The 144,179-nt window shown below is 34.5% G+C and overlaps 7 protein-coding genes, 2 long non-coding RNA genes, 1 other non-coding gene and 5 pseudogenes across 36 annotated transcripts; 6 read left to right on the forward strand and 9 right to left on the reverse strand.

Moving 5' to 3' along the window:
* Window positions 1–3,136: 3,136 nt before the first annotated feature.
* On the reverse strand, window positions 3,137–10,320 carry LOC146952618 (putative wall-associated receptor kinase-like 16). The gene is made up of 3 exons (XM_085703859.1): window positions 9,281–10,320; window positions 4,656–4,832; window positions 3,137–4,499 (listed from the first exon to the last, which is right to left on the reverse strand). The coding sequence occupies exons 1-3, from the start codon at window positions 10,107–10,109 to the stop codon at window positions 3,298–3,300; spliced, it is 2,208 nt and encodes a 735-aa protein (XP_085559985.1). The 5' UTR covers window positions 10,110–10,320; the 3' UTR covers window positions 3,137–3,297.
* A 16,795-nt stretch (window positions 10,321–27,115) lies between these two features.
* On the reverse strand, window positions 27,116–30,162 carry LOC146952619 (wall-associated receptor kinase 5-like). The gene is made up of 3 exons (XM_085703871.1): window positions 29,143–30,162; window positions 28,613–28,789; window positions 27,116–28,479 (listed from the first exon to the last, which is right to left on the reverse strand). Exons 1-3 carry the CDS (start codon window positions 30,038–30,040, stop codon window positions 27,278–27,280), a joined length of 2,277 nt encoding a protein of 758 aa, XP_085559997.1. The 5' UTR covers window positions 30,041–30,162; the 3' UTR covers window positions 27,116–27,277.
* Window positions 30,163–47,269: 17,107 nt separating this feature from the next.
* Window positions 47,270–51,202, forward strand: LOC146952620 (putative protein phosphatase 2C 25; annotated as a pseudogene). The gene is made up of 8 exons (XR_015006973.1): window positions 47,270–47,443; window positions 47,895–48,234; window positions 48,343–48,522; window positions 48,754–48,828; window positions 48,936–49,073; window positions 49,726–49,793; window positions 50,313–50,429; window positions 50,925–51,202. The product of XR_015006973.1 is annotated as a putative protein phosphatase 2C 25 (transcript).
* A 16,833-nt stretch (window positions 51,203–68,035) lies between these two features.
* Window positions 68,036–71,940, reverse strand: LOC146952621 (putative wall-associated receptor kinase-like 16). The gene is made up of 3 exons (XM_085703879.1): window positions 71,001–71,940; window positions 69,589–69,747; window positions 68,036–69,433 (listed from the first exon to the last, which is right to left on the reverse strand). The coding sequence occupies exons 1-3, from the start codon at window positions 71,839–71,841 to the stop codon at window positions 68,229–68,231; spliced, it is 2,205 nt and encodes a 734-aa protein (XP_085560005.1). The 5' UTR covers window positions 71,842–71,940; the 3' UTR covers window positions 68,036–68,228.
* A 1,495-nt stretch (window positions 71,941–73,435) lies between these two features.
* LOC146952622 (uncharacterized) lies at window positions 73,436–74,338 on the reverse strand. The gene is made up of 2 exons (XM_085740014.1): window positions 74,247–74,338; window positions 73,436–73,772 (listed from the first exon to the last, which is right to left on the reverse strand). The coding sequence occupies exons 1-2, from the start codon at window positions 74,336–74,338 to the stop codon at window positions 73,436–73,438; spliced, it is 429 nt and encodes a 142-aa protein (XP_085596140.1).
* A 2,802-nt stretch (window positions 74,339–77,140) lies between these two features.
* Window positions 77,141–83,724, forward strand: LOC146952623 (uncharacterized). The gene is made up of 4 exons (XM_085740036.1): window positions 77,141–77,759; window positions 77,921–78,114; window positions 78,353–78,880; window positions 83,488–83,724. Exons 1-4 carry the CDS (start codon window positions 77,141–77,143, stop codon window positions 83,722–83,724), a joined length of 1,578 nt encoding a protein of 525 aa, XP_085596162.1.
* Window positions 83,725–87,489: 3,765 nt separating this feature from the next.
* LOC146952624 (wall-associated receptor kinase 5-like) lies at window positions 87,490–90,427 on the forward strand (annotated as a pseudogene).
* Window positions 90,428–95,401: 4,974 nt separating this feature from the next.
* Window positions 95,402–95,473, reverse strand: TRNAN-GUU (transfer RNA asparagine (anticodon GUU)). The gene has a single exon. It is a non-coding gene; the product is annotated as a tRNA-Asn (tRNA).
* A 2,833-nt stretch (window positions 95,474–98,306) lies between these two features.
* On the forward strand, window positions 98,307–101,579 carry LOC146952626 (wall-associated receptor kinase 5-like). Its single transcript, XM_085703902.1, has 3 exons — window positions 98,307–99,257; window positions 99,656–99,814; window positions 100,179–101,579. The coding sequence occupies exons 1-3, from the start codon at window positions 98,345–98,347 to the stop codon at window positions 101,282–101,284; spliced, it is 2,178 nt and encodes a 725-aa protein (XP_085560028.1). The 5' UTR covers window positions 98,307–98,344; the 3' UTR covers window positions 101,285–101,579.
* Window positions 101,580–103,753: 2,174 nt separating this feature from the next.
* Window positions 103,754–109,919, forward strand: LOC146952627 (transcription factor MYB1R1-like). Of its 24 annotated transcripts, XR_015007064.1 has the most exons (12): window positions 103,755–104,088; window positions 104,253–104,325; window positions 104,575–104,714; window positions 104,973–105,009; window positions 105,182–105,314; window positions 105,416–105,553; window positions 105,957–106,036; window positions 106,166–106,263; window positions 107,076–107,280; window positions 107,647–107,807; window positions 108,032–108,240; window positions 109,675–109,919. XR_015007064.1 is itself a non-coding variant. In XM_085703970.1 (11 exons), the coding sequence occupies exons 9-11, from the start codon at window positions 107,771–107,773 to the stop codon at window positions 109,726–109,728; spliced, it is 300 nt and encodes a 99-aa protein (XP_085560096.1). In that variant the 5' UTR covers window positions 103,757–104,088; window positions 104,253–104,325; window positions 104,575–104,714; window positions 104,973–105,009; window positions 105,182–105,314; window positions 105,416–106,036; window positions 106,166–106,263; window positions 107,076–107,280; window positions 107,640–107,770; the 3' UTR covers window positions 109,729–109,919. The 24 variants fall into 24 exon arrangements, 13 of the variants coding, with proteins under 13 accessions (XP_085560112.1, XP_085560167.1, XP_085560096.1 ...); XR_015007065.1 differs by lacking the exon at window positions 107,647–107,807 and having other exon boundaries at window positions 103,754–104,088; window positions 105,416–105,515; XR_015007068.1 differs by lacking the exon at window positions 107,647–107,807 and having other exon boundaries at window positions 103,754–104,088; window positions 104,605–104,714; window positions 105,872–106,036.
* A 7,300-nt stretch (window positions 109,920–117,219) lies between these two features.
* Window positions 117,220–122,228, reverse strand: LOC146952628 (uncharacterized; annotated as a pseudogene).
* A 4,389-nt stretch (window positions 122,229–126,617) lies between these two features.
* Window positions 126,618–127,557, reverse strand: LOC146952629 (replication factor A protein 1-like; annotated as a pseudogene). Its single transcript, XR_015024671.1, has 4 exons — window positions 127,391–127,557; window positions 127,050–127,303; window positions 126,870–126,969; window positions 126,618–126,777 (listed from the first exon to the last, which is right to left on the reverse strand). The product of XR_015024671.1 is annotated as a replication factor A protein 1-like (transcript).
* A 1,944-nt stretch (window positions 127,558–129,501) lies between these two features.
* On the forward strand, window positions 129,502–134,879 carry LOC146952630 (wall-associated receptor kinase 5-like; annotated as a pseudogene). Its single transcript, XR_015024676.1, has 4 exons — window positions 129,502–130,493; window positions 130,766–130,942; window positions 131,189–131,388; window positions 133,846–134,879. The product of XR_015024676.1 is annotated as a wall-associated receptor kinase 5-like (transcript).
* LOC146952631 (uncharacterized) lies at window positions 131,478–133,728 on the reverse strand. The gene is made up of 3 exons (XR_015007101.1): window positions 133,453–133,728; window positions 133,213–133,283; window positions 131,478–131,774 (listed from the first exon to the last, which is right to left on the reverse strand). It is a non-coding gene; the product is annotated as an uncharacterized LOC146952631 (long non-coding RNA).
* Window positions 134,880–138,543: 3,664 nt separating the features above from the next.
* LOC146952632 (uncharacterized) lies at window positions 138,544–140,886 on the reverse strand. Its single transcript, XR_015025130.1, has 2 exons — window positions 140,741–140,886; window positions 138,544–138,846 (listed from the first exon to the last, which is right to left on the reverse strand). It is a non-coding gene; the product is annotated as an uncharacterized LOC146952632 (long non-coding RNA).
* Window positions 140,887–144,179: the final 3,293 nt, after the last annotated feature.

Here is a 144,179-nt window from a genome sequence, read left to right on the forward strand (position 1 = left end):
TATTGATGGTGATATGAAATTGTTAGGAACGAAAATGGAACTTGGTTTGTTGTGAGAGAAACATGCTTGATTATGGTATCACGAGACCAGAGTTGGAGATGTAACAATCAGTTAAAGAAGACGAAGGATAACCACTTGTTTTTCGGCAACAAAAGATATGAAAAAGAGAAAATCACTCGTTTATTATGGAAGTCAATCAAAGAGAGATCACAATAAGGTTTAAGTAAATAATTATGAACCTTTAGATCAATTTGAATGGATGGTTGTGATTTGGTGTCAACGAATCCGTTGACACCAGGTGTCAACGGATCCTGGCTCTATATATATATATATATATATATATATATATATATATATATATATATATATAGTAATAGTATATAGTATAGATTATGATGGTTATCATTCAATAAAAATATCCCTTTTATGCCGTTCACAAAACATATTCTTTTCCAGGTTAAACCTTTCTATATCCAACAAATTGGTATCAGAGCGCTATTCTTCAAGGGATCTGTGAGACACAGTAAGAAATCCCATCCATAATTCCCTAAATACAGAAATCCCATCCACAATTCCTAAACCTAAATACACTATCTAAACCTGTGGAGAATGAATCTAGACGGTTCGTTTAATCCAATTTCCCTTTCAATGTTTGATGGTCAAAATTATCATATGTGGGCTGTTAGAATGGAAGCCTATCTTGAAGCTAGTGATTTGTGGGAAGCTGTTGAAGAAGAGTATGATGTCATGTCCCTTCGTGACAACCCTACTATGGCTCAAATTCAAAATAACAAAGAGTTGAAGTGGTGAAAATCAAAAGCAAGAGCAACCTTATTTGCAGCAGTATCATCTAATGTTTTTAATTACCAGAATAATGACACTGAAAACAGCCCATGAGATTTGGTTTTTTTTTTTTTTTTTTAAGAAGGAGTACGATGGAAATGAGAGGGTTAAAGGGATGCAGGTGTTGAATTTGATTCGAGAATTTGAGATTAAAAAGATGAAGGAATCAGAAACAATTCAAGAATATTCCAACAGGCTTCTTGGCATAGTCAACAATATAAGGATCCTTGGCACATCAGACTTTCCTAATTCTCGAATTGTTCAAAAAATTCTTGTCACTTTACCTGAAAAATTTGAAGCAACAATTGCATCTCTAGAGAACTCAAGGGATCTATCAAGCATTACCATGGCAGAATTGTTGAATGCACTGCAAGCACAAGAACAAAAAGGCTTATGAGGCAAGAAGGAACAATGGAGGGAGCTTTTCAAGCCAAATTTCAGAACTACAAAGGTGGAAGTGGAAGGAATGAGAAAAGAAACCAGAACATTAATACAGATAGCCAAAGCAGCAATACAAGTCTCTTTTCACCCTGTCCATACTGCAAAAAAAATAAAAAATAACCATCCACCAAATAGATGTTGGTGGTGCCCAGACGTAAAATGTCACAAGTGTGGTCAGTTAGGACATGTGGAAAGAATATGCAAGACTCAACGTCAGGGAGAAGCTAAGGTTGCTGAAGATCAGACTTTGGACGAGCAATTCTTTGTAGCATCATGCTTTGCCACCAACACCACCCCAGAGAGTTGGCTTATAGATAGTGGTTGCAGAAACCTCATGACTTATGACCGTGAGCTCTTTAAAGATCTAGACGAGACAACTAATTCCAAAGTCAGAATTGGAAATGGCGCACTTTTCGAAGTAAAAGGCAAGTGAACATTTGCAATTGAAAGCCTTTCAGGTTTGAAACTAATTTCTGATGTTTTATATGTTCCTGAAATTAATCAAAACCTTTTGAGTGTTACTCAACTGCTGGAGAATGGTTATAAGGTGTTGTTTGAGGATAAAAAAATGTGTGATTAAAGATGCAAACAACATAGAAATGATCAATGTTCAAATCAAAGCATGAGCTTTGCCTTGGATTTGATGACTGAGGAACAACAGGCTGCTGTACACAAGGAAGATGACAATACAATGCTTTGGCACAAGAGATTAAGATACTTTCATCATCCTGCTCTACTTTTCTGAAAAAGAATAACATGGTGAATGATTTGCCTGAATTAGACGATCTGTCCCCACAATGTGCTACTTGCCAATATGGAAAGCAAAGCAGGCTCCCTTTTCCACAAAACAAGGCTTGGAGGGTTTCGCAAAAGCTGCAACTAGTACACACAAATGTTGGAGGACCCTTGAAAACACCATCATTGAATGGAAATGCAGGCATCAAACATCAATCTACAACACCATACACTCTACAACAGAATGGAGTAGTGGAAAGGAAAAATAGAACAATTATGGAGATGACAAGATGCTTACTTCATGACAAAGGACTGCCAAAGAAATTTTGGGCTGAGGTTGTAAACACAGCAGTGTTTTTGCTGAACAGATTGCCAACAAAAGCTTTGCAGAAAAAGACTCAATTTGAAGTATGGCACAACTACAAACCAAAGCTAATAAATTTGAAGATATTTGGATGTCTGTGTTTCTCTTACATACCGTCAATCAAGAGAGACAAGCTGGACAATAAAGTAGAACCTGGAATTTTTGTAGGCTATAACTTAACTTCAAAAGCCTATAGAATCTATCTTCCATAAAGCAACAAAGTAATTGCCAGCAGAGATGTCAAATTTCTTGAGTCAGACAGTTGGAATTGAGAAGATTTTGAGAAGCTTGAATTTCAGGAGGAGAATGAAGATGTTGATGATGAACCTGCTAGAGGAACTAGATCACTTTCAGATATCTACCAAAGGTGCAACGTTTGCTGTCATGGAACCAGAAGGATATGACAATGCTAGATATGAATTCTTGACACAAATGCTTGGTGTATGCATTTCTAGAGTCAAGGAGGAGTGTTGACAGGATGACTATGAAACTGCTGTTTTAAGTTCCTAATTGTTAGGATTCATTATCTTTTTATGTTATTGTTAGGATCTCTCTGATATGCTCTATTTGTTACCAGTTTTTTAGGCATTTAGTTTTTAAATAGTAGTTTCTGTATGCATTATTTCAGACTTTTCTTTATGTATAAATTATGATGGTTATCATTCAATAAAAATATCCCTTTTATGCTGTTCACAAAAACACATTCTTTTCCACATTAAACCTTTCTATATCCAACAAATACCAATAATATGATTTTTAGGAATATTCCATAATTTTACATTCTTATCATTAAAAACTGGATTACATGCACACAAAACATTATATAAAACAAATTACATGAACATTGTAAACTGAAATTAGGATGCAAAAAGTTCTAAAATAATGAAATGGTACTGCATTTTGTCATGCCACAATCACCTTCCATCGTCCAATACTATCAGTTCAAGTTCTTTCAGGCTGTCATATCTGATATCTCCATGTTTGCTGCTATCACCAGGTTCATAGAGGCTAGATGATGATTCATGAAGCAAGCACCGGCTCTCCTCTACATTTAAGTCATCATTGATCCAAGAGTGCTTATCCATTAACCTCATTCCCTCCAATTCCATAGCCACTTCCTTCATGCTTGGTCTTTCCTCCCCTCTAAGTCTCAAACACTTCGCCGCAAGAACAGCCACCTCCTTGATCTCTTGTTTGTTTTCTTCATTCCACAAACCATCTTGAATAATTTCAAACACATTATCCTTTTCCAAGCAAGACAGAAAATGCATAGCAAGACTTCTTCTCTCTTCCGGCCTACCAAAACTAAAAGGCTTCTCCCCTGTTAGCAACTCCACAAGAACTACTCCAAAGCTATAGACATCACTTTTTTCAGTTAATTGGCTTGTTTGCATATACTCTGGATCCAAGTAGCCAATAGTTCCTTGCACCATTGTGGCTACTTCAGTTTGATCGATTGGAACCAATCTTGAAGCTCCAAAATCTGATACTTTAGCAGTGTTGGTTCCATCTAAGAGAATGTTAGCACTCTTGACATCTCTATGGATAATGGGTATTGAGGCAGCTGAATGCAAATATGACAGAGCTCCAGCTACTTCTGCAGCTATCTTAAGACGAGTTTTCCAAGTTGGATCGTTCATCTTACCTTGTGTGTGTATAAATTCAGAAAGAGTACCATTGCTAACAAACTCATAAACCAACAAAGGAACTTCTGTTTCTAGACAACACCCTAAGAGTTTGACCACATTCCTGTGATTTATTTGAGAAACAACATCCACCTCATTAATGAATTGTTCAATTTGGCTTTCATCTATTGTTTTGGACTTTTTGATAGCAACAATTCTATTATCATTTAGTTCCCCTTTGAAAACTGTACCAAAACCTCCTTTACCTATGATTAAGCTCTCATCAAAGTTGTTAGTGGCTTTCCTTAGTTCATTTTCTTTGAAAATGTGAGCTATTTGAGACGAGTCTTTTCTTTGAAGAAGTTTTTGTTCCAAAATAGAACCTCCATTCTGCCTAAAGAACTTCTCTTTCAGTTTGGTAAATTTCCTTTTTTGGTATATTATGAAGAAAACTATCCCCACAAATAGAATAATAAATGCTGCTCCTACTCCTGCATTCAAAATATATCAAACCCAGTTTATGAATAGTTCACTTAACTAAATAATATCTATTGCATAGTAAATGAACATGCATGTCACTAAGGATTATAAAAAAGTGAAAAAAAAACAATTTAAACAAAATCAATAGGGCATGCTTAGTTGCTTACCAAGGACAGTAGGTAGTACTATTGAATTTGCATTTGCATCATGTAGTTGGCACCCTCTTTCCTTTGTTCCATCTCCGAAATACCCCTTTGGACACTCACATGTGTAATTCCCATAAGTGTTCTTACATTTTGCTATGACATCGCATCCATGTGAGTTTCTTTCACATTCGTCAATATCTGTATGCCCATAAAATAGAATTTTAACTTTTTTCTTTCACTCACTACGGTCTTTTGATTTAGATATTCTTCGTTGTAAATAGTTATCAAATTATTTTTATAAGAAACTAGTTTAGAGCCCGGACGTTGCCCGGGTTAGATATTAAATAAGTTTGTGTGCACGAATACACATGTAAGTATATTAAATTAAATTTATTTAAATTTACAATAATAATAATATCTTAAAAATAATTATAAATGGTGAGATGAGTTTTGGGTATTTTTGGTGAGATGGTGTAAATAATTAAGAATAATTTACAATAATAATAATATCTTAAAAATAACAAATTAGTTCAAATAGTACGAGTTTTGGGTCCCTTTAAACATGTGGTGATGAGTTTGTTTCGTGGCTCATGCGTAGTAAAAAAATCGATTAAAAGGGAAGAACCCACCTTTTGTGCCCCACCGATTCCTGACGGAGATTAGTCATCGCTAACGATGGTGGAATTTGTGTACATGTATCATGGTTACCCAAAAAAAAAGTATAACGAATAAATAGACAAAAGACATATAAATTAACTCCTTGAAAATAATTATGCTTCTTCACAATGGTTATAGTTTTATAAAATATTCTATATTCATAGGAAGTTCGTTTAAATCTACGGTTGTTATTAGCAATTAAGATACTTTTTTTTATCTCGTAACATATTACATCAATCAACGTAGATTGATATTTTTTTTTTATAATAACAGATTAATATTTTGTAACATTGTCGCTTCACACAGTGCATTAAATTTTGATCCCTTAGAATATCACCACCAACAAAATTAAATAAATATTAGCATAGAAAAATAATTAAGTTAATGTGAAATCATGTTATTAAAAGTTTAACGAAGAAAAAAAATTTGATGCATGCTCTATCATACATAAAAATCAAATCGATTAAATTTATGTGACCTCTTTGAAATTCGGCATTTTTCACATTCTAATGATCCTAATCTTGGGTCTCCATATTTTATATTTAGAGTGTGAATAATGTTAATAAAGTTTCTGCAAAAAAAAAAAATCAATAGTATATGAAAAAGTGTATGAAAAAGAAATTATAGAAGTGATATTTGTCAAACAGGAATGAGAAGGTTGATTTCAAAGGTGTAATTCTACTTGTGCTAAAATTATGTGAGTAGTTAAAATTTGAATTGGCATATGATGCTAAAAGATAAAGAAATAACAAATAATTTAAGCAATTTTAAAAAAAAAGGATATAATATATTTAGCTTGTTGAGATATTTATGTTACATAAAAAAAATAAAATATACTAAAAATTTGAAAAATAATAAAAAATAATAAAAAATAAAAAATTTATTGAAATAAACTATGATAAAGTAATAAAATAAAACAGCATTAAAAAATGGAAATAATTTTTTTACCTAGTTTTATTGTGAAAGTTTGAATTGGAATATGATGATAAAAGATAAATAAAAAGAAGTAACAAATAATATAAGCAATTATAAAAATTAGTTTTTAAAAGATAAGATATAAGAAAAACAAAAAAGTATATATATAAGATATTTAGCTTGTTGAGATATTATTGCTACATGTTCTCGTGAGCATAGCTCAGTTGGTAGGGACAATGCATAAAATATGCAAAGTCCGGGGTTCAAACCCCGGCCACCACAAAAAAAAAATTATTACTTCATAAAAAATAATAAATAAAATATTTAGAAAATTCAAAAAATAATAAGTTTATTTAAATAAAAAATATAATATTATGAAAACATTAAAAAATAATATTATGAAAACATTAAAAAAATGTACATTGGTATATTTATATCAAATTAAAATAAATATTATTCAAAAATCAAAATATTCAAAACAAATGTGAAAGAAACAAAAATATTGAATATGGAAAAAAAATAAACTATTAAAATAAATTATGATAAAATTAAATTATACTTTTATCGATTGTACGAAAAAAGTATTATTTAATCAGATAATGAAGTAATATATTTATTGGAAAATATCAATGTAATTTATATAGTTTTTTGAGAGAGGGAGATATATACTAAATAGAAAGAAGAAGAATTTTTTTTTGATGAAAAGAAGAAATTTGTTCAGATATCTATGCAAAATTAAATCTTCACATAAAAATAGAAGATTAATATAAAAATTGAGAATAAACGTGGAGTCGAAACGTGACATAAAATATCTTACTTTATTTATATACTATTGATATTGATTGATTGACGTCATCAATGAAGTCAAATTTTGTAGCCATAATTTTTGAAAAAGAAATATAAAAAACAAAATGATGAAATTTATGATTTGTTAAATGAGAATCAAAATTGAATCAAAGTATTGTAAGTGTGTGTGTATAAACATCAGTAGAAGTGTTTACGATGTTTGAAAAGTTGTCTTCAAAAATTTAAAAATAAAAATAACAAAAAGATGAAAAAATGTTATATTAAAAAGTAGCATTACAAAGTGGTTGAAATATATATATATTAAAAATCAAAGTATATGTAAGAGAAATGATAGAATTGGTGTTTGGCGAACCCGAAGAAGGAAAAATGTTTGATGAAAAGAAGATTTGAGATTTTCGTTTGTGCTCAAAATATGTGGTTAACAAAAATTCCTTTATCTATAGTTAACATTTGTAAGAAAAAAATATTATTAATCAGATAATGAAGTAATATATTTATTGGAAAATAGCAATGTAATTTATATAGTTTTTTGAGAGAGGGAGATATATACTAAATAGAAAGAAGAAGATATTTTTTTGATGAAAAGAAGAAATTTGTTCAGATATCTATTCAAAATTAAATCTTCATGTAAAAATAGAAGATTAATATAAAAATTGAGAATAAACGTGGAGTCTAAACGTGACATAAAATATCTTTCTTTATTTATATACTATTGATACTGATTGATTGACGTCATCAATGAAGTCACATTTTGTAGCCATAAGTTCTGAAAAAGAAATATAAAAAACAAAATGATGAAATTTATGATTTGGTTAAATGAGAATCAAAATTGAATCAAAGTATTGTAAGTGTGTGTGTGTATAAACATTAGTAGAAGTGTTTACGATGTTTGAAAAGTTGTCTTCAAAAATTAAAAAATAAAAATAACAAAAAGATGAAAAAATGTTATATTAAAAAGTAGCATTACAAAGTGGTTGAAATATATATATATATATTAAAAATCAAAGTATATGTAAGAGAAATGATAGAATTGGTGTTTGGCGAACCCGAAGAAGGAAAAATGTTTGATGAAAAGAAGATTTGAAATTTTCGTTTGTGCTCAAAATATGTGGTTAACAAAAATTCCTTTATTTATAGTTAACATTTGCATTAGAATATGCTGTTAAAAGATAACATAATAACTAATCGAAGCCTTTTTTCCTCAAAAATAAAAGCTAATTGAATAATACGGTGATAAAAGATTACTTAGTAACTAATTGAAGCTTCTTTTCCTAAAAAAAAAACAAACCGATTGGAGCCTTTTTATCATAAAATAAGATCATATATATAAACTCTGTTGAAAGTATTATATCTAGTTTGTTGAGATATTTCTGCAGCATAAAATATTAGAAATTCAAAAGAAAAAATATTGAGTGGATACGATATAAAGTTTGCTGAGATATTTATACCAATAAAATATTGATTTTAAAAAATAAAAAAATATTGAGAATAAACGTGGAAGTGACACGTGACATAAAAAACATTACTTTATATATATATATATATATATATATATATATATATATATATATATATATATATATATATATATATATATATAGACACACACTATTGATACTATTGACGTTGATTAAATTTCAAATATATTAAATGATAAATTTCATTTATACCCTTGTAGACTTGTAGTAATAATTAATATCATTATTATATAAAAAAATGTTAAGTATGTTTTTTTTTTTGTCAAGTAGCCTAGTGACAAGATTCACACACATTATGTGTGAAAAAGTGGGGAATCTGGGATTCAAACCCCGTCCCCTGCTCAAATTATCCCTGGTAGCTACCAACTGGGCTACACATACGGGACAATGTATGTTTTTATTCACTACTATAAAATTTCAAAATTTAGCTATCATTGAATTATTGAATCTTGGAACGACTTGATCAAGGACGGGTCTGATTTTCAGAACCTTAATTAAAGCACTAAAGATCAACAATATTGTACTATAAACATATTTGGATTGGTTTGGTGGTTTAGTTAAGATTTTGGAGTGTGTTTTTTTTTTTTTTTTTTTTTTTTAAGTCTCAGGTTCGATCCTTCAATGTTAATTTTGTGGAATCCATACAAAGAGTTTTAAATAGCGCAGTCGCACATAGGCAGTGAAACTGGACCTTTGGATTAGTAGTTTAGTACGTAATTAAACCGATACCAAGTTTAAAGAAGAAATGAAAATAAACGTAAATTGCCAAAATTTGAATAAAAAATTGACCTGTGCAGCCATTGGGATGATAAGGATTTCCTTCAAAACCTGGATTGCAATGGCATCGGTAACCAAAATATGTGTCCTTGTCATCACAATAGCTATTCTTCTTGCACCCATAGTTGACTCCATTAGAAGCTGTACTGCAGCTTTCGTTGCCAATTGTCCAGTCAAGAACCACAGGTAGTTCCTTGAAAGGAAAACCTTGTGATAAATGAGCTAAAGAAAAATTATACCTACCATTCTTAACAACAAATGCATAGCTACAAAAATCGGATTCATTGTTGAAATTAAAAGCTTCTATACTTATATTCCACATTCTAGGAGGAATATCAACTTGGCAACACCCTACACCTGAACATGTTCCATTATCAATCGATCTTTGATGATCAAAAAAGCGTGTTAAGCACCCAGTTGAATACGTGTCACCATCGAAAACATAAAAATAACCGTAACTGTTAGAACCAACAGTTACAAACTTGTTTTCTTTGCTTGAAATGGTATATGAATCGCTTTCAAGCGTAGCTCGAGTATTATCATCAACACCGCAGTACTCAGAGACGTAAAATAACACGTCAATTTCAGCTTTGGAGATGGTTATGTTTAACACTTCCATGTTACCCAAGTATATTTTGGATCCATTGCAAGTGAGCGGAATTAGTTTACCACCCAAGAAACAATCTGAATCTGATGAAGTGTCGTTTATGGCAAATGGATATTGAATTTCTTGACCTCCACAAGTGTGACTGCAGGTATTTGTTGCTAAATCAGCTGCAACAGTTCCTACCAGTATCACCATGGCTAACACATACATATGCTTCATCTTCATCACTGTCATTCACAAACTAACAAGAGAGAGCAAGAGAACAGACCTTTAGAAAGTGAAAGTTGTTAATATCTGTTGTTAGCCTTGTGACTTCGGTGTTTCGCTTACTGTTACTTATAAAGACAGAGTGATTCTACCGTCCTGGTTGAAATTATCCACAGCTCTGTTCGGTAAAAAAGAAAAAGATAACATGGACTAAAGAGAATGAGACTTGTTTTGGTTTATTTTTCTCAGGACGTAAATTGAGTCTTGCTTAATTTTCCCATAGACTAACATGGATTTTCACAAAAAAAACAAATCATTGCTTTTGCTAAGCAATTTCTAGGAACAGTACAAAGATTACAATTTGGAAAAAATGTACAAAAGACAAATATCATTTTCCTTTCAGAGTCATGTTCAAAATACCAAGTTCATACTTTTCTACAAGAGAGAACCCCATTGCAGAAATTATTTCAGATTCTAGATATCACAAATTCTCACATTGTTTCTGGATGTTTAATCTCAGCCTTTCAGAGAAACTTTACTTTTCAATTTTTTTTGATAAGTTTATATAAGCTATTTCTGTAGCAAAAGATAGCTAAAGCTAAATTATTTTTGTATATATTATAAGCTACTTTCATAAGTTACTTTTGAGAACTTATAAAATAAGCTGAAAAAAACATATGAAAAATCTCATATTTTGTTTGTATAGGTTTTCTTTAAACAATTTCACAAAACTTACGTTAATAGATTAAGTCAAATATTCAAATCAGACTCTAAATAACAATACAAAAATCTAACACGAGTAATGACAACTAAATTATATAGTCCCTCCGTACCTTAATGTAACCGCCTTTCCATTTTTCACATTTCTTAAGAAAAAGTTATCAGTGTAATTAATGTGTCTGTTTTGTGTGATAATATTACCAAATTGTCCTTTGTTTGTATGTGTATTTGATTTTTCAAATTTCAAGACAAGTTAGTAGTATTAATTAGGGGTATATTTGGGAAAAAATAATAAATGCATCTAGTAATTTGAAAAGAGGTTTACATTTAGGGACAAAAATAATATCAAATGAGTGTTTAGATATAGGGACGGAGGGAGTAGTAGAGTACATGCTTGACGAAGACTTTGAATATTTTTGCTTTACAAAATAAGTACGGATACAAACACGGACACTGGACATAACACATGATACGGATACTGATACACCGACACTGTTAATAATTTGAGAAAATCACATAATTTAGTGTAATTATATGTGTCGGGGTGTGGGACACGTGTTGTGTCCGACACTGACACACGTTTAATTCAAGAAGTTTTGGGAAGTATGTTTGTCACTCTTATTAGTCAGCAGTCAATAGGTAACATCTAGGAACATTGATCTGCCTCTTTTTTTCTCTCTTGAAAATTAAAAGTGGCAATATAGAAAACTTAGAATATTTTTGTTGTAAGATATAAAATTATTTGCAAAAAGATGAAGTTTTCAAATTTTTCTAAACCAGCCAATTATTTTTAAAATAGTAATTAAGCAAAAGCAGTGCAACTTTGTGCACTTTTCTTAATTAAAAAGTTAGAAATTACAAAATTTCATAAGGTATTTAAAAAAAATTCAGTTATGCACTAGAGCAAAACTAGATTTTAAGTTTGGTTTCAAACTCTTTTAAGGTATTTAAAAAAATCAACTCTATTTTTTTTAACAATATCTCAGAATGCCCTCAAAGTTGTAATATATTACTTGACCATGGTCTTCGTGAGTTTAACTCAGTTGGTAGGGACAATACATAATATATACAAGGTTCGGGGTTCAAACCCCGACCCCCACAAAAAAAAAAAAATTACTTGACCATGTGTATTCTTTTCAAAATAGAAAAATGTTTGTTAGTCTACTTTTCTCATTTTATTTTATATTTTAATGTTAATGTAAATATGACTATTATTCATGGGAATGAGAAGATGATAAAAGGAGGTTTCATGTTTTTCATTTGTTGCATCTTTGAAGTTAGAGAGACCTATGAAAATTTAGAGCCCATGCAAGTATATGTCTTTAATTTGCATCAGTAATATTCAAATTTATGGAATTTAGATTGCAACTTTTTTGCATAGAAAAACACGGATAAATCTATTAAGTTTTTTAAAGATGAAATTTAAATTAACTATTTTACATTTAATAAGCTTATATTATCGTTACCACTTCCTTAAAAAAAATTATTACCCTCTATTATATATTTATTTTCACCCTTATATGTGTGTGTTTCATTTAAAATAATTTATTTGATTATTGTTCTTATTGATCTTAGGTTATATAATGTGAATTAAGAGGAAATTGGTGTTTGATGCATTCAATCAAAGGAGTACAATTCGATAATTTTTTTTTAACAAGCCAAAATGAAATTTTATAAACACAAATAGAGCAATCCCAAAAGCACAAGGCGTGCCTTAGAGACTACTACAGAAACCAAGAGTTACAATGTTACAAACGAACACAACAAAACAGCCTTAGCCAATTCCCAAACAAACAAAAGGGTGTGACCACCATTGCTGAGTGCCGAAAACAAAGTTAGCATTTTTAGCTTTCAACCATCCTAATGACAACATCTTAATCTTGTCTAATAAACGGGGGATGGGAGTAACAACATTTTTAAACACGCGATTATTACGCTCATTCCAAACAACCCAAGCACACAAAAGCCATATGAGCTGCATAAAGGATTGCCTAGCTTTACCACCACCTGTGAGATGTGTAAACTGCAATAAATGGTCAAAAATATCATCAGTGTCGACACCAGAGCAACCTAACCAATCCCGCACCAAGTGCCAAAGCAAACCAAAGGTGTTGCACAATAAAAAGAGATGTTGAGCTGATTCCGGAACTCCACATCCAGCCACACATAAGGACAAGTCATGCGCCAATATACCCTTCTCAACAAGATTAGATTTCGTCGGTAACTGGTTACGAATTAGCCTCCACGCGAAAATCGAAACCTTGATGGGAACCTGAGGATGCCACACCAAGTCCACCGTAGGCTCTGTATCAGGAAGATCTTGAGAAGTTAATAAATTATACGCATCACGCACCGTGTAACCACGTGACGGATCAGGAAGCCACACCCATCTATCTGAAACAATAGGAAACAAAGAAACATCAAGCAATAAATTCCTACACTCCACTAACAACTCCTCCTCCCACTTCCACAACCTGCGCCTCCACCTCCACAAATCCCCCCACTGTTCCGAGTCAACAGAGAACAAGTCTGCCACGTCATAGCCTTATTCTCCGTTAGATCAAATAGTCGATGATAACGCTCACAAAAAGGCACCTCTCCTAACCACCTATCCAACCAGAACGACATCTTAGTCCCATCACCCACCCTCCTCATCACGTGGCCATTAAACCAGCCACTACCACCATCTGCGCCCCTTCCCCTAATCCGACACACCTCCTTCCACCAGCAAGACACACTCCGGCCTCCATCCTCCAACCTGCCACCTAATTCGCCATACCTGGCGTCTAAAACCCTATACCACAAACCACCTCTATCCACCAACATCCTCCAACACCATTTTCCTAACAAAGCCGTATTAAAATCCTTCAACTGCCTCACCCCCAAACCTCCATACTCCTTTTTGGAACAAACAATTTTCCAACCTATCGCAGAAATTTTTCTATGGTCCCCACTACCCCCCCCCCCCCCCCCCCCAATTTTTTTTTATTAAACAGTGATTCAATGGAAGAGATTATAGCTGTTGAAGCTTTGAAGAAAGAAAATGCTTAGACATGCAGAGAAGTCAAGACAGATTTTAGAAGTACCAAGCGGCCGCCAAAGGAAAGAAACCGGCTATTCCAACCCAATAGTCTAGCTTGAATACGATTCACGATAGGGTCCCAAAAACTAAGACGACGCGGGTTACCGCCAATAGGCAAGCCTAAGTACAAAAAAGGAACCTTACCCACTTTACAGCTCAACACCGAATCAACTTCACAAATCCAAGAATCATGAATGTTAAGCCCCACCAACAAACTTTTATTAAAATTCACTTTCAAACCTGACATTGCTTCAAAAATAAGCAGAGTTGCACGAAGAGACCGAACGTTTGCCCAACTTTTAGTACTAAGCAACAAAGTATCATCAGCAAACTAAAGATGAGACACTACCACAGAATTAGCCGCCCCCACCCTATAACCTTCAAACAACTGAGCATCAATCATTGCCTTCATCAAAATATTAAGTCCCTCAGCCGCTAACAAGAACAAAAACGGGGATAGAGGGTCCCCTTGGCGAAGACCTCCGTGTAAATAAAAATCTTCAGTAGGACTTCCATTCACAAGCACTGATGCAGTGGCTGTACCAACACATTCTCTAATCCACTTTCGCCATAGCGTAGGAAAAGACATTTGTTCCATAACCGAATCCAGATAACCCCAGTCAACAGAATCATAAGCATTTCAAAATCAACTTTAAACAACATAAGATCTTTCTTGCACCGTCGGGCCTCATCCACCACCTCGTTTGCTATCAAAATGCCATCTAGAATCTGTCTATTATTCACAAACGCTGATTGAGATTCTAAAACAACACTGCCAATAACCTCTTTCAAACGATTTGCCAACAATTTTGCCAAAATTTTATATAAACACCCCACCAAAGATATGGGCCGAAAGTCATTTAGTCTACGCGGATTCTCTATTTTTGGAATAAGAGCAATAAAAGTTGAGTTGATACCTTTAGTCAATTTTCCATTACGGTGAAACTCAGAGACAAACCGCATAACGTCCTCTTTAAGAATCGACAAAAACTCCTTAATAAAGCCAAAATTAACTCCATCCGGACCCGGACTTTTGAAGCTATCGCAGTCCCAAACAGTCGCCTTCACCTCTTCAACAGAAAAATGAGTAATGAGACCACCACCTTCCAACACTGACAACGTCCAAAACAAGAGATTCTGCACACTTGGTCTCTCAACATTTTGCGCTTGAAAGTGACGTGCAAAATGTGTAAAAACTACGTGCCTAACAGGTTGCACACCCTCAATCTCCACACCAACCACCAAAACAGAACTTAACGCATTGCGTCGCCGGCGAGAAGACATAACTGAATGAAAGAACTTCATGTTCACATCACCTTCACAAAGCCACTGAGATCGAGACTGCTGCCATGATATACTAGTTTGTAACTTGGACAAAGAATGAATATCCGCCGACACACTGTGCATTTCAGCACATTCAGCATTTGTCAAAATCTCAAATTCCCCTTTACCATCTAGAACTGCGAGGCGCTCTTTTAATGACGCAATTTTACCTGGAAGATTTTGAGACTGGGAGGCGTGCCATTCCTTCAGAGCCCCTTTCATCATTTTTAATTTTTCTTTTAACACATAACCACCCCATCCATCAACCTGAAAGGACATCCACTTGTTACTAACAAAATGCGAATAACCAGTAGTATCTGACCAAACATTTCAAAAATCTAGAAGGTCTGGGTCCCCAATTTTCTTCATCAACTGATAAAATTAAATCACAATGATCTGAAAGACCGCTCAACTGAGTAACCTGTAAACAATTCGGCCACGTCAAGCACCACTCCTCAGACAGAAGAAATCTATCCAGTCGACTCATCGACCTACCATCACCTTTGAACCAAGTGAAATTTCTACCACATAACGGCAAATCACACAGAAAATTTTCCTCAATGAAAAGATTAAAAGAAACACTATTTGAGCCACCTCCATATTCTGATATCGATTTTCTTTCTTCCAAACTTTGAACAGCATTGAAGTCACCGCAAACACAAACATTTTTACCTCTCAGAGACGCCAATCGCAATGATAAGGACTCCCACAAAGATTGCCTAGCTCGATGATCGCATGGAGCGTACATATTGAACAAATAGAATTCTTCATTAGATTTCAAAAATCGACCATGAATAACCAAAATATGCTCAAAAGAAACAGTATCCCACACTTCCACCTCCGACACATCCCACGCTGTCAACAATCCCCCAGATGCCCCCACAGAAGGGCGGTATGAATAAGCCATCGATTGCACATTCCATAAAGACAAACATACACCTTCATCACACACTTGTAATTTAGTTTCCTGCAAGCACACAATAAAAGGACGCTTTTCCTTCACCAAAGACCGTACCTCCTTTCTCTTCTCATACCCATTCAAACCCCTAATATTCCACGACACCAACTTCATCTCCCACACCCTCACCCCACTCACCACCAGCCCCTCCCCTAACACTCCTCCTCCGCCGACCGTCCACCCACAATCTCACTCGCATCCTCCCTCTACAAGGTGTATTATCTACAAGGTGTATTTGATCTTCTTGAATGTTAAACGATTGATATGTAGTTATGATAATTTAACAAATTTACGAATTTTAGTTGATTAACGAACTATTTTATTTATTAAAGCCTAGATCTGATATTTTTTTTCTTTTTGTTGATAAAGGCCAAAAATGTATTAAAAGAAAAGGAAACAAACTAAAATTTGGGTACTACTTGAACATAACTAATGATATGTTATCTTACGTTATTCTAAGTATATTTTCAGTAATTTTTGTTTAGTTTTTTTTATCCAGAATAGAGGAGTATTAGAGCAATTGTCTATGATTTTGAAACATTTATAATGCTTTTTATATTTGAGTCATGTAATTATACTTTTCCTGAAACATAACAATTCTAAGGTGTTTTGATGTAATTCACAAAGAAATCATGCAAATCGGCAAAACAAAACATTTGAAGAATTATGGCCCGGAGCATGGTCCATGCGCCCCAAGCATGTCCATGCACCCGAAGTGTGGGCTAGGTGTCCCAAGTGTGGAAAAAAATACACTTGCGCCCCAAGTACGAGCTAGGCACCCTAAGTGTGAAAAAATACACTTGGGCGCCAAGCCATGCACCCCAAGCATGGGAAATGCGGGCCATAAATGTTTTTTGCTACTTTTAAGTGGCAAAAGACCGATTTTTAAGCTCAATTTAAGGTGGAAACTCTCCCTATAAATACCACTTGTAACGCCCTCCTTTTATTTATATATTTTTATTAAGTTAGAATCTATTTATTTGATTTATATATAAATTTGAGGTGTTAGTGATGAGTCATAGATTAGTTTATTTTAATGCTTTATTTAGTTTAGTTTTAAATAAGATTTGATTTAGTTTTATTATAATTTATTTCCTTTTAGAATATTTTACTTTAAATTGTCTTTTATTTTATTTTAGGAATGAATATATGGTGGAAGGTGCCTTGGAGCGAAAGAAAGAGGACTGGAGCAAATACAGCGCAAGAATACGAAGATACGGGACAAAAATATGTTCCCCCAAAGTCAGAAGCTTGGCACGGCCCGTGCCCGTCCCCAGAACACTCTTTTGCTGCTTTTCTTCGGGCCCAAGTTACCCTGTTGCAGCTTTACCGTTTTATCCCTTTAGTTGCTTAGTTTCTAAGTCGATTGTAAAGCTATAAATAGAGTAGCTCTCCACCATAAAACATTCACCTTTTACTTTGTTTATTTCAAGTATTATTTCAATAAAAAGTCTTTATTTCCTTTTACTTTCTTTGCAATTTATTTTACTGTTTATCTCTCTTCTTCCCCATGTCTACGATGAACATGAGTGAGTAGACTTCTTCGTCTTGGGATTATTGGGGAGTCTAATGACTCAATCCTAAACAAAACAAGCCTAAACCCTAATTTTTATGTAACCCTAATTTATAATCTAGATTCACCGTCTTAACATGGATTAACAATTATCAAACTGTGGAAGCGAAAGCGGAGGGTTTGATAATCGTTAATCCATCATCCCAAACATCAATTCATAAAGCGAGAGCGGAGTCTTGATGTTGGAACAAGTGAATCTAGACAATAATTGCAAAACAGTGAAATAGTCTTTGCAATTATTGAGACAAAGAGTAGTTTCAATCCTCTATGCATCTTCTAGTAATCATGTCAGTGAAATAGGCTTGGTTACTAGAAGTAAACTCTCATCGGACTTTCATCGGAAAGGTGAGGGGCTAAGGGAAACCGGTCTTTAGAAATTAGTGTGTAAACCATGAAATTAGATGTTTAGGTCTTGTCTAGTGAAGGATTTGTCATTATGATAAACCAATGATCCCAAGGCTCTTTTATATTATTGTTATTTACTTTCAGCAATTAAACCCCCTTTTTTATAAACTTTTCTCTTCTAATCATTCTCTAAAAGTTAATTGAATTCACAACTCCCTAGCGGAACGATACTCTTCTTACTACTATTACTTCGATAGGCCGTGCACTTGCGGTTTGGCTCTATCAGTTAGTATTTTATTATGTGGCATTATTCTATTATTTATTAGAATCTGAGAATTATTAGAGCAAGTAGATTTGGAGGTAGTTTTGAGATTAGATGTCTTTTATGATTTAGTCGATTTATTTTAATGAGTTTTAGAATATATTTATATGATTAATGTGATTTATAAGATTTATGTGATTTATATGATTTTAGAGAAATTTATGAGATGTCGTGACTTATTTTATTGTTTAATAAAATAAGATTCGAAAATAAAATAAATATTAAGTTGTGGGATTATTTTGTGTAGAAATATATTTGTTATTTTGTGTGGAAATATATTTGTTATTTGATGTATTATTATTATTAAGCGGGGGGAGAGATATATTTAATTTAGAAATAAATAAGATTATGAGGAATAGAGTAATTTTGAGGTATAAGAGAAATAAGAAGGGGGTTAGAATAGAAAGAAGAATAAGTTGTTGGGCCTAAACAAAATTAGGAAGAGTAATTAGTATTATAAATAGAGGAGTTATGAGGTTGGAATTTATCTATGGGTGCAAAGCAAGGATTGGGAGAAAACAAGGTTTAGAGAGAAGAGGATAACTCAGAGAGAGAACCTAGGAACGAAAAACGCTGCTTTTGATTTCAGAAAAACAATCTAAGGTAAGAGTGAGACTATCTTTCACTAATATTAGGTCTGTAGATCATTAGATTGCATCTAACATGTTTTAGGATGAGTTTGTGAGATTATGAGAAATTTGGGTTTGAGTGAGAATTGATGATTAGATGATTGCTGAATTGATGTATGAGGGGAGTTTTATTCATCATAAGGATTGTGTACTCATGTGGGTAGCGAAGGATTGTTAATTTTCATTATTTCCTTATTCTTTGAATGAATTAATGTTAAATTCATGCTATACATTACAGTTGTGATTTTAGGTATATTCTTGTCTCCAAATTCACTATTTTTATGTGTTAAATTCGTAGTTGATTGAGATTATATTCATGTGTGCTGTTTTGTGCTTCTCCCCAGTTGTTCGAGTTGTATGTGTTGTTCATACTCTCTGTTAATTTATAAACCGCCTGCACTTCTTCGGTAGTTGGGAATTGCATATTGATATAGATTAATTTTTCTTTTGTTTTTCAGAACATGTTGATATGATTCCTTTTTCTTATGTTTCGATTTCCTTTTGATTCTTAAATACATGACTGTATATCGCAATATATACCGCTAGTTGTAGATCGGTTTGCAAGTAATATTATTAGTACGGATTTCATATATATGTTTCATCATGACTAATTTGATTGACTACGTGAATCAAATTTCACTTTGATTATTTGAATTTAGCCAACTAAATCAATTTCGAGTATTTTTTTTTGTTGCTAACTATTTTCAAAGAGATTTATGAATATAATAGTTATAATTGAAATTATTTCTACCATTTTTAAATGTATTATTTTAAGATGAGTGATTAAATGTATTATTTGATGATGTGTGATTTAAAGATATGTTATATAAAGATGTGTTATTTAAGGATGTGTGATTTAAAGATGTGTTATATTATGATGTTGATATGCTATGAATTAATGTGCTGCATATGTTGTTGTTGATCTTATTTAAGATGTAAATGTCGGTCTAAGTCAAGAAGTTATAAGAGATGCTCATGAAGTTGTCTAAGTTGTACAAAAGTTATCGTTGCATTAGAGTTGTGTCGTTGCATAGTCAGAGATGGGGGCTTAATGCCCGACAGGTCCTTTATGACCTTAGAGATGGGGGCTTAATGCTCGACAAGTCCTTTATGACCTTAGAGATGGGGGCTTAATGCCCGACATGTCCTTTATGACCTTAGAGATGGGGGCTTAATGCCTGACAGGTCTATTTATGACCTTAGAGATGGGGGCTTAATGCCCTGGTGGTACCACATGCATATTGAAGATGTCTAAGATGATTTAAGATGATTTAAGATGTTAAGATGTCAAGTTGCCGAGTTATTAAGTTGTTAAGATGTTAAGATGTCAAGTTGTCGAGTCGTTAAGATGTTAAGATATCAAGTTGATGAGCTATTAACGAAGTGTTTTATGAATGATTATGGTGTTTAAGATTAGTAATTGATGATATATGAAGATGTTTATGATTAGTATTATGATAGTTTTATGACTAATATAAGAAGATTAATGATACTAGTTAAAAAAGTTAAGTTGTTAGATATAATTAATGAATTATATATGTTGTTAAATGTAGTTTATGAGTTACCTGCTTAATATTATTGTTTGAGAAATCTCACCCCTTTGCTTGGAAATGTTGCTCTTCGTATGGGTAACTTGCAGGTAACCAGGATTAGTTGCGGTCGTGAATGGACTCCTCACAAGTGTGTCTTAGGTGCTCTGATACATAACAGAATGGGGATTTTGATACTATTTTATGTTCCTTTACGTATTGCTTTTGAAGTTTAAGAATTATTATTGAACTAAGATTTATGAGACTTTTATGATGAGGCCTGCGTGCCAAGACCTTTTTATTGTTGAACTAATTCCGCTGCAAGGTTTTTGCATTACTTATGTTAAATGATTTTGAAGAATAAATTGTTATTTATTCAGTTTAGGAATTTTTAAGAAGTGTAGCATTCCGTTTAAAGTTGTTAAACTCTGATTTATATTTAAGAATCTTTTAAGTAGGGAAAAACGGGGTGTTACACCACTCCTCTCATTCATAATTTCTCATTCAGAACGAAGTGGTTCAAGAGGAAAGCAAACACTAGGAGCTTCAAGGGAGGTGTAACAGCCCGATTGTTCGCTATATTTAATTTATTATTTATTTATATGTGTTATATGTGCTCGTATGTGATTAATTGCCTCTGTGTGTATTTTTGGTCGGGAATTGTAGAATTCGGTGTTAGAAGGGTATTTTAGTCATTTTGGACTCAGGGGTATTTTGGTCATTATGAGAGTAGGGGTAGTTTCGTAATTTTGTTGAGGATTATTTTTAGTGCCTAGTGAGAGTTGTATTTTACTAAGTGCTAGGGAGTTGTAGTAATTTATTTTAATTACCGGTAGTTGACCGTTAGTGTTACATTTTATCGTTAAGTTAAGTGAGTAGTAACGTTTTTGGTTAGAATAGAAATGGGTTAGGCCCATTTAGATGTTTTGAGTTGAGCCCAATTAAATAGGACCTATATAAACTCTTGTTAGTAGAGGAAATAGGTTTCCACCAACATTTTCATTTGAGAAGAGATAGAGATAGAGAGAAGATAAGGGTTGAAGAGGAAGAACAAGAGAAAGAGGTTGGAGGCTAGAGCTAGAAGAGGAATTCTTCATCTAGGAGTTAAATTGAGGCTTGAGTTAGAGATTCTTGGTGCTAGAGGTAAGAGGGTTAGAATTCAACCATAATTCATAACTTTTTCTTTTTACCCATTTTGTGAAATTGATGAATTGAACCTAATTGTTGTAAATTCGTGCATGATTGTTGTTGTTATGTTTGAGAACATGATTTGTACGATAATTGTATGTTAGTATGGGAATTAACATGTTGAAATGCATAATTGTTGGTACTTTGTGTTATTGAGCAAATTTGATGAAATATGAAGTTGTGGTGTTGAATTGTGTATGAATTTGTGTTCATTAGTTGTTGTTGATGATTGTTGAACTGTTGAAATTGAATTGGTGTAACTGGAATCGTTGTTTATGGATTGGTGAGGAGATTTGTGGTTGTGTTGGTGTTTTGAGAAAAACTTATGATTTTGATGAAATGAGTTATTTTGTTGTTTATAATGCATGATTCATGTTTGTTTAGATGCATTATAACTATTAGGACCCATAAACACTTTCTGGAACTTGTTTTGGCGAATTGGGGATTTGGAATGGGGATTTTTGGGTGAAAATGGGTTGAACCCGAAAGTTTAATTCCTGAACTGAAGCAAGCTCGTTCAGAAGCAAGTCTGTTCAGAAGCTCCTGTTCAGAAGCTCGTGTTCAGAAGCTCCTGTTCAGAAGCTCGTGTTCAGAAGTTCCTGTTCAGAAGCGAGCCGGTTCAGAAGCGAGTCTGTTCAGACAACACACCCTGTTTTGCGTTCTTGCGTCTTTTTCTCACATTTCTGGTTTGATTTGGCTTTTGCCGTAAACACGAAAGTTGTAGATAATTGAATTAGATTTCCAATGGCTTTGGATTGACTTGAAAATGTTTTATGGATTTTAAGTTATGATGTAAATACTCCAAGTGGGTTTTGAGGAAATTTTAAGAAAACTTAGCATAACTTATTCCAAGTTAGCCCAAAACCTATGGTTGGTTTCAAAACTTCAAAACTTAAGTATTAGAGGTTAAATTGAGGTGTTTTATGAGTATTTAACTTATGTCTTGTTTAATCAAATTTGATCTTCCCTTTGAAAAATGCTTTGGTTTTGCAAAATGATAATGTGAGACGAACTTCGTAAATTTGTGAATTCTTCATATGTGGCCAATGAAATGCTTATGTAATCTCTATTGCACACAAATGTGACTTGTGAGGATGCATGACATAGGCAATTGAGCTTGTTAAATTGGCTTTGGTTCATAACTTCTAATATTTTCAAAGTTGTGAAATGTGAGACGAACTTGTGCAAACTTGCTTTAAAGTTCCTTTGATTGATGAACCATTTTGTAAATGGATTTCTATGATTAATTATAGACTTGTGAGTGGATGTTGGATGATGATGATATTGTCGATTGTGTATATGTCAAGTTGTAGTGAATTGTTGCCTATGACATATATACTAAATATTGGTGATGGTGTGGTGATTTGTTGTGTGAACATATGCATTTGTAGTCGAGTCATATGTTCATGTATACATGACTGATGGTGGTGGATTTTATATCCAATTGAGGTGATTACCATGTTTTTGTTGCATCGGAGGTGACGACCTTGGAGGAGACTTGGTACCACATGCATCTAGATGAGTCTAGAGACATTGCATACATTGTTGGTGAATTGAAATGCAATTGAGTTGTGCGTGATGATTGAATTTGTTAATTGGGAATTGACATGATCGAAATTGTGATATGTGTATGATACACCGTTGATATGAGCTTAGAATGATGATATTGAATGATATGATTGTTGTGATTACTTGAGAGAATATGTATGAATTGTTATTCATCGTTCTTGAATATGTCTTTCATTCCCTATGTTTTTGTTAAATCTATTATGGATTATGATGATGTAATTCTAACCCTCAGTGGTTTACCACCTACCTTTCCGTGTGGACGGGTAGATGGAGTGCATGATGCTTAGATTGTATGCTTGATGTTGCCGAAAAGTGGAGTTCCTCTTTTATGTGCAAGTGTCTAGATTAGGGCTCTGATCTAGGGCAGTACTTGCATGCTAGATTCTGTTTTGACTATGTAATTTTGGAGTTGAGATATTGATTGTATCTGAGAGATGTATTTATTATCATGAGATTTGGAGTTGTTATTCATATGCTATATATATGTTCCGCTGCTATGTTTATGAAACTTGATAATTTATACATGTATGTCGTTTCGTTTTGATGACGTAGCATCTATTTCTAGAATATATTTGTATATTCGCGCGTTTTACCGCTTATTAGAAGTAGGGTGTTACAGGAGGAGTCTCTATATCTTTTTAGGCTAGAGTTCTAAGATGAACCTCTATTTTGTTGTTGGATATTTTAATTTAATTTAAATTCTTTATTCAGTTATTTTTCAAATCCTATTTAATTTTACTGTCGTGCGTACGATTTGTCTCCTCTGAAGTGAACCACCCTGAGATAACGATACTTAGGAAGGTGACATACCTAATATTGGTGCAAACCTGCTCGATTCAGGAAGAAAATAAGATAACGAGTATGGTAATTAGCGAAACACAGTGACTTCATGACTTAAAAGAGCCCAATAACTTCATTATTCTCTCATCCTTGGTAATGTAGACGAGATAGTGTTGTCCGTTTGTAGAACTACTGAGAGGGAGAGTGTGTTTATGTCCTTCGAAGATTTGATAGACGAAGGTACCTTTAGGACACTGAGAATTTAGAAACCCTAATATACGTTGTTGATTCAAATACCTCCGAGAAAGTAAGAACCTACACGTGCCTCTACATGCGTAAGTGTATCTCCCTACATGACTGACAACCCTAAACACTGAAACACGTAGAAACTCTGGTGGAAGGTTGCAACATACACTAGAAAGAACAAGAGAATGATGGAGATCCTCTGCCTTGAAACTATGATGCTTGACCCTTGACTTGTACTATTAACTTTCTAAATGAATAAAAGAGTGTGCAAGAGTCTCTATTTATAGTGCATCATTAATTAAGGGTTAAAAGAAAAAACTAAGCTATTTCCACCAATCCATCTTGAAAAATAAGCAAACAACAAATTTTGCCCGCATGCCATGCGCGGGGCGCATGAACCCACACGCAGGGGCGCATATACCAGGCTTAGGGGCGCTTCTGGCAGCCCCTCCTGTGCAAATTATGCAGATTTCAACCTTTGTTTTAGCGTTCTTTCGTTTTGCAATGCCTTGGAATTTGAAATGAATTTTCTTCATTTTGTATTGTCTTCAAATACCTTCTAAGAACCATTGATCTTCAATCTTCATATCATCGATCCTTCACGTGATGCCTTGTTGCCGATTTACATGGTTTCTCACTAAAAAGACTCAAAACACCTCTGAAGTTGCATGATTTAAGATAAAACTGAATTACAATGACTCGAATGAAAACAATGCAAAAAGTTCCTTAAACCATTGGCAACTTCTCTAATTAACTTCTAATTTGCCTTCAAATGCAAATAAAATAACTAAAAACATATATAAAAATATCATATGATGTTCTATCATCACGTAGCCTAAAATATCATATGATTCCCATCATCAGAGAGAAAGGTGAACATCGATCATATTTTTCAAGTCGCTAAAGCAGTTAGAACAGGTAAATATCTTGGTCTCTCATCAATGATTGGAAGAAGAAAGAAGGCTATGTTTGGTTACTTGAGAGACATATTTTGGAAGCAGATACAACAATGATAGGAAAACATCTCTCAAAAGCAGGATGAGAAGTTCTGATCAAATCAGTTGTACAATCAATCGCAACATATTGTATGAGCACTTTTTGTTGCCTACTAATTTTGGTGATGAAATTCAATGGATGATCAATCCTTTCTAGTGGGGAACAAATGTTAGTCAAGGTAAAGGCGTTAAATGGCTAAGTTGAGATAAATTAACCATGAGAAAGGAACACAGAGGTATGGGATTCCATCATGTTTATGGTTTCAATTTTTCTATGCTAGGGAAATAAGGCTGGTTTCTCTTAACCAACCAAGATACTATTGTTTCAAGTGTCTTTAAAATTAGATATTTTCCTAAATATGATTTTTTGGGGGGCCGTTTCGGCCATAGCCGAAGATTTATTTGACATAGTATCCAATGGATACTATCCATACTTCACAAGTTATAGTTAGAGGTGGGATGAGATGACACATTGGAAATGTAAAATTTGTAAATATTTGGGAGGACTCATGGTTGAGGTGTCACGAAAATTCTTACATAACCAGCCACATACCTCACATGTATGAGTCACTTAAGGTTTTAGATTTAAAATTGCAGGGTGCTAACAATTGGAAGTGGATTGTCATCAATGGAACACTCAATGCTAGAGACCAAAAGGAAATCCGTAACATCTCATTGACGCACATGGGCGAAGATGTTAAAGGCCTAAGTCTATACAGTAACAATAACAAAGGCATCTATACGGTAAATCCGTATATTGGTTTGTAATGGAAACACTTATTGACAATGAGGAGTATCCGATTCCGGGTGATTAATTGAGCAAACTATAGAGCTTGAAGATACCACAAAGAGTTAAAATATTTTTGTGGAGAGTAGTGAGAGACCGACTCCAAAGAAAGGCTGTCCAATGTAACCATGCATGTCCTTTTTGCTAGAATCACTATGAGAATGAATGGAAGGCAAAAGAAGTATGGGTAACAGGTAATCTATGGTCACATATTAGCTCTTTGATGCAAAATGTTGCTGACTTTGTATCCCTTTTCTTCACATATTTATAACATTTGAAAAATGAGTAAATATAACATACAGAGCTAAAAAAATCACCAAAAAAGAATAACTAGAAAATCAACTTAAAAGAATAACTTCAATGGCGGAGTTTTGCTTTATTCAGGTACGATGGAAGATCTTGATCTGTCATCTGAAGAGTAAATAAGTTATGAACCACATCATAGAGGTGTTGAACATGATACAATTAGATGACTCAAGCTTTCTTCCAAATATCAAAACATGTTTTGTAAGGACGAAAATAAATCATCAACATTAAATCAATGGATTTCCACAAAAGGACGACTAATTGTGCACCAACTTTCTTCCACTACTCGAGTCTGATGCAACTACATTATCTTCCGATTCGTACAGTATTTACCGGTAAGTTTCTGCAATGTGATATTGGGACTGCTGGAAAACACAAAGGATAACATAGACTTGTTTGTAGGCGCTGCTGCCATTGTAAATCAGACAAGAAAACAAAGGCAACTCAAAAGTGTACTAATTGTAACAGACTAGTGTAATGCGCATATTCCAAAGAGGCGCAAAAGTAAGATATCTAACAAGGAAACAAAATGAGCACAAAAATGTGAAAACCACTAAGAAACCACTGTTGCAGCCTTGCAGGGGTAAATAAGCAATGAAAACTACACGATACAAGAGTCCAATATAAAATACCAATAATTGGATTTTTAGGAATATTCCTAATTTTGACATTCTTATTATAGAACACTTCCATCTCAGTCTCTACTTTATAAAAACCATTAAAAACTGGATTACATGCACACAAAACATTATATAAAACAAATTACATTAAAATTATAAACTGAAATTTATATGCAAAATCTCCTAAAATAAGGAAATGAAACTGCATTTTGTCATGCCACAGTCACCTTCCATCGTCCAATACTGCCAGTTCAAGTTCTTTCAGGCTGTCGTATCCAATATCTCCATGTTTGCTGCTATCACCAGGTTCATAAAGGCTAGATGTTGATTCATGAAGCAAGTACCGACTCTCGTCTACATTTAAGTCATCATTGATCCAAGAGTGCTTATTCATTAACCTCATTCCCTCCAATTCCATAGCCACTTCCTTCATGCTTGGTCTTTCTTCCCCTCTAAGTCTCAAACACTTCGCCGCAAGAACAGCTACCTCCTTGATCTCTTGTTTGTTTTCTTCATTCCACATACCATCTTGAATAACTTCAAACACATTATCCCTTTTCAAGCAAGATAGAAAATGCATAGCAAGACTTCTTCTTTCTTCCGACCTAACAAAACAAAAAGGTTTCTCCCCTGTTAGCAGCTCCACAAGAACAACTCCAAAGCTATATACATCACTTTTTTCAGTCAATTGGCTTGTTTGCATATACTCTGGATCTAAGTAGCCAATAGTTCCTTGCACCATTGTGGCTACTTCAGTTTGATCAAGTGGAACCAATCTTGAAGCTCCAAAATCTGAGACTTTTGCAGTGTTGGTTCCATCTAAGAGAATGTTATCACTCTTAACATCTCTATGGATAATAGGTATTGAGGCATATGAATGTAGATACGACAGAGCTTCAGCTACCTCTGCGGCTATCTTAATACGAGTTTTCCAAGTTAGATCGTTCGTCTTACCTTGTGTGTGTATAAATTCAGAAAGAGTACCATTGCTAACAAACTCATAAACCAACAAAGGAACTTCTGTTTCTAGACAACACCCTAAGAGTTTGACCACATTCCTGTGATTTATTTGAGAGACAACATCCACCTCATTAATGAATTGTTCAATTTGGCTTTCGTCTATAGTTTTCGACTTTTTGATAGCAACAATTCGATTATCATCTAGTTTTCCTTTGAAAACTGTACCAAAACCTCCTCTACCTATGACTAAGCTGTCATCAAAGTTGTTAGTGGCTTTCCTTAGTTCCTTTTCTTTGAAAATGTGAGTTATTTGAGACGAGTCTTTTCTTTGACGAAGTTTCTGTTCCAAAATAGAACCTCCGTTCTGCCTAAAGAATTTCTCTTTCAATTTGATAAGTTTCCTTTTTTGGTATATTAAGTAGGAAATTATGCACACAAATAGAACAATAAATACTGCTCCTACTCCTGCATCCAAAATATATTGAACCCAATTTTTGGATTGTTTCACAAATTAATATCAGTAGCATATAAACTAATAAATACATACGATTTTAAAAAATTGATCATAAACTAAAATTAGGTGTGTTTTGTTGCTTACCAAGGACAGTTGGTAGTACTATTTGATATGCATTTCCATCAGGTACTTTGCACCCTCCTAGCTTTGTTCCATTTCCAAATTGTCCGATCGGACAGAAACAAGTGTAATTCCCAAAAGTGTTGTTACAATTTGCTTTACTTAGGCATGTATGATTTGATGTCGCACATTCGTTAATGTCTGAAAGACAATTAAAAGCATTGTTGTTTGCCGGTTAAATCTCTTGTGTGTATCTATTTTGAACATGATTCTCATCGTAAGACATCGATGAATCCCAATTCACTTCAATGAATTTAGATTTATTACGATGAATCACTAACTACCTAAAAACTTAGTGTCGCCAACCACATTTTTGTGGACTTTATATAGTCAACCACTTTTTAAAATGAGTTGCTTACTCAACATTTTAAAACGAGTCACATAATTAAGAGAAACCAAATTCAAAAAAACATCAAAGATATGAAGCATAATCAATTAATTAAACTAAGAAAGAAAAAAAAAACTGCGGTATACAATTATGATCTGTTAGTTACCTCTGCAGCCTCCGGGAAGGTATGGATTTCCTTCAAAACCTGCCAAACACTTGCATCTGTAACCGTCATAATCTGAATCTTTATCAACACATTCACTATTTTCCTTGCAGGCATAGTTATTTGTAGTTTGAGCTATTTGACAAGATTCATTTGTAACAGCCCAATTAACAACCATAGGGAAAGTTCCATTAGGTAGTTTCTTTATATGTTCTACAGAAAATTTATAGGATCCTTGTTTTGCAATAAAGGAATAGCTACAAGAATTTTCCATAGACAGTGTAGAAGCTGGGAATTTAAATGCTTGTATGGTGATATTTTTCATAAGTGGAGGAATATCAACTTCACAACAACCTAAACCTGTGCATTTTCCAGTGTTATTCCCAATTACCATTTTTGGATCAAAATCATAACATCTTGTTAAGCATCCTGTTGAATAAGTGGCACCCTTGAAATTACTGTTGAGATATCCATAACTGTCGCAACCAACAGTTATGAATTTGTTTTCCGTGCTTGAAATTGTGAGAGAAGGAACTCTAAGAAAAGGTGTATTTGCTTCTTTGGTATTATTACTACTACTATTCGTACAGAGATGTGAGACGAAAAATTTCATTTCCATTTGACCTTGGGGATTTATGTCTAGGACTTGTATATTGTTACCACGGATTAGTTTTGAGTTGTTTACACAAGTGAGATAAAATTTGGAATTCATGTAACATGGTGTATGATTTTGTGCTGTTGAATTTCCTATGCCAAATGGATATGGAACTTTTACACCTCCACAAGTGTAATTGCAGCCAGGTAGAACTTGTTGAGGTTGATCATATGCAAATGCAAATGGAACTGCTTCTATCAAAAGTGCTAATGTAGCAAGCATTATTAATACTTGCATGACCTTCATTTTCAAATTGGAGTTTTGTTTTGTGGCCTAAGGTAAGGGTGTTTCGTTGTTTATAATAAAAACCCTTACAAATTTTCATGGTATTTTGCAATTTTAAATAAGTTTCATTGACTTGCAAGTTGCATTGAAGACTGACATATTCTTTCTCTTAAATTAAATTTGATAGCTGCCGTGGTTGTTGCTACCCCCGTGACGGCTGACTGACGGGTGACCCCAATTTTACTTTCTTCTTTGACTTGTAGGCCTACTTACTATGCCATTTTACGTTATTAACATGGATGAATTTGTTTGTAGATTCATCTTTTTATTTTTAACGATTTTAAATTTGTATAGTATTGATGTATTTTATCAATTTGAATGAAAGAATATCGTTTATTTTTATGGAAAAAAAAAAGAAACAAACATAGTTTTGGACGTATGATTGGCATTATAGTCGGTCAACAGGTAACATCTTGGAACATTGAGTACCATGAGTTATGCTTGACGAAGACTTGGCATATTTTTGGTTTTATGATATAGGCTTAAATATCTGCAAATATTAAGAATTTTGATTCGTAGTCATGCCAAAATTTTGTTTTTGTTTTTAGTCTTTACAAGTTTATCACGTTTACTTTTTGATCCTTAATGTTTTATATTAATGCCTGTAATATTTTGAAGGAATATTTATTTGTACTTAAATACATATAATTAATGCCTCAAGAAAATAAAATTAAAGGTAAAATATCATATTTAAAAACAAAAACTTCAAAGTAGAATTAATTTTTGAAACAAAATCAAATTAAAACATGTCCAAATCCAAAAAGTAGAACAAAAAATGCAGTCGTCGGTCAATGGGTAAACATCCAGGAACATTGGTCCTTTTCTTTTTCCTTTTTGCATTATTAAAGTGTCACGGGTATACAGTGTGATGAGACGATTAAGTTGAACTTTGAATCGAAAATAAATAAAAAATCGTGGAAAACTGGTTTTATTCCATTAAAAAGGGTTAGTGATTCTTAATTTTAAATTTATTGAAAAGAAATAAAATACTTTTGATTTTATTAATGGAGATGTCCATAAGTTCTAGTTCAATGACTATCTATCCATGAATAAAATCCAATGGGAGGTTGACTTTGTAGGTCTTCTGACGTTGCAGATTCTGACTTAGAGTCTGAATGCAGCGAAAATACATAACATAAAAATAAAAGAAAAAGAGTTAGAGAGAAAAGAAGACACAAAGCAATTTATACCGGTCTCACCACAACACAAGAGTAGTCTAGTCCCCTTTCATTTCCAGGGGATTTCACTGTGGATTACAACTTGTTCAAGGACACACCAAGAGACTTCTCAATACTCAAGCACAACTGCAAGAAACTTCTATGCTTTAGGACACTACCTAAAGATTTCATGCTCAAGGGCAACTCCAGGAGACTTCCCTTGCTTAAGTATAACTGCTTAAGACTTTACCTTACTCAATCACAATTGACTGAGACTTCTAGGTGCTCAAGGTTTCACCAAGAGACTTATATGCTCAAGCATGCAGGTGAGAGATTTTCTAAAATGTTTTTCTCAACTGCAAACAAGTTAATTTGTTCTTACACTATATTTAACAATGATAGTGTAAACTGAACAAATGAACAGACTCACTCCTAACGATTTCTAAGCTATAAACTTCAAAATAAATCCTAAGTGTTTTGCGCTATTTGATTTGACAGAGTTTTGGCACAGAAAAATAGCAGAGTCTTGTTACTTCTTCTTCAAGTCTTCAACTCCTTTTATAGGAGTGATTTGAGAGACGTTGGAGAAGAGTGCCAGCGCAAATAGAGTCGTTGAGAAGCTTTGATCAAGAACATTGGCCCTTTGCCTGATATGGATAATTCCGTTGGAAAGTCTTTTGAAGAATGGATGATTCCGTTCCTGATGTCCTTTGTCTGGTTACACACGTAGACAGAAGAAGACAAAATAACTTGTTGGAACAAAATATGTTTAACAATGAACCTTAAAGAGTTTTGATGATAACAAGGTATTAAAAATTGGACTAGCTAATATTTGTTCGAGTGTACAGGACCACAGTTAAAAAGTTACATCATTAATTGGTTCTGAATGAGCAAATAAAGAGCAAAAGAAAATGAAGCTTAGGTGATTCTGAAGGCAATACGCTCCTGAAGTCAAGCTGCTCCTAAAGAAATAGCGCTTCTGAAGAATAGTGCTCCTGAAGACAAGAGGTCCAGAAGCCACATTATCAGAAGCTACATCATCAGAAGCTGAAGAAGCTGCACCATCAGAAGCTGCAGTAGTTGCTTCATCAGAAGCTGCATCATCAGAAGCTGCCTCATCAGAAGTCATTTCACCAGAAGCTGAAGATCAACTAGATTTGCAAAAGATTCAAAGATTGAAGAATCTACATTGCAAAAGATGTCTATTGGATTCGAAAACACAGCAGAAAATAAGTGGAACATTGCAACGGTCATTTCAAAGGTGTTTAAAGGCATGTGCTTGCAATTTGGACGAAAGCGTTGACATTGTACTTTGTACGAATTGTACAACCACGTTCTCCACTACTCTGTTTTGTGTCCACGCTACAAGACAAGAAAACAGCTCCAGAATACAGCTTCGTCTGCATAGATGTTCCTTTGGATAAGGAATGGATTTCAAATTGGTTCTTCATAGGACAACAACCAAATCAGGCAAAAGATCATTGGTGAAAGATCAAGCTTCAACAACGACTCTTTGGTGTGCTGACAATTTCACAACGTCTCTTTCACACCTCTATATAAAGGAGTGAAGACCTAGAGATTTGGTAATGCAAGAACGCTGAACGAAAGACTCACAACATTTTACAAGTGCCAAACCTCTGCTGAAATTGTTCTGCATTCACTTAGAATTTCTGTGTCTTAAAGTCATATCTTAGAAATTCTTAAGTCCATTGAGTCTGTATCTGATTTGTATTGTGAGCACCTCTGATTGTATATCAAGTGTTCAACCTTAAACAATTTTCTGTGTAATTTTGTTTAGTTAGGAAGTCTCTTGCAAGTGCTTGAGCAGGAAGTCTCTTGATTGTGTTCTTGAGCAAAGGAAGTCTCTTGCTTGTGTGCTTGAGCAAAGGAAGTCTCTTGCTTGTGTGCTTGAGCAATTGTAATCAGATATTACTCTTAGTGAAATCTCCTTGGAAGTGCAAGGGGGACTGGACTACTTCCGGATTGTGGAAGGAACCAGTATAATTGCTTTGTGTCGTTCTTCTTCTCTCTCTCTGATTTATTCCGCTGCATTTAGATTCTGATCATCACTTCAGAAGCTGTCTCACTTAGCTTCTGATCAGTGTATTCAGTTGTTTAGGAGAAACGAAGAATTTTTCAAAACACAATTCAACCCCCCTTCTTGTGTTTTTCTCACCTTCAATTGGTATCAGAGCCTTGGTCTGTTGTGTAACACTTAACCGTGCAACAGTCAAAGATCTGAGAAAAACATGTCTACTCCTCCTCCTAATGGTTCTGGTGATACTAGCTATAAAAATGTCTCACATGATTATAGTGATAGTAAGAAAACCAGTGTTGGAAAAGTTCCAAAGTTCAATGGAGATGCTGAAGAGTTCTCTTGGTGGAAGACCAATTTTTACAGTTACATCATGAGCCTAGATGAAGAATTATGGGATATTCTGGAAGATGGTGTTGGTGATTTAGTCCTTGATGAAGAAGGAGCTGCTGTGGATAGAAAGAAACATACTCCAGAACTGAGGAAACTCTACAAGAAGCATCATATTATCAGAGGAGCTCTTGTCACTGCCATACCCAAAGCAGAGTACATGAAGATGAGTGACAAATCCACTGCTAAAGCTATGTTTGCTTCTCTCTGTTCAAATTATGAAGGGAGCAAGAAGGTCAAAGAAGCAAAGGCTCTTCTGCTTGTACATCAGTATGAGTTATTCAAGATGAAGGATGATGAAACTATTGAGGAGATGTACTCAAGGTTTCAAACCTTAGTTTCTGGGCTACAGATTCTAAAGAAGAGCTATGTTGCTTCTGATCATGTAAGCAAGATTCTCAGAAGCTTACCTGCCAGATGGAGACCGAAGGTGACTGCCATTGAGGAAGCTAAAGATTTAAACACTTTAAGTGTCGAAGATCTTGTTAGTTCTCTCAAAGTTCATGAGTTAAGTCTTAATGAACATGAGTCTACTAAGAAGAGTAAATCAATAGCTCTTCCATCCAAAGGCAAGTCATCAAAAGCTCTCAAAGTGGTTGAATCTGAAGAGGAAGAACAGTCAAGTTCAGATTCTGAACCAGATGCTGCTGAAATGGCCATGCTCTCAAACAGACTTCAATATCTGGCCAAGAAGAACAGAAAGTTTCTCGCCAAAAGGGGTAACTCCAGAAGCTCAAGGAAAGAAGATCAGAAGGGATGCTTCAACTGTAAGAAGCCGGGACACTTCATTGCTGAATGCCCTGATCTTCAAAGAGAAAAGTCAAAGGACAAGTCAAAGAGGTCTACATTCAAACCAAGCAAATTCAAGAAGCAGATTAAGCAGAGTTTAATGGCAACCTGGGATGATTTGGGTAGTGAATCTGGATCTGATAAAGAGGAAGCTGATGAAGATGCAAAGGTAGCTGTTGGGTTGGTGTTTTATCTTGGTTTTCGGGTGTCAAACATTGATTACGTTTGAACCTTTTAAACCGGTGATATCTTATTTTTTCTTGGGAAGGGAAAAAGTAAGCAAAACCCTTGAGAATCGAGGTCCGGGAGTTGTTTTCGCTACGGGAAGGTGTTAGGCACCCATAACGACTATAGTAACCTATAGGAACCGTCTTTAACTTCTACGCGCGCGCTTTATTTTTAAATGCTATTTGAAATTGTTATTTACACCTAAAAGTTACTAAATGAAGAATTGGAGGGAGAAGAATGTTTTTGGAATTTTATTTTAGTTGAATTGAAGGAATTTTGTTCCTTGCCTACGTACCCGATTAAGGGATCAAATCCACCGTAGTTCTCTTTGAAAAATGTTTTTGTTTTGGTTGGTTGATTTTAAGTTTGAAAATGGAGTTTGAAGAATAAGAGAGAGGCCTCAAGGGCATGAGATTTATGAAATTGTGAGGTTGAATTAGTCATTTGCAAAATGTGGTCTAAACATGATTATTTTTCATTGGAATTTGATTAAGAAAAAGAAAAGGAAAATACAATGGGATTTTGATCCCAAGGTTTATTAGGAAAATAGTTTGAATGATGCTTGTTCATATTTTTTGGGAAAATTGATTTTTCTAAGTATGAGTCCTAGGCATTCATCTAAGCATACAATCCTAAACATACATCTAAACATGCATATTCTAGCTATACTATAGTGATGTGTGTGCATGTGTCGGTGCTTGTGTCGGTGTACATTATTAGAGTCCATTGTCCTTTACACCATACCCTAGATACATTCTATGGCCTCTTTGCCAAGAAATTAAAAGTGCATAAAGGAAAATATTACAAAACTCCTAAATGTTACATTCTAATTTTGCATGAAATTAAATTGCAAGAAAGTAAGGACTAAGAATATAAGAGGGAGATGAAATGCTCATGGATGAATGAAACATGAAATGAAAGAGTTAGTAGCACAAATGATATAGAAACTAGTATTAAAAAAAGCATAGTAAAACAAATAAACTCGCAAGTAAAGTAAACTAACAATTTTAGTAAAAAAGTGACAAAGGGACTTGAAATTCAATATACTTCTAAAGCAAGTTTGAGACCTAAATTCTCACAACATTGGAAATTTTAGGTGACTTATTTCAAGGAAAGAAATATGAGAATCAAGGAAAATCGACATGCCAAAGATTATAAGATTTTCAAGTCCTTTATGCACTTTATTTCACAAGAGCATTTCACATTATTTACAACACAAAGTCCACAAAAATCTAACTCAAAACAGCAAGCACATACCACATTTAATAGGCAAATTCACTCCAAGAAATCACATGTTCAAAGCCACAATTATGTAACAAAGTTTCAAGTTCAAAACCACATCAAAACTTCACAAAAATGTCAACAAAAAGTAGGCAACAACAAGAATATATCCTACATGTTTTCGGAATGAATTTCCACATGTAACTTTACTCAAAAAAAAGGTCTCAAATACCGAATTTATTTATAAGAGAAATCCACAAGATCTTCAAAGGTTTTTTACAAGTTTCTAGCAAGCTTTTAAAACAATGATCAAAGTATTTTTTCACGCATTTTTAACCAAGATTCAACATGCAAGAATTATCAAGAAACATCAAAAAAACATCAAAAACCAATAGTAATTTTCTTGAAATTTTATTATGAAAAGAAAACACGCAGGAGGTGTAAACAACGACTCTCCGTACCAAAATAGCAAAAATTAGAGCAAAAATGAAATCAGCAAAGAAACAAAGGCCCAAGCCCACAGAGAAGCTTCAGGAGCCACTTGATTAATCACATGATGGCTAGCAGTGAGGGAGCATGGCATATGGTGCACGCAAGCACATAGGATAAAATGGAAAGAAGATTTTAAAACAAAACAACACGTGAACAAACAGAGTTCTTTCTCCTTCTACCTCGCGATGCCACAGCTCTTCCTCCTTCTTCCGGCGAGTTTGTTCCTCTGGCGTGGTGGCCGGAAACGTCACCACCATGCCGGAGTTCAAAGCCTCTTCCGTTTTCAAGGTCATTCACGCTTTTTTGAAATCAATTTCACACCTCTCGCCGGTCCGAATTCGATTCGAAGAGGAAAGAACTAGGAAAGAAATACAGATTCGAAGAAGATGATTCTGATGTTCGAAAGTTTGAAAGAAGCACAGATTATGATAGACACGAGGTTACCTCTCCGTTGACGGTGCCGATGCAATTTGAAAGAAGCCGTTCAATTTCCGCCTTGTCTCTCACCTTCTTGCGGTTGTTGTTGTTGTTGCTGGTCTCTTCTTCCCCTTTGCTTCAAATTGCGAATCTGACTTGGTTTCTTGGTCGAGGTATTGAGACCGATTGCTGCGATTCACCGTTTGAGTTCGATTCGCTATCGCCGGTGGTGCTTGAATCCGATTCGGTGGTGATTTTCCGGTGACGGTTTTGAATTCGTAATTGGTGTGGTCGATGAGTGCTAGAAAATTCAGTGGTGAATTGTGTGAGTTTGTGATGGATTATGATGATTGTTGTTAGTTGAAGGTGATGATGAAGGTTTGGTTATGGAGGATTCAAGATTGTGAAGTTTTTTTGTGGTGGTTGTGAAGCTTTTTGGTGATGAAGGTGGTGGTTAGGGATGAAGATTGAAGGTTAGTTAGGGTGGTTGAGTGGTGGAGAAAAGTTGTTATGGTGGTTTAGGGTGGAGGAGAAAGTTTGTTAGGGATGAGAAAGTTGGTTAGAAGAGAGGGAAAAAATTGTGAGGAAATAATTAAAATGATTTTGTGATTTTTTGGAGTTTTTGTGAAAAATGATTCCTTGTGAAAATTTGACCATGGTTTGACTTATATAGGGGATGTGGAAATGCTTGGACCAATGGGAGTGGGACATGTGGCACTGGACTCTAACAAACTTTGACTTTGACTTAAAAAGGGATTAAAATGCAAATAACAAAAGTACAAGGACCGAAATGAAAATTAAAACTAAAATTGAATTGAAAAAGTAAATTGAAAATTAACGTAAAGCGAGACGATTAAAAGCAACAAAACAAATTAAAGTGAATCAGAAATATTATGTGAAATGACCAAAACGCCCCTAGGGACTAAAATGACTCGAAATGACTCAAATGCAATTTAAAAATGGATTTTTAACAGGAAATTAAAGCAAGAGTTTATACAAGCGAATTAAAAGACTCAGAGACAATTTTTAGAATTTAAACAGGGTTTTGACACATGGAAAGACTAAAATGCCCCTAGGGGCAAAATTGACTCAAAATGACTTCAAATGCGATTTAAAAATGAATTTTGACATAGAATTGAAACAAGGACCTATACAAACCAATTTAAAAGACCCAAACAATTTCCAAAGATTAAAATGAGTTGAATGCAGGAAATGACTAAAATACCCTTTTTCATGAATTTTGCAAATAACATTGAAATAAAATGCAGAGAAAGATGCAATTGATCAGAGACATATCAGATGACTTATAATGCAAGAAAAGAAGAATTGAACAAGTATTTTTAGGTCCAAAATTAGGGTATAACAGCTGCCCCTATTTAAGTTTCTTTGTCCGGGGAGTCAAGAGACGAAGTCTTAGAATTGACGGGACGAAGATACTTAAATATTAACATTTGCACTGCTTTTGGACATAAAAATACACTTTCAGATTTTCAAACAAACACGAATGCCATGCAACATTTCATTTATGAATGCAAGACAATCGAACCGGAATCTACGGGCTGTGTCACACCACCAAGGGATTTATAGACATCAAGGTAGAAAGAACGGGCAACAACTAGACAGGTACAAGCTGTTCTTTGGATCGAACTTGCCACTTGACCGAGAGATACAAACAAGAGACGGGTACAAGCTGCTCTTGGGATCGAACTTGACACTTGACCGGAAACATAGACATATAGGCAGATACAAGCTGTTCTTTGGATCGAACTTGACACTTGATTGAAAATACAAACAGATAGACAGACACAAACTGTTCTTGGGATCGAACTGGCCGTTCGGCTGGAGACATAGACAAAAGGGTTGATACAAGCTGTTTCTTTGGATCGAACTTGCTTGTTGGATTATCACCACATCATGTGGGAGAGTGCAGACTGTTCTCTTAGATCGAACTTGTCGTTTGACCAATAACAAAGCATAAGCTGGGTACAAACTGTTCTTCAGATTGAACTTGCCGTCTGACTGGTAACAAAACATAGACTGGGTACAAACTGTTCTATCGAACTTGCCGTTTGACCGATAACAAAGCATAGACTGGGTACAAACTGTTCTATCGAACTTGCCGTTTGACCGATAACAAAGCATAGGCTGGGTACAAACTGTTCTTTTAGATCGAACTTGCCGTTTGACCGATAACAAAGCATAAGCTGGATACAAACTGTTCTTTTAGATTGAACTTGCCGTTTGACCGGAAATATGGGTATATAAGCAGGTACAAGTGGTTCTTTTTGGATCGAACCTGGCACTTGACCAATAACAAGATACAAACTGAAAGTCTGGTTTAACAAGATACCCATTGAGGGTAAATTGTCATTGACTTGATTTGAAAATAGACATGACCATTTTGGTTGGCCCAAGAGTAAATTGAGAGTGAATCGACATTGATTTGGATTGAATTGAAAGTTGACATTGAAAGAGAGATTGAGAATTGAGATTAATCAGAGACATAGACAGAAGAATGATACAAGCTGTTCTTTGGATCGAACTCGTTGCTTGATTAATATCACAACATGTAAGTTGGTGCAAACTGTTCTTTGGATCGAACTTGCTGTTTGACCTAGAAATATAGACATATAGAAAGATACAAGCTGTTCTTTGGATCGAACTAGCCACTTGACTGATAACAAGATACAAATTGGAAGTTTGATTTGGGAAGGATACAAATTGAGAGCAAGTTGATATTGACTTGACTTGAAGATAGACATGACCATTTTTGTTGGCCCAAAAGCAAATTGTGAGTAAATTGACATTGACAAAGACATTGAATTGAAAGTTTGAGATTAAAAGAGGGATTGAAAACTGAGATTGATCAGAGACATAGACAAAAGAATGATACAAACTGTTCTTTGGATCGAACTTGCTGCTTGACCAGTATCACAACATGTAGGTTAGTGCAAACTGTTCTTTGGATCGAACCTGTCGTTTGACCGATGACAAAACATAAGCAGGGTACAAACTGTTCTTTGGATCGAACTTGCCGTTTGATCGGAAACATAGGCATATAAGCAGGTACAAGCTGTTCTTTGGATCGAACTAGCCACTTGACCCATAACAGGATACAAATTGGAAGTTGGATTAATCAAGATACCAATTGAGGGTAAGTTGTTATTGATTTGATTTGAAAATAGACATGACCATTTTTGTTGGCCCAAAAGCAAATTAAGAGAGAATTGACATTGGATATTGGAATTGAATTGAAAATTGACATTGACATTGACATTGACATTGACATTTGACATTGACATTGGATATTGACATTGACATTGACATTGACGTTGACATTGACATTGACATTGACATTGTCATTGGATGTCAATATTGGAATTGGAGATTGACATTGACATTGTCATTGGATGTCAATATTGGAATTGGAAATTGACATTGACATTGTCATTGGATGTCAATATTGGAATTGGAAATTGACATTGACATTGACATTGACATTTGACATTTGACATTGACATTGGAGTTTGACATTGGAAATTGTCATTGAAATTGGAATTGAAATTGGAATTTGACGTTGACATTGGAGTTTGACATTGGAAATTGTCATTGAAATTGGAATTTGACATTGCTTCGAATTTGACAGCTGACATGATTGGAATTGAGATTGCTTCGAATTTGACATTTGACATGATTTGAAATTGAGATTGGAAATTGCTTCGAATTTGACAGTTTGACATCGAAATTGGAAATTGCTTCGAATTTGACAGTTTTGACATTGAATTGGATTTGACAGTTGGAATTGAAATTGGAATGGACTTTGACTTTGACAGTCGAAACTTGGATTGGATTTGACAGTTGAGAGTTGGATATGCAACATGTATGCATGGTATAGCAAGATTGTTGGATGTATGGGCACATAAAATGCATGATTATGCATGTATGAATGCTTGAAATGCATGATTGGTTGGCAACTTGGCAGAGAAATTTCACAAAGGCAGACAAGACATTGGAAGATTGGGCACGTAGTGGCTCGTGCTGCGACATATTCACAGGGGAAAACCTCTTTGGAGAGACCGTCGTTGAGAGACGTATTGAATCCATGGCTGAGGGCAATAAACTTGTAGAGGGGGGACCCTTGGAAGGTTCTTGGATACAGGTCGCCGTTGCTAGGCGTGTCAGTGCTGGGTAAACATTGGATGTTCGCATCTGTGGTCAATGCTTTTTTAATATTTCATTTTTTTCATTTTTTTCAATTTCAGACCCCATTTTTGCCTGAACCGCCCTTTCGGGTTTTCGATTCACCGGGGAATAAATTCTTTTCATTGCCCCATTTTTGCCTGAATTGCCTTCATAGGTTGTCAATCAGCGGGGTGCTCATTTTTGCCTAAGCCGCCCTTTCGGGTTTTCAACTTAGCGAGCTTTCATTTGTATTTTTTCCATTTTTTTTCATTCTGTTTTTTCATTCTTGCCATTGACCACAGATCATCCTGGGGAGTAACCTGCTTGTAATATGTATTGAAATAGACATTGATATTCATTCATTCATGCATGTTTCATTGAAATGTACCCTGTTGCTCAGGTTTGCTTTCAAAATAGACAGAAAAAGATTGTTTAGTTTTCAAAAATGTTTGTTTCAGACACTGACATTATCAAATAGAAAGAAAATATTTTGTATAAAGCATTGAAAGTAGAAAGAAAAGTAGAGTTTCAAACAATAGAAAGGCTCAAATTGATGTAGAAGAGTGAAAGTCAGCCAAGGGCATGACTCCACGGATTTACAAAGCTTGGAAAATGGTAATTTTATTGGTTGGTGATACATTGAACACGATGACCGCTACATTTCATAGAAATTTTGAATTCACAAGTACAGAAGCCTCTGATGAAGAAGATTATTGACAGTTGCAGATGCCCCAAGGGGTGATGGTGATTTGCCAGATATAGTTACTTGTCTTTTATTATCAACCTCATTTTTGCATGAACCGCCCTTCCGGGTTTTCGGCTCATCGAGGCGCTCATTCTTGCCTGAGTTGCGTACAATCTCAGCGAGCTTTTTCATATTCATTTTTTTGTCCCTAACTTTTGCCTGGATCGCCCTTTCGGGTTTTCGATCCACCGGGAAGCGCATTTTTGCCTAGGCCGCCCTTTCGGGTTTTCGACCTACCACGCTGTTCTTTTCTTTCTAGACAAAGTATTTCTTGACTATATCGGCATTGACAGGATTTGGGAGCTCAACACCATCCATGTGTGTAAGAATCAAAGCACCACCAGAGAAAGCCTTCTTGACAACATAAGGACCTTCATAGTTAGGTGTCCACTTGCCCCTTGGGTCGGGTTGCTGACTTATCCTTCTTTTCAGTACAAGTTCGCCTTCCTTGAATTCTCGAGGTCGGACTTTCTTGTCAAAAGCATTCTTCATTCGCACTTGATACAACTGTCCATGAGTCATAGCATCCATACGTTTCTCTTCAATCAGATTCAACTGATCATACCGACTTTGACACCATTCAGCCTCAGTTAACTTTGCTTCCATGATCATTCGAAGAGATGGAATCTCCACTTCCAGAGGGAGAACTGCTTCCATACCATATACTAAAGAGAAAGGAGTTGCCCCAGTTGAACTACGCACTGTAGTACGGTAACCATGCAAGGCAAAAGGTAGCATTTCATGCCAGTCTTTGTAAGTAGTGACCATCTTCTGAACAATCTTCTTGATGTTCTTGTTAGCGGCCTCAACTGCACCATTCATCTGAGGTCTATAAGGAGAAGAGTTATGATGTTCAATCTTGAACTCTTCACATAAAGCCTGCATCATGCTATTGTTTAGATTGGAACCATTGTCAGTGATGATCTTGTTAGGAACACCATATCGACAGATGATGTTATTCTTGATAAACTTGACAACCACTTGCTTGGTCACATTGGCATAGGAGGCAGCTTCAACCCACTTGGTGAAATAATCAATTGCCACTAGAATGAAACGATGTCCATTGGAAGCCTTTGGTTCAATTCTTCCGATTATGTCAATGCCCCACATAGAGAAAGGCCATGGGGAAGATATAACATTGAGAGCGTGTGGAGGCACATGAATCTTGTCAGCATAAACTTGACATTTGTGGCATCTTTTGGCATGTCTGTTGCAGTCACGTTCCATAGTTATCCAGTAATAGCCGGCTCTTAACAGTTTTCTTGACATGGTGTGACCCGAAGCATGGGTCCCAAAAGTACCATCATGTACATCATGCATCAATTTCTCAGCTTCTTGCTTGTCAACACATCTCAACAAGACCATGTCATAGTTCCTCTTGTATAGGATTTCTCCGTCCAGAAGGAATTTGCTAGCCCATCGTCTCAAAGTCTTTTTATCTCTGTTGGAAGCACCAGGTGGATATTCACGATTCTGCAGGAATTGTTTGATGTTGTAATACCAAGGCTTTTTATCATTCACATCCTTATCAGCTTGATCTGGCATATTTTCAATGGTAAACACGTGAGCGGGTCTATCAAGACGTTGCACTTTGATTACGGGCACATCATTCCAGTGATTGACACGAAACATGGAAGACAGAGTAGCAAGAGCGTCAGCCATTTGATTTTCACCCCGATGGATATGATGCAGCTCAATCTTTGTAAAGTACGTCAACAGACGTCTTGCATAGTCACGGTAAGGGATCAGCTTCTCATGGTGAGTCTCCCATTCACCCTTTATCTGATTAATAACAAGTGCAGAATCTCCATAGATGTCAAGGTGCTTAATTCTCAGGTCGAGGGCTTCTTCAATGCCCAAGATGCATGCTTCATATTCAGCTATGTTGTTTGTGCATTCAAAAGTTATTCGAGCAGTGAAAGGAATGTGGTGCCCCTGTGGAGTTACAATGATGGCTCCAATTCCTTTACCGTAAGCATTAACAGCACCATCGAACACCAATCCCCATTTGCTATTGGGGTCCGGCCCTTCATTGATCAGTGGTTCTTCACAGTCTTTCGCTTTCAAATACATAATCTCTTCATCAGGGAAATCAAACTTAATCGGCTGGTAATCATCAAGAGGTTGACAAGCAAGATGCTCAGCAAGGATACTTCCTTTGATTGCTTTCTGAGCTTTGTACACAATATCATATTCAGACAACAACATCTGCCAACGTGCAATCTTTCCAGTAACAGCAGGCTTTTCAAAGATGTACTTGATCGGATCCATTCGGGATATCAACCAAGTTGTGTGATTCACCATATAATGACGCAGGCGTTTGGCAGCCCAAGCTAAAGCACAACAAGTCTTTTCAAGCATTGTATACCGAGTCTCACAGTCGGTGAACTTCTTGCTCAGATAGTAGATAGCATGCTCTTTCTTACCAGTCTCATCTTGTTGACCGAGAACACAGCCCACTGAATCATCTAACACTGACAGATACATAATCAAAGGCCTTCCTTCCACTGGCGGGACAAGGATAGGTGGTTCCAACAGGTATTCTTTAATGCTATCAAAAGCTTTCTGACATTCATCATTCCATACAACAGGCTGATTCTTTCTGAGCAATTTGAAAATTGGTCCACAGGTAGTAGTCATGTGAGATATGAATCTTGAAATATAGTTCAGGCGTCTGCGGAAACCTCTGACTTGCTTCTCAGTTTGAGGGGCCGGCATCTCTCTGATAGCTCGAACTTTGTCAGGATCAACTTCAATGCCTCTTTGGCTGACAATGAAGCCTAGCAACTTTCCAGACCTTACACCAAATGTGCACTTGTTAGGATTCAACCGCAGCTTGTACTTTCTCAATCTTTCAAACATCTTTTTCAAATACACAACATGCTGCTCCTCATCACTTGACTTCACAATCATATCATCAACGTATACTTCAATTTCTTTGTGAATCATATCATGAAACAGAGTTGTCATACCTCTTTGATAGGTAGCACCAGCATTTATCAAGCCAAACGGCATTACTTTATAACAGAACGTTCCCCATGGAGTGATGAAGGACGTCTTTTCTCTATCTTCAAGAGACATTCGTATTTGATTATAACCAGAGAAACCATCCATAAAGGAGAACACTTTGGATTGAGCAGTACTGTCAACAAGCACATCAATATGAGGCAATGGGAAGTTATCTTTTGGACTGGCCTTGTTCAGATCTCTGTAATCAACACACATTCGAACTTTCCCATCTTTCTTTGGCACTGGCACGATGTTGGCAACCCACTCAGGATATTCAGCTGTCATGAGGAAACCCGCATCAATTTGCTTCTGTACTTCAGCCTTGATCTTAAGAGCCATGTCTGGACGAGACCTTCTCAATTTCTGTTTGACAGGAGGACATTCAGGTCTTGTCGGTATCCGATGTTCCACAATCTTGGGATCTAAGCCCGGCATATCTTCATAGGACCACGCAAAGACATCTGGATAATCATGGAGGAGCTGAATAATCATCCTTTTCACTTCTGGCTCAAGTGCAGCACCAATCTTGATCTCTCGCTTGTTCTCTTCAGTACCCAGGTTAATGAGTTCAATCTCTTCCTGGTGAGGCTGAATGGCTCTTCTTTCTTGCTCAAGCAGTCGAGTGATCTCATATGGTATCCCTTCATCATCATCATCCTCATCTTCAGCTTCATATACAGGGAATTCAAAATTTGGAGGAACCATAGGGTCACTGTGTTCAACGGGTTTATTATGGTTCAATCTGCATAATATGATTGGGATGGTTTTAGAAAAGGTTTTTCATGCAGATTTTTGAAATTAATAAGAAAAATACAGATGTTTTGGTTTTTTCTGGCATTACCATTATTTCCAAGAAAAAGGCACTAAAAAGTAAAAAACAAAGAGTCGTGAGAAAAACGACAACTTTTATTGATGACGGCAATGCCGAAACAAACATGCCCTTACAATGATATCACTTTCGCCTTGGGCAGAGCGAAAGGATTGTTATTTTGAAAACAAAAAAACATGAGCAACAAGACACATTACATGGAAGCATGCATGACTAAAGGAACATCAATGGCTTCCCAATTTCTCACAGTGCCTCCTGGTATAACAAATGTAGGCACATGGCTTCTTTCAGCAGCATCTTCAGCAATAGCATTGATGAACCCAGCACTGTAGAAGGTTCCCTTTGAAACAGCAGATGTCGGGGAGAATCCAAGGCCCTCTTTACGCTTGTTTTCCAGAATCTGAATTACCTTGCCCCAGCCAGCAGCTTGTCCTGCTTGAACAGCCTTCTGGGCGTCTTTCAGTGAAGCCATAGCAGTACCAGCCCTTCGGGGTTCTGCACCCTCCACGGTCAAGCCTTGAAACGACGTCCCTTCAGCGGACCCTGCTTCAACACAAGAGAAGGATGATACTTGGCTAACTAGAAATGCCTCTTCACCATGCACAGTGACAATCTTACCATTCCTCATGAACTTGAGCTTCTGATGCAAAGTAGAAGTGACTGCTCCAGCGTCATGAATCCACGGCCTTCCGAGGAGACAGCTGTAAGAAGCATTGATGTCCATGACTTGGAAAGTAATCCGAAATGTCTCAGGACCAATGGTAATCGGCAAGTCTACTTCCCCAAGAACATCTTTGCGGGATCCATCGAAAGCCTTAACCAGATAGCTGCTACCCCTCAGGGAAATTCCATGATGACTTAATTGCCTTAGTGTGGACTCAGGCATTACATTCAACGATGATCCAGTGTCCACCAAAACGTTGGATATCATATCAGACCCACAGTGCACCGAGATATGTAGAGCCAAGTTGTGATGTTTCCCTGCTTCGGGGAGCTCATCATCACCAAACCCCGAGTTGTTGCAGGCAGTAATATTACTTACTATCCCATCAAATTGATCCACAGAGACTTCGTGGTCAACACAAGCTTGCTCAAGTATTTTCATTAACACCTTCCTGTGAGCTTCTGAGCTCATGAGCAGAGACAGGATGGATATCTTCGAAGGAGTTTGTAGCAGCTGGTCGACAATCTTATAATCGCTCTTTTTAATAAGCCTCAAGATCCACTACAAGAAATTTAGCATTTTGCGACACTTACTCTGCGACCCTTATCTTCAAACTGTCGCAAAGAACACTTTTGCGACATTTATTGCGACCTTTAAGCTCAACAGCCGCAGGTTTTAAGCCTAAAATTTTCAACACCTTCACAATTTCACAAAAAATTCTTTTTCCCCAAATATTTTTGTTACTCCCGCTCTCACAATATCATTCTCCCTCCCACAACTCTAAAACCCTAAAATCCAATTTTATTCCTCAATCTCACTTTGTCTCAATCTGAAACCTAAATCTCCTTCAATCTCACTATGGCTCACCCTCAATCTCACTCTCCCCCCTTTTCCATTCCTCGCCGCCGCAAAAATGGGTCGTGTCATCCGTGATCAACGTAAGGGAGCAGGTTTCGTTTTCCAATCCCACACCCACCACCGAAAGGTCCTCGCCCATTTCCGTTCCCTCGACTTCGGCGAACGCAACAGCTACCTAAAAGGTGTCGTCACCGATGTCATCCACGATCCAGGTCGCGGTGCACCTCTTGCTAAGGTCACTTTCCGTCATCCTTTCCGGTACCTTTTGTTTATTGTGAGAGAGGGAGGAGGGAGTATATGGAAGATCGTTATACAGCTGGGGTTAATCTTCGTGGTGAAAACAATTTGGTAAGAATATATAATATTGATTTGGATGGTTTTGATGTTGATATGATTTTGTCAATTGGGTTTGTTGAAAGTTTCAGACTTGATTTCTTAATTGCTCTGGTCTTATTGGATCTAATTGTTTGCAGAATTTCAATATTTTGTTTTTTTGGTCTGATTTGGTAGCTGCATATGGAAAATTTGAGATTAATTTATGTAGTTGAAAAAGTCAATTTTAAGCTGCTAGGATTTTTTGAGTTGTTGCTTTTGAAGTTAAAAAGTTTGTCTTAGTGATTAGGCATTAGTTAAATTTGAATTGTGTAGATAGTTGAAACAAATTAGAAACATATGATCAATGTTTAATTGAGATTTGATGAATATGCTTGCTTGCTTGTTGTGGTTGATGACTTGGACTTATATCAGATGTGATTGTGTAAAATCTAACTTGTACAGGTTTATTTTGTGATAATTGCAGGCTTTTTTTGGTGTATTTGATGGCCATGGAGGTGCAAAAGCCGCTGAATTTGCGGCAAATAACCTAGAAAAGAACATCTTGGACGAGGTGATCATGAGTGATGAAGATGATGTTGAGGAGGCAGTGAAGCGCGGTTACCTCAATACCGATTCTGAGTTCATGAAAAAAGATCTGCATGGTGGTTCTTGTTGTGTAACAACATTCATTAGGAATGGTAACTTAGTTGTGTCTTAACGCTGGTGATTGTCGTGCTGTTATTAGTAGAGGAGGTGTTGCTGAGGCACTAACATCTGATCACCGACCTTCAAGGGAAGACGAAAAGGACAGAATTGAGACCCTGGTAAATTTTCTTACCATTTGTGTATTTGGTTCTCTTTAATTTATGTTTTTTTGAAACCTTGTGTTTTGAGTTTGGTTCTTAATCTTATGCTTGAAATTTGTCTTGCAGGGTGGTTATGTTGATTTATGTCGCGGTGTTTGGAGGATTCAAGGATCTCTTGCTGTATCAAGAGGAATCGGAGATCGACACTTGAAACAATGGGTGACAGCAGAGCCTGAGACTAAAGTTATTAGAATTGAACCTGAACATGACTTGTTAATATTAGCTTCAGATGGATTATGGGATAAGGTAAGACTTATGAAATTCATTGCGATCAACTTATATGTGTATTTGGCGTTTGTCAAACATGACTTTGATTGAAATGTTTGTCTAATGTCAAACTCGTGCCAATCCAAACGCACACTCAAATCATGTTTGACAAAGATAAAATCAATTATGATGATTTTCACTGTGTAACTAAACACACTTTCCTTTTGATATCGAAGGATTAACTGATCAAGGTTCTTTTTCTCATTCCAGGTTAGTAATATACTTCCGTCATCCCTTCCGTTAAACAAAAGGAGCTTTTCGTTGCTGCTGAGGGTTTGTATACCGGTCAGTTTATTAAAGCGGTAAAAAAGCTTCCCTTGTTGTTGGTAATGTTTTACCTATTAGATCTATTCCTGAAGGTGCTGTGATTTGTAATGTTGAGGGTCATGTAGGCGACCGTGGTGTTTTTGTAGAGCTTCTGGTGATTATGCTATTGTTAACAAAAATGTACCAGGCATACATGGTTCTCAATGACATTGATGCTGCAGTTGAAAGCTTTAAGAAGGCACTGACCTTGGAGCCAAATGATGGTTAGTTATTATCAACATACTATTTTGGATCAAACCTTTGTGGTGTACTTTTCTGTGCTATAAGTGATTACATTACATTACATTATTTATTAGTCATAACTAAGAGTCGGTTTTCTTGACATACATGGACAAAAGAATAATAAACTTTTTAATGATGCAAGCTGAAAGTTAATGTCCAAATGATGTAATCTAAAAATTGGTTATTTAAGAACTAAAAAATTCATGCACTTGTATATGGCCATTTACACCGAACCTTATAACAGTTATCATATTGTATTTAAAATGTTTTGAATGTTAGTATACTAGAACTTGTAACATGTTTGTTTTTCTCCATAAGCATGTTCGTTCTACAAAGTAGTTTTCGCTTGCAAAGTGTTTCTCCAACTATCAACCATACAACTTAGTGTCTGATTGGAAAGAACAATTTTCACGGTGGTTACTGTGCAGTTATCAACAAGTTAACTCGTTAGTAAAATTTTTTTTAGATAACTCTTGGAGCTTCGGAATCATTGTGTGTTCATTACGATCTTACTGTGTTTTCAGACATACCATTAGTTGTTTCTGATACGTTTCTTCTGTGCTATATTTTTTTTATTAAAAATTAATATAAACTCTCAATATGTAATAATCTCCTTCTACTTTACTCTTCAAGTCTCAGATCTATTTCGTCACTTCATTTTTCATCTGGAAAAAGAGATAATCCAAACATAATGAAAAATCGTAAGTATTTTCTTCTTTATCCCTCTTGTTTTTCCTACTATTACTTCGTCAATGTGAGTCAGTCATCATTATGTAAATTCATGTCTTTGAATTTGATAATCTTCATAAGTAGTGGCGCCATAGCAGAGCAATGTTGTTGAGTAGCAGCGCTATTGCATAGCAGAATTTTATGAAATTGCGATTGTTCTGTGAAAAGCTATATAGTATGAAATGTTGGCAAAAATACGGCTAGAGTGGTACTATAGCTCTATTGTGTAGCGGAATTTGAACCAATCTGCGATTGACAATATTGATCTGGAGTAACTTTTTAATTCTTGATATGAATCGTGATAATGCTGTCAAATTTCTGATCTGAAAACAACATCCTTTCCCTGTGTTTCTTTGTTTATTTGAATGTCTGCACAAAACACTGTCAACATTATATTTGCCAAATATACATGTGCACACTCACATAACCATTCTCTATAACAAGTTACGTTGCCTTCATCAATTGCTAGAATAATGTTTTAAATGTTTCAGATGTATCAACCTACTGAAGAAGTGAAGCAAGAAGATGTTGTTCTTGTTACCGAGTCAAAGGAAGATTTGATGAAAGAGTATGAAAGGGCCGCACTGATTCTTGATAAAGCTAAGCTGGTTAGTAGTTTACTCTTCAAAGCCTTTCAAGCCTGTTTGATTGAAACCATTTCTATGGTCCTTTTTTGGGAATTATTTTCTAGTTAAATGATTGCTTCATATTTATTGCCATTCGTTGAGGAATTTGCCAAAGACCCAAGATGGCTTTAATGAAGGTATTTATATTATTATAGAGAATAAGAATATTATAAAAGCATACATTAGTTCAACTAAACATATTATACAAGACTCCAAAGAGAATTAATCTTATTGCCAATTTAGATATCTAGTAAGGAGTTAAGAAGGAAAGGTAGTGATTTATTTGTTTCGCATCGAATGCAATTAAGTGGTTTTGTGAATAAATAGCTAATGGTTATTCCGTAGTGGTTATTTTTGACATCTTTATCAGAAACTAATTATAGTTTAATTGCGCGATAAGTTAGAATCATGACTTGCGTGACATTATTGCTAATTTTTGTTAATTGGTGTCTTATATAATCTTTGACTTATTTTTAGGTGGAAGACTTGGAATCACCAAACAGAGCGTAACATTCTTTGGAGTCTATTCATCTCTAGTTGATCAAAACAACTTCCTCGCCAAATATCATCTACATAATTGGTTAAATTTTCATGTTAGGAACTCAAGAAACCTTATTGTATCACTTGTTTGTATTTTATATGAATGAAAATTCATATTTTAGTTTATGAATTTGTTCATATTTTTTATTATGAATTATTTTAGTTTTATATATTTTTTTATTAGTAAATAGTTCTATTAAAAATTCAGGAAAAAACTGATTTTTTTTTTAAATTAACTCAACATCTGCGACCCTTGCAAACTGTCGCAATGTTTTTTTTTATAAATAAATTTTATGCATCTGCGACCCTTCCCCAACTGTCGCAAGTCCCTTGAAATCCATTTGAATCTCCTCATTTGCGACCCTTAGCAACTGTCGCAGTGCCTTTTGCGGCAGTTGGTGCGGCTGTTCTATGAAGGGTCGCAAAAGACACTTGCGACCCCAACATCCGTGACTGTTGGGGAAGGGTCGCAATTGTACATCTGCGACCCTTCTAACAGTCGCAATCTGCCATTTTAAAGGTCGCAAAATGCAGTTTTTCTTGTAGTGATCTCGTCCAGATTAGACTCTTCAATGGGCTGGCCCGAGGGGCTGGCATTCTCTTCCTCAAGGTTAGCCATGTTTCTTCTCCTGTACAATCTTGTTTGATGAATTCTAGCCGGTTGGTAAACCTTACGAGCACGAGCCACCTTTCAGACTGCGGCGGAAAAACCAGGAGACAATGAGCACGGGAAGCCATTTGTGACCGATGAATGATGCATATGATGCATGGTATGCAAATGCAAAAAGACTCTTTTTTGTCAGAAGGCTTGTCAAAGTGGTTATGAACATCACGGAGAAACATGGTTTTATTTGAAGATCTTGAGCAAAACTAGAAGTTTAGTTGAGATGGTATCACTTGGTGTTCACATCCGTGATGTTCAAAAGATGACTTGTCTAAGTCCTCTGATAAATGCATGGAAAAAAGCTTATGCATGTATGCATGTATGCATGATCACATTCAAGTACGGAGAAAACATGGTGGGTTGAGATTCAAAGTCAAGGAGTCATGGGTGGACACGGCGTCCGGTGAGACTAGGGTTTTAGGATAATAGTAACCGGGCTCTAAAAAGGTTCCCAAGTTGCAACCTCTCCGACGTATCTCATGGTGCCACGAGACAACACCCGCGCCATGATTATACATGGAAGGTCTAGCTTGAGTGTAGTATCGCGTGACGACTAAAACTCGAGACGACACTCGGTTTAGCCTCCGCACTACGTCCTAGAAAATGGCCATGGATGGGTTTGGTTATCTACGGTTCATAGCGTCATAGAACAATTAGAAGCAAAGTGCCTAAACGCGACGTACACGCGCCGACAACATCACCCCCAAAATGCCTCAGCTATGTGGGATTGATCGCATAATCCAAAACACGAGGCAACCCCCGGAATGAATTGTCGATTATATCCCTCCTAAATCCTAAGTTCACTCAGCCCGGGTGCAGGACTTTTGATATTCTCACCCCACACGTTTGCATGAAATTAAACATTTATTCACATAGGAAAGCAAGTAAAAGAAACAAGTAAAAACACAAGCGCAAGCGTGGAAATAAAGACTAGGCGTAACTCTCGAATCTCCCCAGTGAAGTCGCCAGCTGTTTTATCTTGGTTTTCGGGTGTCAAACATTGATTACGTTTGAACCTTTTAAACCGGTGATATCTTATTTTTTCTTGGGAAGGGAAAAAGTAAGCAAAACCCTTGAGAATCGAGGTCCGGGAGTTGTTTTCGCTACGGGAAGGTGTTAGGCACCCATAACGACTATAGTAACCTATAGGAACCGTCTTTAACTTCTACGCGCGCGCTTTATTTTTAAATGCTATTTGAAATTGTTATTTACACCTAAAAGTTACTAAATGAAGAATTGGAGGGAGAAGAATGTTTTTGGAATTTTATTTTAGTTGAATTGAAGGAATTTTGTTCCTTGCCTACGTACCCGATTAAGGGATCAAATCCACCGTAGTTCTCTTTGAAAAATGTTTTTGTTTTGGTTGGTTGATTTTAAGTTTGAAAATGGAGTTTGAAGAATAAGAGAGAGGCCTCAAGGGCATGAGATTTATGAAATTGTGAGGTTGAATTAGTCATTTGCAAAATGTGGTCTAAACATGATTATTTTTCATTGGAATTTGATTAAGAAAAAGAAAAGGAAAATACAATGGGATTTTGATCCCAAGGTTTATTAGGAAAATAGTTTGAATGATGCTTGTTCATATTTTTTGGGAAAATTGATTTTTCTAAGTATGAGTCCTAGGCATTCATCTAAGCATACAATCCTAAACATACATCTAAACATGCATATTCTAGCTATACTATAGTGATGTGTGTGCATGTGTCGGTGCTTGTGTCGGTGTACATTATTAGAGTCCATTGTCCTTTACACCATACCCTAGATACATTCTATGGCCTCTTTGCCAAGAAATTAAAAGTGCATAAAGGAAAATATTACAAAACTCCTAAATGTTACATTCTAATTTTGCATGAAATTAAATTGCAAGAAAGTAAGGACTAAGAATATAAGAGGGAGATGAAATGCTCATGGATGAATGAAACATGAAATGAAAGAGTTAGTAGCACAAATGATATAGAAACTAGTATTAAAAAAAGCATAGTAAAACAAATAAACTCGCAAGTAAAGTAAACTAACAATTTTAGTAAAAAAGTGACAAAGGGACTTGAAATTCAATATACTTCTAAAGCAAGTTTGAGACCTAAATTCTCACAACATTGGAAATTTTAGGTGACTTATTTCAAGGAAAGAAATATGAGAATCAAGGAAAATCGACATGCCAAAGATTATAAGATTTTCAAGTCCTTTATGCACTTTATTTCACAAGAGCATTTCACATTATTTACAACACAAAGTCCACAAAAATCTAACTCAAAACAGCAAGCACATACCACATTTAATAGGCAAATTCACTCCAAGAAATCACATGTTCAAAGCCACAATTATGTAACAAAGTTTCAAGTTCAAAACCACATCAAAACTTCACAAAAATGTCAACAAAAAGTAGGCAACAACAAGAATATATCCTACATGTTTTCGGAATGAATTTCCACATGTAACTTTACTCAAAAAAAAGGTCTCAAATACCGAATTTATTTATAAGAGAAATCCACAAGATCTTCAAAGGTTTTTTACAAGTTTCTAGCAAGCTTTTAAAACAATGATCAAAGTATTTTTTCACGCATTTTTAACCAAGATTCAACATGCAAGAATTATCAAGAAACATCAAAAAAACATCAAAAACCAATAGTAATTTTCTTGAAATTTTATTATGAAAAGAAAACACGCAGGAGGTGTAAACAACGACTCTCCGTACCAAAATAGCAAAAATTAGAGCAAAAATGAAATCAGCAAAGAAACAAAGGCCCAAGCCCACAGAGAAGCTTCAGGAGCCACTTGATTAATCACATGATGGCTAGCAGTGAGGGAGCATGGCATATGGTGCACGCAAGCACATAGGATAAAATGGAAAGAAGATTTTAAAACAAAACAACACGTGAACAAACAGAGTTCTTTCTCCTTCTACCTCGCGATGCCACAGCTCTTCCTCCTTCTTCCGGCGAGTTTGTTCCTCTGGCGTGGTGGCCGGAAACGTCACCACCATGCCGGAGTTCAAAGCCTCTTCCGTTTTCAAGGTCATTCACGCTTTTTTGAAATCAATTTCACACCTCTCGCCGGTCCGAATTCGATTCGAAGAGGAAAGAACTAGGAAAGAAATACAGATTCGAAGAAGATGATTCTGATGTTCGAAAGTTTGAAAGAAGCACAGATTATGATAGACACGAGGTTACCTCTCCGTTGACGGTGCCGATGCAATTTGAAAGAAGCCGTTCAATTTCCGCCTTGTCTCTCACCTTCTTGCGGTTGTTGTTGTTGTTGCTGGTCTCTTCTTCCCCTTTGCTTCAAATTGCGAATCTGACTTGGTTTCTTGGTCGAGGTATTGAGACCGATTGCTGCGATTCACCGTTTGAGTTCGATTCGCTATCGCCGGTGGTGCTTGAATCCGATTCGGTGGTGATTTTCCGGTGACGGTTTTGAATTCGTAATTGGTGTGGTCGATGAGTGCTAGAAAATTCAGTGGTGAATTGTGTGAGTTTGTGATGGATTATGATGATTGTTGTTAGTTGAAGGTGATGATGAAGGTTTGGTTATGGAGGATTCAAGATTGTGAAGTTTTTTTGTGGTGGTTGTGAAGCTTTTTGGTGATGAAGGTGGTGGTTAGGGATGAAGATTGAAGGTTAGTTAGGGTGGTTGAGTGGTGGAGAAAAGTTGTTATGGTGGTTTAGGGTGGAGGAGAAAGTTTGTTAGGGATGAGAAAGTTGGTTAGAAGAGAGGGAAAAAATTGTGAGGAAATAATTAAAATGATTTTGTGATTTTTTGGAGTTTTTGTGAAAAATGATTCCTTGTGAAAATTTGACCATGGTTTGACTTATATAGGGGATGTGGAAATGCTTGGACCAATGGGAGTGGGACATGTGGCACTGGACTCTAACAAACTTTGACTTTGACTTAAAAAGGGATTAAAATGCAAATAACAAAAGTACAAGGACCGAAATGAAAATTAAAACTAAAATTGAATTGAAAAAGTAAATTGAAAATTAACGTAAAGCGAGACGATTAAAAGCAACAAAACAAATTAAAGTGAATCAGAAATATTATGTGAAATGACCAAAACGCCCCTAGGGACTAAAATGACTCGAAATGACTCAAATGCAATTTAAAAATGGATTTTTAACAGGAAATTAAAGCAAGAGTTTATACAAGCGAATTAAAAGACTCAGAGACAATTTTTAGAATTTAAACAGGGTTTTGACACATGGAAAGACTAAAATGCCCCTAGGGGCAAAATTGACTCAAAATGACTTCAAATGCGATTTAAAAATGAATTTTGACATAGAATTGAAACAAGGACCTATACAAACCAATTTAAAAGACCCAAACAATTTCCAAAGATTAAAATGAGTTGAATGCAGGAAATGACTAAAATACCCTTTTTCATGAATTTTGCAAATAACATTGAAATAAAATGCAGAGAAAGATGCAATTGATCAGAGACATATCAGATGACTTATAATGCAAGAAAAGAAGAATTGAACAAGTATTTTTAGGTCCAAAATTAGGGTATAACAGCTGGTAGCAACAGCAACTTCAGAAGCTGGATCAGATTCAGACTCAGAAGATGAAAACGAGGTATATTCCAAAATTCCCAGAGATGAACTTGTTGAGTCACTTAAAGAACTTCTTACACATTTTGAAGTAAGAACCAATGAGTTGAAGGATTTAAAAGAAAAATATGCTGATTTGGTACAACAGCAAAAATCAACTCTATTGGATCTGAAAGCTTCTGAACAAGGACTTAGGGGCTTTGACTTCATGTGTAAAACATATGAAGACCAGCTCAGGTTCTTATGTCAGAAGCTACAAGAAAAGTGTAATGAAAAACCTTTAAGTAATCATGAAATTGCTCTTGAAGATTTCATTATATCTGGCATTGACAGAAGCAGAGTAGCTTCTATGATTTATAGCATTTACAAGAACAATGGCAGAGGAATTGGTTTTCCAGAGGTGAAACTTGAGAAAACCAATCTAAAGTCTTGTTGTGAATGCATCAAGGAAGGTCTGAAAACATTCTTTGTACCAGAAGGGGCTGAGTTGGAAACTGTTGTTCAATCAGAACCTGAAGCTTCTAGTTCTAAGGCTAAGATTACTTCAAAGCCAAAGAACTCTAAGTCAAAGGCTATGATCAAATCTGATTCCAAGACTTCAAAGGTCAGGATCCTGAAAAGATCAGAACCTATTCCTCAGAGTCTGGTGAAACCAAAATCTGGGGTTCTGAAGTCTAAGTTTCAGAAGAAGACAGTTACTGCTTCTGAAGTACCAAAACCTAAGGTGATGGTTAATCAGAAGCAACCCAACTCACAGCACAAGGTACAAGAAGTGAAGAGTAAAGCCTTAAGTACTAACCTTCCAGGACCCATAGAACAGTGGGTACCTAAAACTAAAAATGTCAATGATGCAGGTATGTCTAAGAGCAGTGCCAAAGCAAAGATCATGGTACCTAGACAGCGGTTGCTCAAGACACATGACAGGAGACAAGTTCATTTTCCTCAGCCTAACAATGAAAGAGGGAGGAAATGTGAAATTTGGAGGCAACCAGTCAGGCAAGATCATAGGTACAGGAACTATTGGTAATTCCTCTACCTCAATTAATAATGTATGGTTGGTAGATGGTCTTGAACATAACCTTTTGAGCATTAGTCAATTTTGTGATAATGGTTATGATGTGCTTTTTGAAAAACCCAACTGTACAGTAATCAACAAGGAAGACAAATCCATTGTGTTCAAAGGAAAGAGAGTTGACAATGTCTATAAAATCAATTTTTCTGAACTGGCTGATCAGAAGGTGATTTGCCTACTATCAGTGAATGATAAGAAATGGATGTGGCACAGAAGGTTGGGACATGCTAACTGGAGGTTAATCTCTAAGCTTAGTAAGTTACAACTTGTGAAAGGGCTACCAGACATTGATTATCATTCAGATGCACTCTGTGGTGCATGTCAGAGAGGGAAAATTGTGAAATCATCTTTTAAAACCAAGGACATTGTTTCAACCTCAAGACCTCTAGAATTACTCCATATTGATTTATTTGGACCAGTGAGTACTGCATCCTTATATGGAAGTAAATATGGATTAGTCATTGTTGATGATTACAGCAGATGGACTTGGGTGAAATTCATAAAGAGTAAAGATGTTGCGTGTGATGTATTCAGTAGCTTCTGCACTCAAATTCAATCTGAAAAAGAATCAAAAATTTTGAATGTCAGAAGTGATCATGGTGGAGAATTTGAAAATGAGCCATTTGAAGCCTTTTGTGAAAAACATGGAATTTTCCATGAATTCTCTTCTCCTAGAACACCACAACAAAATGGGGTTGTAGAGAGAAAGAATAGAACTTTACAAGAAATGGCCAGGACCATGATTCATGAAAACAATTTACCAAAACATTTTTGGGCAGAAGCAGTAAATACAGCATGCTATGTTCAAAACAGGATCTATATCAGACCTATTTTGGAGAAAACAGCATATGAACTCTTTAAAGGAAGAAAACCCAATATCTCTTACTTTCATCAATTTGGATGTACATGTTACATTCTGAACAACAAGCTCTACCTAAAGAAATTTGATGCCAAGGCCCAAAGAGGAATCTTTTTAGGTTACTCTGAAAGGTCAAAGGCATACAGAGTGTATAATTCAGAAACACTCTGTGTTGAAGAATCTATGCACGTTAAATTTGATGACAAGGAGCTTGAAGATAAAACTTCAAAGCAAGATGAAAGTTTTGCAGAGATACAGGTTCCTGAAGCTACTCCAGAACCTGATCAGATAGCTGAGTCTGAAGAGAGTCCAGAAGTTGAACCCACATCAGAAGCACAAGATGAAACTGCTTCTGATGAAGCACAAGATGGCTCACATCAAGAAGATCCTCCCAGAAACACATTCAAACACAAGTCTTCACATCCTGAGGAGCTAATCATTGGAAACAAAGATAGTCCAAGAAGAACAAGATCACATTTCAGACAAGAAGAGTCAATGATTGGACTAATCTCAATGATTGAACCTACAACAGTTGATGAAGCACTGTCAGATGATGGATGGATCCTAGCTATGCAAGAAGAGTTGAATCAATTTCAAAGAAATGATATGTGGGATCTGGTACCCAAACCTCAGCACAAGAACATTATTGGAACAAAATGGGTATTCAGAAACAAGCTGAATGAACAAGGTGAAGTAACAAGAAACAAAGCCAGGCTTGTTGCACAAGGGTATAGTCAACAAGAAGGCATTGATTACACTGAAACGTTTGCTCCAGTTGCAAGATTGGAAGCAATCAGGTTACTTCTTTCCTATGCAGTTAATCATGACATAATATTATATCAAATGGATGTCAAGAGTGCATTTCTAAATGGTGTCATAGAAGAAGAAGTGTATGTCAAGCAACCTCCTGGATTTGAGGATATTAAATATCCTGAGCATGTTTTTAAACTGAAGAAATCACTATATGGCTTGAAACAAGCTCCCAGAGCTTGGTATGATAGACTAAGTAATTTCTTAATCAAGAATGACTTTAAAAGAGGACAGGTTGACACTACACGCTTCAGAAGGACCCTTGGGAAAGATATTCTTGTTGTGCAAATATATGTTGATGATATAATATTTGGTTCTACTAATGCATCTCTTTGCAAGGAATTTTCTGAGTTAATGCAGGATGAATTTGAAATGAGCATGATGGGAGAGCTGAAGTTCTTCCTTGGCATTCAAATCAATCAATGCAAAGATGGAGTCTATGTTCATCAATCAAAGTACACAAAGGAGCTTCTGAAGAAGTTCAAACTTGAAGATTGTAAAGTGATGAACACTCCAATGCACCCTACGTGCACCTTAAGCAAAGAAGATGAAGGAGCTAAAGTAGATCAGAAGCTGTATAGAGGTATGATTGGTTCTTTGTTATACCTCACTGCATCTAGGCCAGATATTTTATTCAGTGTATGCTTGTGTGCAAGATTCCAATCAGATCCTAGAGAATCTCATATGACTGCTGTCAAGAGAATCTTCAGGTATTTGAAAGGAACAACTAATCTTGGACTCCTTTATAGAAAATCCTTAGATTATAAGCTAATTGGATTCTGTGATGCTGATTATGCTGGTGATAGGATTGAAAGAAAGTCAACCAGTGGCAATTGTCAATTTCTGGGTGATAATCTTATATCCTGGGCTAGCAAAAGACAAACAACTATTGCTATGTCTACAGCAGAAGCAGAATACATTTCAGCTGCAAGTTGTTGTACACAACTTCTTTGGATGAAACATCAGTTGGAAGATTATCAGATAACTGCTAACAGTATTCCCATTTATTGTGATAATACTGCTGCTATTTGTTTGTCTAAAAATCCAATTTTGCATTCAAGAGCTAAGCACATTGAAATCAAACACCATTTTATCAGAGATTATGTTCAAAAAGGAATTTTAGATATACAATTCATTGATACTGAAAATCAATGGGCTGATATATTTACTAAGCCTTTAACTGTTGAAAGATTTGATTTTATAAAGAAAAATTTGAACATGCACTACGTGTCTGATTAGATGTTTGCTTGCTCCTGAATAGGATTTTAGGTTCTGAAGTTAGTTCAGAAGCAGTAGTCCATCAGAAGCTCTTTATTGAGGTTCTGAGGAAAACTCGCTTCTGATGATGACGTCAGAATCTGAAGTCCAGAAGCTGGATTTATTGCTTTCAAATAGTTGAATTAGTGGAAACGTTGGGAGTTACTTTTTAAAAGTAACTTCTGGCCCACTAACTTGGTAGTTACTCTGTGAACTTCTTACGTGGCCTGTGTGTGTTGGTGTATAACTAAAAGGGCAATGATGATTTAATAGCTTTGAAAGTACTTTTCACGCGCCCCCAATTTTGTCATTAATGCTATGTTTGTTTGTCTCTTTTGAATTGCAATCGTTTTACTTTTAACACTTTGTCAATTCACACACTACTCACTCACAACAAACACATTTTGCTCTCAAACCTCTTGCGAAGTAAGCGCAAAAACCTTAGAACCCTAAATTCTCTAAATCTTCTTCAATCATCATCAAATGGCGTCATCAAGCTCGCAACGAGAAGTTTCAGTATCTTCTTCACGGATGGTCCCTGAATTTGACTACAAAGGAAGAAGCATGAAATTGGAAGAATGGGAACTACAAGTTCAGATAGAGAATCCAGTGGATTTCAGTTCTCTGACTTTTCATAAGTGTTGGATTAGGGATTTCTATGAAGAGCAAGGACTCATGCATTACTTCAAAATGTTGAATGGACCAACATATGAAGCATTGGTCAGGCACTTCTGGGTTAGAGCAAAAATTTATAACAAAGCTGCATCCATAACTGAAGAAAGTCATATGGTTCTGCTCTATCCAGAGCTGGAAGGAAAATCAAGAGAAGAAATGGGTCTTGCGCCGTTTGTTGAAGATGAAATCAGATCAAGCATCTGCGGTATTCCAGTGAGAATTGCACAATGGCACATTGAGTCTGTTCTTAAGGCTGAAGCTTCTGGATATTACTCTGGAATTGATCTTTCAAGTGCTGCTGAAAAACGCATTTGGAAAAAGCAAGCCAACTTGGTGATATACAATTCTGAGAAGGAGAAGAAATATGCTGAATTGAGCATGGAAACTAAGATGCTTCTGAAGATTCGGAATGAGAACCTGTTTCCATGTGGTGACAGTGTGAAACCAAATTTGGCTCAGAAGGTCCTTCTCCAGCAGTTCATCAAGAAGGAAAAGGTAAACGTGCCCAAATACATGTTCAAGTACCTCATAGAATGTCTAAAACAGAGTCAGCTACTGGATAAACCTTTGGTTCCTTATGGAAGACTCTTATCAGAGATTTTCTATCAAGGAGGTATCTTGGATTGTTTGAACAGAACTCAAGGCTACACAGATCAGCTGCTGGATACAAAGACTGGAGCATTCATAAATGCTCAAACTCTCAAGAATATGAAGCTGATCACCAAGGTCACCAAGCTTAAAACTGATCTAAGTGAATCTCTTGTTGTATCTGATCTTATGAGAGATTTTCCACCCATCTGCAAACAGGATCCTATTGAAGTGCAGATGAGATACATCAAGGAACACTATGAGGCAACCAACAAGATAATCAGGTTGGATGAAGTACCTGAAGAAATGTTTGGTGGTGCTGTGCTTCTAGCAAAAGGCAGAAGGACTAAAAGGAAAATAACTGCAGAAGAATATCTGGAGGTTGAAAGGACTGTTAAGAAGGCAAGAGTTGCTTCTGACAAGCTCAAGATTGGTGGATCATCAGTACCATCAATTGAAGAAGCTATTGAAGACATGGATTCCAGGATGATCATGGATGTTGGCGTTACTCTTGATCAACCTGCAATACCAAAGAAGAAAAGGAAGCAAGCAGTAAGGAGGACCAAGAACTTTCCTCATGTTTCTAAAAAGACTGAAGCTGCTACTAATGTGTCAGAAGTTATTGGAAAAGCTATGGAGATTGCTTCTGAGCTTCAAGAGAGGGTAATAACAGAAGCATCACAACTTCTTAATATTCCTGACAAAGCTGAAGATGATCAAATGAAGTCAGCTGATTGTTCAGAACCCTCTACTACAGGTAATATTTTCACACACTCAGAACCTGTAGTACATGAGATATCCAGTGACTCTCCTTCACATTCTTCAAAATCCTCATCATCATCTTCAGATTCTGATGATGATGTACCCTTAGCTGAACTTGTTAGAAAACCAGTAAAACGCCAGTCAACATCAGCCAATACCAACACAAAGCCATCTCAGTCAAACACTTATGAACCAGTTGGTCATATAATCAATGAGAAGTTGACTAAATTGGCTGTGCAGAGAGATAGAGTCATCAACAATATCTTTCGCCTTAACCCTCAACCTCTTAACATTCAACCCCTCAACATGATTATACCAGAAAATGTTGAGACAACCTCAGAGAAAGCCTCTGAGACAACTCCAGAAGCAGCTGCTTCTGATAACGTTGTTTCAGAAAACCCCCCTCAACAAAAACCTTCACCAGTAAAAGCCTTTTCACCCCCTCAATCTTCACCCCCTACAACTTCATCAACCCCACAACAACAACCAACTGTTCCTGAACAAGTCACTCCTCAAAAGACCGTTCCTGAACATTCTGTTCCTGAACAACCAGTTACTAAACCCACTCCTGAACCTGAACCTGAAACTGCCGCTCCTGAACACATTGTTCCTGAGCTAACCTCTGAGGATGATCAAAATGATCATGCCTCTGATATGGTAGTTGACCCCACTCCTGACCAACCATCAACCAGCCAATCCGTAACTACAAATGACCAATCATCACCAAACCTACCAATTATTCACCTAGCCCCTCCAAAACCCTCTAAACAACCTTCACCTCCCACCATTTACCTGGATTCTCAAGTTCTAAAGGATGTGTGGGAAGATATTGCTTCTGAAGTTCTCAGACTGATAGCAAGCAGAAATGATCTGGTTCATACAATAAGCTATCAGAAGCAATGGAGAAGGATCAAGGAAAGGGTCGTCAACCTAATTTCAGCGCTGCATGACTCCTGTATTGAGGCTCAAGAGCAAGCCAAGCAGAAGCTGGAAGATTGGTTGAATGGCATAGAAGAGAATACTGGAGATGTTGAAGTTCTTGGTACTTGGGTGAAGACTCCACTCAGTATCAGAGGCAAAGCACCTGATGAATTCCTGCCTAATGAACTGCATCTGAGTATTACTTCTGAGATCCTAGAGAAGATTAATGCACCTAACCTGGCTCTAGCTCAGGAAAACAAAGTGCTGAAAGAAGAAAAAGAGAGGCTGGAAACAGAGCTAATAGAGCAGAAGCTGAAGATATCAAAGTTGGAAGCTGACATGCAAGAAGCCAAGATCAGAGAAGACAACTACAGAAGAGATATGGACAAGAAGTATGCTGATGTTCAAGAGCTTCTGAAAAAGATTTTAGAGAAATAAGCCAAACCCTTAGTTGCACACTTTTAGCTTATTTTTCTGTCTTTTTAGGTTTTTGACATTCTTTGTTCTATTCTGCTTCTGATTTAATTCTTTTTGCTTCTGATATTTCCGTTCTTCCTGCTTCTGATTATCATTAACTGTTTATACCTTGTGTGTTATTATTTGCTTTGATAATAATGCTTGCTATGCTTGTTCAGTTAATTTTAGAAGATGGTTGATATGCTTTAAAATGATTTAAATTATGCTCTGAACCTTTAATCTTATGTTTTTCTCATCTCTTCTTTTTGTTTATGTCTTTTTGCTAATGACAAAAGGGGGAGTATATGTGATAGCATTTAAAGGCTCTGAGCCCCATTAATTAATGGTTGAAAATTTTGAAAACTTCTATCTCTTTTTATCGGTGTATCAAAAAGAGGGAGTATCAAATTTCAAATAACAATTAATTGAACCATTCTTCTTATCTATAAGTCAATTCTTTCAATTATTTTTTTTAAGCTCTGATATTATTGTGCGAAAAATGAATTTAATTAACCTGGATAGAACTTAGGGGGAGCTTACAAACCTCACCTTAAAGACTATCAGACTCAGGGGGAGTTAGAGCTTACAAACCTCAGACTCTGAGCTTACAAACCTCAGAACCCCAAGGTCAACTTGTTAATTAGATTAACAACAATTGATCAATTTTTAAATACTATTGTTTGTCATCATCAAAAAGGGGGAGATTGTTGGAACAAAATATGTTTAACAATGAACCTTAAAGAGTTTTGATGATAACAAGGTATTAAAAATTGTAAATTGGACTAGCTAATATTTGTTCGAGTGTACAGGACCACAGTTAAAAAGTTACATCATTAATTGGTTCTAAATGAGCAAATAAAGAGCAAAAGAAAATGAAGCTTAGGTGATTCTGAAGGCAATACGCTCCTGAAGTCAAGCTGCTCCTGAAGAAATAGCGCTTCTGAAGAATAGTGCTCCTGAAGACAAGAGGTCCAGAAGCCACATTATCAGAAGCTACATCATCAGAAGCTGAAGAAGCTGCACCATCAGAAGCTGCAGTAGTTGCTTCATCAGAAGCTGCATCATCAGAAGCTGCCTCATCAGAAGTCATTTCACCAGAAGCTGAAGATCAACTAGATTTGCAAAAGATTCAAAGATTGAAGAATCTACATTGCAAAAGCTGTCTATTGGATTCGAAAACACAGCAGAAAATAAGTGGAACATTGCAACGGTCATTTCAAAGGTGTTTAAAGGCATGTGCTTGCAATTTGGACGAAAGCGTTGACATTGTACTTTGTATGAATTGTACAACCACGTTCTCCACTACTCTGTTTTGTGTCCACGCTACAAGACAAGAAAACAGCTCCAGAATACAGCTTCGTCTGCATAGATGTTCCTTTGGATAAGGAATGGATTTCAAATTGGTTCTTCATAGGACAACAACCAAATCAGGCAAAAGATCATTGGTGAAAGATCAAGCTTCAACAACGACTCTTTGGTGTGCTGGCAATTTCACAACGTCTCTTTCACACCTCTATATAAAGAAGTGAAGATCTAGAGATTTGGTAATGCAAGAACGCTGAACGAAAGACTCACAACATTTTACAAGTGCCAAACCTCTGCTGAAATTGTTCTGCATTCACTTAGAATTTCTGTGTCTTAAAGTCATATCTTAGAAATTCTTAAGTCCATTGAGTCTGTATCTGATTTGTATTGTGAGCACCTCTGATTGTATATCAAGTGTTCAACCTTAAACAATTTTCTGTGTAATTTTGTTTAGTTAGGAAGTCTCTTGCAATTGTGCTTGAGCAGGAAGTCTCTTGATTGTGTTCTTGAGCAAAGGAAGTCTCTTGCTTGTGTGCTTGAGCAAAGGAAGTCTCTTGCTTGTGTGCTTGAGCAATTGTAATCAGATATTACTCTTAGTGAAATCTCCTTGGAAGTGCAAGGGGGACTGGACTACTTCCGGATTGTGGAAGGAACCAGTATAATTGCTTTGTGTCGTTCTTCTTCTCTCTCTCTGATTTATTCCGCTGCATTTAGATTCTGATCATCACTTCAGAAGCTGTCTCACTTAGCTTCTGATCAGTGTATTCAGTTGTTTAGGAGAAACGAAGAATTTTTCAAAACACAATTCAACCCCCCTTCTTGTGTTTTTCTCACCTTCATAACTGCTTTATCTTATACTATGACAGAGACAACTCACAAAATATGACAAAAGCTTACGTGGATCCTGGGTCCCTCAGATCCAAGTATGCAGTTAGATTCTATGTCAGATGTCCTCCACATAATTTGTTGAGATCACTCTCTAGCTTCTGTGAGGCATGCTTCTTCTAAAGACGTTGACTTTTGGTTGACCTTCCTCCAGATCTTCCACCATAGTCTTCTAAGCTTCTCAATCCCTTTTTGATGCTCTTCATACATCCTTCCTTCAAGATAGGTAGATTCTGCACAAATGAACATATGTTAGTATTTCAATTGTTCTTCAATACTTTGTTATCATCAAAACCCTAAAGGACAATAAATGCTTGTTTAAAATTACATTGCTTTTTTCAAAATTGTGCAAAAAGTCACCCGTAAATGCTGTGAAACCAAGCTTCTTTGTTTCCACAAAAGTCACTCACTAAGACGCAAGTTTGAGTGTCCCACCACCAAACCAAACAAGCTATAATTGGGTTTTAAATGGAAGATTAGTGATGGTTCTCTAATCCGTGTTTGGTCAGATCCTTGGATTCATTCTCTAGCCTTCAGTAAACCGTCAAACCCTCCTCCCCCTAGGCATGGTAATGCGGCGGGGCGGGGACAGGTTTTGCCTTCCCCATCCCTATCCCCTACTTTCATATACTTACCCGTTACCCTACCCATACCCAACGGGGATGAGAAATTGAATCACATCCCCATCCCCAATGGGTTCGGGTATTCCCGTCTCATCCCCGTCCCCGCAGTGAATCAATTTTTTTAAGTAAAAAAAGAGTTTTTTTAAGCTTCAATGGTAATGTTGTAATGCATTATCCAACAATTTGCGCTCATTTTAACATATCCTTACCGAATAATCCGGTTGATCCTTTAACTATCAATGAAAGTTCTTATATCATGACAATTATCAAACCAAATAACATGACATATCATTATCAACCCCCTCAACAAAAACAAAAATATGACCTTTTTACATTCGGGTAGGGTTTGGGTATGGGTTCGGGGTGGATACATATATCCTCGTTACCCGTCCCGTACCCGTATTTTGAAATCGGGGAAAACCCAAACCCAATCAAATCGGGGAAAACCTATCAAATCGGGGTTGGTTTGGGCGGGTACCCATGGGCGCGGGTATTGTTGCCATGCCTACTCCCCCCAACATGGAAGATTTTCTTGTTTGTGATCTAATGAATAACGACTTGGTGGAACACTCATCTTATTTCTATTATCTTTAACGTTCCAGATGCTAATGCTATCCTTGCTATTCCTCTTTGGGAAAGATCTCTTGTGGATAAGTGTGGAATTGTACGGTGAATGGCTTATATTCGGTTAAATCAGCCTATGCTATTTGCATGTCTTTAGCGGCTGGTCCCAATGATGCCGGAATAGATCGTAACTGAAACGTGATATGGAAGCAGCCCGTTCCCCACAAAGTTTGTCCCTTCTTATGACATGCTGCCCACTGCTGCCTTCCTACGCATACCCGGTTGAACCAAAAGGGTGTCCAACATGAAGAGGCCTGTGTAAATTGCAAAGTCTTGGCTGAAACGCACATTCATTTATTCTTTGTTTGACATACAACTACCAAATGTTGGGAACTGGTGCAACTTGATACCTTGGTTCGTGTTATGTTGTGTAATGCTAATGATTTTATCACATTCTTGTTTGACTTTTTTAACAGGTTATCTCCAGTCCACAACAATATCCCCATGTGGCAATGATCCTTTGGAGTCTTTGGAAGAATCGTAACTCCAAACTTTGGGAGAATGTTGATTCACTACCACCTATCATGGTTAGGTGCGCTAAAGAGCTTCTTAACGAATGGCAGTTTATGCAGAAGGCAAGGAAACTTGGTCAGACACCGCACACGACGGATGCGTGGACAAAGCCTCCAACCGCAACTCTGAAGTTCAATGTTGATTGTGTCCTCTTCAATAACAGTTCTATTACATGTCATGTCATCTACTTTTGAGATTCTGCAGGAGAACTAACTTTAGTTATTTTAGAGTCTGATATTTGTGAATAAGTTAACTTTGACCTAGTATCCCATAATGAATTGGGAGACATTATTCATAGATGTAAGAATCTATTGACAACTCGCAACGGTTTTGTTTTGAGGCATGTCAGGAGGCAAGCAAATATGGTTGCCCATGCTACAGTTAGAGCTTCCTTATCCAGTCCCAGCCCCATATTTTTAATGAAGTACCTGATTATTTGTACTCTTAATATTGAATGAAATGACTTAAGTTTACCTTTGCTAAAAAAAAGGAACATTCAATTATTTTACATTCTTATTATAAATCACTTCCATCATTGTCTCTACACTTAAAAAATTATTAAAAACTGGAGTACATGCACACAACACATTATATAAAACAAATTACATTTGAACTATAAACTGAAATTTGTATGCAAAAACTCCTAAAATAATGAAATGGAACTGCATTTTGTCTTTTAACAATCATCTTCCATCATCCAATGCTATCAGTACATGGTCTTTCAAGCTGTCATATCCAATATCTCCATGTGTGCTGCTATCACCAGGTTCATAAAGGCTAGATGATGATTCATGAAGCAAGTACCGACTCTCCTCTACATTTAAGTCATCATTGATCCAAGAGTGCTTATCCATTAACCTCATTCCCTCCAATTCCATAGCCACTTCCTTCATGCTTGGTCTTTCTTCCCCTCTAAGTCTCAAACACTTCGCCGCAAGAACAGCTACCTCCTTGATCTCTTGTTTGTTTTCTTCATTCCACATACCATCTTGAATAACTTCAAACACATTATCCTTTTTCAAGCAAGACAGAAAGTGCATAGCAAGACTTCTTCTCTCTTCCGGCCTACCAAAACTAAAAGGTTTCTCTCCCGTTAGCAGCTCCACAAGAACTACTCCAAAGCTATATACATCACTTTTTTCAGTCAATTGGCTTGTTTGCATATACTCTGGATCTAAGTAGCCAATAGTTCCTTGCACCATTGTGGCTACTTCAGTTTGATCGATTGGAACCAATCTTGAAGCTCCAAAATCCGACACTTTGGCGATGTTGGTTCCATCTAACAGAATGTTATCACTCTTGACATCTCTATGGATGATGGGTGTTGAGGCATATGAATGTAGATATGACAAAGCTTCAGCTACCTCTGCGGCTATCTTAAGACGAGTTTTCCATGTTTCATTATTCACCTTATTACCTTGTGTGTGTATGAAACCAGAAAGGGTGCCATTGGTAACAAATTCATAAACCAACAAAGGAACTTCTGTCTCTAAACAACACCCCAAGAGTTTGACCACATTCCTATGATTTATTTGTGAGAGAACAACCACCTCATTAATGAACTGATCGATTTGGCTTCTATCTATTATTTTTGATTTTTTGATAGCAACGATTCTTTTATCATCTAGAAATCCTTTGAAAACAGTACCAAAACCACCTTTGCCAATGATTAAATTCTCGTCAAAGTTTTTGGTGGCCTTGTTTAGCTGATCTTGTGTGAATATTTTAGCACTTTGAGAGGAGTCTTCACTTGCGGAGAATTTTTGTTTCAAAATCAAACCACCATTCTGCTCAAAGAATTTCTCTCTCAATTTGATGAATTTCCTCTTATGGTATATTAAGTACGAGAATGTCCCCACAAAAAGAAGAATTAATGCTGCTCCTACTCCTGCATTCAAAATATATCAAACCCACTTTATGAATAGTTCATTTAACTAATTAATATCAATAGCATAGTGAATGAATAGAAATGTAAAAGAGTTTGAAAAATTGAAAAGAAAAATGAATTTATGCAAAATAAATAGGGCATGGTTAGATGCTTACCAAGAACAGTAGGTAACACCATTGAATTTGTGCACCCTCCTTTCTCTGTTCCATCTCCAGAATACCACTTTGGACACACACATTTGTAATTCCCATCATTGTTCTTGCATTTTGCTTTAGCATCGCATCCATGCAAGTTTCTTTCACATTCGTCAATGTCTGTAAGCCCATAAAATAAGTAACCATATTTTCAAGCAATTATATTACTATAGTAAATAGACGTAAATTGGACCTTTAGTATGTCATTGAACGGATGCCAAGTTTTTTAAAAAGAATAATAATAAGGGTAAATTACACTCACCTCCCTTAGCGTTTTCTTAAATAGCACTAACACCCCCTCTAGTTTTGAAATAAACATTAACCTCCCTTCTCATGTAACACCGTTAGCTTTCTGTTAGTTTCATAACAAGAATTTAGAGATCAGCTACCATAATTTGGCTACCCACGACTGATTTAACACCTTCATTCAATTCACATCAATCCACGCCTTCCTCCTCTTCCTCTTCCTCCTCCTCCTCCTCCTCCTCCGCCTCCTCCTCCTCCTCCTCCTCATCCTCCTCCTCCTCCTCTTCCTCTTCCTCTTCCTCTTCCTCTTCCTCTTCCTCGTCCTCGTCCTCGTCCTCGTCCTCGCCCTCGTCCTCGTCCTCGTCCTCGTCCATCTTGCAATGATTTCAACAATATATTCTGCTAATGAGTTCAGTTCAGATTTTCAATCTGTTTGTTTAGATTTCTTTGATTGATGCACTTAATTATTCTTCATCCTCTTGAATTTGGTTTATCTATTTTTACAACCTAGAATTTCAGTTTCTATCTATCTAATTCCTTCTCCAATTCTGCAAAAGCAATGTTAAGCAATTCATCCAATTTTATTATGTTGATGTGAATTACAGTCACTTCCTTCATCCTAAAATTGAATATTTATTATGTTTAGCATCAAACTTCATGCCTCAAAAGCTGAGGTTTTATTTCAGGTCTTTCCATTAATCCACTTTTCACTAGATAGAAGATAATCATTGTTATTGCTTTTCCATATTTATTTATTTTTTATATTTCCTTTAATCCTTCCATTAGTCCATTTCTCACTAAATAGTATGAAGCATGTGAGTATAAAGAAGTTCATTGAACAGCCTGGTGTAGCACCGCGGCCATTATTGTTTGGCGTTGTATGCAAATTGCAAAGCATAGATGAATGGTAGGGGGAGTAGTTTTTTTTTTTGACAAGGATAATTAACAGAGCTAACAGTGTTACATGACAGGGGTGGTGTTTGATTTGATTAAAAATTAAGAGAGGTTAGTGTTTAGTTTTAAACTAGAGGGGGTGTTAGTGTTATTTAAGAAGACCTCAAGGGAGGAGAGTGTAATTTACACTAAAAATAAACGTAAATTGCAAAAATTCGAATAAGAAAATTGACCTGTGCAGCCATCGGGATGATAAGGATTTCCTTCAAAACCTGGATTGCAACTGCATCGGTAACCAAAATCTGTGTCATTGTCATAACAATAGCTATTGTTCTTGCACCCATAGTTGACTCCATTAGAAGCTGTACTGCAGTTTTTGTCAAAGCCACCAATGGTCCAGTCAAGAACCACAGGTAATATCTTGAAAGGTAAACCTTGTGATAAATGATTGAACGAAAAATTATAGCTACCATTCTTAACAACAAATGAATAGCTACAAAATTCGGATTCATTGTTGAAATTAGAAGCTTCTATGCTTATATTCCACATTCTGGGAGGAATATCAACTTGGCAACACCCTATACCTGAACATGTTCCATTATCAATCAATCTTTGATCACCAAAAGATCTTGTTAAGCACCCTGTTGAATACTTGTTTTCACCGCGGTAACTATTATAATAACCATAACTGTCAGAACCAACAGTAACAAACTTGTTTTCTTTGCTTGAAATGGTATAGGAACCACTGTTAAGCTTGGGTCTATTAACATGACCACCACAATACTTGGAGACATAAAATAACACGTCGATTTCAGCTTTGAAGATGTCTATGTTTAACACTTCCAAGTTACCCGCGTATATTTTGGATTCATTGCAATGGAGCCGAATTAATCTACCACTTCCTAAGAAACAATCTGAATCTGATGAAGTGTCGTTTATGCCAAATGGATGTGGAATGTCTTTACCTCCACAAGTTTGACTGCAGTTATTTGTTACTGAATCAGCTGCAGTTGTTCCTACCAGTACAACCACCATGGTTAACACATACACATGCTTCATCTTCATCACTTTCATTCACAAACTAACAAGAGTGAAAGCGAGGGAGAGAGATAGGGAGAACAGGCCTTTGTAAAGTTAAGATTATTAATGGTGTGGTAATACTTGCTTGGCGTTGTGGCCTCGGTGTTTCGTTTATTTATAAGAGTTTTTATTTTTTTTATTTTTTCTAAAGTAAATAAGAGAGCTTCTATAACCCCGGTAGAAAATATCTAGATTGGTCCCATCTTTCGTTGTTTTAATCTGATGATTCTTTTTCATTCTCATGTAGAAATGTCATTCTCATAATAATATATAGACCTAATACCTTAAGGTTTTGGAAGGAGATGTGCCGTTTTCCTTCTCTTGTCATCTTGGTGTATTAACCAGTTGTTTATCTTGACGCTTCCTCGAATTCTCTAACATGTGGTACCAAAGTCTGGTTTGGCTTAGCTGAGGAGGGGGTGAGAGTCTTCTTAGCGGTAGTATAGTCAAGATGAGTGTTTCATTTGTGTTAACGGCGGTGTAAGGATGTGAGAGACTCACACTTTACATGGATTATTGTGTTCGAGTGTAAGTGGTTGTTTCCACGTCGACTATTAGTGGATAAAATGATATACATGAGAGGTGACTCATATACATAATTAATGGCTTAAGATTTTCTTATACATAACAATTGCCATTAATTAATTAATTTTCTTAATCTATGTATTTTTATTAAAGGTTATGCATAAGAACCTTAAACGACTGTTATTTTAGAACGGATGAAGTATCTTCTTTTTGAATTTTTTAAACAATGCTCTCGTGCCACTTATTAGCATAACCGTTATAATAATACTTTAAATTGGAACATATGGAGGTCTTCGTGCACATAAATCAGTTGGTAGGAACAATACATTGAGATATACAGGAGGCGGGCGGGATTCGAACATCGAATTTTTCATTTGTTCACGTGAAACTCTAACAATTAAGCTACTTGACAAATAAAATGAACATATAGAGTAAAAATCTTAAATTATCATTAATTTTAAGAATTTAATTTATATATACCGACAAAAACTTATTCACACATGCATCTAATCTAATTGTTTCATATTATCACTTTTTAAGTTAGTTTTTGAAATTCTGTAAAAAAGAAAAACTAGTTTCTAAAATATCTTTATAAATATTTATTGCCCTAATTTGATTGATTCAAAGAAAATACATCTTGATGCATACAAATTATTTTTAAAGACAATACTATAAAAAAAAAACCTCAAGACATTGTTTAAGGAAAGTAAAAAGATAATTTTTTCATTTTTTTTAACAAATCAAAATCAGATATATTACGAAACCAATGATGTTGCACCCCGCACAAGATGTGCAAAAGGATAAACACCGACAAATATTTACAAAGTCACAGTGCCAAAACTAAAACACCTACCAAAAACGAAAAAAATTACAAGAGAACACCCATACAATGAATGGGATGTTTCCACCAATCGTGGTAAGAATATACAAAATCCACGTGTTTAGACCTCAACCATAAGAAAGAATTAAGCTTTACTTTTTCAATGAGGTTAATAGGATTGGAAACCGTATTTTGAAAAACCTGGTTATTCCTTTCCTTCCAAATCACCCAAACAGTGGCAAACTAAATAATCCTGAAATACAACTGTGAATAAATTGGCATTCCCGCCATCTTTGTGAACTGAATAAGGTGATGTTGAAGCTCACCAGCATGCACATAAGAAATATCTAGCCAATTCCAGACAAGAGCCCATAGGTTGCCAGAGAAAGTATAATAAATAAAGAGATGAACCGCAGACTCAGTTGAACCAAAACCAAATGCACAAGACATGTCTGTTGAAGGTAGAACACTCTGAAGCGCCAAGTTGTCTTTAGTCGAAACGCGGTTATGAAGGAGACTCCAAACCAACAGAGAGATCTTCGAGGGAATATGCTTGTGCCAAACTTCATGGACATTGGACCTGTCCACCATAACGCAAGTGATAGTCAAAAAGGTATATGCTCCCCTCACCGTGTATCCACGAATGGGATCTAACAGCCACCGCCAAGTGTCGTGAACAATATATTGCAAATAATGTTATGTAATAACAAAGAACACTCCCTCACAGAATCCTCCTCCCACGCAAACAACCGGTGTGGGACACCCACGCCCTTCCATGCACCCCCCACCCACGGCTCTCCATGTCCCTCACCGAGCTCTCCTTTTCCAACGCCAAATCAAAAAGGCGAGGAAACTTCAATCTCAACAGAATATCCCCAATCCACTTATCATACCAAAATAAAGTGTTCCGCCCATCACCTACCACCCGCCTCGTATTATCTTCGAACCAGTTCCCCACCCCCACTTCTAACCCATCACGGATATGACACATCATCTTCCACCAAACCGACGATTGTCTACCCCCTCCCTAATCCGGCCACCCTCTTCACCATACCGTGCTTCCAACACACGATACCACAAACCCTCTTTTTCCGTCATCATTCTCCAACACCACTTACCCAACAAAGAAACATTAAAAGCTCCCATCTTCCTATCACCCAACCCCCCATCCTCATTTGGTAAACAAATTGAATCCCATTTAATTCAAGTTATTTTCCTATTAACCTCACCACCCCCCCAAAAAAAAAATCTTTTAAATATAGATTCAATAGAAGAAATTATACCTGCAGGGGCTCTGAAAAAGGAAAGAAAGTAAACCGGGAGAGAGGACATGACAACTTTCAGAAGAACCAGATGACCACCAAAAGAAAGAAATTTGTTGTTCCATGACGACAGGCGACCCACAATACGATCAATGACAGGTTTCCAAAAACTCAATTTCCTTGGATCCCCACCCATGGGGAGTCCCAAGTAAACAAAAGGAATACTCCCTCTACAACAATTCATCACCGACGCGGCCTCCGCCAACCAAGAATCAGAGATATTCACTCCCGTCAACAAACTTTTGTAGAAATGATAATTTTTCATAAAAAAGTGTGTAGTTATGACTTTAGCAGATATTGAAATTGTATTTTTTTTTAGTTCCTCTTCAAAAAAAAATTGTATTTTTTAGACAATTTATTTTTTAGGGCTTTTTAAACAAAATTCTAAACATTTATCAGTATGACTCAAGATAGAAAGGAAATTTTAAAGGTTTTAAAAAAACAAGAATGCAAGCGGAGTATGGTGACTAAGGCTTCTAAAGCAATGGCAACTTCTTTATCAAATTCTTCAAATACTACTAAATCTTCCGTAAACAAGGATTGGGAGAATTGGCTTGTTGTTCATGGTAAGAAGGAGGATGTCAAGGAGATACGAAGGACGTTGGGAGTCAATTATAAAGGGGATAAAAACAATAGGTTCAACTTATTATCCAAGGAGGGTCGGAGAGAGTGGAGGGCGGAGAGAGGGAGTTTAGGGACGAAGGGGAGTGACGAGGGTGGAGGTCAGAATGTGGAGGGTTGATAGGGGTCGGTGGTGTCGGTTTAGTGGGGGTGGAGAGTGGTGGAGATGAAGATACTTTCTTATAATGTTAGAGGTTTGGGTAGTTTTGAGAAACGAGCAGAAGTCCGTAATTTTATTCGTCATAAAAATCCGTTTGTTGTTTGTTTGCAAGAATCAAAGTTGAGTTTAGTTGATGATTGTATTATAAATTCTGTTTGGGGTAGTGCTGGTTGTGAATATTCTTATCGGTCTTCTGTTGGGGCGTCTGGTGGTTTGTTAACAGTTTGGGATTCTCAACAGGTGGAGGTGTGGTGTACTGTTACTTTCAGTCATGTTTTAATTATCAAAGGGAAGGTACTCACTACTGGTCAAGAATTTATTATTGCAAATGTCTATGCACCTTGTGATACGCTGGCAAAACATGATTTATGGGCCCGTTTATCTAATTTTATTAATGCAAATGGTGATATGCATGTCTGTGTTTGTGGGGATTTTAATTCTGTAAGATTGGAGGAAGAGAGAAGAGGTAGATGTGTGACGTTTCGGCAGGTTGATGCAGACAATTTTAACAATTTTATTGACTCTAGCTCTTTGATTGATTTACCAATTTGTGGCAGATTGTTTACCTGGTATAGGGGTGATGGTGTTTCGATGAGCAGGCTTGATAGATTTTTGGTGTCTGAAAAATGGTGTGATGCTTGGCCAAATTGTATACAAGTGGCGCATCAAAGGGGCCTTTCTGACCACGTTCTGTTGGTGCTGAATGTTGATAATGAAAATTGGGGACCACGACCGTTGAGATTGTTGAAATGTTGGGCAGATTATCATGGTTATGCAGACTTTGTTCATGGTAAATTAAATTCTTTTGTTTTGGATGGCTGGGGCGGTCATGTGTTGAAATTGAAGCTTAGGATGATTAAAAATTCTCTTAAGGAGTGGCACCAACAACATTCAAGGAATATTGAGGGCAAGATTGTGGAAGTTAAAAATCGAATGTCTTCCCTAGACACAAAAGGGGAGGTACTTGATTTGCATGAAGATGAAACTAAGGAAATCCATGAGTTATCTGTGGAATTTCATTCTTTGTCTCGGGCACATGTTAGTATGAATTGGCAGAAGGCGAGGATGAATTGGGTTAGAGAAGGTGATGCTAATTTTAAATTTTTTCATAATATGATGTCAAACAGACAGCGACAGAATTCTCTTCATTTGATTCATGTTGATGGAGTTCTTGTTGAAGGAGTTCAGAACATCTGTGCAGCTGCCCTTAATCATTTTGCTACTCAGTTCCGCGCTACAGAGGGGGTTCGGCCTGGGGTTCATGGTCTAAACTTCCGAAAGTTGTCTTATGCTCAGTCAGGTAACTTGATTCGTCCGTTTTCTTTGGAAGAAGTTAAACAGGCTGTTTGGGATTGCGAGAGTTTCAAAAGCCTCGGGCCAGATGGTATTAATTTTGGGTTTATAAAAGATTTTTGGAATGAGTTGAAAGATGATTTTATGAAATTTCTTACGGAGTTTCGCCGAAATGGGAAATTGACGAAATGAGTAACTTCCACTTTTATTGCTTTAATTCCAAAGGTGAGTAGTCCTCAGAAGCTTGCTGATTTTCGACCAATATCTTTAGTCGGCTGTATGTATAAAGTGTTGGCTAAGGTTCTTGCAAATAGATTGCGTCAAATCTTGAGTTTTGTGGTGTCAGATACTCAGTCTGCTTTTGTGCGGGGTAAATAGATTCTCGATGGAATTCTTATTGCAAATGAGGTTGTTGATGAAGCAAAACGGATGAATAAAGAATTATTATTGTTCAAAGTTGATTTTGAAAAGGCTTATGATTCGGTTGATCTCAATTATTTGAACTCTGTGATGATTAATATGAACTTTCCGACTTTGTGGCGGAAGTGGATAATGGAGTGTGTCGGAACAGCTACAACTTCAGTTCTTGTGAATGGGTGTCCGACGAAAGAGTTCCCTATTCAGAGGGGGCTTAGACAGAGGGATCCTTTGTCGCCATTTTTATTTTTATTGGCGGCAGAAGGTTTTGATGTTTTGATGAAAACTTCAGTGTCAATGAATTTATTCAATGCCTATGGTGTTGGCGCGCATCGGGAGGTTCAAATTTCTCATCTTCAGTTTGCTGATGACACTGTTATTATTGGTGAAAAATGTTGGTTGAATGTCCGTACTATCAGGGCTGTGTTGTTATTACTAGAGGAGGTGTCAGGGCTGAAGGTAAATTTTCATAAGAGCTTGCTGACAGGTGTTAATATTTCTTTAACTTGGTTGACAGAAGCGGCTTCAGTGTTGAACTGTAAAACTGGTACAATTCCGTTTATGTATTTGGGATTACCTATTGGTGGAGATAGTAGGAAACTCAATTTTTGGAAATCGGTAGTGGATCGAATTATTGCAAGATTGTCGTCGTGGAATAAAAAGTTTTTATCTCTTGGCGGCCGTCTGGTTCTTCTGAAATATGTCCTATCCTCTCTTCCGGTTTACTTTCTTTCCTTCTTCAAGGCACCTACAGGTATAATCTCTCTTATCGAATCTATTTTAAAATTTTTTTTTTGGGGGGTTGTGAGGTTTCTAAAAAAATTTCTTGGATAAAATGGGATTCTATTTGTTTACCTATGAATCGTGGTGGTTTGGGGGTGCGGAGGTTAGGAGAATTTAATTTATCTTTGTTAGGGAAATGGTGTTGGAGGTTGTTGGTTGATAAAGAGGGATTGTGGTATCGTGTCTTAAAGGCACGGTATGGGGAGATAGGAGGTCGAATTCAGGAAGGAGGGAGATTTGTGTCTGGTTGGTGGAGGATGATGTGCAAGGTGTGGGAAGGGGTTGGTTCAGGAGTAGGTAATTGGTTTAACGATAATCTTAGGAAGGTGGTAGGAAATGGTGATAACACTTTCTTTTGGACTGATACTGGGTGGAGTTCCCTTAAAAATTCAATTCAGTCGTCTTTATGATTTATCGGTAAATAAGGAGTGTTCGGTGGCGGACATGGAGCGTTGAGGGTGGGATGAGGGCGGTAATGGGTGGGGTTGGAGAAGACGTTTGTTGGCTTGGGAGGAGGAGAGTGTGAGGGAGTGTGTTACTTTGTTGGAAAACGTTGTTTTGCAGGTTAATATACAAGATCATTGGAGGTGGTTACTTGATCCTGTTCATGGCTACACGGTTAGCGGGACTTACCGGTTTCTAACAAATATAGAAGATCAGGAATCCGATGGTGTTACTATTGAAGTTTGGCACAAATTGGTTCTGACAAAAGTTTCTCTTTTTGCTTGGCGTCTTCTTCAAGATAGAATTCCTACGAGATCAAACCTGGTGCATCGACATGTTCTTCAACCAAACGACAATTTATGTGTTGGAGGATGTGGGATACCAGAAACGACGGATCATCTTTTTCTAGGATGTGAACCTTTTGGAAGAGTGTGGGTCTTAATCTGTAATTGGCTTGGCGTTTCTTTTGTATCTCCAGGTTATATTAATGATCACTACTCTCAGTTCATTCAATTGGCGGGGTTGCCGCAACATACTCACTATTATTTAAAGGTTATTTGGCTTGCATGGGTTTGGGCAATATGGAAGGAGAGAAACAACCGAGTTTTTCAAGATGTGATCGTTGATCCATTCCGTATTGTCGAAAAAGTAAAGTTAAATTCCTTCCTTTGGTTATCTTCGAATTATGTGCCTATAGCTTTTGGGTTTCATGATTGGTGGAGGCACCCACTCCTCTGTATGGGGGTCTTGTAATGTGTTTTTCGTTTTATTTTTCTTGGTGTTGGCTTCTTGCTTAAGTGCCACGGTGTTGTAACAGATATTAGGTGATTCATCACTTTAGCACACCTTGTGCGGGGTGAATCACTTTGCTTTTGAGCAATATATTTCATTTTGATTTGTTCAAAAAAAAAGTATGACTCAAAATTTAATATATCATTTTATCATTATTAAAAGCAAAACTTATATTATAAATTCATTGAATAATTGATGTATTTAACCAATAATATAGACTAAATATGTCATTTGTTCAATAGATCTAAATATTAGTAGTTTTTTTTCTTACACTATAGAGTAATAAAAAAAGTTTTATCTTTTATGGCCCGATCTAGACGGCACTATTAATTGGATCCAGTTAAAGTTATGCTTGACGAAGACTTAATATTTTTTTTCAGTCAACGGGTAATATCTAGGAACATTGATCTGGTTCTCTCATGATAACTAAACGTGATGTGTATACTTCTTGTCCCTACTCAGTGAGAAGAATAAGTTGAACTATTAATAATTGAACTGCTTCAAAAAAAAAAAAAGTTGAACTATTAATAATTGAATAGTAAGTAAGTAAATAAAATGTGCAAAACTGGTTTTATTCATTAGTTTTGTGAAGTTGTTTTTGATAATTCAATCGATTCGTTTGATTTTAATTTTTTTTATTCGTGGCTTTAATCATTAATCTTTAAATTTTTTTCAAGTGGTTTCAAGGTTTTTTATTAGTTCCTTTTTTATTTGTATGAACAACAATTTTACTTAAATCCAACTTCCAAATTAAACTAAGTACAGCTAAGAGACAAAAACTAAACGACAATACAAAAATCTAACACGAGTAAAAAAAAAAAAAAAACTAAGTCACATGTGCATGATTGACGAAGACTTTGAATATTTTTGCTTTAAGATATAAACTTATTTTCAAAATTATGTCATTTTCATGTTTTCAAGTTTTTCTAAACCATTAATTTTTTTTTAAAGAATATAAAGCAATAGAAGTTCCTTCAAAAAAAATAAAGCAATAGAAGTCAACCCCTTCAAAAAAAAAAAAAAAAAGTAATAGAAGTTACACATTTTACATGATTACATTTACACTAACTTTTTTTTTTTTTTTTTTTTTTACAAAATGATCACGCTCAAATTTTATATCCGTGGTGTGTGTAATATATAAACAATTCAGTTATTATATGATTACACGAATTCAGTAATTACATAATTTGTACCAAAAAAAATAAGGACATATATTAGCATGATCATCTTAGCCGGTCCTAATTTTTTAGTGAGAGAAACTCTGCCTTCTCTCTAAGTTTTCTTCCTCTTTCACACATCGAGGAGGAGTGATTTTAGGTCAATTTTTGACCTAGAATCACCCATCTGCATCTTTTTTCTCCTTTCTTTCAATCTAAATAAGTGATTTCCACATACATCAAGTTTTTTCGTGATTTCGTCATCTTAGTGCGACGTTGTGTTGTTCGTCGTCTTGTGCAGCGTTGTTTGATTTTGCATCTTTTGTTGTTCGGTGTTCATTTGGTTCGTATTGAAAGATCAGCTTCAGACAATCACAAATTCAATCAATGATTCGGTCGTCAACGTTGCAGATCCAGAAGCATGGATATTCTAGTGATTTAGATTTTATTATATTATTTGTAGGCATTTTGTCGTTGAATGCTATTAACTTGGGTGCTGTGAGTTTGTTCGCAGATTCACCCTTTACGTTTTTAGCGATATTGATCATGTTTTTGTCTTTGATGTATTCTATCAATATGAATGAATGAATATCCTTTGTTTCTGTCAAAAAAAAAAAACATGATCGATTAATATTTAATTTTAATAATACCAATAAAATTTTATATTTATGACCGATCGAGACAGCACAACTTTACTTGGCACATTATTAGTCGATTAATGAATGGGTCCAAAGGAAAAGTCACTCAACGGATAATTTTTGGGTGGCACTTTGGTGCCATTAATGATACCGTGCCATTAAATCTGGGTCATACAAATACATTGTCATTGCATCTGGGCCACACAACACATCTATCTTGGTGCCATTAATGGCTCAGATTTAATGGCACGGTGCCATTAATGGCACCAAAGTGCTGCCCGTAATTTCTAGGAACTTATCTACTTGTCTCTTCCTATTGAGATGATTTTTGTTTAACAGACACAGTGACAAGATTAAGTTGAATCGAAAACATTTTTTTTCCTATTGAGATGATTTTTGTTTAACAGACACAGTGACATGATTAAGTTGAATCGAAAACATTTTTTTTTTAGCAAAGTTGGTTTTAATCCATCAATTTTGTGAGAAAAAAAGATTGTTATTTCAATTGACTCGCTTAATTTTTTTTATCGCTTTTTTATTTACTTTTTTTTTGAATATTCATATCGTTTTTTATTTACAAAAGAAGGCAAAGCCCATTTTAGTTTTTCTTATCCGTGGCTTTAATCATTATTTTTTATTTTACTAGTTTAGAGACCCGGCGTTGCCCGGGTTAGATATTAAATAAGTTTTATAAGTTTGTGTGCACGAATACACATGTCAGTATATTAGATTGAATTTATTTAAATTTACAATTATAATAATATCATAAAAATAAATATAAATATTTCAAAAAAATTAAAAATAAATATAAATGATGAGATGAATGTCCAATGCAAGAATAAAAAGTGTAACAAAATCAATAATGAATTAGTCCAAGTGGTAATAGTTTTGGGTCCTTTAAACATGGACTATTACTTTCCCACCCTATTGCCTTCTCCCGCGCCCTGTAAAATTTCTAAAAATGCCCTTGTGCATTCCGGATTTTAAAATTCGGATTCATGTTTACTATTTCGGATTTTATAATCCGGACAATTCTTATGTATAATCAGCCATCAGACTCTCTCACATTTCAACAGTTTTGAGTTTTCCTTTTAAAAACAACAAAAAACTAATTAAATAATGTTAAAAACCTGTCAAATAAAATCATAAAAATAGTACCAAAAAATTCTAAAAATCAAATAAAACTAATGGAAATTTTTTCGGATTTTTCTGAGAATATGAAAAATTAATAAAAATGAAAAATGGGTCTAAACGATGGAATTTTGGATTTTGAGGGGCGGAGTCCCGTAAGAAGTCCCTTCTATGGGAGTCATGGTCCTTGAATTTTTTTCTGATTTTCTGGAGATGTTTCGGAGCAATCCGATCAAGTAGCCCGAAAACCCGATTTTTGTTAAATAAAATATTGGTTTTTAAAAATAGAAAAAATAATAAAAATATTGAGAATGAATGTGGAAGTGACATGTGGCATAAAAAATCTTACTTTATATATATACTATTGATTGATTGATTGATATGTAGTTTGTTGAGATAAAAAATATTGAGTGCATAAGATCAAAAGTTTGTTGAGATATTTATGTTAAATAAAATAGAAAAAATAATAAAAATATTGAGAATGAATGTGAAAGTGACATGTGGCATAAAAAACCTTACTTTATATATATATACTATTGATTTTTTTTTTTTTTTAAATATTCATATCGTTTTTTATTCACAAAAGAAGGCAAAGCCCATTTTAGTTTTTCTTATCCGTGGCTTTAATCATTATTTTTTATTTTTGTATAATTAAATGAACAACAGCTAAGTCATATAGGACATGATTGACGAAGACTTTGAAATCATGCATGGATGCAAATTTCGTCCATTTTGTTTCATCATAAATTCCATTTTGTTTCGAGATTGTATTAGTTTTAAGGGTAGTTTTCGTAGTTTAAATTTTTTTGCATGTTAGGCGGGAAGCCAACTAAGCTGCTCATTATTTAGCTAAATATGCTCTTAAGAATTTAGATTGCATATGGGTCGAAGAAACTCCACCTTGTATTTCTGCAGTCTTGACATTTGATTTGCTCTCAGACTTTCGTTAATGAAATTGTTTTCAACGTAAAAAAAAATTCCATTGTCCACATGATTAGAGACTTAGAAACTTTTGGTCTACAACGCTCATTTTGAGACCAATAATTGAGAAAGCAAAATAGGACAAAGTCAATCTGATGGCTGATGAGGGTGAACTAGTCTCATCTCAGTATATTATCAACCGATTAATAATCAATCAGTTGGTGTACATTTGATTTAAAATAACCTTACTATATTTTTTAGTCTTTACTTAAAATTGTATTATACTATCTTCATCTCAATTATAAGTCGTTTTAGAATATGAATAAATCATCAGATTTTTTTACTAAACACTCGTGAATGTAGGGATCAAATTCGTTAATGATTAGATTAATTTCTTACACCAATTCTATTGACTTCACTTTCACATACCACTCATGAATGATACTTTTGTAAAGTAATTCATAATTTTTCTTTTACTATATAAAATTAATTATATTTCTTAGTTTGTATGAGTTTGGCAAAATAACTTATAATTTGGGACTGTTGAAATATATTATTTTCCTCTATGTTTATAAACTCTAAGTTTACAATATAATTAACACCAGTTACTTTGCAGGTTGATGACGAGGATAGGTGGGTGTGGAAGCTAATTCATTCTTCTAATAGGTATACGGTGAGCAGAGCTTATTACAGGTTGACGGAGGAAGATGACCATGTCACTAATGATAATGGTCACCTTACTGACAATCATCTTTTGTGGTTAAAGGTCGTTCCTTTAAAAATATCTCTATTTGCGTGGCGTTTGCTTCTTAACCGGGTTCCAACTAGAGAAACTTTATTCGGTGATGTGTGATATCTCCCAATGACCAGTCTTATACGAGAGGTTGCATATTGAATGAGGATAATGATCATTTATTTGTTAATTATGATTTTTACGGTAAAATTTGGTCGGCAATTTCTTGTTGTCTAGGAGTTCAATGGTAGCTAAAATGATCATTTATTTGTGGTTTATGTGGATTTTCGAAAAATGTTCGTTTAACTTTTACTATTATTTGACATTTAGTTGTGTGAGTAATTTGAAAAGAGAGAAATAAGCACATCTTTCAGAATATGGAGGAACAACTTCATTCTTTAGGCGAAAAGGTTAAGATGCATGCATTTTGATTGTTTAAATCGAGATATGTTAGGTTCGATTTTGACTACAACTTTTGGAGGCTTAATCCTAATCCTTGCCTAACTGATGTAACTTAATTAGCTTATCTTTTCTTGTTCTTGTTGGTTGTTTGTTATGTTTTCATGGTAACCTTGTAACATTTTTAAGTCTTCTTAGACAAGTCTTGTGCTGGAATACTTTTGAATGATAAATAGAAATAAAGAGTTAATTTAGAAAATAATCCTTTATTTACGATATAAAAAACATAAAATAAAAAATTGAACACATGAGAAATTAATAATTACTAAAAGAACTTTCCTTAAAAAAAATAATTCTAAAAGAACTGTCAAACGTTTTATTGATAACGTAAATCGACATAAAAAATGAGATTTTTTTGTCAGAACAACATATATTGTGGGATAGAACTCATAGAAAGAAGGAGTATAATTTATTTCATTAGTAGACCATATAAATAATCTACCATATAAAACTTGATTTTTTTCCACCATACTCATTTCTCACGCGCTCTTAAAAATTCCTAAATTGTCCTCGTTCAGATTATATAATTTGAATCCTATTTGTACTACTTCGGATTATATAACATGAATCCTGTAAAAAAAAAAAAATCAGAGATAGATAATCATAACTCTCTACTGACCATTATACCATCCCCACAAAAACCGCACAACAATTTTGTCGATGGTATGAATGGTCAACAATGACCATGATATCATAACAGCCCCCTAAGGAAAAGTAAGAAAGAAAAGAGAAGAGAGTTATTGCAATGCAAATGGATAAGAATGTAAGACAATGTCGTATCTGAGGCAGTGCGAAGAGGATCGTCGTCTTAGGCCCCTCAAATAAAAGAGAGGGGTGCATTGAACAGAAAAAAAAAACATAAATGTTAAGTTCTTTGCTGTCCCATTTAGATTTTATCACGTGATATTTTTTTAAAGGGAGCACAAATCCCTAATTTGCAACAACAACATTGTAGCAACATATAAGAAAACAGAAATGCACACAAGTGAAATACAAAGTTGAAGGGAAAGCTTTAAGAGAAAGTAGAAAAAGGGTTACAATGGCAACTTCCTCCGAAAGCACGACTCAAATGCTTTTCTCTACTAGTTTTGTTTCATTATTTGATCGTATAATGTTGCAGCGAAAACATGCATATGGTAGTGAAAAAGGAAAAAAACAAAAAAGAGCATTAGAATTAACATAATCACAAAATGGAGTAATAGATAAATTTGTTTGTAAACGGGTATAAGAGCCTTCAAATAATGATGAATGAATTAGTCTTAGAAGAAGATAATATTAAAAAATTCTAATGAAAATTTAAATGATAGCAATTCCATCAATGACAATGATAATGTTCTTGATGAGTCAAATGTTGATGTAGCTATCGATGATAAACTATCATCTTCAAACTAATTATTTTCACAAATTAGGAATTTAAGTTTTTTATATGCTTATTAGTTAGAGCCTGGACTGCAAGTTCGTCCGTAGGCCACCAAAATCTCATAAACGGACCTGATGCAAGACCATTTATTCATACACCACAATCATTGATTGCAACTACAATCAAAGGAAACATGTAAGATTAACTAAACTTGTTAAAAATAAACCACAAATTAAACTGTCCAAACCTTGCTTGTAACGCCACAATTCGAATTTTTGATTGTTTCGAATTATATAATCTGAAATGTGCAAAGAATATGTTAAAAGTTGTGATTTGGGAGGTTTGATAGGTTTCAAATTATATAGTCTACATCATGTTTAGAACAGAAAAAGCTGCCATTTAATCAAATTCTACGAGAACAATAACATAAATTAAACATAATAATTTCAACAACATAATTGCAACAAGATAATTAAACAACAAAATACAACAAAGTAAAAGACATAATTAAACACAAACGAGATTGACGACAATAAGTCATATAGAGATTTTAGCATCATATTAGGAGTCTTTTTAACCAGTTATCATTTGTTTTAGTTGAGTTTTACAAGATTATCACAGTGGTTTCTTGGATATAGTCCCTATAGACGTTTTGATAAGGTGAAATGAGACAAGATATGAAGAATTGCAGAGGTGTCAACTACTGGAAGAATCGTGATGTGTGTTATGAGCCACATGTCGTGCAATCAACAAGAAATTTAAGGTGGATAACCACTCTCCATGACGCGAGACGTGCAAAAGAATGCACGCGTGCGCCATCAGATGTGAAGCAAAGTGAGTTTGTCACATTACATGTAAGCTCTTTTTCTGTTTTATGCTATTAACTTAAGGGAATTCTTTTATAATTATTATAGATGGGGTATTTTTGTCATTCAAAAAAAATAATATAGACTTATTTCTTTATATTTCTCTTATCCTTTTATTGTAACAAAAAAATACCTCAAATCGTCAACACATATTGGTCAATTAGAAAGGAACTCATACGCAAAAGCATTTGAATGAGATAGAAAGATGTCTATTGTTTAATCAGATGTCATGAGTTTGAATTCAATAATAGGAATGCAACAATATTAAATCTTTTGAGGGAGAGTTTTGTCATCCATAGTTATCTTACCAAATGGAGAGATTAGTCTTTGTAGTTGCGCGCAATGAATATTTGATTCATACAACAACAAAAAAAAGTGTAAGGAATTAACTCATACCAAGCAAGGACGTGAATTCAACTATCGTTGTCATTGTTAGAACTTTGTTGATGGTTGATTTTAAGTACACATGCCAAGACTTTCTAAACCTTTAGGCCTACCTGACTTTGATCCTAGCGAGCTATCGAAATTCAACTCACATAAACCATCTCATAAAAAAAAAAAAAAACACTTAAATCAAACTATATACTTCTCACATATTTCTCTCTTTACACTCTTTCTCGTCTTTTATCTTTTCTCAATTTTTTGTCATAATCAAAAACACTATCCCAAACTTTTATCTTATGAAAAATACCTTAATGTACTTATATCCAAATACATCATGCATATGAAATTAAGTATATTAAGTTTTAGATGCTTACATAATCATTTGTGGATGACGACTACATCGACCATATTCTCTTTAATATAAAGGTTGTGATGTAGCTATAATCATTTGTTTATTATTGAAAGGACAATCATTTGTTTTTTATTACCATTTGTGCGTGTTTCTTCTAGATATAAATTTTCCTTGCAACCTGCAAGTCAACTCAACTTATTAAATTAGCAACTAGTTTAGAACAAAAAACAATAGCAATTAGCAATACCAATTGAAACAAGAAAAACTAATTAAATTTGAAGTGTTATTATAAATAAAGGAAACACCCTTATTAATAAGACTCTGAAAGGAATATACTGTTTTTTGTGCATTTTTTCCAAAGAAGCAACAAAGACTCTTATGAATACGACTCTGAATGCATAAGTCATAGTTTTATTTGAAAAAAAGAAAGAAGCAACAAAGGCCAACAACCACCATTAACAATTTTGTCTTTCTAGAGGCCTGTTCTCTTTCTCTTGTTATTTTTGTGAATGAAAGTGATGAAGATGAAGCATGTGTATGTGTTAACCATGGTGGTTGTACTGGTAGGAGCAGTTGCAGCTGATTCAGCACCAAATAACTGCGGTCAAACTTGTGGTGGTAAAGAAATTCCACATCCATTTGGCATATACGACACTTCATCAGATTCAGATTGTTTCTTGGGAAGTGGTAGATTAATTCGGCTCCATTGCAATGAATCCAAAATATACATGGGTGATAACTTGGAAGTGTCAAAAACATAAACCCCTCCAAAGCTGAAATCGACGTGTTATTTTATGTCTCTGAGTACTGGTGTTGATGATAATACTTATACTAAAGTTTGGCTTAACAGTGGTTCATATACCATTTCAAACAAAGAAAACAAATTTGTAACCGTTGGTAATAACAGTTACGGTTATTTTAATAGTTACAGTGGTAACGATATTGCGTATTCAACAGGGTGCTTAACAAGAACTTTTGGTGATCAAATAAATGATGGAAAATGTTCGGGTGTAGGGTGTTGCCAAATTGATATTCCTCCTAAAATGAGGAATGTAAGTATACAAGCTTCTAATTTCAACACTTCATCCAAATTTTGTAGCTATTCATTTGTTGTTAGGAATGGTAGCTATAATTTTTCATCCACTCATTTATCACAAGGTTTACCTTTCAAAAGATTACCTGTGGTTCTTGACTGGACCATTAGCAAGGAAAACTGCAGTAAAGCTTCTTCCAAGAATAATGGAGTCAACTATGGGTCTATGAAGCACGGATACGGACACGGACACCGGACACGACACGGACACCGACACGCCGACACAGCTAATAATTTTAAAAAATCACATAATTCAGTGTAATTAGAAGTGTCGGTGTCGTGTCGGTGTCGGACACGACACGTGTCCGACACCGGGACACGCCTAATCCTAGGAGTGTCCGTGCTTCATAGCTATGGGTGCAAGAAAAATAGTGATTGTTATGACCAGGACACGTATTTTGGTTACCAATGCAGATGCAAAACAGGTTTTGAAGGAAATCCTTATCATCCCGATGGCTGCACAGGTCAATTTTCTTATTCAAATTTTGGCAATTTACATTTATTTTTGTTCTCTTTTAAAAACTTGGTATCGGTTCAATGACATACTAAACGTCCAATTCCACTGCCCATGTGTGACGGCCTAATTTAAAACTCTCTATATGGATTTTCCCACAAAATTGGCATTGAGGGATCAAACTAGAGACCTTCAAACATAAATATAAAGGGAAAACCCGGAAATGTGACAGTTAATTTTAATAATGGGGTGTATGATCAAAGTTCTATTTACTATAGTAGTATAATTGCTTGAAAATATGGTTACTTATTTTATGGGCTTACAGACATTGACGAATGTGAAGGAAACTTACGTAGATGCGATGCTAAAGCAAAATGTAAGAACAAGTATGGGAGTTACGCATGTGAGTGTCCAAAGTGGTATTCCGGAGATGGAAAAAAGGAAGGAGGGTGCAAAAATTCAATAGTATTACCTACTATCCTTGGTAAGCAACTAAGCATGCCTTATTTATTTTGTAAAATTACTCCTCACTTATGAGTGTCCAAAGACCTACATGATTGCAAAACTAAAGCACATTGTAACAACACCGATGGGAATTACAATTGTTTCTGTCCAAAGGGGTATTCCGGGAATGGAACAAAGGAAGGAGGGTGCCAACTCCTACATAAAAGTTCAAATTTAATAGTACTAACTACTGTCTTTGGTAAGCAACTAAGCATACCCTAGTGATTATGTTTAAATTCTTTTTCTTTTTGCCAATTTTTAATTTTTTTAGTCCTTACATTCATGTTCATTCACTATGCTGTTGATATTAATTAGTTTAGTGAACTATTCATAATAGTTTTTTAATGATACCTTTTGAATGCAGGTGCAATATTTATTCTTCTTTTTGTGGGGACATATTTCACATACTTAATATACCATAAGAGGAAATTCATCAAAATGAAAGAGAAATTCTTTGAGCAGAATGGTGGTTTGATTTTGAAACAAAAACTCTCAACAAGAGAAGACTCCTCCTCTCAAACAAGACAAGACTCTTCAACTCAAAGTGCTAAAATATTCACACAAGATCAGCTAAACAAGGCCACCAAAAACTTCGACGAGAATTTAATCATTGGCAAAGGTGGTTTTGGTACCGTTTTCAAAGGATTTCTTGATAATAAAAGAACCGTTGCCATCAAAAAATCAAAAATAATAGATAGAAGACAAATCAATCAATTCATTAATGAGGTGGTTGTTCTCTCTCAAATAAATCATAGGAATGTTGTCAAACTCTTGGGGTGTTGTTTAGAGACAGAAGTTCCTTTGTTGGTTTATGAATTTGTTACCAATGGCACCCTTTCTGGTTTTATACACACACAAGATAATATGGTGAATAATGAAACATGGAAAATTCGTCTTAAGATAGCCGCAGAGGTAGCTGAAGCTTTGTCATATCTACATTCATATGCCTCAATAATATTTTATTTGCTTAAATTCAAGCGTTATTGACTGGTCTAAAATTATGTTGGGAGACAGGTTATAGATAGCTTATGTGTTTCTCCGACTCTCTTCATATGGTACAGTTGGTGATGAAGGACATCTCGAGGTTTCATCATTATGCAAATCTCTTGGAACTCATCCAAAATTATCTTGCTAAGTATTGGTTTATTTCTATTGAGCATATCCTTCGGGAAGGAAACTCTTATCCTTGCTAAGTTGGAAGCTAATAGTTCATACCATCTTGTTACATTGGTTGAGCCTCTTTCATGTTTATCACATGCTTTACTATGCGATACTTTAGGCGTGTCCTTTTCTAGGACTTAGTTTTTCTTCTCTCTTTTTTCCCTATCTTTTTACATTTTCTCATGTAACCAAAAAAAAGTTACCCCTTCAAAAAAAAAGTAATAGAAGTTACAAGTTTTACATGATTACACTAAAATTTGATATTCTTGGTGTGTGTAAATATATAGGGAAATGCTAAGACACTTTTTAAAAAGTTTAAATAAGAAATTTTATCTTCTTGAATTTGGGTATTCAATACATTAGAATTTTAAAAAGCAACTTTTTATACATTAAATTTGTAAATTTTTTTTTTTAAATCCTTAGCAAGTGTCCTAGACATTACCCCGGCCACCACCAAAAAAAGACATGACCCAAATATATAAACAATCAGTTATTTATTTGATTACACTAATTCAGTAATTACATAAGGACATACATATATTAGCATGATCGATTAATAATTTAATGTTAATACTAGCAATTAAATTTTATATTTATTCTTTAAAAAAAAAAGAAATAAAATACTATTTTTTTAAGGAAATAAAATACTACTAAAATTTTATATTTATAACCGATCGAGACACTACTCTACTTGCCATTACCAGTCGATTAATGGGTCCAAAAGAAAAAGTGACTTAACGGGTAATTTCTAGGAACTTAGCTGCTTGTCTCTTCCTAGTGAGAATATTAAGTTGAACCATTAATTGAATCGAAAACATTTTTCTTTTAGCAAAATTGATTTTAATTAATCCATCAATTTTATGAGAAAAAAAGATTGATGTTTCAACTTCCAATTGACTCGCTTAATTTTTTTTATTTTTTTTTATCGTTTTCTTATCCGTGGCTTTAATCATTCTTCTTTGATTTTTGTATAAATGAACAACATATTTTACTTTAAATGAACCAACATGAGTAATCACAGCTAAGTCATATAGGACATGATTGACGAAGACTTTGAAATCATTGATGCAGATTTCGTCCATTTTGTTTCATCATAAATTACCTTGTCCACCACACGGTTAGATAGACTTGAAAGTTTTGTTCTCCAACGCTCATTTTGAGACCAATAATTGAGAAAGCAAAGTACACGACAAAGTCAATCTCATGGCTGATGAGGGTGAACTAGTCTCATCTCAATATGTTACTATCAATAGATTAATAATCATCAATTGGTATATATTTGATTCAAAATATCCTTATTATTTTTAACTCTTTACTTAAAATTGTATTATACTATGTTCATCTCAAATTATAAGTCGTTTTAAAAAAACAAATAAAACATAAGATTTTTTGACCAAACACTCGTGAATGTAGGGATCAAATTGGTTAGTTATTAGGTTAATTTTTTACATCAATTTTATTGACTTTGCTTTCGCATACTACTCATGAATAAATGATATTTTTGTAAATTAATTCATAATTTTTCTTTACTATATAAAATTAATTATATTTTTTTATTTGTATGAAATTAACTTATAATTTGAGACAGTTGGAATATATTATTTTCCTCTAAGTTTACAAAATTAACATCAGTTGTTTTGCAGTTGATGACAGAGTGGGCGTGGAAGCTTCATTCTTCCAAAGGTATATGAATTCTGCTCTGTTTTTGCTCGTTCCCAACTGAAATTCCCATAATGCTCTTGCGTGAGTTAACTCACGCATAGATTAACACTAGCGTGAGTTAACTCACGCAGGGGTATTTTTGGAATTTCAGTTGAAAATGAGCAAAATGTGTTGGGTAAAGAACATAATTCTAGGTATACGGTGAGCAGGGCCTATTACATATTGACCGAGGAAGATGGCCGTGTTACTAATGATAACGGTCCCCTTACTAACAATCATCTTTTGTGGTTATAAAGGTTGTTCCTTTAAAAGTATCTCTGTTTGCGTGGTGTTTTCTTCTTAACCAGTTTCAAACTAGAGACAACTTAATTTGGCGGCATGTGCTATCTCCCAATGAATAGTCTTATACGGGAGGTTGCAGATTGAATGAAGATAGGGGTCATTTATTTGTTAATTATGATTTTTAAGGTAAAATTTGGTCGGCAATTTCTTCTTGGCTACGAGTTTCAACGGCGGTAGAAAATAATTTATTGGATCATCTAACTCAGTTTTGTGGTTTAGGTGGTTTTTCGAGAAATTAGTAATTAGTAAAAGAGTTGTCAAACGTTTTAATGATAACGTAAATCAATATAAAAAATGAGATTTTTTTTGGCAGAATAACATATATTGCAAGATAGAAGGAGTATAATTTTTTTTTCTTCAGTAGGCCATATAAATAATCTACCTTATAAAACTTGAATATTTTCCACCATACTCATTTCTCACGCACTGTTCAAAATTCCTAAACTGCCCTCGTTCAAATTATATAATTTGAATCCTATTTGTGCTACTTCGGATTATATAACATGAATCATGTAAAAAAAACATAAATAGATAATCAAAACTCTCTAGTTACCATCATACCATCCCCACAAAAACCGCACAATAGTTTTGTGGATGGTATGAATGGTCAACGATTACCATGACATCATAACAGCCCCAAAAGGAAAAGTAAGAAAGAATAGAGAAGAGAGTTATTGCAATGAAAATGGATACGAATGTAAAACAAGGTCGTATATGAGGTAGTGCGAAGAGGATGACCGTCATAGACCCCTCAAATAAAAGAAAGGGGTGCATTGAGTAGAAGAAAAAAAACTTAAATGGTTAGTTCTTTGTTGGCCCATATAGAATTCATCACATGATATATTTAAAGGGAGCTCAAATCCCTAATTTGCAACAACATTGTAGCAGCGTATAAGAAAATAGAAAGGCACACGAGTGAAATACAAAGTTGAAGTGAATGCTTAAAGAGAAAGAAGAAAAAGGGTTACAACGGAAACTTCATCGGAAAGCACGACTCAAATTCTTTTCTTCTATTAGTTTTGTTTCATTAAGTTGCAACGAAAACATGCATATGATAGTGAAAATTTTCCTTTTATCGTATAATCGAGAAAGTTATTCTATTCTTGGGTTTAGTTCTATTATAACTTTCTCAATAGAACTTTATGTATTTAGAAAGTTATGATAGAACTATTGATGTAGACACAATTGTTATTGACTTTACATCTGAAAATACTCCCAAGAATTGTTTTGTCTTGAACATTTGGATATTAAATAAAATATTTAATTTTTTTTTGTATAAAATGATATGTTTTTATTAGATTATTTCGTAACGTAATGGAAACTATTATTTTCAAACAAATTGTTTTCAAAAATTAGGAACTCGAGTTTTTTATATACTTATTAGTTAGAGTCCGGACTGCAAGTTCGCTCGTAGGCCACCAAAATCTCAAAAATGGGTCTGATGCAAGACTATTTACACACACACACACACCCACCACAATTATTGACTGTAACTACAATCAAAGGAAACAACATAACTGCAACAAGATAAGTAAACAACAAAATACAACAAACTAAAACAACATAATTAAACACAAATGAGATTGATGACAGTCAGTCATATAGAGATTTTAGCATCATATTACGAATCTTTTTTATTGAGGGATAATTCCTCCAATAACATTATTGACGCCAGTATTACTGAGGGATATTTTTTGTCACCAATCCACCATTAATGTGTAGTACTGAGGGATTTTTTACATTACCGAGGGATTAATTCTGCAAGTAAAATGCAAAATTCTTGTAGTGTTAGTGTATCATTTGGTTTAGTTAAGTTTTTGTAAATAAATTGATGGATACACATGGGAGAACAAATTGAAGACCAAAGACCTTGAAACACGTCAATTCACCAAACACAACTTCGTGGGCGTGCTATACTTTATACAAAATTATCAAAGTGGTTTTTTGGGGTATAGTCACTATAGACGTTTCAGGAAGGTGGAATGAGACGAGATATGAAGAATTGTAGAGGTGTCAACTACTAGAAGGAGCATGATGCGTGCTATGAGTCACGTGTCGCGCAATCAGCTGAAAAATTAAGGTGGGCAACTACTGTCTATGACGCGATGTGCAAAAGGATGCACACATCGCCCATCAAAACGTGAATTAAAGTGAGTTTGTCACATTATATGTAAGCTCTTTTTTTCTTTCTTTCTGTTTGATGTTGTTAACTTGGATGTTATGAGTTTGTTAACAAATCCATTATTTTTATTTTTAGCGATGTTGAATTTATTTTGAATATGATGCATTCTACCTATTTAAATGAATGAATATATTTTTTTTTACGTAAAAACTAAATTAATTTGAGGGAGAGCGAGTAGAAGACAAAGAGTGAATGATTCTAAATAGTAAATACAATTGTTTCACTGATCGAGAATTATTTACAAGCCAACACTACTTAACGGTGTATTTGCTTTAGAGAAATATTGAAGAGAGGGTGTGAGAAGAGCGAAAGATAAGAGAGATTAAACTTCTATTGTTTAGTTTGAAAAGAGATAACAAAAAAACGTAGAAGTTTACTCACAAAAAAAGTGAGATAGACAAGAGTAAACTTCTTGGTAAACGGTGGTTTATAAATGTTCAAATGAATCTACAAATAAATTTAAAAAAAAAAAGAGTTTAATGGTGGTGAGTCGACATCTAAGACAACCTTGCACACACAACCAATCAAAACATTTAGAATTATCACATGAATTAATGTTTAGTTTGAAATTACCTTATTGTACTTACATTCAAATACATCATGCATATAAAATTAAGTACTCCAGCCGGTCACTATTATAAGCAAAAAAAAACTTTTTAGGTTCATTTAATAAATGATGTATGTGGTCTATATTAATGACCACATACATCACTAATTCAATGAACATCAAAGATGCACTTCCTATTGCTAGTACTAGTACATATGAAATTTTTTAGTAGAACAAAGGAGTATCCCCAACCTACACCTAGGTATTGACCGCGAGTCTCCAATATTGCAGAATAGGGTGGTTACGATGAGATAGAATGCAATAGAAACAATGACATGGGTAACCCGTTACCTACTCTTACTTAACATCTTACTTAACAAGCGAACGCTTTACTTTTCCTTCCGAATTATGTAATCCGGAATTAAAAAAATCTCCCCAAGTAGGATTTGAACCTACGACCAATCGGTTAACAGCCGACCGCTCTACCACTGAGCTACTGAGGAACAACGGTAAATTCTATCTCATAGAGTTCCATTCCTTATCTCAACTGATTACCAATATCAGACCGAAGTTTCCTTTATAACTCGTGAAACTTCTTCATAATGGCTACGTTCCATGCCTCATTTCATAGGTAAATTCAAAGTGGCTCTATTTCATTATATTCCATCCATATTATCATATAATAAGATATTTAATCTAATAATATCTTATATAAATAATAAAAGTATATCATATCACCAACCATTTACTTATTAATATCATTTACTATCTATTAATATCATTTACTATCTACATTAATATCATATCACTAACCATTTACTATATACTAATATCATATAATATATTATTATATATAAGAAATAAAAAATACGAAAATAGAAATAAAAAATAAGAAAATGAATAATTCATATCATATACTAATATCATATAAGAATTACTAATATATAACATATAAGAATTACTAATATCATATACGAATAGTAATGAAATTGCAAGAATAAAAATTGCAATAAATATCAAAATACTAAGAGAGGTTTTTCATGATTTATCAATCGTTTATACTCGATCGTTTAGTAGCTTTATGCCTTAAAATACTAAATTCAGCCATTGTGATGGGACTCTATTATGGATTTCTGACTACATTCTCCATAGGGCCATCTTATCCCTTCCTTATTCGAGCCCGGGTTATGGACGAAGGGACCGAGACGAAAATAGCAGCAACAATCGGGTTTATTACGGGACAGCTTATGATGTTCATATCCATCTATTATGCGCCTTTGCATTTGGCTTTGATTAGACCTCATACAATAACTGTCCTAACTCTACCGTATCTTTTCTTTAATTTCGTATACAAAAACAACAAACACTATTATTCGGGGGATTCTCACTTTTACTTGGATTCTGGATACAAGTTGGATTCCGGATACAAGAATCCAAATTCAATACGTAAATTTCGTATTTACAAAGTATTCTTTAACAATCTTTTTTTTTTTTTCAGTTATCAAACCCCTTTTTTTTCCCAAGTTCAATCTTACTAAGATTAATGAACATTTATCTCTTTCGATCCAACAATAAATTGTTATTCTTAACAAGTAGTTTTCTTGGTTGGTTAATTGGTCATATCTTTTTGATGAAATGTATTGGATTGATATTATTAGTTTGGTCAAAGCAAAAAAATTCGATCAAATCTAAGTTAACTATGCGATTTGATAAATACATTTTATTACAATTGCAAAATTATGTGGGTCAAATATTTGTTGTTTTTTCATTTGTTATCGTTGCCCACTATTTAGGCAGAACACCGCTTCCATATTTGTATACTGATGAAATCTTAGAAGACGAAGAGAAAGAAAAGGATGAAATCTATGGTGAAAGAGAAATCGATGTTGAAATAGATTCGGAAACGGAAGAAACTAAACAAGAACAAAACGGCTCCATCGAAGACGAAGAAGATCTTATTTCTTATCTTTTTCCGAAAAAAGATTTGGACAACATTGAGCAAGATAATAATCTCTTCGCATTGGAAAAACCTCTTGTAACTACTCTTTTCGATTATCGAAAATGGAATAGGCCATTGCGATATATAAAAAACGATCACTTTGAAAGAGTCGTACGAGATGAAAATTCACAGTTTTTTTTTTCATATATGTCAAAGTGATGGAAAAGAACGAATATCTTTCACGTATCCACCTGATTTATCTAGTTTTCTTAAAATCATGGAAAAAAATGGATCTCTTCACAAGAGATAAAATATCCTATAATGATAATGAATTGTCTAATTATTGGAGCTCCAATAATAAAGAAAAAAGAAAGAAACTAAGCAATGAATTTTTTAAAAGGGCAAAAGTTCTAGATAAGAAATATAAGAAATTTATTCCTGTGGATGTATTTGAAAACCGAATTAGATTGTCTAATGATAAGAGGAAAATAAAATATTTAAATAAAATATATGATCCTTTCTTGAATGGACCTTTTCGTGGACAAAGCTTTTCACCATCAATTCAAAATGAAACTTACACAACAAATTCCATTTTGATAAATAAGATTCATGGTCTCCATCTTTCTATTAATAGTAATTATCCAGAATTTGAACAGAAAATAGATCAATTTGATAGAAAAATTTTATTAACTGAAATTGGTTTTTTTTTAACTTAATCAGTAAATTTTCGGAAAAATCCGTATCAAGTTTTAATTTTGACGGACTTTATTTATTTCCAGAACATGAACAAGTAAAAATATATTCCGAAGAAAAAAAAAAAGAAAAAAAATTCTTATTCGAGGCAATTAGAACTGATCAGAACAACCTAACCATTTCTAATAGAAAGAAATGTAGTGGAATAAACGAAATCAGTAAACAAGTTCCTCGATGGTCATACAACTTAATCGACGAATTGGAGCAAGTGACAGAAAGACTAACAAAAGAGGCTCAGATTCGTTCCCCAAGAGCCAAACATATAGTAATTTTTGATGGGAATACAGATTCACTTTCACTGAATTTGAATCTTCGTCAGTTTTTTGCTTATAATAATGACCGGAGGGAGTATATTAAGTTTTAGATGTTTACATAATCATTTGTGGATGACGACTACATCGACCATAATTCTCTTTAATATAAAGGTTGTGATGTAGCTATAATCATTTTTTTTTTATCACCATTTGTGCGTGTTTCTTCTAAATATAAATTTTTGTTGCAACTTGCAAGTCAACTCAACTTATTAAATTAGCAACTAGTTAAGAACAAAAAACAATAGCAATTAGCAGTACCAACTGACACAAGAAAAACTAATTAAATTTGAAGTGTTATTATAAATAAACGAAACACCCTTATGCCACAATAAACTAAAAAGGCCTATCATTTTTCTACTGCTTAATTTATGATTCAATTCAAGGCAATGAAACTAAAGGCAATGCATCCATTAATAATGGTTGCATTAGCACTTTTAGTAGAAGCAGTTGCAGCTGATCAACCTCAACAAGTTCTACCTGGCTGCAATTACACTTGTGGAGGTGTAAAAGTTCCATTTCCATTTGGCATAGGAAATTCAATAGCACAAGATCATACAACATGTTACATGGATCCTAAATTCAAGCTTACTTGTACAAAAAACTCCAAATTAATCTATGGTAGGAATATACAAGTCCTGAACATAAATCCGCAAGGTCAAATGGAAATGAGTTTTTTCGTCTCACCTCTCTGTATTAATAGTAGTAGTAGTAGTAGTAATACCAAAAAAGCAAATATATCTTCTCTCACAGTTTCTTCTTTCACAATTTCAAGCACGGAAAACAAATTCATAACTGTTGGTTGCGACAGTTACGGATATCTCAACAGTAATTTCAAGGGTGCCACCTATTCAACAGGGTGCTTAACAAGATGTTATGATTATGACCCTACAATGGTAATTGGGAATAACACGGGAAAATGCACAGGTTTAGGGTGTTGCCAAGTCGATATTCCTCCTCGTATGAAAAATATCACTATACAAACATTTAAATTCCCAACTTCTACAATATCTGAGGATCGTTATTGTGGTTCTTCCTTTATTGCAAAACAAGGATCCTACCATTTTTCTGTAGAACATATAGAGGATCCACCTAATGGAACTTTCCCCTTGGTTATTAATTGGGCTGTTACAAATAAATCGTGTAAAATAGCACAAACTACAGATAACTACGCCTGCAAGAAAAATAGTGAATGTGTCGATGATGATTCAGATTATGACGGTTACAGATGCAAGTGTTTAGAAGATTTTGAAGGAAATCCATACCTTCCTGGAGGCTGCACAGGTAATAAACCGATCATAGTTGTATACCACAGTTTTTTCTTTTCTTTTGTAGTTTAATTAATTGATTATGCTTCATACCTTCAATGTTTTATTGAATTTGGTTTCTCTTAATTACGCGACTCTCGTTTTAAAATGTTGCGTAAGCAACTCATTTTAAAAAGTGGTTGACTATATAAATTCAACAAAGAATGTAGTTGGTCACACTAATTTTTTAGGTAGTTAGTGATTCATCGAAGTGAATTGGGATTCATCAATGTATTACGATGAGATCCTTACTTCTCTTTAATGCTTCTGGAAATTTGAGGGTTAATTTTAATAACGGGGTGTATCATGAAAGTTCTATTTACTATAGTAATATAATTGCTTGAAAATATGGTTACTTATTTTATGGGCTTACAGATATTGACGAATGTAAAAGAAACTTACATAGATGCGATGCTAAAGCAAAATGTAAGAACAATGATGGGAATTACACATGTGTGTGTCCAAAGTGGTATTCCGGAGATGGAACAAAGGAAGGAGGATGCAAAAATTCAATAGTATTACCTACTATCCTTGGTAAGCAACTAAGCATGCCCTATTTATTTTGTAAAATTACTCCTCACTTATGAAATTGCGTATTCACTATACCGCTCGGCATTTTTCAGCAGCAATTAACTGCCGCTGACACTTTTAAGATCAGTTCAATCACTTTTTAAGTCGGTTTAACAGATCTTAAAAGTGCAAGCGGCAGTTAACTGCCGCTAATGTAGTGAATGAGCAATTTCATAAGTGAGAAAGGTAATTTTCTTTATTTTGTTTAAATTCATTTTTCTTTTCAATTTTTCAAACTACTTTACATTTCTTTTCATTCAATTTGCTATTGATATTGATTAGTTAAGTGAACGATTCATAAACTGAGTTTGATATATTTCGAATGCAGGAGTAGGAGCAATACTTATTCTTCTTTTGGTGGGCACATTCTCGTACTTAATATACCATAAGAGGAAATTCATCAAAATGAAAGAGAAATTTTTTGAGCAGAATGGTGGTCTGATTTTGAAACAAAAACTCTCAACAAGAGAAGACTCCTCCTCTGAAACAAGACAAGACTCTTCAACTCAAAGTGCTAAAATATTCACACAAGATCAGCTAAACAAGGCCACCAAAAACTTCGACGAGAGTTTAATCATTGGCAAAGGTGGTTTTGGTACTGTTTACAAAGGATTTCTGGATGATAAAAGAATTGTTGCTATAAAAAAGTCAAAAATAATAGATAGAAGCCAAATCAATCAGTTCATTAATGAGGTGGTTGTTCTCTCTCAAATAAATCATAGGAATGTTGTCAAACTCTTGGGGTGTTGTTTAGAGACAGAAGTTCCTTTGTTGGTTTATGAGTTTGTTACCAATGGCACCCTTTCTGGTTTTATACACACACAAGGTATTAAGGTGAATAATGAAACATGGAAAACTCGTCTAAAGATAGCCGCAGAGGTAGCTGAAGCATTGTCCTATCTACATTCATATGCCTCAATACCTATTATCCATAGAGATGTTAAGTGTGATAACATTCTCTTAGATGGAACCAACATTGCCAAAGTGTCAGATTTTGGAGCTTCAAGATTGGTTCCACTTGACCAAACTGAAATAGCCACAATGGTGCAAGGAACTATTGGCTACTTAGATCCAGAGTATATGCAAACAAGCCAATTAACTGAGAAAAGTGATGTATATAGCTTTGGAGTTGTTCTTGTGGAGCTGCTAACGGGGGAGAAACCTTTTTGTTTTGGTAGGCAAGATGAGAGAAGAAGTCTTGCTATGCACTTTCTGTCTTGTTTGAAAAAGGATAATGTGTTTGAAGTTATTCAAGATGGTTTGTGGAATGAAGAAAACAAACAAGAGATCAAGGAGGTAGCCGTTCTTGCAGCGAACTGCTTGAGACTTAGAGGGGAGGAAAGACCAAGCATGAAGGAAGTGGCTATGGAATTGGAGGGAATGAGGTTAATGGATAAGCATTCTTGGATCAATGCAGACCTAAATGTAGAGTAGAGTCACTACTTGCTTCATGAATCATCAACTAGCATTTATGAACTTGGTGATAGCAGCAGTCATGGTAATATTGGGTATGACAGCTTGAAAGATCATGTATTGATTGCCTTTGATGATGGAAGATAATCAGGATGATCCATTTATTTACTTTATTAGTTTTATATGCATAAATAATCCAATTAATTTTGTAATTGTAATGTAATTTGTTTATAGAATTAATGTGTTGCGTGCATGTATCCTAGTTGTTGTTTAAGATTTATATATTAAGTAAAGGTAAAGATGGAAATGTTCCATACTTCTGTTGTAAGGAATAGTTTTTTTCAAGCACGTCCATTTTAAGGACCTTTTAGACCAAGATAACTGACAGGTTTTCTGTCGATAGAACCTTGGAGCTCTTGCATATAATTTTTCTGGTCTCCTAGCCAACCATTGGATTACTCCTTCAGCGACAGGTTTCCGGTCCAATTGCTCAAATTTGTGAGTCCGATATTGATTGGACAGATTGAGAAGAAGAGATTTGAAGTCAATGATGCAAAAGCAAAGGAGAACCTGTTATCAACACTGATCTAGTTGAAGACATGACCCATGCAAACAGAGGTCACCTAGAGGCCTAACTAGCTAGCTACAAGATTATGCATATCATAGAATCAACACATAATGCAATAGTTCTATATATTCTATTTGAATACTTTCATCGGTCTATTGATGAACCAAATATAATTTAGTCTACCATAAATGGACCAAAATTATTATTTTAGTGCAGTTATATATTCTTGGACTAACATTCACAATGGATCATGTGAATCAATCATTAAGATTGCATATGTTTAAAGCACTGCAATGGTAGATGCACTATACATTTAGAAAATTTTATGATATAGAAATCACTAACCATGAGCGTCAAACGATAATCACTCGCTTTCAAGTTGATTAATGCACCATTGATACAAAAGTTTCAAATCACCTTCTTTGGACAAAAGTTTCAAACATGCAGGAACCTCCTGCAAATGTAATAGGAGAAACACGCCAGAACCTTGGTAATCAAGTCATGCTGATAGAATAATCAGGGAAGAGAAAACAAAAATGAATAACATGAAAATCCGAAAGGAAGATTAAGAAAAACTGGGGGGACAAGAACAATTTATAGTTCCATTTATTGCTTAACTCGCCAATTTTGGAATATAACAGTAGAAGAATATAACAGTAGAAGCGTAAAACAATTGAATATATGAATTTTTTTTTTTGAAGAATTGAATTGAATATATGAATCTTATTTATATATCAACTAATTAAACTAAACCATAGAAAAAACAACATGAAAGAAGAAGATCAAACCAACCAACCATTTGAAAGTATTGATCTTCTATACAAGAACCAGTAAGTAAAAGTATAGACCTTCCTTTTGAAAGTGAAACTAACAGAAATTACTTCTAATACACAAATTCACAGGGGGCACAGCAAAATCAATGCATCAATCAATATTCATTTCTTTTATTTTTTAATGAATGTATCAATCAATAGTCACTGGTAAATTTATTTAAAACAGTTGAAATATTGTAGCAGGCTATGGTGATTGCGAGCTAAAGCAACATTAATATCAAATAGTTAATCAACGCCATCGATATGAATGATAACTTATGCAAAAGATTTTGAAGTCAAAGGAAAGTATACTGAACTGAAAGAGTAACAATATCTTCAAAAAATTACATACCATGCTTCCTCAGTATTATTAGTCTATCTAATAAATCTGTGTAAACTGTAAACCAACCACAAGTCAAAGCACAAAAGAAGTTTATAACAAAGATAACAACCAACCACAAGTCACCTATGAAGCACATACACAAACACGACACATACACTACACTGGCTGGTCGATATTGATAACAATTTGAGAAAATGACACAATTCAATGATATGACACCAAATATACCTGCTATCAAAAGTGTCGGTGCTACATAGCAACTCTTACCAGAACAACCTGTCATATGAAACAACTACTATTTTAAGAATTTAAAATCTATAACAAAGAAATAGGGATTATCAATTTCCCTAAAAAATTAGGGATGATCAATATCAATAAGCTAATTAAAATCAATATAAAACTGGATCACCTACTCGAATATAAGTCTGTTCTCTCCTATCAATCAATCTATATATAAAAGTTAACCCATGCCAACATTTTAGCCCTAATTAAACCTAAACCCTAATGAATAAAATTCCTGTTTTAACCCTTACCTAAACCTTAATTACGAAACAGCTATAGTAACATCTATATATAAAAGTTAACCCATGCCAACATTTTAGCCCTAATTAAACCTAAACCCTAATGAATAAAATTCCTGTTTTAACCCTTACCTAAACCTTAATTACGAAACAGCTATAGTAACAAAAGAAGAGAAAAAAAAGCCACAAACAACATAATAGAAACCAAATAATCCTATTACTCCTATTAGTTTTCTTTTTCTACGCGTTTTCGTTTTCCAACTCTTTTCTGCCTAGCTTTGTTTCACTACACCTATCTCTCTCTCTCTCTCTCACTTTCTCTCCAAAACCATAGTTTCTTCTCTCTCAAAACCGTAGCTTCTTCCTCCTCTCTTCACAATTCCTCTGTTCGATTTCCCTAACCCAGGACCTAACAATCATGCATCTCTCTACACATTTTTTCTGTTCAATCGGGGAGAAGAGAAACCACACCGGAACTGGCACCGCAGCAGATGATGCATAATCTATTCAGAGATCAATCGGAAGAGGAAGAAGAACTCGAATCCGAATACGAATACGAATCCAATCCTCGACTCAATTCGGTAAGATTATCATTCAATTCTGCGTAATTTCAATATATTTTTTCTATACCCTAGCTTCATTCAAATTTTGTGTGAAATTTCAATTGATCTGATACATATTCGTTTGTTTATGCATTTGGAAGATCATATTTGAAATTTGAAATGGCGAATTTATGGTATTGCAGGATGAAGGAGAGAGAAGGGTAGGGCAAGAAGGTGAAGGACAAGGAGTGTTTGAAGAAGAAGTAGAGAGTGAAGGTGGGAGGGAGGTTGATGTCGCACAAACTTTCTCATCTCTTTTTTCTTCTCTGTCTTTCTTCATTTTTTTTTCCTGATAAAATTTTGTTTTAATTTGTTCACCCATTCTATAACTGTTTTGTTCTAATTTCATTTCTCTTCTTCTGTTTTTTTTTTGTGTGTTGATATAGAAGTAGCTTCAAAATGGTATTGTCTATATTACTTACGCTTAACCATTTACAAATTTCGGTTAATTGCAGCTCATTACAGATTTTGGCTTCAAAAAATATGAAATTGTAGGCTTGCTGCAGCTTTAGAAACATCAATTGCGGTGGTGATTTCATGTAGCAGCTCGCCGTGATGGTTTTTGCGGTGGTAATTGCATGTAGTGGCTCGAATCTTAATCAAGGGTGAGTTGTTTCCTTCTTCTTTATGCATTTATTTATATTCAATCGCTTTTTGTTTAAGTTTTTTTGCTTTAGTTTCTTCTACTTTTACATGTTTGATTGAATGCCTCATTGAGTTTCACTTTCAACACTCATGCCCTTTTTGCGTTACAAATGTGTGTTTTAGAATTTAGATTTAGGCTTGAAATCGTCTCTTATCCTATTACATTCTTGAATGCCTACATGTGTGTTTTAGTAACAGTTTTGTCATACTAAAAACAGATTATTCTACTCCCACCATACAAAAAGGCTAAGAGAGGTAAGTATCTATGTTTTATATGTGTTGAAAGGAGATGCTTCCTTATGGAAATTCTACATTATTGTTTAACATTTCAAAGCAATGCAGTCTAATCATGCATATTTATGCATATTTATCCACTTTTATTGAATTTCTAATATTCTAATTTTTATTCACTTTCGTTCATTGACAGAAACAGGGGTATCATCGCCGAGACTCCGAATCAAGCCGAACGTATCATCGCCGACATCCGAATCAGCCTCTTCAAGTTTTCGTCAAAGAGAATGCTTCCATGCAACATCATTTTCAGGACCTTCGATCCCTCAGTATGCGTTTTTAGTTTCGTTAAATTTTGATCGATTTTGATATCGCAATTAGGGTTTTTGTATCGTCGGTGTTGTTTTGATTGATTTTTTCGATTTGATAGGAAAGGAGCTTGAAGAAGCTAGAATTCTTAGTGAAACAACACGGTCGCGGAAGGATTTTTGGGGGAAATTGGAATTCGGCGAAATTGGAATTATTTGAGTGTGAGAATTAGAGCTCTATCTTTCTTTCACTCAATTTAGTACGGTTTGCAAATTTCTTCTACCACCTTATCTTTTTTAAACATGTTCTATCAATTCCTGTTTTAGGTCATAGGAGATTGATAAAAAAATCAATTGAATCAGGAAGAAAAGCTCTAATTTTATGAACTATGATCAACTGAATAAAGTTGTAGAATGAAGAAGCTATCTGGAATTATTGCTTACTTGATTCAAAATCTTACTGTAATAACACATAAGCTATAATCAGAGCTCTTCTTCCTATTTTAGGTGGAAAAAAGCATGAAATATCTTCTTTAATAAACCAGATAGCTTACTGTAATTATTGCTTGACTTTATAGTCTTTTAGGTGTTTGTCTGTACTATATGTAAATAAAGTACGGATTTCCCTTTTTGATTGGAGATATTTGTTGGTTTCGTGAGAAGAATGTGGTGCGCACCAGTATGAAGTGGAACCTGATGCTGAGGTTTTGGACATACTTGATACTGCTTCTAGACAGAAACAGGTTTTTTTAATTATCGATTAGTGGGTTGTTTTTTTTTAATGTTTTGATTAATTAATGTTTGAATTTGGTTAAGTTAACATTTTTTATAAGATGTTTGTTGAGGTTTCACTTAAGTTGAATTGTGTATAGGTGACTGTGGTAGCAAAGGTATACTAGGGTGATGCAAGAGAGAAGATTGTTGATTCTGTTTTGGATATGGGTAGCAGGAGTTTGGGTGCCATACAAAGGTACTACTACTTTGGTTTGTTTTCCTTTGTGTTTGTGTGATTTTTTTCTTTATTGAAATATGATTTCGTTACAAAATAAAATATCGGAATTGCTTGCAGAACTATCCCTGTACGGTTGCATTACTCTTTTCTAAGCCATAATTTCATATCTGGGTAATCAACAGGTTGTTTGATTTAATTGTAACTGCATTTTATTCTTTTTTTTTCTTCATATTTGACGAGGCTAACTAACCTAATCTGAACTTTGTGCCAAATACTCATTTATATGATTACTCGAAAAAAAAATTTGATTTTAAAACTTCATATATGTGTAATCAAGCCATTATTATACATTGGAATTAAGAGTAATCAAGCCATTATTATACACACTGCTCAAACACGACTTTATTTTGAGACTTGAATTCCTGTATATTTTTTTCTTTTTAGTTCATGCGCAGTGTATCTTTGAAAGTTGTATACACAATGCTCAAACACGACTTTATTTTGAGACTTGAATTCCTGTATTTTTTCTTTTTAGTTCATGCGCAGTTTATATTTGAAAGTTGTAAATTGATCAGTTTTTGACAGCTTAGATTTAGATTGAGACTTCCATCTCTGCGTTAACTTTCTTCTCCACATTCGATTATGTATTTTCCGGCGACAATATGTTGTTGTTAAGCAACATTAATCCAATATATATGGCGCTCCAACAACAATGTGTCCATCCTCTATTCAAGATCATTCTTTTCTATGACTAATTCACATTGTTTTCTAACTTATAGATGAAATTTTATATATTTATTCTGAATTTCATATAAAATTGTTATTAACAGCATAAAGTGGAATCAAATTAAGTTGAATGGTGGGATCAAATGAAGTTGAATGGTGGGGCTGAGCAGCAAAAAAGAGTTATGGGGTTCAAAGCCAGGAAGCAGTTGTGCTGCCATCTCACCGCAGCCCCAAAAGAATCAATAGACCACCGTGAACGATTCTGATGACATGGAATGGTGTTGCTCGGTCCATCAATCCCCCGATCATGTAAGCCACATTCCCCTTAAACTATTATATTCTTTTCAATTTTCAACATTTTATATCAGATATCACAACACTTATATTGCTCTATGAATAGAGTAATTATATTTAACATATGAAATTATAGACCATGAATATTTTTGCTTCAATATTAATTGTGTCTTGGCCTTTGTTTCAATTTGCTCCATCCAATTTTTATTATTTTTGCAAGCTTTTCTTTATACGTTTAATCTTTCATCTCTAGCAGACAATGTCTATCATGAATATTCAAAACCAAAAAATGTTTGTTGCAGAGTTTTTGAGAGTTGTTTTTTGTGTGCCCCCTATCCTGTGTGTTTTTTGTCAATTTGCTTCTGGTTTGTAAGGTAGCAGGTTTGTTACTTACAAGGATGTCCAATTTTGAATTGTGCTGCATTATTCATTTAGGGGCTGAGAAGAGACTGCTATTGGAGTTAACATACATGTGCACAAACTTTAATTGGAATAACTACATCTTATGCAAGAGGAACTTCCACTTGGATTGAGCATTAAAGGTTGTTTACCTCAGGATTTTAAGTAGATATTTGACTACATTCTCTCTGAGCAAACAATGGCTACATGTCTCACATTTAAATGGTTTTTGGCTATTGTTTAATAGAGATTCTATAAATTAACTAAAACTTGAAATTAACTTGATAATTTTTGTGTTTCTTCCTTTGTTTGAATTGATTGAAATTGAAAAGTAATTATTGTTATTGATTTTCTTTGAATGGATCAGGGATTCCGTGGACTGAGGAAGAGCACAAGATATTTTTGGTTGGATTGGAGAAAGTGGGAAAAGGTGATTGGAGAGGAATCTCAAGGAACTATGTGAAAACAAAAACGCCTACGCATGTTGCAAGTCATGCTCAGAAGTACTTTCTCCGCCGAAGTAATCTCAATCGCCGTCGCCGTAGATCCAGTCTCTTTGATATCACCACCGACACGGTAATTTTTTCGGCAATCTCTTAATAGAAACAATAAAACACTTTTTTTGCCTAAATTTGTATTCAATTAGTTACTAATCAATAAAGTAGTATTATGGTATTGCAAAAATGATATTTAATTTTCTCTGTTATTTTTTTGGTTTTCTAATTTTGATTCAATCAAGTTCAATGCTATTAAGACTTTTGCCATTAAGGAATTTGAACTATTGTAAAGGAAAAAAAAAACATAGTAGAAGTGATTCATTTGTTTAAATGGTTCATTATGTTAGTCCTTTAGGTTTATAATACAAAATTGTGCCTAATGAAAGTCCCTAGCTACATTGAATTTGTAAGTTGAATTCATTTGTTAAGTCATTCATTTTTAAATGGTTCTTTCAATTGAGAACTCCCACTTTACCGTAAGTTGAATTTGTAGCTTTTCTCGCTTTACAGTAAGTTGAGTTTGTACCTTTTACTACTGTTGGTTCGTATATATTATTAGTGCTGTTATTTCTCATGGTATCAATAATCTTAACATAGATCACAAAAAAATGTGAAACTAAGTAAAGCCTTGAATCATTTGGTGTACTGCTTTAATTCCATTAATGACATGTAGCATGGATTATGTATACTTTGAACGAAGAGATTATTCACTATTTAAAGAATGAAGATCCTGCAAACTTGGTTGGATTTGACATCCTTATGCACCAAATCGTACCTTTGATAGCTCATTAGTACATATTGTTGGCTTTCTTATTTGAATTGTATTCATGGCATCCTTCGCACACTTTTGATAACAGTCCAAACATTATTTCTTTCTGATTTTGTTTTCAAAGCATTGATATTCTTAAAGTATTTATTTGCTGTTATTCATTTAATAGTTTATTTGACTTCAAATCTAGCTGCATGGTTGGGACTTATGATCTCAAAGCATGTACGAGTTTTCTTACTATTCTACTGCTGGATTTTTGTTGAAGAACATTGGTGATTATAGCATTGCAATTTGTCTGAGAACTAAGAATTTCTGTTTAGAAAGCTATTTGTGGTTGTGCTCTTTTGATCTATTCTTTAGACACCTTATGTTTAATTTAGAGTATTTCTTATAATATGTATGGTTTTTTTAATTGCAGGATTGCATGAAAAAAATGTTTAACAGCCCGCAAGTTGTGTTGGTATGGACAGAAATAACCAACAGTGATTTAAAAACACTAGAATATATCTTATAAGATTATAAGGTTTATGTTTGTTCTCTGCATGCATTTCAAGAGTTTACTCGGCAAGCGTTGATATATATCTTATAATATTTGATGTATCTGGACATCTCTCTGAGTAATAAAAGTTGATGTATTTGGTACACATTTTGAAGCGAATACATGAACTTTCTTTGACTTATTTTTGTTAATATTTTGTTAAGTGTATGATTTACATGATCTGAACAACTTTGTGTTTATGTTAGGTATCTGCAATTCCAGTGGAGGCAGAACAGGTCAAGAATCAAGATAGGCCTTGAGTTGCCAAAGAGATATTTTTGTGAATATTAAATTGGGACTGTACGATATCTTGCTTTTGTCTACTACGTTTACACTGTATATGACCCGTGCGGCAGCACGGGTGACATCTACTTAACGACTCACAACTGTAAACGACTCATGCTATTTCAATATTATGTTATATTAGCAGAGTAGATGTTTCATTATAAAATGAACTATGCCATTGCACTTTTATATTAATTTTTTATTTCATTGTCAATTATTACTATTGATATGACCTGTGCGTCAGCACGGGTCGATGGTCTAGTTACTATAAATCAATCATCTCTTATTCTTAAAAGTTATTAGGTCAAGCAACACCTAAACCTAATAATTTCCCTCTAATTGTGTTGCATTAACTCCTAATATTTCCCTCCCAAATTCTTGCCAATTTGAATTTTGAATTTTTTTTAATCAAACCTTATTAATTAGGTGGCATTAAATAAGGTGTGTTGTTAACCGTGATACATTAGCCTTTTAAATTCTTTGCATTTTGAATTTCAAATTATCCATGATTGTATGGCTCACAGTTTTGAAAATTGTAATCCAATGCAGGGCTCAATGTTTTAAATGTCTATCACATAAAATTGATTTTTGTTCAATTTCCAAACAAAAAAATGAACAAAACATCGGCTGCTACATGAACCATTGTTTTGTCATACTGCCAAAATTCAATAACAGCAAACTAAATTGAAAATCTATTGCAATCAAATATGCTTTTGAAAACAATCATTTAGGTGGTTAATCAAAACGATTTTATATTATGTTATCATAACTCTCTTTTCAATTTTTTTTTCAAAATCTCTATACAAATTATATTTATTTCGAGAATGTTAACCCGTGCCCCCCGAGACATTGGTTAAGCAGCTAAAAGAGGTAAAATTTTATTAAAAAGTGGTGTAATAATTAGTTAGTCAAAAGTAACCGTTTATATTTCCAAGACAATTTTTTCTACTTTTGGATTCCTTAACCAGTGTCTCTGGGACACTGGTTAACAAGACTCTTATTTTAAAAGTTGCGACAAATGCATCCTTAATTAGTAGATTTGATTTGTTTTGTATTGTACCAAAGTTGTTTTTTGTTTTTGATTTGTGCAGTGAAGAGTCTCTGACTGGTATGGTCTTGGTTGTTTGGTGTATTTACATTGATGTTGTTTTGTATCCGGGGCTTTTAGTATTATTCGGTGCGTAATGTAAAAAACTATCATGTAGGTGGTTATCTTTTTTTTTTTTTTTGAACGGCATCATGTAGGTGATATCAAACTTCAATAATTCTTGGTGTTGCATTTTAATTAACGATACATTACTATCAATAGATGATACATTATTATCAAATTTCTTTCAAGTATCTTATCAGCAAATATATTTCAGCTATTAGCAAATATATTTTTTTTAAGTATTCATTACATTTTATTATTAGCAAATATATGATCAGCTCATAAGACCCGTGCGCCGCATGGGTCATCAATCTAGTTTAAATACATTTAATTTTCATAGCATATGTATAGGTCCTGTTTGGATAAACAACTTATTTGAAGCCTATAGCATAAACATTTATCATGATAAGCACTTATGTATAGTTTAATTGTTGATTATTCCTTCCTAGAAGATGAGCCATGTATCATGTCTATCAATGTAATAATGCAGAGACAGAGAATGTGTAGGTAACCCTAACCTAATTCAGTGGAGTGTTACGCAAGTTATGCATGGAGAGACATGAAGGAGGAAATGTTCAACTGAGAAGAAAGTGAATGAGTGGTTGCATTGAATAAATATGAAAGATCATGCAAGATGAAAAATCACTCGAGAGAATAAAAGGGATGGAACAAGAGAAAATGCTGTGGGATGCACATTTTAAACTCACTTCACTATCCATTTTCGGTGTTCAATTTTTTTTTCCTGAGAATTTGATGCGTTTTATTTTTTCGATGTGTAGAACACACATGTGCACCGACCTAAACTAAATTCTTGAAACGACTTTACACATGCACACCCACATAATTTATATTTTCATATATGTCTTGCGTGAGTTTAGATTAGTGGAGGGTGTAACCAAATTGCGTTTTCGAAAACTGGCATTATTATGATAAAGGATATTAGTGAACTTTGGGTGTAACCGGATCTTTATGGGTGTAAGTAGATGAAAACTAAATCTTTCATGTAATCGCAATTATCTCATTATTATTCAATGTTATTTTTTTTAGGGTTTTGTTAATCGGTGTGTCTCGGACACTGGTTAAGAAATCCTTAAATAAAATATTTATTTTGAAAATGTAAGTTTTTATTTTTGATTAAGTAATAATTACACTATCTTTTAATAAAAACTTACGTATTTTGATTGCTTAACAAATTCTCCTAGAACACCGGATAACATTCTTTTTTATTTTATTTTATAACTTTTACTCATCAATGTCTTCTAGAATAGTAAAATGATCTCCGAGGCTAATTAGTCTACCTAACCTTTTTTTTTACATAATTAGACAACCTAACTAGTGGGGCTAATATTCAGAGAAAAAATGTGACTAATTTAAACCTATTACATATTGCTCAAAAAATTATTACATATGAAGTATATTGACATGGTAGTCTCCTTAGCACAAGGAGACCACAAAAAATTACAAGGTTGTCAACCTATAAATACACAAAACGGTTAGCCAATACCCAAGCACTTAAATGGGGTTCGACCACCACAATTGAGAACCATAAACAAAATTGCTTATTATAGCTTTAAGCCACCAAAACGTTAAATACTTTAATTTATCTAATAACTGTGGAATAGTATTTTCTAAATTTGTAAATAATCTACCATTGTGCTCATTTCACACAATTGAAACACAAAGTAGCCAAACACCAACATATAAACTGAATGAAATGATCTGTAATACTCTGGGGATCCACTCCTGAGATACCAAGCCAAGATCGCATTGACTGCCACAGGGAACCGTACGTGCTATAAGAAAGAAACAAATGTTGAGCTGATTCAACATGCCTACAACCCGCCGTAACTAGCTTCAGCTGTAACAATGTCACGATTTAACAAATTTAATTTTGTGGGCAACCTGTCACTGCCACTGCCATCTGTATATAACTCAAAGAAACACTAGAAAGTGAAGTCACACACTTGCGGTTTTAACCCTCTTTAATTTCAAATTGTGTGATTTTATCCCCTTAATTGTGGTTTTAACCCTCTTGTAGAAAGAGATAAACTTACTTTGTGTACTTAACATAATCTCCAATACATATATTTATAACTACTTGTTCCGGCTCATAATAATGGTAACATTTACATTTTTTTTTGTCTGTTTCAAAATAATTGTTATTCTAAAATATTTGCAACATTTTTTCCACTCATATGTCCCTATTTATTGAATTATATTCCACTTAATTACTCCACTAATAAAATTAATAAGAATATTTTAGTAAATGAGGTGAGAGAGAGAGAGAGATAGATAGATAGATAGATATGAGGGGATGATGAGGATGGGGTGGTATGAAGTGAAAATACTAAAATACCCTACTAGGGGTGTGCAAAGTTAAAAACCAAACCAAAACCAAAACCAATATTTGGTTTTTGTTTGGTTTCTGAAACCACTTCTCTAAAAACTGGTTTTTAAGTACAACCAGTTCGGATATGGTTCAGAACCGGTTTGGAACTGGTTCGAAATCAATTTGTCCTAAAAACCTGTTTTTTAACTAAACCATTTTTTTATTCAAAATTCAGTTTTAACTCAGTTTAAAAAAAAAAAAACAGTTTTCCATTTTTTTTGTTTGCAAATATTTAATTTCATCCCAAAGAGAGAAATCAAAGAAGAACATGAATCATGACAGTGTAAACAGTAACCGGTTGATTCTTTAGGTGGAAATTGTTTAAATTGATTAAGATGTGTCAACCATAGATCTTGCCACCAAATCCATCGGTCCATGAGCAAATTTCAAACAACAGTAGAGAAACAAGTATCTAATACATGTAGAATCTCAAATATCAAAGATTCATGATTATCTTGTTGCTGAACTAAGTTCATTTTAGATACGGTAACCGAAGAAGATGATGAATCATGAAACAATTTCAACGAAAAATGGAGCAAATAAAATGAAGAAGAAGATGATGAATCATGAACCTGGAGAAATGATACAGCGAGAGAAATCGAGAGTTAGAGCTTTATAGTCAATGTTGTCAAAATCGGGACTTTACTTCAGGTCAAAAGGGAATAGCCAAATCGGGACTCGTAAAATTGCAATCAAAATCGAAGGATTTTACTCAAGGACTTTTGTAGAATCGATATAGGAAATTGTAAAATCGCAATCAAAATCGATGAATTATACCAAAAAATAATAATACTAAATATATGTTATAAATGATATATAGTCATAAATGACTTAGTTTATAAGAAATCGTAAAATCGCAATCAAAATCGATGGATTTTCCCTATTTTAGGATTCTATTATGGATTTAAGTCGTTGAAGATGAAGAAAGTCGCAAAATCCAGAATTTTAGGATTTAAGTCGGGATTTTGACAACAATGGTTATAGTGTGTGCCAGAATTTGGGTTAAAATCCAGATCCGAATTTTATTTGGTTTGGATATCCAACCCGTTTAAAATGGGTTGGTTGGTAACCATTTACAAAAATCCGGATATTTTAAAGTGGATCTGGATATGGTTATGGGTTTGGACCTCAAACTGGTTATCATGCACACCCCTATACCCTACCACATGCGGTGTATATTAGGGGAATAGAAAAAAGGATGTCTGTGTTTAATTATTAAAACGAAATTGTTATAAAAAATAAAATATTGCAAACGGTGCCAAGTTTATTTTGTTGGTTTTTGGAGAATTCCAAAAGTGAAAATAGATACTTTTGGAGCGTGATGTTTTTTTCCCCTCACTTTAAAGAGTTTTATTAACTAGTCATTTTTTTATGAATTTATTAGCTAGCTTAGCTTTTACCATATATGTTTTCTACAAATTGGATTTCATGTAATTGGTGGTAGAAAGTTTGGTGTTGTGACCAATGATCATTTCATATATAGCTTGGTGTTCTCGTTGAGGAGTGCAAGGAGTCACTTTCATTAAAAGTATTTCATCTTTACACACGTCATAAACCGCTATATGTGTTGAGTCGGGAACTGTTTGCGGTAGTGGTGAGTCGAAAGCACAAAGGTTTGATGTTAGTTTGGCATATAGCTTTTTGAGTTATTTGGAAGGCTAAAATTGATTGGATTTTTTTGGAGAAAAAATATTCGGTCGTCGAAGGGGTAGACTATATACAACATGTCTCTTAGCAATAGTTATTGGCGAAGAAGAAAAGAGCACCATGCTTATTTTATGAGTGGTTGGTGCATCTTAGAGATTGTATGTTGAGAAGTTAATTTGTGGGGTTAGGAAGTGTCTTCCGCCCTTTTCTTTTTCTTTGTTTTTAGGGTCAAATACCCCTTGTATTTTGTACCAAAAGGCAGTCGGAGTACTCTCTATACTTTGTCTCTCCTTTTGTTGATTAATAAAAATTTATTTCATTTGCTGTTCAAAGTACAAGGGGTATATTTGTTTTTAAGAAATATGCATTCAAGAGCTATTATTAATCGATTTTTGTATTTTAGAAAGAAAAAAACATTATTTCATTCCTTATATGAATTATTTTTATATTTTATCAAAAACAAATATTCAATATTATAAGTAGTAATAATTTAAAAAGAAATTATTTCGTCAACACTTTAAGGTGAAAAATAAAAGGGAAACTACATATATGGCAGAGAGTCAAAGAGAATTACTGATAAAGTTGGAACAAATTAAAATGACTTCATACTTAAAAATGACTTCATACTTTTATTGGCAACTAAGAGACAGGGAATTTTTGTCAAAAAAAAAAAAAAAAAGAGACAGGGAATTATACATATATATCTAGATATCAAATTGCCGAATATGCCATAAAATTATCTGAGTAAACCATCAAGTTGGTCCTTGTTTTTGTAAGTGATTCTTAAATTAGTCTTTGACTCTATTAATATTTTAAAATAGTCTCTGTCATTGTTAAATGTTTCTCAATTGAGTCTCTCGTCATGTGAAAAAACATAGAAACATGTCTAATTGATAAACTTTTGACAATATTTCAAAATAGTTCATGTCTTTGTCAATATTAGCAACTAGCTTGGAAACCCGTGCCAAGCACGGGCTAGAATTCCGACTATTATTATTTTTTATATAAAATCTAATTAAACGGCAAATTTACTATTTTATACACAATATATCAATAAAACACATCGTTGTCGTATTTTCGATTGCATATTATATACAAATATCAACGCATATATAGTTATTTGGATTTTCGTATTGTTAAACAGGAATGATTTAACGGATGTAACGTCGAAATATTAGTATTTAATGCCGGAATATTTTACACGAATGACTAAAATTAATCACGGAGACATGAGTCTTGCTTTTTCTTTTTGGTTGTTCTGCATATAACTGGGGGTGTTGGAGTCTCGAGGCCTACCACTGCATTTACAATTAATTGTCCCTACCCAACGAATCGTCTCTACCAGATGCCCTTATATATAGTTTCTTTCAAATTTCATAATTTCTATAGTGGATACCCTTATATATACAAAGTTAAAATCGTGCATACACTTGATTCATCTTAACATCCAACACGAATTTGTAATTATTCAATCGTATAACAAATAAGTATAACAAACAACGACAAAGACACCAACTATCTATCGCATTTTTTAACTAAGCATATTATAAAATAATCCATCAACAAAAACACAACAAAAAAGGCTTGAAAAAGGGACTACAAAATTGTCATGTGCATGCACATAGACATAGGTGCTCCAAAGAACAAAGAAAAAAAAAGACGGATATATAACTGATTGTATAAAAAAAATGAAGCAGAACATATAGTTGATAATATGGTCACTGAAAGAGTACGACTTACATTAGAAAAAATGAGAAAGATCAGAATGATAGTGACATTATAAATAAAATTAAACCGAATATGAGAATATTGGAGTTGCTCTATCAGATAATGGAAAAACCGAAGTCTCAGTAGATAAACACCTTAATGCATCGGGCAGTGTTAATTTCGCAGCCAAAGAGAAGGCATTGCACCTATTGCAATTGGTCAATGATATTTCAATGCCATTGAAATTCCATTAACGTCAGCCCGTGTACATCTGAATGATATCACGTCACCTGAAGCACAAAAGCTGCACCTGAAGGTAAATGAGACCAAAAATATTGTCAAAAAGGGATCAAAAATATTACTCCATATAACATATTAATCTCTATAACAAATCGATCACTAAGCCTGTTTTTTGCACAACAATAAATGTCAATGGATTTTATACAATGAAATAAGAATTATGATCTCAATTGTTAGTTGCAGAATTGTAGTTTATCTACATGACTAATCCATTACTCTTTCTTTACGCAACTATTAGAATGGTTGCAAGTAGCAACAACCAATTCATATCCAAATAGTATATATTACAATGAAGTTTAAAAGAGAAAAAAAAAAACTCATACCCACCTGCGTCATCAGGAATGACCGGTTAAACATTTCGAAAAACATCACGGAACATAACATTAGTGGTCTCAGTACACATGCGATTTTCTTCATCCAGTATAAGCATTTTCAATCCCTTTTTGGAAGTGACTCTCGACACAGCGACGTACAACTGTCCATGAGTAAAAACCGGTTCGGAAAGATAGATTTCAACGACTGACCCTGACTTTTATTTATTGCCATTGCAAAACACAAAACCAACGGGAACTGTCTCATAGTTAATTTGAAAGGAAGTTTAAAATCACTCGGAAATAAGTTCATTCTTGGAATAATTACTTTTTCACCAGCATTTTTTTCGGTAATAATAGTTGCACCGATAAAGTTCTTCCAAAGGTTGTCTACAATCAACCTAGTCCCGTTGCACAATCCAGTTTCTTGGTCAATGTTCCCCATCAACATAACTGGATATCCAACTTTAAATCTCAACTTGTGCTTTGAAATATTGGAAAACTTGATATTATTTAAGAATTCGGTGGTAAACCATTCGCTTTGTACCTTACTATTTGTTTTATCTTGGTTTTCGGGTGTCAAACATTGATTACGTTTGAACCTTTTTAAACCGGTGATATCTTATTTTTTCTTGGGAAGGGAAAAAGTAAGCAAAACCCTTGAGAATCGAGGTCCGGGAGTTGTTTTCGCTACGGGAAGGTGTTAGGCACCCATAACGACTATAGTATCCTATAGGAACCGTCTTTAATTTCTACGCGCTCGCTTTATTTTTAAATGCTATTTTGAAAGTAATTATTAGGCCTAAAGATATTCTAAGTGAAGAATTTGAGGGAGAAGAATGTTTTTGAATTTTTATTTTATTTGAATTGAAGGAATTTTGTTCCTTGCCTACGTACCCGTTTAAGGGATCAAATCCACCGTAGTTCTCTTCCAAAAATGTTTTTGTTTTTGTTGGTTGATTTTAAGTTTGAAAATGGGATTTTGAAGAATGGAGATTGAGAGGCCTTAAAGGCATGAGAATTTAAGAAAAGAGTGAGGTTTGATTAGTCATTTTGCAAAAGAAGTCAAGTATGATTATTTTTCATTGAAATTTGATTAAGAAAATAAAAGGGAAAATTACAATGGGATTTGGATCCCAAGGTTTATTTAGAAAATGGTTTGTGTGATGTTGTTCAAGTTTTTGGAAAATGATTTTTCTAAGTATAAAGCCTAACATTCATCTAAACATACAATCCTAAACATACATCTAAACATGCATATTCTAGCTATATACCTAAAGTGGTGTGTGTGCATGTGTCGGTGCTTGTGTCGGTGTACATCATTAGAGTCCATTGTCCTTTACATCATTGGCCTAGATACATTCTATGGTCTTGCAAGGAATTAAAAATCACATGAAAGTAAAGTACAAGAATTCCTAAGTCTTTACATTCTAATTTTTGCATGAAACTAAATTGCAAGAAAATAAAGCTATAGCCACAAGATGGAAACAAAAGGGTTAGTGAACCAAAATGCATGAAATGATTGGAAATGTGGCATAAAAGAAATGGTAAAGGGCATAGAAACATTGAAAATACAAGAGGCAAATTCACATATGGCATTTCACACATCTTGGAAGCAAGAATTTCAGCCAAGTTATAGGACAAGAAAATTGCAATTAAGCACATATTTGAAGTATTTTTCAAGGCAAGAAAAGTATCAAAACATAGGGTAGAAAAAATTCCATCATAACACACTTTTAGATTCATTTTTAAGTGCAAGTAAAGTGAACCAAACCACAAGTAAAAGATAGAACAAAATTACAAGGCATGGCACCTATTTTTTGGAGCATTTTTCATAGGCAAGAAAATCAAACAAAGTGCAAGTAACAAATGAACCATTATTAACAACTTGCAAAGAAAATTGAAACTAACAAAAGGAAATATACACATTTTTTACATTTTCAAGAACGATATTCAATCCTAAGAATGATCAAGGAAACAATTAAAAGGAACAAATCATATAGAATTTTTATCTACATTTTAACAAAACATTTATCAAGAGCCAAAAAAAAAAAGAGTAGCAATATCAACTACGTTCTACACATATATTTTTCTTAGCAATCTTAACATGTAAAACACATCAAGAATTAGCAAAAAACATCAAGAAAAACAACTAAAAAAAATGTTAGAAATTTTATCAAGCAATTTGGGGCAAACAGAGGTCTACCTGGCAAGAGATAGTGTGCAGATAGCAAACATGCAGCAGTGGGCAAGACCAAAGCCCAGGCCCTTGGGAATTGAAGGTGGACTCATCAATTTTGGTACCACTAACATAATCTGAAGTGAAACCGATTGCAAGGTGCAGCGCCAGCTTCAACTATCACAAACAGCAGATTGCCATGGCTTCAAATCAGGACGAAACACAAGTTCAACCGATTCATTCACAAGCTTCAAATTCCAGTTAAGACCAGATTCCGTGAAGGATTCACGATCAGCACGACTATGGTTACCCAGCGTTAATTGCGCTACTACCACCAAGAACTCGGCCGCGAGCGTTGAGAACACCGTCTTCAGAAACGAAGGACTGCGCCGGTGAATCGTCGTTGCTGACGTTGTTTGCGGTAGCGCTCAAGAATTCAAGGAACCTTCTTGGTTCGTTCGGTTGAGTTTTCCATGGATGACTCCGCCGCGTTCAAGGCTGAGAACACGGTGGGATTGGGAGAGTGTGGCGGCTAATGGACAATCGGCGGTTCTGCCGCCGACGATTATGTAATCGTAGTGATCTTCTAATGGAGACTCGCTTGCGTTTGCCACCACTTTGTTGTGGCTTATCTTGTTGTCGAGAAGCGAAGGAACAGGGAAAGAAAATGGTGAAAAATAATGGTAATGGAAACGGTTATGGATGAAGCTTCCACTTTTTGGTTCTTGATGACGATGAATTTTCTGAGACAAAGGGTTGTTGGAGAGAAGAAGAGAGTGGGTTAGGTTTGATTTTGGGGGATCCAAGCTTTTGGCTATGGAGGTTGTTGTGGTGGTTTTGATGGAGGTGGTAGTGGAATGTGAAAGAAGGAGGTTGTTGTGGTGGTTTGGAGGGTGGAGAGAGTTGGTTATGGTGGTGGAGTGAGTTGGTTATGGTGGTGGAGTGGTGGTTTAAGTTGTTAAAGATGAGAAGAAAAAAAAAATGGGAAAAAGAAAATAAGAGGAAAAAACCTTTTGTGAATTTTTGAGGAATTTGTGAAAATAATTAGTGAAAGAAAAAAAATGATTAGTTGGACTTTGACCTTGACTTGGATTTATTTATAGATGACATGGTAAGCTTTGGGCCAATTGGAGTGGGACATGTGGCACTTGACTTGTAACAAACCTTGACTTTGACTTTAACAAACTTAAAAAGGGATTAAAATGCAAATAACAAAAGTACGAGGACAAAAATGAAAATTAAAACTAAAATTGAACTGAAAAAGTAAATTGAAAATTAACGTAAAGCGAGACGATTAAAAGCAACAAAGCAGATTAAAATGAATCAGCAATTTTATGTGAAATGACCAAAATGCCCCTGGAGGCTTAAAACGACTAAAAATGACTCAGATGAAATTTTAAAATAGATTTTTAACAGGGAATTAAAGCAAGAACTTATACCAACAAAATTAAAGGACTCAGAGACAATTTCAAGAGTTTTAAACAGAGTTTTGACACATGAAAAGACCAAAATGTCCCTGGGGGCATAACTGACTCAAAATGACTTCAAATGCAATTTTTGAAATGGGTTTTTAACATAGAATTGAAATGAAGACTTATTCAAACTATTTGAAGGGACTCAAACAAATTTTTAAAAGACTGAAAGAAATTTTAACATAGGAAATGACTAAAATGCCCCTAGGGGCTAAAATGACTCAACTGATACTTTTTGAAATGAATTTTGACATGAGATTGAAACAAGGACTTATACAAACCAATTTAAAAGACTCAAACAATTTTCAAGGATAAAAATGAGTTGAATGCAGGAAATGACTAAAATACCCTTTTATGTGAATTTTGCAAGTAATATTGAAATAAAATGCAGAGAAAGATGTAATTGATCAGAGATATATCAAATGACTTATAATGCAAGAAAAGAAGAATTGAATGAGTATTTTTAGGTCCAAAATTAGGGTATAACACTATTCTCGTCTGATTCGCAAACAAAATCAAAACTGATATACTCCTTTTTGTCTCCTGGAACCAATGATAGGAGAAATTTGTTTACGTGCTCAACTGCGTCCAGTGTGGGAGCAAGTATCCCCCTCTTTTGGAAAAAATTTGAGATCTTCATGTTTTGCAAAAAATCCGGATATACAAAATCAACCCGAGAACGCAACAGATCAGAGGAATCTTTTATCAACAACTCATCAGGAATGAGTACGTTAATTTCTCCACTCTCGTTGGCGGATCCTATTCCATCTCCAATTGAAAGCATCCAATCAACAAACTTTCTTATCTCATCTTGCTCGGCAAGAATGGTTGAAGCACGTAAACGCATTTTTGTTGTAAGTGTGAGAACCTTACAGTGACTCCACAACTTTGATGAGTTGATGGATGAAGAAAGTATGTCTTGTTTGCATCCTTTTCTTATCACTAGCAAAATTTGTCAGAAATCACCGCCTGAAACAACAAAAACATCCTCAAATGGTTTGTCTGTATTATCGACACCATCATAAGACATTATATCGCTCATGGTTCGGTCAAATGCCTGAAAACAATAAAGATGCATTATTGGTGTCTCATCCCATATTATTAATTTTTAACATAGAAGTTTTGTCGCTCTCTTTATCAAATCCACAACTTGACGCTTTATACCTCATTATTCTCGTCTGATTTGCAAACCGAATCAGAATTGATATAATCCTTTTCGTCTACTGAAACCAATGATAAAAGGAATTCGTTTACGTGCTCAACTGTGTCCAATGTGGGAGAAAGTATCCCCTGCTCTTGGAAAAAATCCAAGATCTTCATGTTTTGCAAAAAATCCAGATATACAAAAAAAAAATCAAGGGGCTGAAAAAAATCTTAATATTTATGGGGAACATTTACTTAATTAACCATTTTTTACCGTAAAACTTTGTTTTTGGATGTCATTCACTTTCATTCTATTTTTGTATTCAAACTCTATTTTTTCAAACTCCTTCGCATATGATCTATGATGGGATGTGACAATGGAAAATGTACATGTGTCATGATGAATTTACAAATACATGTTTATTAGACATTTTAAAATGATACAACGTTTTTTTAATTAAGTCTATTTTTTTTTTGTAATAATTACCCAAAAATCTTCAACTCCTTCAACAAAACCACATAATTACCGATAATTCAATCTATTTTTTTATATTCTCACGGACAAAACACACACTACATATTTTTCACCTTAATGTTTCTCCCATGTTCAATCTTTTTCTTCTTCATATTTGTTTTATTTTTCTATCTAGTTTCCTTTCTCTATTCTCATGGATGAAAGGAATATAAACCTCCCATCATGAAATCACCACCAATCAACCTTTTTTAACATGTTGTACTTAATTTTGACCTTATTTGACTACGTTACATAATTATGGACGCATATAGTCACATTATTGATTAGGATATGTTAATGTGTCAAATGTGAGTTAACGTTATACATTGGATGGAAGAGTAGATTTTGAACAACATATAAGTGAAATGACCGAAATACATAATGTCTTAAGGTTTTATGTAAAGATGTGGTGCCAATCTCACTTGTATGGTTGTTCCTGACGTAATACAATCATCCAACCCGGTGAAGACTCACCCGAAAAACCCAACATTATGATAATTTATTTTGTTAGTTTTCAGTTGTCAATTGTTTATTTTTTTTTAACTTAAACTTTAGTTATTGGATGTCATTCTCTTTCATGCTATATTTTTTTTTTTGTTATTCAACCTCAACTACATCAAATTCCTTCACTTTTATTCTTTGGTGAAATTTGACAATGGAAAAAAAGCATATGTGTGTTGTTGATTTGACAAAATAAATACTTATTAGAAATTTTAAAATAACGTGGCGTTTTTTTTAGTTAGTCTAATATTTGGTTAAATATTTACTAAAAAAATGTCCAACTCCTGAATCGAATTAGTAAAATTATCGACAATCCACTCTATTCCTTATACGCTCCCATAAAAGCACACACTCCTTTTTTTCCTTATCATTTCTCTCATGTTCAAATTATTTTTTTATTTTCTTTCCTTTTCTAATTTATTTCGTAACTTCTCATGAAAGAAAGAAACATAAACCTCCATCCATTAAATCACCACCAACTCACCATTTTTACCATCATATGTCTTCATCTAATTTTATTTGGCTTTGTTACCAAATCACAGATGTGGAGAGTATCACACTTAAAGGGAGATATGTTAACATGTCTTATATGAGTTAAAGTTTCAGATTGGATGCAAGAGAATATAGTGACAAACATATAAGTGAGATGGACCATAAATCCAATGCCTTTAGGATTTGGATGAAGAGGTGATGTTAATCTCACTTGAGTAGTTGCTCTTAGTCTAATGTGATTATCCAACCCAGTTTACGCTCCCGCGAAAGTCCTAACATTATGATGAACTATTTTCTTCTATTTTGGATTTCATTTGCTTGATTCTTTATTTATCATGAAAGAAAGGGATAAAAACTCTTTGAATAAAGCCACCACCAACCCTCCTTTTTTAACATGTTGTGCATACGTCTAACTTTATTTTATTATGTCTCTATATCCCAATCGCAAAAAGTCTCAAACATAATGTAGAGATGTCAATGTGTCAAGTGTGAGTTAAAGTTCTATATTGGATGCTAAAGTAGATGTTACATATAAGTTAGATGACCAATATACTTGATGACTTAAGGTTTTGGTTCATTTTGTGGTGTCATTTTTTCAACTCCTTCAAAAAATCCACAAAATTACCAACAACTTTTGGACAATATGTTTGACCGAACAATCCCAATTAGCATGAACAATTAAACCAACAAATTCTTTTAGTAAAAAATCAAGATGAGAGATGGTTTGGGTATAAGGGATATTTCATTTATCATTATTAATTTGAAATAAAAATTCATTTTCTTGTTCAATGCGATTTTCCAACTTAAGGGTTTAATATAGTAGTAGAAGGGCAAACTTTGAATTTCGAGATTTTGAGTTTCAAACTCAGCTAGCATCCTTAGAGATAAGTAAACATAAATATATTCGTGAGAGCTCTTTTATCTCTAAGACTAACCACAATCGTGAATGTTTCACCTATTTAGCACCATAATAAATAAGCACCCCTATTGTGGAGCAAATAAATAAGGTGCATGTAAAGAAGGGTGGCTATCGAAGCACCCTATCTCTATTCACTTTTGTGAGGGACCCCTAAATAAATTGTATAAAAAAAAATTGTTGAAAATTCGTACAATTGAAATTTACAAAATCACTGAGTTATTGCTAAAATTTAATTTTTGATATCATTCAATTCTCCTTTTAATTGTGTTTGTTATTATTATTTCTTTAAAAAAAAAGTTCCTTTAGAATATGTCAAAGAGACTTTAGGCCTTATGGTGTGTTTATTTCAAGGTTTGTAATATGATTCCTAGGAACGTGAGATTAGAAAGAATTCTGCTCTTTACCCAAATGGTTTTGCTCATTCCCAAAGTAAATGTCCAAAATACCCCTACGCATGTTAACTCACGTAGCATAGGGGTATTTTGGACATTTACTTTTGAAAATTTGTCAAAAACTTTTTTTGTAAATTAAATATTCTCTTAAAAGAATTGAATATAAAAAATTAATAGAAAAGGTTAAAAGATTCAAATAATTCAGTTTTTTTATACGGATAGAAATATGAACTATTGGAATTTTAAATATTTTCGATTTATTTGTTACTTCAATATTTGTTTGTTTCCATATTTTTTTGGTTTAGTTGTTTCCTTTAATTAGGGGTTAAAATTTACACTATCATTTTTTTCTTTTTCCGTCTGATCCATCGATCAAGGCCTTTTCATTCTAAATAATTACATGACACATTTTAACCTTTATAAAATCATTTTAATTTAAATGACATTAATTACTCTTAAATTGTTTTATCATTATTATCCTTAATAAAAAGAAAAAAAACTAATATTTGAGAATTATATTAATTATGAATTTATTAATTATACAAATACTTGAAACTTTCGTCTTAGTATAATTCATTTTGCCTTCTTAAAAATACCAAATACGTGAAATTTAGAAAGACAAAAAAAAGACATGACATTGAGACAAAAGAATTTATTTTTTTGTTTTGTTGATTGAAATGGTGCATGAAATTACTTGCAAATGGAAGCTATTTTTGGAATTGATTGAAGCTTTTGATACATTCATTCTATTGAAGAAACTATGATAAATGAAAAACAGTCATAGTAAAACATGATGATGTTAAGATGTCTTTTTATTAGAAAATGTTTGTCCAACTTAGATGATGTGAACCAATTGTATGCAACCTTTACGGTGATGTTTAACATGTCCGGAGATGTGTTTAAAAGCATCAGTTAAGATTCATCAAATAAGATTTCATGTGTAATATACCCATTGTGCAAGACAGATATTGATAAAATAAATATCGACATATCAATTCATTAAAAATTAACCTAAGGTAAACTCTAACATATTGATTCTATATCAAATACAAAACATTGCCTTGACTAAAAATTATATTGTTGATGTTGAACATCTTGAAGTTGTAGAACGTAGACACATGCTCTCCAATGGAACCCTGAGAAAGTAGCATTAGCAATAAACAATTAGATACAAATAAAAAAGAAAATCAACCCCATAATCTACAACCAAGTGATTAATCTTATATGCTTTTAAAATACTTTTTTTTACGAAAAAAATATGGGGGGAAGAGACACATGAAAATAATAAAAAACAAAGTGTCTATATATAGAGAGAAAAATCATTGCGTAATCAATTTTGATTGGTTGGTGAAAACTAAATGAGTCATGGTCCATCTTGATTGGCTAATAAAAAAAATAAATGAGTCATAATTCAATTTTATTGGATGATAGGCATAATTGAATAAAATCTTTGATAAGTAACCATTCATAAAAAAATAATATCGACTAAAAATTAGCCCATATCTACTAAAATAATTCATTTTATCTGCCAATGATTACGGTTTGACTTATTAAATCAATTCTATAGTATTAAAATGAAAATTAATGTCATTAGTGACTTATTTAAAAAATTAATTACGACGAACACCGAAAGTTTACTGTTTGGAAGACATTTGTTCGGATTATATCATTAAAAAGAAGGTTATACGTAAAAAAAAAGTTTCACATATAAAAATTATTTTAACAATTTATAGATTCGCATATATTTATTAAGGAAAAAAAATTAGGGTGACAAAAAAATTGTTACCTTGCCAGATCTTAACTTTGGCCAGCAAGACAACCACAACGACCTTATCGGTCTCCCCGACAACAACAAAAGCATTAAGTTCCTCAGCATATTGTCCAAATAGAGTGACCTTAAATTTAAACCTAACAAAAAAAAAACCAAAACAAATTAACCCTTAAAATTAAATATAAACGATAAAATCAATAACACATTTACAAAAAATTATGAAAAACACCAACCATCGTAATCCAATTCCATGGCCACCATCTTAGTTTTGGCTCCATTTCGTTCATACTCCCTTTGCGTACCAACACCGGTCAACATACCCATGACATCTACGTACAAATGAAATGGAATCAATTAATAAACAATATATATTAAAAAATTACAGACAATTAAATTTTAATTTCCATACCGACTAAGTAATCGGTGTCGTATTCAGAATTGAAAACATCAATAGAATTTGATATCGGATAGATATCGGATGCCACACAATTTCACTTTGGTGTTAAACTGAAAATTGAGTTTGTACTCGTGCTTTGTGGTGCGATAAGATCCAAGATTCGCAGCAACACCAAAGCCACTCATAGAGTAGACCTTTCCCTCCTGCAGGTCCTTCTCAAATTTGTAGATGAGAGTTCTTCGTACAGTGGCGTGAATCTTGTTTCCCTGAAAACGCAAAGAATAAAACAATAAATAATCAATAACACAACACAAAACATTAATAATAAAAAAAAAGCAATGGAATATGCTCACAGATGCATCCATGAGAACCATGTCGAGAGAAAACGGATGTGCGTCGCGATTGACGTCAAGAACAAACCAAACACGGACAATCTGTACAACTATGCTCCAAGATTCCTTCACCAGACTAATCTCAGATATGATATGTTATCTGATCTTGGAGCCATTTGAATATACCTTTTTTTCTAGGTTGAGAGGGAAGAGAAGTAGACAGATGATTTAACAGAAGACAACATTGGTATAAATAGGCTAATTGCATAAATGAAATATTAGTGGAAGCAATGCGAAAATAAAAAAAATAACATCAAACGGTTGCAACATGATTAGTTTAAAAAAATGACATTGACACATGTCAATGTAGGTGAGGTTTAGTATGGGAAAGGAGAATTGTTTCCCACCATGGGAAAGTTTTTTTTGACGATCAGATTAAAGAGGAACACATATTTTATCATGGTCCATCAACACTTGATTATTTCTCACTTTATCATCCCCTGCAATTCTCTCTCTCCAGCTAACTAAAAAAATAAAATCCTTAAAATGTTTTCTGAACACCAATTGCTTACCATCAGCAAGTTCCTTTCGGTTGACTCAGTGCCAAAGTCCTTTCTTTCATTCATTAAATTGAAAGCAAAAACATATAAAAAAAAATTATGAAAGGTAGTGGTGGAATTATATTAATAATCAAGAGCAACTATTGTTCTTTTATTATTATCGGCGATTACTAATTTAGTATTACTATTTTTCTTACAATCATTTTTGTTTTTCATTCTGGGGTTTTTGTTCTTTCATTGCTCTTTATTGTTCTTTTGTGGGATGTGGAAATCTAGGTTTGAAAAAGGGGGTAAAAATTAAATCTTGATGGATAGATATAGAAGCAGAGAACAATACCAAAAAAGGTAAGGGTTGAAATTTGAATGTAAAGAGTGTTGCTAAACTGCCAATCGAATCTCCATTTTGTGATGAAGGTTAATTCAGAGTTTTATTCAAAAAATTTGACTCTTGAATCATTGTGAGCTTGCGTGGACCAGATCTATATTTGAAGCAGCTCATGTGACTGTGGTAGATATGTTGTTGGGATCTTGTGCCATAGACAAATTGAACAATAAGAAGAGGGTTTGACATTTTTGGGTCTTCACGAGAAAAAGTTTGAAAGATTAGAGAAGATTGAGCTGCATCAATTACTTGCTTCTGCATCAAAATAGAGTTCATAAGAATCAAACATATTTTGTATCAAAAAGGAAAAAAATAATCAAACATATTAACTTGATTTGAATCAGTAGACTAATCAGAACTCAGAAGAGAAAATAGTGTGGTTGTGTGTGCTTGGTGAGTGCATGAGTGAGGGAATGGAGGAAAGAGAATGATGATGGATGATATGGTGTGGGCAGACTATGATAAAATATGTGTTCCTTTTTAATCTGATCGTCAAAAAAAACTTTCCTATGGTGGGAAACAACCTTCCTTTCCCATACTAAACCTCACCGTCAATGTAATATTAGAGGAATATTTGCAAATGACATGAATTAATTTTAATAATTTTTTTTATTATTTATGTCAATGCATCAATACAAATTGGTTAAGGAAATCTGTCAAAATAAAACCGGTTAAGGAAATAAGCACTATGTGCTCATTTTTTTTGTTTTTCCGTAATATTCTGTTCATTTTTTCAATTGAAACCCGGGTAAATGATTACCCAGAATTTCAGCACATCAAACTAACTCTATATGTAAACTTTTGATTGAAATCATGGTGCATTAAATACTCCTATCAAATAGAGGGTCCAAATAGAGATAACATTTTAGGTTTATTCACCAAATTATGATTGTTGTTTCTATTATAAACTTTTTCATATTTATTGTGTACATAAAAGAAAACATTGGTGCATTAAATATTCCTCACAAATTTTGACTTTTTGCACACAACATTTTCGGTTAACTTATCAAATTTCAATTCCGTTTTTTTTCTTTCTGTTATAAACTCTTTCATATTTTGTGTGTACATGAGAGATAACATTAAATGAGCCTTTCACTAATAGGTTGCCACGTGTACTTCTAGAAAAAAATAGTGCAAATGTTTATAATAAAGATTAGCAATTAGCAAATACCGATTGACACAAAAGAAAAACTAATTAAATTTGAAGTGTTATTATAAATAAACGAGGCACACCCTTATGCCACAAGACACTAAAAAGGCCTATCATTTTTTCTACTACTAAATTTGTGATTCAATTCAAGGCAATGAAACTAAAGGCAATGCATCCATCCATTGATAATGGTTTCATTAGCACTTTTGATAGAAACAGTTGCATCTGATCAACCTCAACAAGTCCTACCTGGCTGCAATTACACTTGTGGAGATTTAACAATTCCATATCCATTTGGCATAGGAAATTCAACAGCACAACATCATACACCATGTTACATGGATTCAAAATTTGAACTCACCTGTGTAAACAACTCAAAATTAATTCGGCCTAGGGGTATCGAAGTCCTGGACATAAATCCCCAAGGTCAAGTGGTAATGAAATTTTCCGTCTCACATCTCTGTTCGAATACCGAAGAAGCGAATAGAGCTTATCTAATAGTTTCTCCTCACACAATTTCAAGTAAGGAAAACAAATTCATAACAGTTGGTTGTGACAGTTACGGATATCTCAACAGTAATTTCACAGGTGCCACTTATTCAACAGGGTGCTTAACAAGATGTTATAATTTTGATCCTAAAATAGTAATTGGGAATAACACTGGAAAATGCACAGGTTTAGGGTGTTGCCAAGTGGATATTCCTTCTAGTATGAAAAATATCACAATTGAAATATTTAAATTCCCAACTTCTACACTATCTATGGTAAATTCTTGTAGCTATTCCTTTATTGCCAAACAAGTATCCTATAAATTTCCTGTAGACCATATAAATAATCTACCTTATGAAACTTTCCCCTTGGTTATTAATTGGGCTGTTACAAATGAATCGTGTAAAATAGCACAAACTACAGATAACTATGCCTGCAAGGAAAGTAGTGAATGTGTTGATAAAGATTCAGATTATGACGGTTACAGATGCAAGTGTTTACAAGGCTTTGAAGGAAATCCATACCTTCCTGGAGGCTGCACAGGTAAAAAATAAAGCATAATATTGTACCACTGTTTTTTGTTTTTGTAGTTTAATTAATTGATTGTGCTTCATATTTTCAATGTTTTGTTGAATTTGTTTCCTCATAATTGAGTCATTTTAGAAAGTGGTTGACTATACAAAGTTGACATAAGAGTGGTTGATTACACTAAATTTTTAGGCAGTGACTTATTATTCATTTTTGAATCAAATCAATATACGAATCACATGTATAGTAGTAAGATACTAATGACCATGTTTTTATGGTTTTTTCAGACATTGACGAATGTGCAACAAAAACTCATGTATGCAAAAATAAAGCAAATTGTAGAAACACTTTAGCGAATCACACTTGTTTCTGTCCCAAGGGGCAAACCGGAAATGGAACAAAGGAAGGAGGGTGCCAGCAAGTTCATCCAAATGCAACTCCAATAGTACTACCTACTATCCTTGGTAAGCAACTAAGCATGCCTAATTGTATTTTACATTCATTTTTTTTCCCAAATTGGCATTGGGGACAATCGAACTTGAGACCTTGAGGAGGAGCACACTCTCAGGTCCCAAGCCTTTAGGAACCAAAAACATATTTAACCTTTTTTTAATTGTCAAATCTTATGAGTGTTCATTAAGAATATTTATGCTGCTGATATTAGTCTCGGGAACAATCCAAAAATTGGGTTTAATATATTTTGAATACAGGAGCAGGAGCATTATCTATAATTTTCTTAATATACCAAAAAAGGAAATTTACCAAATTGAAAGAGAAGTTTTTTAGGCAGAATGGAGGTTCTATGTTGGAACAAAAACTTCTTCAAAGAAAAGATTCGTCTCAAATAGCTCACATTTTCAAAGAAAATGAACTAAAGAAAGCCACTAACAACTTTGATGAGAGCTTAATTGTCACGACCCAAAATTCACAATCGTGACCGGCGCACGAACTAGAACATCCTAGTCTGGCAAGCCTATTGATGACACTTGACAACTATAATTTACAATTTATAAATTGATATCCACTGAAATTTCGACAGAGTATTCTCTGTATTTTGAACATTCGCCAAGATTGTAATTCTGTTTATGAACCTGTATTCTCATCCAGAGTTTCAAATGACATATTTACATCTTTGTACATCTCAGAATAAAACATTCCTAAACTCCAAATAGCTGCAGATACTCGATTCAACATATACATAAACAAAAGAGACATTCATCAAGGAAACCTACCACCAAGAGTGACACAGATGAACTTCAAATCTACTAGCAGCTTCCTACTTGGCTGTTTGGAAGTCTGAAAAAAAAAAATAGAAAATGAAAGAGTAAGTCACAAGGACTTAGTGAGAGACAACAACCACCACCAACTAGAAGGGAAACACACAAGGGCACGATTATTTACTTTTCTCATACCAAATTGTAATTTACAAAGTTACTAACCGTATAAAAATGTAATAAACTTTCAATCAAGTGTACCATGAAAATTCAGAAATCTTTATAAATTTATCAAACAAATAAGACTATATCAAAATTCCAATGTCGTAGAGAAGTGAACCCAAATCCACAACTTTAAAGAAAATATATAAATCGCGTATAATGAAAAAGAAATCGAAATAATCAAATCCAAATAGAATATAAAATCAAATTCCATTTAACAATACCAAAATAATAAACTTTAAAGAAAGTATAAAAATCCAACTTTCATGAAAATAATCAAATGGGTGAATCGAGAACTAGCTCCATCTCGTTGATAGCCCTCTCCTCCTAATGGTGGCCTTTCCATAGGGGCGGCTCCATCTAACGGATAGCTCTTTTCTCTCGACTCAAAACAAAAATGTTTTAAAGTATAGTAAACTCAATTTAGTGAAAATAATCAAAATGGGTGAATCGAGAACTAGCTCCATCTCGTTGATAGCCCTCTCCTCCTAATGGTGGCCTTTCCATAGGGGCGGCTCCATCTAACGGATAGCTCTTTTTTCTCGACTCAAAACAAATGTAAAACATTTTCAATTAGGTAGTTTACCTCTCGTTGATAGCCCTCTCCTCCTAATGGCGGCCTATCCATAGGGGCGGCTCCATCTAACGGGGTAACTCTATCTAATTGAAATCACATACTAGGTGCACCTAGGTCGTCGTCATTATAACCGTAATTTTCAAAACACCATTCTTAAAACACAATTCTCAAAACCATATTTCACAATATAACGAAACTTCTTTCAAGATATTTATCATTAAAACTCAACCGAAAATCTACTACTTATAATCATAAGTAAACCCAAATTCAAATCCAATTCAAAATCCAAATCGCGTACAAATTAACATCAAACCTTTGAAAAACACATGTTTCAAAACCACCTAAAATACATAAAATCAATTCTTCCGTTTCAATTTCTTTACTTTATAAATCATAGGTAAAATCCAAATCCAAATGGAGCGCATATTAACATCGAAAATTCTCAAAACCATATATCTCAAAACCGTACTTCCCACATCTCAAAACTCATGTCATTGTATATGCAACCAAATCTCAATTTCAAATCATTTGCTCAATAAGTCAAAGATAAATCTAAATAGAGACCATTATAATATCAATGACTTTTAACATAATATCAATGCGAGGAAAAATGTCCAAAGGGTGTGTTCCCCATTTTTATAAACACTTTAACATATAAAATCATAAAAATATCAATAATGATGATAATGAAAATAAGTGATAATGATCGTCATCAACTCACAGTTATAACGAATCAACTAGTGTGTTCTCCTACCATCCCTGGAGAAGCATTCGAAGCGTCCAGCGTCATATCTGAGCATCAATAATATTTTCTCATTAATTAGAAACCCATTCTACGACTTTAGTAACCATTGATAACCATAAAATTCCTCTAACACATACTCTTATCTTAAAAATTAATTTCTAACTCACTAATCATACCTAAATATGCACTAATTGAAATGTAAGTTGATAAATATACCTCAAAGAGTCTCAATGAGCAACTCTGACAATATGGGTACTCTCCTCCTACTTCAAAGCACAAACCCTAACCCCCAAAATTCTACCAATAGAGCTTGAATATGAAGTTGCTTTACTTAGATGATCAATTATTCTTAAGGATGATTGATTTGGTGATGAAAATGGTTGATTTTGGAAAGGAAGGAGAAAAAAAAATGGAAGAAGAGGAATGAGGGACAGAGAGCTAACGAGAGTTAAGAGGAGAAAGGAATGGGAAAGTTAGGTGTTATGTTTTTTTTTTTTCTCCCACGTGTGGGTCTAGTACATTCTACATATATCTATTTTTATTAATACTTCTCAAACTTAATCTAAATTTTTTTTTTCCCAATTACTAAAACCGTATGTTTCATTAATCATAGGTAGAGGAGGTTTTGGTACAGTTTTCACAGGAGAACTTGATGATAATAGAATTGTTGCTATCAAAATGTCCAAAACAGTAGATAAAAGCCAAATTGAACAATTCATTAATGAGGTGGATGTTGTCTCTCAAATAAATCATAGGAATGTGGTCAAACTCTTAGGGTGTTGTCTAGAAACAGAAGTTCCTTTGTTGGTTTATGAGTTTGTTAGCAATGGTACTCTTTCTGAATTTCTTCGCACACAAGGTAAGACGAACGATCTAACTTGGAAAACTCGTCTTAGGATAGCTGCAGAGGTAGCTGGAGCTCTGTCATATCTGCATTCAGCTGCCTCAATACCCATTATCCATAGAGATGTCAAGAGTGCTAACATTCTCTTAGATGGAACCAACACTGCCAAAGTGTCAGATTTTGGAGCTTCGAGATTGGTTCCACTTGATCAAACTGAAGTAGCCACAATGGTGCAAGGAACTATTGGCTACTTGGATCCAGAGTATATGCAAACAAGCCAATTAACTGAGAAAAGTGATGTATATAGCTTTGGAGTAGTTCTTGTGGAGCTGCTAACGGGGGAGAAACCTTTTTGTTTTGGTAGGCCGGAAGAGAGTAGAAGTCTTGCTACGCACTTTTTATCTTGCTTGAAAAAGGATAATGTGTTTGAAATTATTCAAGATGGTATGTGGAATGAAGAAAACAAACAAGAGATCAAGGAGGTAGCTGTTCTTGCGGCGAACTGCTTGAGACTTATAGGGGAGGAAAGACCAAGCATGAAGGAAGTGGCTATGGAATTGGAGGGAATGAGGTTAATGGATAAGCACTCTTGGATCAATGCAGACCTAAATGTAGAGGAGAGTCCACTACTTGTTTCATGAATCATCATCTAGCATTTATGAACTTGGTGATGATAGAATAGAATATTTTTCATAATTAGTTATAATGATTTTCCTGTAATTTGTATCATAATTAGATAGTTGACCTACATGTATATATACATTCTATTCACATAATGAAAAAGACATGCATTACATTATCTTACATGGTACCACCCTAATCGATCCCTAAATCTCTCTCTCTCTCTCTCTCTCTCTCTCTCTCTCTCTCAAACCCTCACCCACATATAGCAGCCGCCGCCTTGCGCCACCACCACAGCTGCTGTGTTTTCTGCAAAAACGCTGTTTCCGCGCCTCGTCTTTGCGCCACTCCGTTGCCGTTGCGCCCTTCAAACACGCTGCCGCGTCCAAACAGCCGCGAACCTACTTCACATGCGACCTTCCCTTCGCGCAGTCATCGGATCAGCCACTCACCGTCTCCTCTGTTCGTGCACTGATCTAGTTGAAGACATGACCCATGCAAACAGAGGCCGCCTAGAAGCCTAACTACCTAGCTATAAGATTATGAATATCATAGAATCAACACATAATGCAACAGTTCTATATATTCTATTTGAATACTCTCATTGGTCTATTAATGAACCAAATATATGGACCAAAATTATTATATTAGTGTACCAAAAGTTATATATTCTTGGACTAACATTCACAAAGGATAATGTGAATCAATCATTAAGATTGCATATGTTTAAAGAGCTGTAATGGTAGATGCACTATACATTTAGAAATTTGAAGATATAGAAATCACTAACCATGAGCATCAAACGATAATCACTCACTTGCTTTTATAGTTGAATGCACCATTGATACAAAAGTTTCAAACATGCAGGAACCTCCTGGAAATGCAATAGAAGCCACAGCAGAACCTTGGTAATCAAGTCATGGTGATAGAATAATCAAGGAAGAGAAAACAAAATAAATAACATGAAAATCCAAAAAGAAGATGAAGAAAAACTGGGGGGACAAGGACAATTTCTAGTTGCAATTTTTGGAATATAACAGCGGATTAGCATAAAACAATTAAATATATAAATCTTATTTCAAGTTTCTATTAATTATAGTCTATGATCAAAACAAGACTATCAAATAATTAAACTAAAACATAGAAAAAACAACATGAAAGAGGATCAGACCAACCAACCATTTGAAAGTATTGATCTTCTGCAAGAACCAGGAAGTGAAAGTATATACCTTTCCTTTTGAAACTGAAATTACTTCTCAATACACAAACTCACAGATAACTTATGCAAAGGATTTAAGTCAAAGGAAAGTATACTGAACTGAAAGAGTAACAATATCTTCAAAAAATTACATATTATACTCCCACAGTATCATTAGTCTATCTAATAAATCTGTGTAAACTTGGACAACTCGTGTTCGAAAAGCATATAACCGAGCATATGAAAGCACAAAAAAAAAGGAGTTTATAAAAAAGATAACAACCAACCACAAGTCACCTATGAAGCACATACACAAACACAACACAGACACTACACTGACTGATCGATACTGATAACAATTTGAGAAAATGACATAATTGAATGATAGGGTACCGGATATACCTTCTATCAAAAGTGTCGGTGCTACATAGCAACTCTTACCAGAACAACCTATCATATGAAACAGCTACTATTTTAAGAATTTAAAATCTATAACAAAGAAATAGGGATGATCAATTTCCCTTATAAAGTTAGGGATGATCAATATCAATAAGCTAATTAAAAGCAATGTAAAACTGGATCATCTACTTAAATAAAAGTCTATTCTTTCCTATTACGATAAATTAATCATTGGAATACATTGAATTTGCATAGGATATGTACATGTCCCGTTTGGATAAATAACTTATTTACAACTTATAGCATAAACACTTACCATGATAAACGCTTATGTATAAATCAACTTTATAGTAAAAGATAAATAAAATTAAATTGTTTTCATATAATCTATAAGTTGTTTTCATAACTTATGAAATTAAGTTGAAAACAACTTATGAACAATGTCATAAGTTCTTCCAAACTGTCTTACAAAATTTTCCATAAGCTCAAATAAGTCAACTTTGGACCTAGAAAAATTGCTCAGCATTTAATGCATGATCTAAAATGTAAGTGAGTTAATCATTGATGAGCAATGTATCATATATATCAATGTAATGCAAAGAGAATGTCCATGTAGGTAACCCTAACCTGATTCAGTGGAGTGATACGCAAGTTATGCATGAAGGAGGAAATGCTCAACTGAGAAGAAAGCGAATCAGTGGTTTCATTGAATAAATTTGAAAGATCATGCAGGATGAAAAAATCACTCAAGAGAAGATACCTTGTTCATTGGAGCCGCTGAATACGCTTTCTCTAGAGTTTCGGATGGTGCAAAAACTAAACATATCAAAATCAATTATGTAGTTCTACAATCAATTTTGACTTTAATAAAAAAATGGTTAGTTGTTCAAATTGACCCTATACATCATGTCTCAAAACTGACCCTAAAATGAAATAAATATAGTTTAGCTTTGTAATTTGAAATTCTTTTTATTTTTGACAGGTTTTTCTTTTCATGATTTTTGCCATGCATATTTAGGATGTTAAAACATGGATTTACACCAAAAAAAATAAATTGACTAAGGACAATTAATTATGAATTTGTATTCCCCATAATTATGAATTTCTTAAACAATTTATAATTAATTTTTTTCTAGTTTAAAAACTTTAAAATTCCATCGTAAAGGGTCTTATGATTTTCTAACCATGCCTACAAAATTAGGGAACGAAATTTGATCCGTGAGTATACGCTTACTAGGAACAAAATTGTAATTTTGCACGTTTTGGTTGAAAAATAAAAATATATTGAAATGTCTTTGAAATGCTATGAAACTTTGCAGATTCTTTTTATGTATTTTTATAGATGTATCTGCAAACAATGAGCTTAAAATTCGATTTCTAGGTCGAGATTTCCGTTTTTTTTATTTTTTGAGTTTTTTACACTTTAAATATTCATAATTAACGCTTGTCAAAGATTTCTAATTTTTTCCGTAAAACCATTTTTTAACGTCCTTAAGATATCTCTAAAAAATCATGAAAAATTCAACATCTAGGACGCTTTTGGACTTCACGTGTATTACATGGTCACAAATAATAAAAAAAACTCGAATAATGAGGTCATAATATTTGTTTTTTATTTTACAAGGTAATTTTCAGACTTCACACTTTTTTTTTGAACAAGCCAAAATGAAACTTAGATTAACCAGAAGTGATTCATCTCACACAAAACGTGCAAAAGAGAATTACCCAAATAAATACAATGTCAAGTCACTGGTGCCTCAAGAGGGATCACCTGAATCGAAATAGAAAAAAACATGACGATTACATTACAACACCCATACAAGACAAATGGTGCAACCACCAGACATGATAGTTGAAAACAAAAGTGTGCAAATTGGCCTTTAGCCACTGGAAAGATAAAAGTTTAACCATGTCATCTACATTGTGGATTTCCGAAGCTTTCTGATGAAAAATTTGTTTGTTCCTCTCCTTCCAGATTACTCAAACAGAAGCTAGCCAGATGATCCTAAGGAATGAATGTGAAAAATGCGGTAACCAGGCCAAGCGTCTAAACTGAAGATAATGATTACGACACCCAATAGGAGCTACGAAAGAAACATCGAGCCACTGCAAGACCGCAAGCCATACACAACCAAAGATGTCGTAGTAGAAAAGAAGGTGATCCGTCGTTTCTATTTATCCACATCCTCCCACATGTAACACCCTATTTCTAATAAGCGGTAAAACGCACGAATATACAAACATATTCTAGAAATAGATGCTACGTCTTCGAATAAACCACAATACATACATGCATAAAGATCATGTCACATCACATAGCAGTGGAACATATACATATAATCCATAAACAACTCCCAATCTCAATATAATAAAAATATATCCTCCATATCTCAAATACAACAATATCTCAACTCCAAAATACATAGTCAATAAAGCAACATGCAAGAACTATCCTAGATCAGAGCCCTAATCTAGACACTTGCAAATAAAGAGGAACTCCACTCCTCGGCATCATCAAGCAAAACAGACTAAGCATCCTGCACTCCATCTACCCGTCCATACGGAAAGGTAGGTGGTAAACCACTGAGGGTTAGCATTACATCATCATAATCCATATAAGATTAATAAGAACTTTGAAAATGAAAGATATAATCAAGGATAAAGAATGACAATTCATACAAGTTCCTCAATATTCACAACATATAAGCAATCCAAGATCATTCAATATCATTATATCAAGTTCATATCCACAAGTGTATCATACACATATCACAACCTCACCTTGTCAATCAACAATTAACAATTCAATCCGCAAGTACAACTAGCAATAATCAACCATCAAACACATCTTAATGCAATTCAATCCACCAACAGTTTATGCAATGTCTCTAGACTCATCTAGATGCATGTGGTACCAAAACACCTCAAGGTCGTCACCTTCGATGCAACAAAAACATCGTAATCATCACCATTGAATATAAAATCCACCACCATCAGTCATGTATGCATGAACATATGACTCAACTACAATGCATATGTTCACACAACAATTCACCTCAACATCACCAATACTTGTATATATGCAATTAATAACAATTCACCACCACATAACATATATACAATTGCCAACAACATCCACAACACAAGCAACATATAGTTGTCACACAAATATACACCACCAATCATCTTCATATAAGTTATATCAAATATCCATAAAGGATTCACAAGACAATTGGCTCTTAAACCATTTCCGACAAAATTCGTCTCTTAAGATCACAACATTAGAATACTTGAGCATATAAGTCGAAACCAAGCAAACAAGCTCAATTTCCTATGCCATGTATTCTCACAAGTCACATATGTGTGTAATAGAGATTACATAAGCATTTCATCGGCCAAATACAACAAATTCAATAAAAACTCAAAGTTCGTCTCACTTTATCATTTTCACAAAAACTCTCATGTTCAAGCAAAACAAGTTAAGACTTGATGGAACCAATCACAACTACTTTTTAAAATCATATGAACAAGAGCCTAGGCCAATTACAAGCAAACAAGCCTTAATTCAAAAATTAGCCTAAGTTCGTTTGAGGAAAATCCCAAGTTTCAAACCATTTGAAAATTCGAACATTCAACAAACCCAAGTATGTTCCAGTTGAAAAGCAAGTAAAAACAGTACAAGAACACCTTCAAACGGTCGCTACGGACCCCTACACGACTGCCCCCGACCCCCCGAACACGGAACAACGAGCACGTTGCCCTGTGCAGGGCGCCTGGCGCCAGGAGTGTAGCGCCTAGCGCTAGCTCTCTGAGTGTGGGTGCCTAGCGCCCTAGCTCAGGCGCAGTGCTCCGCAACGTGCGTTTTCGCGCGTTTCGGCCGCGGGTTTATGCCGTTTTCGCCCCAAAATCGGATGTTTAAAACCCTTCAATGTCAAAAGTGATCCGAGGCATAACCCGAGGCTCCAACACATCAAACTCACACGTTTCATGGCATTTGAATAAGTTATGCAAACCTATGAAAATTCATTTTCTCAAAACAACAAGTTTTCTTCTCTAATCAAAACCAATTTTCACAACAACCATTTTCAACAACAACATAACAATTCTCATCACCAATTCATAGTTAATGATACCCAATGTACCAACTCAACAACAACATGATTCAAATCATCAACAACAACAACTGAACATGAATCCATTCATAATTCAACAACCACAACTTCACAATTCATCAATTTCATATAAAAACATACTATGTTCATACATACCCATTTTGACATACAAATTCAACAACAACAACACAATTATCAATCAATTCGTGTACATAATCATATCATCATAATTAAGCACGAAATTCTACAACAAAATCTCAATTAACAACTTAAGCAAGAATTAGGGATGAACTACAACTATTGATTATGTTTGAATTCTAACCCTCTTACCTTAATTCTCCACAATCACTAGCTAGTGCTTCACTTTAGCTCCAACCCTTGATCCTCTAGCCTCTTCTAGCTCCCTCTAGATCCTTCCCTTCAAAACCCTTTTTCTCCTCTTGTTTTTTTCTCTCTAACTCTCTCTAATTGTGAAAATGAAAATGAAATGAAATGTTTGTAAGACCCCAATTTCACTAATAAACTCTACTCAGTTGGGCTCATTTCACAATGTTTTAATGGGCCTAACCTATTTCTATTCTAACCCAAAATGTTACTACTCGCTAAACGGTAAAATACAACACTAACAGTCACTTAACGGTAAACTAAATAATTACCCCACTTTCCAACACTTAGTAAAATAAAACCCTCACTAAGCACTAAAAATAACATTCGGCAAAAATTACAAAATTACCCCTGTAACGCCCTCCTTTTTATTTAATTATTTTACTTAGTTTTAGAATATATTTATGTATTTATATGATTTATATGATGGATATATGATTTATTGAGATTAGATGTCTTTTTATAATTTAGTTAATATATTTTGTTGGGTGATATTTTTTTATGTTATATGTTGGTATTTACTAGCATAATATATATGTTATTTGGTGTAGAAATATATTTGTTATTTTGTGTAGAAATATATATGTTATTTGGTGCAGAAATATATTTGTTATTTTATGTGGAAATATATATGTTATTTGGTGTATCAATATTATCAAGTGGGAGAGATATATATTTAGTAGAGAAATATTATTCATTAGAATATGAGGATTATTAGTGTGAGTGAAATTGGGGGTTAGAATAGAAAGAAGAATAAGTTGTTGGGCCTAAATAGATTTGGGAAGAATATTTTAGTATTATAAATAGAGAAGCTTAGGTTAGAAAGAGTTTACCGGAAACCGTTTTTTGGAAAAGAGGAGAACAAGAAAGAAGAGAAGAGGAGAGAAAAGTCAAGAGAAGAGGAGAAGACCTTAGGAAAGAAGAACGCTGCCGCTGATTCAGGAATTAATCTAAGGTGAGGGTGAGACTATCTTGCATTAATATTAAGTTGTTAAATCATTAGATTGCATCTAACAAGTTGGGGGAAAGTTTGTGAGAATTTGAGAACTAGGGTTTTGAGAGAGATTTGATGATTAGATGATGAAAACTTGTTGAATTGATGTAGAAATTGTATACAGTCCTTAAATAACCCATATGATGATTATTGGATGTAGTTTTGAGGTTAGAACCATGGAATTGGATGAGATGTTGGTGAGTTTAAGAATTAGGGTTTAATAATTGCAATAGGTTGTTAATAGATTTGAGAACCCTTTGAATTTGCATACAGTAAGTTGATGAATAATTAGTGTTCTAATGATAGGGTAATCATAGGGTAATGATTAGGGTCAAGTTTGGAGAGTATTGGATTGAATACGAAGTGGAAAAGATTTCCCCAAAGCGAAATCGCAGCTGAACTGCGATTTTGCTGTCAATGTGCAAAACACGTTTTTATTGTCTCAGTTTGACAAGTTTAAGTTCCGAACTGGGTTTAGGTGTAAACATGAAAGTTATAGGTATGGATGTTAGATTTCTAATGTCGTTGGTCTCACGTATGGTCAAATTACTGCACGTAGGTCACAGTGAATTTTTATGGACTTTCAGCACAACTTTTCCGAATTTAAAATGAAAACTGGTATTGATCGGTACAGAATTGGTCTTAGGCGTAAACATGAAAGTTTTAGATAATTTTGTTAGATTTCTAGTGGCTTTGGTTTGACGTGAAAATGATGTTTGGTCTTTGAGTTATGATGAAAATACTACAGGGAGGTCTTAACAAAATTGTACGGTGACAGCATTCTCTGTTTCATGTTTTTGCGTTTTGTTCATATGTTTCTGTTTTAAATTGATCTTTGTTGTAAACATGAAAGTTGTTGATATTTGTGATACCTTTCCAATAGCTTTGGTTTGACATGAAAATATGTTGTGGATAATTTATTATGTTTTTACAAAGATACATAGTGAATTATTGTTGATGTTTAAATATGATGTTATATGATGTTGTTTATGATTGATGAATATGATGTTTTAAGATGTTGTTTATTATCATTTGATATTGTTATATTATGATATGACATGAATTATTTATGTGATCCATATGTTGTCATGATGCTAAGATGTTAAGAAGTTAAGACGTTAAGATGATATGAAGTTGTTAAGTCGTCGAATCGTTATGAAGTCGTCAAGTTGTTAAGATGTCATAGATGTTCATGAAGTTTCTAAGACGTAAGATGTTGAGTCCATGCATACTCATTTAAAGATGAGGGCTCATGCCCTGGAGCTTTTGCTCAACCACGACGATGGAGCTTATGCTCAACCAGAGACGAGGGCTCATGCCCTAGGAGCTTTTGCTCAAATAGCGACGAGGGCTTATGCCCTAGGAGTATATTTATGCTCACAAGCGACGAGGGCTTATGCCCTAGATTGGTACCACATGCATTTGCATTTTCATGATGACTCAAGATGATTTAAGATGATAAGAGTTGCATAGTCGAGTTGAGTCGCATTGTCAAGTCAAGAGTCGAGTCGATCATGAAGTTGTTTATGACTATGATTATGAAGTCGATTATGAGTTTGATTAAGAAGCTGTTATGATGATTATAAGATGCTAAATGATTATTGTTGTTGATGTTCATGATTGTTTTGATGATGATGTTTGTTTATGAGTTGATGATTATGATTTGATGATTATGGTTATGATTAGTACTTGATGTTATATGATGATGTTTATGTCTATGATTAAGATGCTATGATTAAAAGGAATATATGATAATGCTTATGACTAATATTTGTAGATATGTGATGATATTTATATGATGATATAATATGAAGTATATGACTATTGTAGGAAGAATAATGATACTAGTTAAGGAAGTTTAAGTTGCTAGATATGATTAATGAATTATAGGATGTTTAAGTTGTTGAATGTACTTTACATGATTTATATGTTTTATATTATTGTTTGAGAAATCTCACCCCTCTGCTTGGAAATCTTTCTCTTCGTATGGGTAGCTTGCAGGTAATCAAGATTAGAGGCGTCGTGAGTGGACTCCTCACATGTGTGTCTAGGTGCTCTGATACGTAACGGGATGAGACTTGACTTTACTTCTATTCCTTACGTATTGTTTATGAACTTTTATGAATAAATATTGAACAAAGACTTGTGAGATTTTCTGATGAGGCCTGCGTGGCAAAGACTTTTTATGTTGAATGAACTAATTCCGCTGCGAAGTTTTGAATTACTTATGTTAAATGATTTTGAAGAATAAATTGTTATTTATTCAGTTTATGAATTTTTAAGAAGTGTAGCATTCCGTTTAAAGTGGAATTACTCTGATTTTTAATTATGAAATTTGTACGTTGGGAAAACGGGGTGTTACAATTGGTATCAGAGCAGGTCGGTCCGTCC

Source organism: Medicago sativa, chromosome 1 (genome assembly GCF_051527215.1).
Source record: "Medicago sativa cultivar Bolivia chromosome 1, Bolivia_mono, whole genome shotgun sequence".
In the NCBI taxonomy this organism is placed as follows: domain Eukaryota; kingdom Viridiplantae; phylum Streptophyta; class Magnoliopsida; order Fabales; family Fabaceae; genus Medicago; species Medicago sativa.

Excerpts from the sequence above, each read along its gene's own strand:
- LOC146952618 (XM_085703859.1), bottom strand. The coding sequence starts at position 10,109 with ATGACAGTGATGAAGATGAAGCATATGTATGTGTTAGCCATGGTGATA. Across the intron at positions 4,833-9,280 it reads TCATCCCAATGGCTGCACAG|ATATTGACGAATGTGAAAGA; the intron begins GTCAATTTTTTA and ends ATGGGCATACAG. Across the intron at positions 4,500-4,655 it reads AGTACTACCTACTGTCCTTG|GAGTAGGAGCAGCATTTATT; the intron begins GTAAGCAACTAA and ends TTTTGAATGCAG.
- LOC146952619 (XM_085703871.1), bottom strand. The coding sequence starts at position 30,040 with ATGAAGGTCATGCAAGTATTAATAATGCTTGCTACATTAGCACTTTTG. Across the intron at positions 28,790-29,142 it reads CCTTCCCGGAGGCTGCAGAG|ACATTAACGAATGTGCGACA; the intron begins GTAACTAACAGA and ends ATTGTCTTTCAG. Across the intron at positions 28,480-28,612 it reads AGTACTACCAACTGTCCTTG|GAGTAGGAGCAGTATTTATT; the intron begins GTAAGCAACAAA and ends TTTTGGATGCAG.
- LOC146952621 (XM_085703879.1), bottom strand. The coding sequence starts at position 71,841 with ATGAAAGTGATGAAGATGAAGCATGTGTATGTGTTAACCATGGTGGTT. Across the intron at positions 69,748-71,000 it reads TCATCCCGATGGCTGCACAG|ACATTGACGAATGTGAAAGA; the intron begins GTCAATTTTCTT and ends ATGGGCTTACAG. Across the intron at positions 69,434-69,588 it reads GGTGTTACCTACTGTTCTTG|GAGTAGGAGCAGCATTAATT; the intron begins GTAAGCATCTAA and ends TTTTGAATGCAG.
- LOC146952622 (XM_085740014.1), bottom strand. The coding sequence starts at position 74,338 with ATGGGAGCTTTTAATGTTTCTTTGTTGGGTAAGTGGTGTTGGAGAATG. Across the intron at positions 73,773-74,246 it reads TATCGTGTGTTGGAAGCACG|GTCCAATGTCCATGAAGTTT; the intron begins GTATGGTGAAGA and ends TATGGTGGACAG.
- LOC146952623 (XM_085740036.1), top strand. The coding sequence starts at position 77,141 with ATGGAGTGTGTCGGAACAGCTACAACTTCAGTTCTTGTGAATGGGTGT. Across the intron at positions 77,760-77,920 it reads CTTCTTCAAGGCACCTACAG|GGAAATGGTGTTGGAGGTTG; the intron begins GTATAATCTCTC and ends TATCTTTGTTAG. Across the intron at positions 78,881-83,487 it reads CATTCCGTATTGTCGAAAAA|GTTGATGACGAGGATAGGTG; the intron begins GTAAAGTTAAAT and ends GTTACTTTGCAG.
- LOC146952626 (XM_085703902.1), top strand. The coding sequence starts at position 98,345 with ATGATTCAATTCAAGGCAATGAAACTAAAGGCAATGCATCCATTAATA. Across the intron at positions 99,258-99,655 it reads CCTTCCTGGAGGCTGCACAG|ATATTGACGAATGTAAAAGA; the intron begins GTAATAAACCGA and ends ATGGGCTTACAG. Across the intron at positions 99,815-100,178 it reads AGTATTACCTACTATCCTTG|GAGTAGGAGCAATACTTATT; the intron begins GTAAGCAACTAA and ends TTTCGAATGCAG.
- LOC146952627 (XM_085703986.1), top strand. The coding sequence starts at position 107,771 with ATGCAAGAGGAACTTCCACTTGGATTGAGCATTAAAG. Across the intron at positions 107,808-108,031 it reads ACTTGGATTGAGCATTAAAG|GGATTCCGTGGACTGAGGAA; the intron begins GTTGTTTACCTC and ends TGAATGGATCAG. Across the intron at positions 108,241-109,674 it reads TTGATATCACCACCGACACG|GTATCTGCAATTCCAGTGGA; the intron begins GTAATTTTTTCG and ends TGTTTATGTTAG.